This window comes from Pelophylax lessonae (assembly GCF_965119305.1).
Source record: "Pelophylax lessonae genome assembly, chromosome: 13".
Classification (NCBI taxonomy): domain Eukaryota; kingdom Metazoa; phylum Chordata; class Amphibia; order Anura; family Ranidae; genus Pelophylax; species Pelophylax lessonae.
In genome coordinates, this window is record NC_138780.1 from 133567301 (window position 1) to 133689427 (window position 122127).

The following is a 122127-nucleotide window of genomic DNA, read 5'->3' on the forward strand; positions in this document are numbered from 1 at the left end:
GCCCAGTCATTGTTATGGGGCCCAAGGCAGCTTCCCCTTGAGCCCGCACTGCTCGCAAATATTTGATAACATCTCAAGGATAATCAGTAAGAACGGGATGAACCCGAGCTCAATTTTGAGTATCATGGCAAAGGCTGTAACTACTTATGTACATATGATTTTTTTGTTTCTTATTTTTCATAAATTTGCAAATATTTCAAACAAACTTCTTTTACGTTTCATTATGGGGTATTGTTTGTAGAATTTTGAGGAAAATAATGAATTTAATCCATTTTGGAATAAGGCTGTAACATAACAAAATGTGGAAAAAGTGAAGTGCTGTGAATACTTTCCAGATGCACTGTATGATGGTTTTGCAACTGTTTTGGGTGGATATCGCCCAATCTGTCCAGTGCATTACAGGCTCAGATATACCCATGGGGTCCATGGAGATACCTATTCCATAGCACAGAAAAGTCATTGGTACGATATAAGAACTCGTTCGTTCCTTATTTGCAAAATGCAGCTAAAGGGCTTATTCCAAAGTATTGGCATACACAAAAAATACCTACAATAATGGATTGGATTCAGAAGGTTAACCAGGTCTGTGACATGGAAAACTTCTTTCATACACATGAAGACACCCTTCATAAATTGACAGAAGTTTGGAAAGAATGGTTGGCATTTAAAGAATCAGAGAGACAGGCCCTTTTCACACAGACGGACCGTTTAGATCCGCCTGTCCATTTTTTGGCGGATCTGAACAGATACCCCATGCATCTCTATGGGGCACCTGCTGACATCCGATCCGATCCATCAAATCTGAACGGATGGAAACCCTTTTTTCCATCCGTCCAGTGGATCGGATGAGAACAGACAGATGGTCTGTTCTCATCCGATTCCCCCATAGTGAACAGCGGGGACCTGACAGCTCTGTCTCCGCACACAGCGCGGAGACAGAGCTGTCATCTGCCTGCTCAGCGGGGGATCGGCGGATCGATCCCCCGCTGACAAAAAACGGAGTCCGCCAACGGACTGTGAAAGGCGCCATACACAGAACTATTACAATAAAAGTGGGATAGACATAGGTGTCTGCAGCCTGTTGCCCTAAAGCTTAAACATAGGTGTGTGTGTATACAGTATATATATATATACTGTATATACAGTATGTCACAAAAGCGATTACACCCCTCATATCTTTGTAAATATTTTATTATATCTTTTAATGTGACAACACTGAAGAAATTACACTTTGCTACAATATAAAGTAGTGAGTGTACAGCTTGTATAACAGTGTAAATTTGCTGTTCCCTCAAAATAACTCAACACACAGCAATTCATTTCTAAACTGCTGGCAACATAACTGAGTACACCCCTAAGTGAAAATGTCCAAATTAGGCCCAAAGTGTCAACATTTTGTGTGGCCACCATTATTTTCCAACTCTGCCTTAACCCACTTGGGCATGGAGTTCACCAGAGTTTCACAGGTTGCCACTGGAGTCCTCTTCCACTCCTGCTTGGTGACATCACAGAGCTGGAGGATGTTAGAGACCTTGCGCTCCTCCACCTTCTGTTTGAGGGTGCCCTCAGATGCTCAATTGGGTTTAGGTCTGGAGACATGCTTGGCCAGTCCATCACCTTTACCCTCAGCTTCTTTCGCAAGGTAGTGGTCGTCTTGGAGGTGTGTTTGGGGTCATTATCATGTTGGGTAAGGACTAGGTAATGTGTTAGGAATGAAAGGATGCCACATCATTTGATGGAAATGAAAATGATCAAACTACAGAGGGCTGAATTCAAAGACACCCCAAAAATCAAAGTGAAAAAATAATGCAGCAGGCTAGTCCATTTTGCTGAAATTTCATTGCAGCAACTCAAAATGGTACTCAGTAACTTGTATGGCCCCCATGTGCTTGTATGCATGCCTGACAACGTTGGGGCATGCTCTTTTAGAGACAATGGGTGGTGTCCTGGGGTATTTCCTCCCAGATCTGGACCAGGGCATTCCTGAGCTCCTGAACAAACTGAGGTGCAACCTGGCGGCATTGGGTGGACTGAAACATAATGTCCCAGAGGTGTTCTATTGGATTTAGTTCAGGTGAGCGTGGGGGCCATCCTCCGGGAACAGGCTGCATCCTTTCACCACATGAGGCCGGGCATTGTCATGCACCAGGAGGAACCCAGGACTCATTGCCACAGAGTAGGGTCTGACAATGGGTACAAGGATTATATCCCGATACCTAATGGCAGCCAGGGTGCCATTGTCTAGCCTGTAGAGTTCTGTGTGTCCCTCCATGGATATGCTTCCCCAGACCATCACTGACCCACCACCAAACCAGTCATGCTGAATGATGTCACAGGCAGCATAACATTCTCCACAGCTTTTCAGACCCTTTCATGTCTGTCACATGTGCTCAGGGTGAACCTGCTCTCATCTGTGAAAAGCACAGGGCGCCAGTGGCAGACCTGCCAATTCTGGTGTTCAATGGCAAATGCAAATCCAGCTCAATGGTGCAGGGCAGTGAGCACAGGGACCACTAGAGACTCTGGCCACCCTCATGAAGTCTGTTTCTTATGGTTTGGTTAGAGACATTCACACCAGTGGCCTGCTGGAGGTCATCTTGTAGGGCTCTGGCAGTGCCCATCCTGTTCCTCCTTGCACAAAGGAGCAGAACCGGTCCTGCTGATGGGTTAGGGACCTTCTATGGCCCTGTCTAGCTCTCCCAGAGTAACTGTGTGTCTCCTGGAATCTCTTTTAATTTTTTTGAGCTATATATATATACAGTCAGGTCCATAAATATTGGGACATTGACACAATTCTAATATTGTTGGCTCTATACACCACCACAATGGATTTGAAATGAAACAAACAAGATGTGCTTTAAAATGTCCCAAGAACAAGCAGGAACTGAAGACAGTTGCAGTAGAGGCCTGGCAGAGCATCACCAGGCATGAAACCCAGCGTCTGGTGATGTCTATGCGTTCCAGACTTCAGGCTGTAATTGACTGCAAAGGATTTGCAACCAAGTATTAAAAAAGTGAAAGTTTGGATTATGATTGTTAATCTGTCCCATTACTTTTGGTCTCTTAAAAAGTGGGAGGCACATATACAAACTGTTGTAATTCCTACATTGTTTACCTGATTTGGATGTAAATACCCTCAAATTAAAGCTGAAAGTCTGCAGTTAAAGCACATCTTGTTTGTTTCATTTCAAATCCATTGTGGTTGTGTATAGAGCCAACAATATTAGAATTGTGTCAATGTCCCAATATTTATGGACCTGACTGTATCTATATACAAACTGACACACATACTATTATAAATAAATGTAAACAAACATTTAATAATTTATAAAAATATAGACCGTATCAGTAGAGCAGTGGATGGTGTCAGTAGGGTAGTGGGGCCTGGGCAACAGGGGGGAATCTGCGAGGCACTGGGTGATTAGGGTGTGCCCAGGCACACCTGGCACACCCCGTGTGCACGCCTATGGAGATAGAGAAGGAAGTGGTTGATAAGAACACAGAATGGGCTGAAAGGGAGTACAGGATATAATAGGTATGGTGAATAGAATACCGGCTATTAGGTAACGTTGTATACGATCATAGGATTTATATGTAAAATGTAAATATTTTTATTTGGTTTTGTTTGTAATTTCCTTTATGTTTTCTGTAAGACCAGAGTAAGGGACTTTTAGGAATATATACCTGAGTAGATTTTCCCAGCAGAGTTTGGTGTCATTGGCCCCTTTCCCATGGTCACCCAGGCAGGGGTACAAACAGGTGGCTGAGCTGTGATTTTACTGAAAGCTACCATACAGTCAGAGGGGGCTGCACACATGCCACTGCCAGGATGCTTTTGCATGGCTGTGGCAGAAATAATGCAGCTTGTCAAGATGCCAGGCGGCAGGATCACCCCTTGAACTCCTGACAGCGACTGCTTTTGTGAAAAGCGATCCATTGCTGATCACTTTTTAGAAGCTGCTCACTTGTGTACTCAGTTATTTTGCCCACAGGTCTGATGGATGACACCAATGCGGGGACACAGAATGATGAGCAGAAAGCTACGTGGGCTCCTCCTGCTGCTCCTCCGCTCACCACTAGATGTCCCGCTGGTAGGTGCAGGATGACATGACGTGTGATTGGCAGTTCGGTGCGGTACAGGGCGGGGTCAGGGCTCAGGTGACGTGTCGCTGTGTGGTGATAGGCGGATCCCGTACACCGGGGATAACACGGAAGTGAGCGCAGTCCATGCCGTAGAGCGGCGGTCATACAGTACAGAGTACACTCGGGTAGGGACTGAGAGGAAATGTTCAGCTGGTTGGGGAAGGAGAGCGGCTCCGGCCGTCAGCAGCAGGATGTTCACCAGACGGTGACGGGCGGCCTGCAGGCTCTGTACACCGGGAAGCTTCTACCTCTGGAGGAACATTACCGCTTCCATGAATTCCATTCCCCGGCCCTGGAGGAGGCCGACTTCCAGAACCGGCCCATGGTGCTACTGGTGGGACAGTACAGTACGGGGAAGACCACCTTCATCAGGTGAGAGCTCCTGGGGGGTGGGGCGGTGCTCTGTATGGGGCCCTTAGAGTGACAGGCGGGGGTGCTAATTGTGGGGCCCCTGTGGAGGGGGGTGCTCATTGTGGGGCCCCTGTTGAGGGGGGTGCTGATTGTGGGGGCCCCTGTGGAGGGGGGTGCTCATTGTGGGGGCCCCTGTGGAGAGGGGTGCTCATTGTGGGGCCCCTGTGGAGAGGGGTGCTCATTGTGGGGCCCCTGTTGAGGGGGGTGCTCATTGTGGGGGCCCCTGTGGAGGGGGTACTCATTGTGGGGGCCCCTGTGGAGGGGGTACTCATTGTGGGGGCCCCTGTGGAGGGGGGTGCTGATTGTGGGGGCCCCTGTGGAGGGGGGTGCTGATTGTGGGGGCCCCTGTGGAGGGGGGTGCTCATTGTGGGGGCCCTGGAGGAAGGGAGGGAGGGGGGTGCTCATTGTGGGGGCCCCTGTGGAGGGGGGTGCTCATTGTGGGGGCCCCTGTGGAGGGGGGTACTCATTGTGGGGGCCCCTGTGGAGGGGGGTACTCATTGTGGGGGCCCCTGTGGAGGGGGGTGCTCATTGTGGGGGCCCCTGTGGAGGGGGGTGCTCATTGTGGGGGCCCCTGTGGAGGGGGGTGCTCATTGTGGGGGCCCCTGTGGAGGGGGTACTCATTGTGGGGGCCCCTGTGGAGGGGGTACTCATTGTGGGGGCCCCTGTGGAGGGGGTACTCATTGTGGGGGCCCCTGGAGGAAGGGAGAGAGGGGGTGCTTATTGTGGTGCCCCTGTGGAGGGGGTGCTTATTGTGGGGCCCAGGAAGGGAGGGGGGTGCTCAGTACCCCAGTACTGGGCTCCTGTACTGCTATGACTGCCAAGTAAATATGTTGTTCCTGAAGTTGTGTGTAAAAGTAGAAAAAATGGGCAAATGGGGCCGTGTAGCCACAAACTGATCAGGGTGCCCAAGCTGACCCTTGTCTACAACCAAAAGCACCTCCAATGGGCAGGTGAGAATCAGAACTGGACCACAGCTATAGAAGAAGGTGGCCTGGGGTGAGGAGTCACATTTTCCTCATGTATTTGGCGGGGTACAGGATTGTCCTTACCTGGGGAAGAGATGGCACCAGCATGCAGTATGGGAAGAAGCCAAGCTGGCACGGTTGGTGTGACGCTTTGTCTAGTGTCTCAATGGATCAGGGCTGTTTGGTCAGTAAAATATTAGGTAGTGGTCATAATGTTATGGCTGATCAGTGTATATACAACTACCTACCCGTATACTGATATGCTTCTATATGACTGGCATGACTCTCGCCCTTACTGTCCCATACATACCAGCTGCCTTGTACTGGAATCCTCCTGTGTGACTGGCATGGCTGTCACCCATGTGACCCTCAGTATGCCAGCTGCCCCTTTACTGACATTCCTGCTTCTGTATTACTGGCCTGGCACTCACCCTCACTGTGCTATACATACCAGCTGCCCCTCTGTGTATCACCTCTGCCATATGTTCCATGTATGTATAGGACAGTACTGGCATCCTTCTTTGTGACTGGTGTTGCTCTCACCCTCGGTATACCACCTCTGCCACACATGCCACATCTGTTCTAGTTTGCTTCCTTCTGTGTGATTGATGTGTAACTGGCACACTTTTTAACTCTCCATGTAACTACCCCTGAACTGCCATGTTTCTTTCTGTGTGACCACTATGGGTCTCACCCTCAGTGTGCCAGCTCTGCCATGTGTACCAGCTGCCCCTGTACTGACAGGCCTGCTTCTGTATTACTGTAATGGCTTTCACCTTCACTATATCGCTTTTGCAGTATATGCCAACTATACTGATATGATTTCCTTCTGTGTCACTGGCATGGTTTTTACCTCACTATACCACCTCTGCCAGGCATGCTGGCTGCCTAAGCTGGTATACTTCTATTTACGTGACTGGCATGTATTTTTAACCTCCCCATGCTGCATACCCCTAAACTGCCATGTTTCTTTTTTGTGTGACTGGCATGACCTTTACACTTATTATGTCTCTGCCATGCATATTGGCTGCTTCTGGACTGGCATGGCTCACTCACTGTGATACCTGCGCTTTGTATGCCAGCTGCCCTGGCATTGTGTTTCTGTATTGGTGGCACAGCTTTCACCCTCATTTTACCCCCCTTGCAATAATGCCGGCTGGACTGACCTGCTTTCTGCAGTTTGATGGGCATGGCTTCCTATACCACCTCCTGCATATATGCCGGCCATTCCTGATAATAAAGACACAGTCCTGGGTTATTAAGGATTCTCTCTGAAAATGTTCCATTTCATGTGATTTGATATTGTAGCTAAAATTTATTCTGCTGTTCTTGATTGCATGGTGTAGGTGCCACACGAGCTTCCACAGGTGTTCCAAATTCCTGAATAAAGTGAATGTAATCCTGACAGTGAAGGCTTCTCCCTTTTTGTCTGTTGGATATACAATTAAAGGGCATTTTTTGTTATATTTGCTAATGGGGGGGGGAAAAAAATGCTGCTCCTGTTAGAAATCATTTTCTCTTCTTCTGCTGCACTGAAATCTCAAGCAGAATTATCTACCCTGCCCAATTTTCCTCTGAACTATAGAACACCCCCTTAGTTTATAGAGATTAGGAGGGGGGGGGGTGTTCTCTAGTTCAACTTGGAAGCATGCAGCCTAGAATGACAACACTGCCCCTGAAATTGCAGTACACGGAGTGAGCGTTGTCACTTGAACAGCAAGTGGGTTACTGGCAGGATGCCTCTGATGACATCATCAGTGACAAAACCAGTAAGACTGAGTTGCTGCGTGAGGGTACGGTGGCCATCTTTGATGCTGGAATCCCATACCGCTCTGTTCAGAGACATGCTGTGTTACATGGAGTTTGTAATTTTTCTTCATTAATAAAGGTCTCTTATGAGCGGTTTTACACTGTGGAACATTTTTTTTTTCTGTTCTATGCACACCGGTCCTGTGGAGTGTATTCCCAGTATTCCCAGTGGATTAGTGGTTTCCTGCATGCTGTGGATGCATGTGATGATGGCTATTCAGCTAAATTCCTGGAGTTTCCTGTGAAGGAGGGGAGGTTGAAAGACTGCCTCCTTCTTTAGGGGGAATCCCAACTATGAGCATCTGACCACTCTTATGAGGGTCCTAAAATCTGGGGAGCCTTTTGTGTGGTATAAAACTTTTAACCACTTCTGGACAGGAGAGTTTTTACCCCCTTAATGACCAGGTCATTTTTTGCGATACGGCACTGCACTTTTTTAACTAACAATTGCGCGGTCATGCGACACTGTACCTAAATAAAATTGATGTCCTTCCTTTTTCCCCCCACAAATAGAGCTTTCTTTTGGTGGTATTTGATCACCTCTGCGGTATTTTAAAACAAATTGTATAAACAAAATAATAGCGACATTTCTGAAAAAAAAATATTTTCTTTTCTTTCTGTTATAAAACGCAGCCAATTTAAAAAAAAAAAAAAAAAAAATTAATTTTTTTCCCACCAATTTAGGCCAATATGTATTCTACCACATTTTTTTTGGGTAAAAAAAGTCCAACTAAGTTTTTTTTTTTTTTTTTTTTTTTTTTTTTTATATTGATTGTAATAATCTATATGGTTAAAACCCGTGCTAAGTAAAATGTTAATGATATAAATAGTGGTGAATATAAGTGTGAAATAAATAATGCAACTGCTGTTCACCAAGTAAAAAAACTCAGACAAAATCACTAGCAAAAGGACAGCGCTTGCAAAAAATGACAATAGTAAAACTCTCAAATACATAAATTGGTGTTGAAAAATATATAAATGATTAGAAAGTGCACTAGTGCTTGAGATGAATAAGTTCAACAAATTGTGCAATATTCTGAAAAAAGGTGCAAATAGTGCTGGAAGTCCAATATAATGTGCAATATAATTGCTAAAAAAGTGCTTGAAGTGCTGAAACCAGTGCAGAGTGTCTCAATCCCCTTCTGGGACCCTACACACCGGAAGAGATGGACCCTCAACTGAGGGTCAAGTGGGCTTTAATACAAATCCACAGGAGATCTCCTCTGGGCTGGCACTCTGACCCCTTATTGATAATTTCTCTGAGCAGCTCAAAAGGAAGAAATGATCCACATAGTGAAGCCAATAAGAAATAAATGTTATTCCTCACAATATTACTACTTGCAGAGATCTTAGCATAAGTCATGCATGTAAAGAGGAGTCGGCCCCGCCGACCGATACAGATTACTTCCTTAAACGCCACTGGCGTGCGTTCCACGGGTACCAGGAAGTGACCTCACTGGTTCTGCCGCAACCGGAAATGCGTCAACGTGTTTGGCCCCACCTACCAGGGCGCTATTTATTTTTACCTATATTGGCGGTGATAAGCTTTTTTTTTTTTTCGGGACTGCGACATTGCAGCGGAAGGATTGGACACATGACACTTTTGGGGGGACTAGTGACATTACAGTGCTAAAAATATGCATGGTTACTGTACTAATGACACTGGCAGGGAAGGGGTTAACACCAGGGGCGATCACAGGTTTAAGTTTGTCCCTAGAGGGTGCTTTCTGACTGTGTGTGGGATGGACTCTCTAGATGAGAATAGAGATCTGTGTTCCTGAATAGCAGGAACACAAGATCCCTTTGGTCCTCTGTGACAGAAGGACAGTCTGCCTTGTTTACATAAGCAGACTGCCATTCTGTCTCTATGGGGAGTGATCGTGGGTGGCTGGCAGACCCTCTCCCCCTCTGGCTATTACACGAAATAAACAGGTACGTTGTTACGCTTAATGGAGCCCACCTGCCGCAGTATAAGTGCGGCGACTGGTCGGCAAGTGGTTAATAAATTGTATATAAACCGATTAGGAGGGACCGGTGCAAGATTGCAGAGCATAGCTCTGTGATATTTATTGGCCATCAACACTTGTTTAATCTAAAGGCTCATACACACAATAAGAAAATTGGGCAAACATTTCTGTCCAAGGAATTTTCCTATAGTGTGTACAGAACTTTCCACAACTAATTCTGAATTTTCGTACGAAAATTCTCGAAGGGACAAACTCCAAAATTGTTCTCATACTGGAAAAAACAAACGATTTTTGTTTTAATGTGTACCTTTTTTTGTACAAGAAAAATCAGAAAAGAGAGACTGCGCATGATCAGAAACAATAAACAACAAAAAAAAGCCTTTGTCCGAAAATTTTTGTACGAATATTCGTTCCTTGGTTCTGATTTGCTGTGAAAATAGAGGAAAAGCGGATAACTGTTTGCCCAGTTTTCTTATAGTGTTTACCCCACTTTACTCTTTTCTGAAGTAAAAAACACACACAGTTGTTTATGTACAATACAGTATGTTTAGAAATCCTTGAGCCCCTTTCACACATGCTGTCTATTTTTCATCCATCCGTTGACGCATGGAAAACGGACATCAATGGCATCTCTATGGACAACAGATGTACATGGATGATCACCCATTTACATCCATCAGTTTACATCCGCTTCCGTCATCAACTGTTTTTTTTTTAAACTGATCAAAGCTCTATTTTTTTTTTCTTCCGTTTTTAAAAAAAAATGGATTGGACGAAAAATGGATGTCATCTGACAAATGGTCGGTTTTTAATTCTTTTTTGCATTGGTAGTGGATGGATGAATACTTCATCCATTTTGACAAGACTGAACTGATGAAATGGAGGTCGGTATGTGTGAAGGGCGCCTTGAAGCGGAGTTCCGCTCCCCCCCCCCCCCTCCAAAAATTAAAAGTCAGCAGCTACACATACTGTACACATTTTATGGCTGCTGACTTTTAATATTAGGACACTTGCCTGTCCTGGAGTCTAGCAACGTCGGCACCGGAGTCGATGTTTCCATCAGCTGTCTGGTGCTGCTGCCGCCATTGCAGGTAAGGGAACCCAGCAGGGTGCGTCCCTACTGCGCATGTGCAAAGCACGCTGCGTATTCAGATTGGCTTGGTGGCAGGGGAAGGAGGAGGGGACCAAACTTCCGAGGGACGGCGCCATGGCCAATGTCGCTTTTTGTTTATAGTGCAAAAAATAAAAATTGCACAGATGATCAAATACCACCAAAAGAAAGCTCTGTTTGTGGGAAAAGACATCAATTTTATTTGAGTTGCACAACCGCGCAATTTTCCATTAACCACTTTACCACCGGAGGATTTTGCTGTCTTCCGTCCAGGCCACTTTTTGCGATTCGGCGCTGTGCGACTTCAACTGACAATTGCGCGGTCGTGCGACGCCGTACCCAAACGAAATTTACGTCCTTTTTTTCTGATAAACAGAGCTTTCTTTTGGTGGTATTTGATCACCTGTGCGATTTTTACTTTTTGCGCTATAAACAAAAAAAGAGCGTTTATTTTGAAAAAATAACAATATTTTTAACATTTTTTTTATATGAAATTCCCCCCAAAAAAGATGTAAAAACCAATTTTTTAAAAATTTTTGGCCAATTTGTTTTCTGCTACCTATGTTTGGTAAAAAAAATCACAATAAGCGTATTTTGATTGGTTTGCGCAAAAGTTATTGCGTTTACTAACAAAGGGAAAGATTTCTGTCATTTTTGGTGTTTTTTTTTTTAACGCGTAATGGCGGCGATCTGCGATTTTTTTTTTTGTGGGACTGCGACATTGCGGCGGACAGATCGGACCCTTGACTGACATTTTTGACACTTTTGGGGTTACCAGTGACATTACTACAGTAATCAGTGCTATATATATGCACTGTTACTGTAAAAATGACACTGGCAGGGAAGGGGTTAATTTTATTGGAGAGGGAGGGGTTAATGTATGCCTGGTGCTTACTGACGTGTAGGGGGGGAGGGGCCTGAGTGAGTCAGGGACAGATCGGATGTCCAGCTATGCTGAACAGTCCGATCTGTCACTATGGAGATCCGCCCGCTGTGTTTACACACAGCGGGCGGATCTCCACACTAGATCCCCGGCGATCGGGGCAGAGCAGCGGCGATCGCCGCTGCTCCTCCCCTGGCCCGACTCCCGCTGTGAATGAAAACAGCGGGAGCGAGCCTCCGGCGGCGCGCAAGCGCCGCCCAGAAGGGGGAGTGTCCAGTCACGTAATACTACGTGACTGGACGATAACGAACCACTTTGCCGCAGTACTATTACCGTACTCGGTCGGCAAGTGGTTAAAGTAGGGCAGTGCCGAATCGCAAAAAATGGCCTGGTTAAGGGGGCAAATCCTTCCGGTCCAGAACTGGTTAATAACATTAAATTACAATGTGACTTGTGTTGCAATTGTATACGCTATATACATTTTTTTTCCTCCTTTACCCAGTTTTGGGGTTACACACCTCCGTATGAACTCTCATTTCTTAGATTGAATGAATTTTCTGTTATCAATATATTGCACATTTTGTATATTCTCACTTTTCTTTTGCACTTCCGTTGCGACAGCATTAAATTTTTACTTTTTTTTTTGTTTTACACATTTGTCACAGTATTTGATGATTAGTGTTTGATTTTATACTAGTTTAGAGCTGTTTGGAAGATATCCTGATAAATTAGGAACTAAGCATATATTTCTTGCCACTGCTTAAAGTGGTTGTAAAGGCAGAAGGTTTTTTTATCCAACAGTATAACTAAAGGCAAAACTTTTTTTTTTGTTTTGGATGAATTGGGGAGGGGTTGGAGCCCCGGTCAATTTCCTGCTTTTTCCCCCCGTTAGAGATTCACCCTCCTCTAATTGTCCTGTTTACCCTTATCTTTGAAAGTCAAAGAAAATCCCAAATTTTGGGTTGTCCCCAGAAAGTGAAGGAAGGAAATCGCCGCATTGGGATAGATGGCAAAAAAAAAAAACAGGTGGTTTTATCGCTCCCTTGCTCTATCCAAAATGGGGAAAAAGAAAAAGTTTTTCCCATAGTTCTACTTTAATACATTAAGATAAAGCCTTGTCAGGGGAGCCGCCGATCGGCGCTCCTTTACTCGTGCCTGTCAGGCACGAACTAAGGAAAGCCGATCAACGGCTGTTCCTGTTTATGATGTGACCAGCCGTGATTGGACACGGCTGATCACATGGTAAAGAGCTACGTCAGTAGTCTCTTTACCGAGATCGGAGGTGCAGGGTGTCAGGCTGACACCTCGCATCACCGATCGCTGCTCTGCGCGCCCCCGGGGGGCGCCCAGAGCTGTGTTATCCTGCCGCCGTCATATGACGTCCGGTCAGGATAACACAACCACATTCCCGCCGTCATATGCCTATAGGGCGGGCGGGAAGTGGTTAAACAAAAAAATACCAACAATTTTGATTAAAAAAACAATGTTTTTTTACTTTCCGCAATAAAACATTTCCAATAAAAAAAAAAAATCTAATTTCTTTATAAAATGTAGGCTACTTATTTTTAGTTAAAAAATCCCATTAGGCATATATTGATTGGTTAGCGCAAAAGATATAGCGTCTACAAACTATGGGATACACACTGGAATTTTATTTTATTTTTTTTATACTAGTAATGGCGGCGATCAGTAACTTATAGGGTCACTATAGGGCTAAAAATATGTACTGTCACTGGCTGGGAAGGGGTTAAACATCTAGGTTGATCAGAAGGGTAAGGGCTTTTTCACACGATTTAAATCACTAGTAAAAAGGCTTGATTTAAATAGGGTTTCCATCCGTCCGGATTTCACGGACAGGATCGGATGCGGACGGCAGCGGGTGTCAGCGGACATGTCACCGCTGACATCCGCTGCTCCATAGAGCTGAATGGGGCATCCGATCAGATCCGCCTAAAAAACTGACAGGTGGATCTGATCGGATCGCCCGTGTGAAAGAGCCCTAACTGTGTGCCTAGCCAGTGTTTTACTGTACTAGGTGTGCTGCTTTTACAAAGGGAAGAGATGGATTTAATTCATCAAAGCAAGGACACAATTCCATCTCTCCCGTTCCACCCAGTGCATTTTTGATGCGCTCCAGATGCTTTTTTTTCACTGTACTCAGGTTTGGCGCATTTTGGGTGCGTACCAGATGCCTTTTGCTGCATTCCAGTGCTGGAAAAATGCACCATGTTCTACACTTTGTTTTTTTTTATTACATCATAAGGTTTAGCAGGCTGCCAAGTCCCTCTGCAATGAAAGATGAATATTTTTCATGCAAGTACACGCAGCTACATAGGTTAGTGCTGGCTTGTTTTAAAGCTCTATTACTGCTTTAAAAAAATAAAAAAAATAAAAAGTCCATAGTCTGGGCACATGTGCCTCTAGATGCGACTTCATAATCCAATGAGCAAGCCGGAGGTAGAAAATTGGCCCAGGGCGGCGCAGAGCTATAAGTTCAAAATAGTGGTGTGGCTTCACGGTGTTATAAATACCTTGGAAGATTAATAAAATAAATCTTCACATATGAGTGTTTAGTGGCATTTTCCTATTTGGTTTAAGTTTAGACTGGAAGGAAAGGGCACTGGAACATACAAAAGTAACGTGCTCCTGCCAAGTCTTTCAGTGAACAAATAAATGTTTCACTGTAGTACTACATTTGTTGTAGGTGCAGAATTCCTAAAGCAGCAATAAACTCAAAAGCAAACATTTATTATATTGCAGCTTACCAAATCCTAGATGTTCTGGCTGCAATTGTTATTTTTTTAAGCTTTCTTCTGTTTTAACTTGGTGATCTGCTCTGTAAGTCAGTTGTTTTTCAAAAGAACAAGCTGTCCTGCAGACATAGCAGTTTTCAGGGATGAGACAAACCATTTAACACTTGCAGGGGTGCTTAAAACGATTAGCTTTTATTTATGTAAAACCTTTATCCCAAAAGGAACAAAACTGTTTGCTGTTACTGATTTTCTAAAGCTGGGTTCACACGTGTGAAATAAGACATTGCTTGTGATTCGCACCGCGTTGCTGTGCAGATCATGTATGATGTCTGTGCAATTCGAATTTAGCCATACAAACTGGCTGAAATCGCATCGCATTCATAACAAAATGGTGCAGGACTCTTTTTTTTTTTGGTCCAAACTGAAGTTGGATCGCATGTGTGTTCACAACTTTGATCTGATTCTTGCACCATTTCACAGTTCGCATTGCGATCTGCAAACCGATCTCGGGAGTGTCATTAACTGTACATTGACACCCCCAGCGGTTCACTGATGTCAGTGTGAACCAGTGTGCGATGCAGGAACCGGCACTGAATCGCAGGGTTTCCCGAATTGCACCAGTGTGAATTTGGCTTCAATTTGTTAGTGAGTCAATGTATGAGAGGGGGGTATGGGGGAAGTTCGGGACTTTAAATGAGGTGTGTGGTAATGATTGGTACATACACAAGTAAAATTGCATCAGGCGGGTCTCGCATGATGATAAAAAACATTTCTCTAGCGCTCATTGACAGACGTAGTCCTCGGTGATACACCACCTTCGGGTTATGTTGCCTCCACAGGAGCAGGACTAGACAGGAAATTAAAAAGCTCTGGCCACACCCTAGGGGCAGTCCCAGAGGGTATATCCTCTCTCTCTCTCTGCCTCAGCAAATCAGTTATTTTCTGTCTAGTTAGGAGTAAGGACCTAGATACCTTGCTGGGATCTTAGGTCCTGGCAAGAATTTTTTCTTAAAGGATTTTTTAGACAGCTTTTTTCTCCAGTGTTCCTGTGAGATCTTCAAGCAAGAAAGCTGAACTGGGCGACGGGCTGGATGTTGAGATCCGGTGGTCACCCCAGTTCAGCCTACGAGCGCGTGCAGGCCATAGCTCCGCGCTGGGTCGGCCGCGACAAAGTCCCATTAAAGGACTGTCCACGCGAGTTAAACGTCTCGCTGAAACGCCAAAGACCATGAGTCACGGCGTCCGTATCGGTCGACAGCCCTCCCGCCCCGGTGGAGAGGGGTACTGTCAGGAGTTGGTGCCCGCCTGGTTCCGGTATGGTGAGTAGTATGTTCCCCCTTTTCCCCTGACGGGTCTTGTGGTGAACGCGGGCCCCTCTCTGTATGGTAAGATAGAGTCCCTCTCTATCCTATAACATGACACAGATCCTCCTACTTTGAGTGTGATTTTATGTGCAAAAAGCCAGGAGGCTTGGTTTGGGAGCTAACAATCTAATTGTATACATGTTAAAAAGATGTAATCTGTGGCATTCTGGGAATCTTACGGTGTTAAGAATAAGCTACCTACCAGTCAGAAGCCACGGACATGTAGACTGCCTTCCTAATCAGATCTCAAGCTATTAGCAGGCCTCCCGAATGGCCATGCGGTCCGCCAGGGCCGGTACCGCCAACCACGCCATATCCCCATGCAGAGAGAGTGTTGTGTGCCCTGCAGCACACCGCTATTCAGTACAGGCCGCCGCCATTTTTTTTGCTGGATCGCACGAGCCGCCATTTTGGCGTAGCCTCGTGTCTCCAGCATGGGGGCGGCCATGTTTGAGGTGATCCAAACACCTCGTGGAGCTTGGGGGAGGCGCCGGAAGGCGTGCAGAGGGGCGGAGCCGCCTCCTTTCTTCCTGGGCAGCCAGCCAAAAGACTTCCTGTTTGTCAAGACAGCGCTGTAACCTGTTGCAGTTCAACTCTGAGCATCAAGTGGTGAGCCTGGGGGTCTATCTCTCTCTCTCGATCGATAGGGATCCCTAGCAGGTAACACTAAGGGGCTTTTGTGGCGCTGGGGGTCTGAAAAAAAAAAAGTTTTTTATTTTTGAATTATATTATCCAGGAAGTGACTGGAATTATCATGGACCCTGCCACACATATTCCCCCACCTGTTTCCCTCGAGGGGGCCACGGGACCCGCCGGTGCACAGAGTATAGAGTCATTTACAGCAATTTTGGAGTCTATGGTGGCTCGGGTGGAGGCGGCCTGTCAGGGACGGGGGTCAAGGAAGCGACCCCCGCCTACCCCTATACTATCTGACACCTCTGACTCTGATTCAGAGATGGTCACTGCAGTTGCAGGTTCCTCTGCAAGGGCTGTTATCACAGGTAAAGCCCCCTCAGACAGTGAGGAGGACGCTTCTTCTCCTGCTATAATTCAGGAAGAAGCATTGGTGGACGCACTAGTTGTGGCAGTGCAGGAAACCTTAAAACTTGAGGCTTTACCGGCAGAGGCAACTGAAACAGAGATTCCTTTTGGTACTAATAAGCCCATCAAAACGGTGAAGGTTTTTCCTGTACCTAAATGTTTCGGTAATCAGATTAAAGGAGAATGGGAGCATTCTAAACGTACCTTTACTATTTCCAAGCGTATTGCTAGACGCTATCCGTTTGAGGAATCCATCATTAAGAAATGGACGGTACCACCAGTGGTGGATCCACCTATTTCCAGGCTGAATAAAGCCACGGTTATTCCAGTGGAGGACACTTCGTCCTTTAAGGATCCGGTGGATCGAAAGATGGAAGCAGAGTCCCGCACCATCTTCTCTCTGATAGGGTCAGCATTTAGACCAGTAATTGTTATTGGTCTAGTTTCCCAGACACTTACGGAATGGGCGAAAATGGTACGCCAAGATCTTAGGGGAAAAGATATTCCCCAGGAGACATCTGATTTGATGGAACAGATTATACAAGGGCTACAGTTTATCTGTGACGCAGCCTTGGACACTACTCCCTTATTAGGGCATGCATCTAAGTCAGCGGTGATCCTCAGACGTGTGCTGTGGTTAAAATGCTGGTCAGCTGACCTAGGTTCCAAAAAGACCTTGACAAATCTCCCCTTTCAGGGGAATCGTCTATTTGGGGCCAACCTAGATGAAATCATTAAGGATGCCACTGGGGGCAAGAGCACTTTTTTGCCACAGGCTGCTAAAGCTAAGGGACCTCGCAACAAGCGAGGACCTTTCTTTACCGCCCATAAAGGGCGCCCGGCTGGTACTAGCGGGAAAGGCAAGACTCCTCCAGGAGGGTTCAAGAAGGGCTGGTCGGACAAGCAAAGGACCAACCCAGCCAAACCCGAAGCAAAGGAGTACACAGCCTGAAGGTGCGCCCCCACCCGGTTTCAGGGTGGGGGGATGTTTTCACCGGTATTCAGGACATTAGATCGAGCATCAACCATTACTACCGGTGCGATTCTTCCCTTCCAACATTTTAAGTACTACAGGAAGCGGTAGTTACCGTTCCCTGAATAGATCTTTTCCTTTACCTTTTCCTAAGATTAGTCCCGATACCTCACAGGAATCGGATCTGGTTGACCAGATAGGCCAAGTAGCCTCTAGTCGGGTGACTTCGGTCCCTGAGGTTCAACCAGAAAAGATCACCTTTCCTGATAACTATCAGGTATCTGATAAATGTGTGGGAACAGAAAACGACCAGACTTTCTCGGATGGTCGGGGCCAGATACCTCTAGGGACGCCTGGTTCAGATTCTATCAGCGCCAGTGGTCCTAGAAATTCTAGGCTGGCCTCCTCAAGCCGGCCTGGCCGACTTGGACATGTTAGTCGTAGACGTTCCGTGGGAACTTCGTCTCAGGGAGTGTCTGTGGTCTCAAGGACCAATTTACCATCATGCTTTACAGTCGCTGGGTTTAATGGCCTGGCCATTGAGACCCAAGTACTGAAGGACAGAGGTTTGTCTACTTCAGTCATTCCTACCCTTATTAAAGCAAGGAAAGCGACTTCCAGCAAAGTCTATTATCACACATGGAAGACTTATATTGCGTGGTGCGAATCTTTAGGATTTCCTCCACGTACCTATTCGGTGACTCGAATATTGGCCTTTTTGCAACAAGGGGTTGAGCAGAAGCTAGCCTTGAGCACCATCAAGGGTCAAGTTTCAGTATTAGCAATCTTCTTTCAGAAGCCTTTAGCTACCAAATCCTTGGTGCGGAATTTCATCCAGGGGGTGCGGCACCTGGCTCCTCCAGTCCGCGCGCCCTTACCGCCCTGGGATCTTAATTTGGTTTTGTCGGTTCTACAGAAACCTCCCTTTGAAAACATCAGGGAGATTCCCTTGCTTACTTTATCCCAGAAGGTGGCCTTCTTGGTGGCTATTACTTCTGCTCGCAGGGTGTCAGAACTGGCTGCTTTATCATGCCAGTCCCCTTACCTAGTGATTCATAGGGATAAGGTAGTACTTCATCCTAAGCCATCTTTTCTTCCTAAGGTGGTTTCAGATTTTCATCTGAATGAAGATATTGTACTACCTTCCTTGTGTCCTCAGCCCAAGCATCATCGGGAACATGCGTTGCATTCCTTAGATGTGGTTCGGGCAATCAGGGTATACCTGAAAGCTACGGAATCTTTCCGTAAGACGGATTCACTTTTTGTGATCACGGATGGCCCCAGAAAGGGTTTGCCTGCATCTGCCGCGACCATTGCCAAATGGATTAGACAAACGGTGGTACAGGCTTATTCTATTAAGGGTCAGAGTCCTCCGTTCCCTGTTAGGGCGCACTCCACTCGAGCGCTCAGTACTTCCTGGGCCTTTCGCCATCAGGCGTCAGTGGTCCAGGTATGTAAGGCGGCCACCTGGTCGTCGGTACATACCTTTACAAAATTCTATAAAATTGATGTGACGGCATCGGCGGATGCCTCATTTGGCCGCAAGGTTTTGCAGGCCGCAATTTGAGGAGACCGGTGGTCTACCTCGAGGGTTTTTTTCTGTTTGAAAAAAAAAAAAAAAAAAAAAAAATTCTCTTTTTTGTTGAGTCTCATCATTAAGGATGAGCATTGTAAACTTCTAGTTGGCACCGGTTGGGCCTTCTAGATTTGGATTTGATTTCATTTTCCCACCCCTCAGTTGTGATACTGCTCTGGGACGTCCCGAAGGTGGTGTATCACCGAGGACTACGTCTGTCAATGAGCGCTAGAGAAAAATGGATTTTTGTAAAATCTTACCGTAAAATCCTTTTCTCTTAGCTCATTGACAGACGTAGTCCCCGCCCCTCTGTTTTTTGAGTTGGGTTAAATCTCTAAAGACTGCTTTTTCACATAACTGATTTGCTGAGGCAGAGAGAGAGAGGATATACCCTCTGGGACTGCCCCTGGGGTGTGGCCAGAGCTTTTTAATTTCCTGTCTAGTCCTGCTCCTGTGGAGGCAACATAACCCGAAGGTGGTGTATCACCGAGGACTACGTCTGTCAATGAGCTAAGAGAAAAGGATTTTACGGTAAGATTTTACAAAAATCCATTTTTTATAAAGGATGTCATCGACAGACATAAAAGCATAATGGCATAAATGTAAATCATACAGCAGGTAAATGGTAAAAGATAAACCAAATTATATACATAAGAGCTGATTAGTTGTAGACTGGAATGGAGCACTGATTGTCAAGCAATATTAAAGGATCCAAAAAATATGAAAGTGAAAGATACATCATAAACAAGCTCTACGCTGGGGGTGTCAATGTACAGTTAATGACACCCCGAGATCGGTTTGCAGATCGCAATCTGAACTGTGAAATGGTGCAAGAATCGGATCACAAAGTTGTGAACACACATGCGATCCAATTTCAGTTCCGACCAAAAAAAAAGAGCCCTGCACCATTTTGTTACGAATGCGATGCGATTTCAGCCAGTTTGTATGGCTAAATTTGAATTGCACAGAAATCGCATGTGATCTGCACAGCAATGCGGTGCGAATCACATGCAATGTCTGTGATTGCAAAAGTGTGAACCCAGCCTGAATTTAATCACTTGATGCACAATTCTGTACATTTGTCATTGTGTTTAAGCAGTTATACCGGGGCCATGAATGCAGCTGTCAGCCATAACCCCAGTATTAAAAATTTCAGCGGGCGATTCCCTTGTGTAAGGCCCCTTTCACACATGCTGTCCGTTTGTCCGTTTTTCATCCATCCGTTGACAGATGAAAAACGGACATCAATGTATCTCTATGTAAAAACGGATGACAACGGATGATCCGTTAACATCCGTTTTCATCCGCTTCCGTCCATGTCCGTTTTTTTGAACGGATGAATGCCCTATTTTTCATCTTCAAAAAAATGGATCAGATGAAAAACGGATGAACAACGGATGAGAAACGGATAAAAACGGATGACAACTGACGGAAAACTGACGAAAAATGGATACATTTTGACGTGACTGAACTGATAAACTGAACGGACCGTATGTGTGAAAGGGGCCTATAAGTGATCTGAGTTGCTGATTGCCTATAAGTGATCTGAGTTACTGATTGGCTGCTAGATTACTTTTACAAGCAGTGGGATGATGATTTAAATCACTAGTAAAAAGGCTTGATTTAAATGATAATTTTTAAAGCGCAACGGTCATCTCTGTCCCGCAGAGGCTCCTCCTCTGACCCGCTGTTGACTCACTGACAGTCCTATTCACTTTAATGGGACGGCTGGGGATGCGGCAGTGACAGAGCAATGTGAGGGACGTGGTGGCAGCAGGTGAGTGAATGCCCACTTACAGGCACTGCCATGATGGATCTGAAATGACAGGTGCTCTTTAAATGTAAGGACTCATTCTTGCTGGTAGTTACTGTGAAATTTTGTGAATGTCAATGCAGTGCATGTTATCCCAGCTTGGATTCATTGAATGAGTTTACTAAAAATGTAAATATTGCAGAATATACAGCCTCATGCTACATAACTAAGCTCCATTTCATGCTGAATAAACGAAACTATTAAGGTATCTTAAATGGAAAACTGTCTTTTGATATATTTTTACCCCAGAAGCAGTTTATTTAAAATTAATTTGATAAAAAAACAAAAAAACCCGAATTTATTAATTAAAAAAAAAATCCTTTTTTTTTTTTTTTTTTTTTACCCACCCAGGCTAGAGGAGAGATCTGGGGTCTCCATAAAGTGGAATAAATAAAAAGAAAGGGAAAAATCACCATCTAAATGCAGCATTAATAGTACCATTTAATGAATCAATGGTTACCCCAGGACTTTCTAAAAGACTGTTATAGATATCATTTGGACTTTATCATCCTCCTGCTTTGTGCCCATAATTTCTATATTTTTTTTTTTTTCTGTCTCTTATAACGTGGACCTGCCATGCTTTATTGCTATCAAAAGGTATGTGTACATCTTTTGTGATCGCACTAAAAGTGATTTAAAAAAAAAAAAAAAAAAAAAATTAAATGGACAGCATAACATTTTTTTTTAATTTTTTTTTTTTAATTTTTTTTTTTTTTTTGGTGTGGAGGCGAAAGCATATGTAGGTTGTGTACGCATATGATGTAAATGGTCTCCGCACCATACAAGTGAGGCATCGCCACAAATGTTCTAGTGAGGGCAATTATTCTAGCACTAGACCTCGATTTGTAACTCTAAATTGGCAACTGCCTATGGAGGGTTTAAAGAGGAAGTAAAGCGCTGCCTTTTTTTTTTTCCTGACCTGCAAAGTAAAGGCATAATGTGCTAGTATGCATCGCATCACTGTTGTCTCACCCAATCAGGAGAGAGAGTCTCAGATGACTGAGGCCTTGATGACGGGGCGCGCTCCTGCCCCCGCTTGTCAGCTGGGGAGCCAGTGCTTGTGCCTGATGGCTCCGTTGGGCGCCGGCCACTCGCGATCTCCCACAGCGGAGAGGGAAGGACAGACGGCTGATGTAAATACAGAGAGCTGTCATTCTCCCTGAAGTGATCACAGAGGCTATGTGATCCTGCTATATAGGATTGCATGTCTCTGTAATTACATCACAAGCCACGCCCCATGACAGTTAGAATCACGCCCCTAGGGACACATTTAACCCCTTGATCACACATACTGTTAAACCCTTCCCTGCCAGTGTCATTTTTACAGTAACAGTGCATATTTATAGCAATGATTACTGTAGTAATGTCACTGGTACCCCCAAAAGTGTCAAATGTCAGGGGTCCGATTTGTTCACTGCAATGTCGCAGTCCCGCAAACAAAAACACAAATCGCCGCCATTACTCGTAAAAATGACATAAATCTTTCCCGTAGTTAGTAAACGCAATAACTTTTGCGCAAACCAATCAAAATACGCTTATTGCATTTTTTTACGAAAAATATGTAGCAGAAAACAAATTGGCCTAAAATGTTAAATTGATTTTTACATTTTTTTTTTTTTTTTTTAATAATTTCATATAAAAGAATGTGAAAAATATTGTAATTTTTTCAAAATTGTCGCTCTTTTTTTTGTTTATAGCGCAAAAAATAAATATTGCACAGGTGATCAAATACCACCAAAAGAAAGCTCTGTTTATGGGAAAAAAAGGACATCAATTTTGTTTGGGTGCAGCGTTGCATGACCGCGCAATTGTCCGTTAAATTAACGTAGTGCTGAACCGCAAAATAGGGCCTGGTCATTGAGCAGCTAAATCCTCCGGGGCTAAAATGGTTAAGATAAAAAAACCTTCTGACTTTACAACCCCTTAAATCTGCTAGTCCATTCAACACTCTCCTCCCAGACTGACCATGTTTGCTGTCCAAAGGTGCCCCATGCTACTTCATCCAGAGTGTAGGCAGCTTAATGCAAGAGGTGTGTTAAACAAAAAAATATATATATTACTTCTGGTTTTGGCTCTAACACTGCTTTTAAAGTGACCCTATAAAAAAACAAATCTGTCGGGTGTAAGCTGCAGGTATCTAGAGGTGCACATACATGAAGTAGCTGGCTTTAAGCACTATTGCTACATCTGAATCCTGGGCTATTCTGATCTTCAAAGATCTGACATTTCCTGGTAGAGTCAGAGCTCGCCATTTCACCACATACTTCTACTGACGAATCGCTATATTGGGCTACCTCAAGGAACTGCAAAAGCATCTTAAACAGGAGCTTCAGTTTTGTTTTTTATTTTGGGAGCGGGTACTTTTTTTTTCCTGGCAGGTACTCTCTCCCACTTTACACAATTCTCACCTAAGCAAAAAGTACATAAGTATCGCCTGCCCTACCCGCCTGCCTACATGTTACATATCCTAGGAGGCTTCGGGACCGTTCTGATCTCTCACAAGCACAGTTGGGAGCCATCTCTGAAACAGGAAGTTGCAGCTGGCTCCCAAAGCCAAGATGGCGGCGCCAGGGATCCATAGGCCAGGGTGAAAACAGCGTTGGGCTCCTTGGTGATTGTCATTACAACTAGAGTTCCCATTTCAAGTAAATCCTTCCTGTCCAGACAATGGAAAATCACAATTTGAGTCTGTATGTATGTTTATGGATAAACGTTTATGTATATATGTATATATATATATATATATATATTATACACATTCTATATATACATATGCGCACATTCCTTTATTGGCTATTTTTAGTTATCTCTTAATCTTTTGAACCTAAAAAATTGACTTTGCATACCAAACAATTCTTGGACTCTCATCTTTGGGAAGGTTTATTTTCTCCCTCTGAACTTCCATGTGCCCTCCGGGCAGGAATCTGCATTGTTTTTAGTTGACAGTTGCAGGGGACATGTTTAGATTAATAGAATATATAACTGCGGTGGAGCAGAGGAAGTAGAACCTTGAGTTGTGGAGTTCAGACCCAGGACATGCTAGTTCACATAAGTCTAAACCTTTTTGTTTGGCAGCGGAAAGGGATTGCTAACATAGGCAACTTTAAAAACTGCACACTCCTTAAAATGCTTTAAATGCAAAGTTCTGTTGAGTAGCTTGTGAGTTGTAGTTTTAACTAAGTCAAACGTTAGTTTCATGTGACTAATGGTCAGGCTTTTGTTTTACAGCCATCATTCAGAAAAGTTCAAACGTGAAATAGGTTTTGGGTCCTCTGTATGGAAATGGAGAATATGCCAATATAGAAGCAACCCATCTTATTCCCACTGTGTGCTTAGTAGGGCAGATTAGAAAATGGAAGCAGGGTTCTGAATATTAGGTACAGGGAGCCCAGACTTCTGCCTCAATGATTACAAGGGCCGTACCTCTGGACTTTTGCTGCTGCATTCACAACTATGTGTTTGTAAGTAGGGATGCCCCGATCCGATATTCGGATCGGATATCGGCCCCCGATCTGGACAAAGTAGCTGGATCAGAGATCGGTAAAATTTAGCCGTCCCACGGCCGATCCGGTTTTTGCTGAGTAACGGCTCAGCCATCCCTTACTAGGTGCAGTAGTAGTATGGGATGGGAGCCGCTACTTCCTGTATAGGTCCGGCTCACAGGCGGAGTGATATCAGATGCACACCGCCTATGGATGGAGGAGCCGTACACATGAAGCAGCGGCTTTGCTCTGTACTGCAGCCACTTGCTGTGTGTGTAGCTCCGGATCGGCTCCATATCGGTATCAGCGATTTCACAACGCCAGATATTGGTATCGGCTCCAAAAAAGTCGGATCGGTGCATTACTATTTGTAAGTGAGTTAGGGACCTTAGATTGTAAGCTCCTTGAGTGCAGGGACTGATATGAATTATATATATACATACATACATACATACATACATACATACATACATACGTACGTACATGGGTCAGGGAATCTTGTCTGTTGTGATGCAGATGTGCTTATAGTGTGGATCTTATCATGACATAGGATTCCACCTTGGTTACAGATTTAATGTATCAAAGAAAAAGGGGGGGGGGAAATAGAGGCAAGTAGTAACAGGACTTTAAGGGTGCTGTAGAGCTAGACATACACATTTTGTAACGTATAAATGTATTTATTCATGACATCCTAAAATCAAACATCCATATTGGTGCATCTAGGAACAAACAATATAAATGGAGGAGCTCTCTCATGATCAGTGTTAATTTTGGCAGCAAATTTCAATTTAGTTTTAGTCTTAGTCTTAGGACTAAAATGGCATTTTAGTTTTAGTCCCATTTTAGTCTTCTGCAAGTGTTTTAGTCGTATTTAGTCGACTAAAACTCCAGTATATTTTAGTCGACTAAATGTCCTACATTTTAGTCGACTAAAACTCATTTTAGTCATCTATAATCTAATAGGTGTAGTTCAATTGTAATTTGTAATGCATTATTTAAGCATTTCTCTACAATTTCCAAACTCATAATATACTACTGCTGGTCCTGGAGTGAAAAATCTAATATGTTATTTATGGTACTAAGCTTTGAGCATGCAAATGTTAATTTTGGCAGAAAATTTCCATTTAGTTTTAGTTAATAGTCTTTTGACTAAAATGCCATTTTAGTTTTAGTCGTATTTTAGTCATCTGAATTATGTTAGTCGACGAAAACGTTTTAGTCGACGAAATTAACACTGCTCATGATACCACAAAGGACTCGTATATAGCAATTTGATTGCATGAAACTTATCCTAATGTGTATTGCCCTTGCCTGACATGTTTCATGGGGTCTTATCCGCTTCTTCAGGGGTCTTTTGTTAGAAGAGAGTTCTGTACAGCTATATAAAAAAAAAAAAAAGCTTGCTTCCAAGTCTAGTCAAAAAACACATTTAAAGAAAATATCAAAACAGTATATATAATGCTTCTAACCAAACCAAGATATGAAGCTTAACCTAGCATACCATACATAAAAATGATTGTACATGCATAGCTTAATGGTGATGATTTAATGTGGTGTTATAATGACTACACACATCAGTGGGTTCAAACTGCTCGCCTGCTTGTTGCTTTCACTTCCCTGACAGTCATGCACATCTGTTTCCTTATAAATTGGGGTGCCAGTACCTAAAAAAAAATGTGTTTTGATCTGTAAAAGCCTAGGTTTAGCCAATAAATGAATACAAATCAGCACAAGGAACATGACTTGCTATTAATCTGATGTGTCCCTTGTGCTGCAGGCTCCTCGTTTAGTTGAAATCTTCCATTCTCTGTTTTCCCTCCCTACCCTCGTTGTCATATTTTTCCAGTGTGATGGGGGTTAATAGAGCCAAGGGACCCGTCCAAATGTACCCATTAAGAGTGCCAACTATGCCCGTGCTTTCAACCCACCTCCACCATTCATAGAAGCTGTTCAATAGCTTCTGTGAATCTATGAATAAAAGATGGGCAGTTGACTGAAAGGTCCACCTCCATTCAGAGATCATTTCTTATTCATATACTATAGTACACGTCCCTCAGCTCTATTAACCTCCACTGAACTGGAAGATTACATGGTGGGGTCAGAAGAGGTGGGGAGGAGAATTTTAATCAAATAGGGAGCCAGCAAAACATTTAACACATTGGACTGAAAATAAGTCTTGTCCCTTGTTCTGATTTTTTATTTTTTTTTCCCCCTATAAGGCTCCATGTACACGGGACGTTGTTAAAAGTCCCTTTGAATGCTGGAATTTTTAGGACGTTTGAAGCGTCCGTTCGGTCGCGTTTGTACCCGCGTTTAGCGGGCGTTTGCGTTTAGAACCGTTCCTAGAGGTCAAAAAATGATTCCCCTTTAAAATGGAAAAACGCGAACGCTAAATGCGGGTCATCGCGTTCGGTTGCGTTTTTGCGTTTGAAACGCCGGGAAACACACGTTCGAACGCAAATAATTGCGTTCTAAAAAACATCCCTGAATGCAACTGCCTGCAAATGACTGTAAACAACCCTGTGTACATGGACAGATAAGATAACATGGAGCTGCGTTCAGGGGCTTCTGAAAAAAAAACGCCCAACTGCTCCTAAACGGCCATTTCCAGCGTCCCGCGTACATGGAGCCTAAAACTTTTTGTTTTTAAAGTGGTATTAAATCCAAAAGCAAATGTTTTAGTGTATTGCAGTTTGCCAGTTCTTAGATGTGGTGGCTACATTAGTTTTTTCTTCTTTAAGCGTTCTTTCCCTTATTTTTATCTGGTGAGGCAGCCAGCCAGTAAGAACAAGCTATCTTGCAGATGTAGCAGTTAGGAGGATGAGACAAACCATTTACTGATGGGGTACTTAAAATGATCAGTTTTCCTTTTATGTAAAACTTTCATCCAAAATGGGGGGCGCGACTGTTTGCTGTAACTGCTTAAAAAGTGTGAGCTAGAGTTTGGCTTCAATTTGTTAGTGTATCTAAATTTGCTAGTGCATCTAACACTCCCCTCCCTCCAGATTCAAGTGGAACGTTACCCATTACAGCTTGATAAAAAAAAATAATGTTCTTTAGCAAGGAACATGCATTGCACATTAATAATTATGAAAATAAAATGAGTGTGTGCTGTAAATTGCCTCCAGCATTGCTCTGGCTTTTTCTTGCCCAGAGGCTGCCATTTTGCTGAAGCCCAGAGCCCCAGCAGTAAATCCTTAAGTGGAACTAAACCCATCGAAATAACAGTTTAAAAAAGTTACATACCTGGAATGGTTAACTAACATTTGCTTGTGTCCTCAAACTGTCAAACCATCAAATGGCTGGTTTCATAACTAATCACACCTGCAGCACCATGGCAGTTGTAGATCAAACAGAAGCAGCTTGCTTGTCTGTAAAGGATAGGCAGGTTTAATTCTGCTTTAGGGCTACCAGCAGATCGGCCTCTACAGACCTGGCAGTGCCTAAAAATGGAGAGCAACTGAGCATGTGCAGACCAGGGTGAGACAGTGTATTACTGAATTTTAAACAGTATAGGCAATTATTTATCGCTATACCTGCAAAATGAGCCAGCCTGAAGTGATCTAGCAGGACTTTATTTTCTGAATAAATTTCCACTCTTTGCACCTTCGCATGGATGTCATCCGTTCAGTCCCTTTTTTAGAAAGCAAGAACTGATTAAGTTTACCTCCGTTTACACATCTGTTTTCATCAGTGTACATCTGTTTTTTTTTTGTATCCAGATTTTTTCTTGTTGCAGAGACCAATCGGAGGTGACGAAAGTATAAACAAAAAAAATGTTTCTTGCCTAAAAATGGACATAAATGGAATGGATGTAAACAGATTGCATTTGTTTTATCTGCTGTTTTAGCGGATCTGGATGTTGGCTGTTCCCTTTTATAAAAAAACGGACCTGAGCAGACATAGGTAGGCGGATGTAAAAGGATGATCATCTGTTTACATCTCCTCACCCATTGACATACATTGTGGTTCAGTCTGGATCCATCTGAGAAACTGAGTGACAGATCTAGATTGAACGTCCTGGTGAAAGGGGCCTAACCAAGCTGTTGTCAAAAGGTGCCCCCTGTGCTCCTTCATCCAGAGTGGGGGCACTCCTAATACAGGAGGGGTGTTACTGACATGTCTCTGCTGACATCCGATGCCCCATAGAGATGCATGGGGGGACCGTTCAGATCCGCCAAAAAAACTGACAGGCGGATCTGAACGGTCCGCCTGTGTGAATGGGGCCTTATAGCTGTCAAGATACAGAGACAAGACCATCAGCTGTGTGGATTGGCATAGAGGTAGATATCTTCATATTTTATAGCAATATTCTAAAGTAAACCTTCCTGAAAGAACTGTACAGACTTCCCATACTGCAGTTGCTAGTTGGCTGAATGTCACCCTGACTTCTTGCTTCCATATTTTAAGTGACTGACTCAGACCAAGTATACAGATAAGGACTTACTTGTTCCAGGTTACCCAGAATGTGCTGAAGCTGGTGGGTCAGACTATATTTGGAACAACTAGCCTTTTTAAAAGGTCCGCCAACGGCAGCTCCCATATCCCTCTCTTGAAATATCTGTGCTTTGCACTTGCTGGGCAAAGCAAAAAATATAATTTATTCTCCATCCCCAGCACGCTGTATCTTCCTTATGCTTATGTGCTGTTCCATTTAGTCAAGAAAAGCAAATAATTACAGCCATTTGTAGGTTTTCCATTTGACACTGACATGGGAATGATTGTTTTGCATGTCACAGTGCTGAGTCAATTATGAAGCTCCAGTTAGAATTCTTAATGTCTTTTGCAGCCAACGTGACATTTCACCATTACTGCATGAAAACGGAATTCTCACCTTCTGTGGATCTGCAATGGATTAGGAAGGAGAAGACCTTTGAGTTTTATGACCCCCCCCCCCCCCCTATTTCCAATTCGTTTTTTGTTATCCAATACTGTGTCATTTAACATTACTTTTCTACAAAACACATTTTTCTAAGCGTTTTTACTGAACTGCTTCTGTATCGGTATCTAATAAGATGTTATTTGTGTTCTCCTTATTTATAGATACTTATTAGAACAAGATTTTCCAGGAATGCGAATTGGACCAGAGCCTACAACGGATTCATTCATTGCTGTCATGTACGGTGAGAAAGAAGGAAGCATTCCAGGAAATGCGTTGGTTGTCGACCCAAAAAAACCCTTTAGAAAGCTAAATAGTTTTGGAAATGCCTTTCTAAACAGGTAAACTCCTATTACAGTTAAACTATATTTTACTGCAGAATGTATGGTTTATTCCAGAAATATTATGCTTTTATACTGGATGCATGTTATTTAATTCCTTTGGTTCAGATATCCGTAACGGTTGAAGGAAGGTTCTTCTAAGATGCTGAAGTAGGACATCTTGTAGTGACGTCTCTTCATTTTGCTCAACTGAACTTACTGAACCATACAATATGTACAGTAATAATTTGTTTAATTTAGCGTTTTATTTTCCAATTTCTTGCCAATATACCAAGACTGTAACCGATGAAACCCGATCAATCTGCAGTCTTTAGCAGGCTGTGGCTTTTGTAGTGTAAGGGGGAGTATATTTGCTTAGATTTACTACACATTTAAAGTAATTATTACTGTTTGATGAATTAGTCGTGTGATCTCACAACAAGCTCTGGCTGGCCTTCCTTTCCTCCTTTTTTAAACCTCTCATAAAAAAGTTAATTTATTTCAGTAATTCAAGTCAAAAAGTAAAACTAATTTATTTTAAATAGATATATTTCAAGCATTTCTTTATTTAATTTTGATGGAATATGGCTTACAGCTAGTGTAAACCCAAAATTCACTATCTCAGAAAATTAGAATATTACATAAGACCAATAAAACAAAAGATTTTTATTACAGAAATGTTGGCTTACTGAAAATATGTAAATGTACAGTATAGCATGCACTTATTACTCCTTTTACATGAACTACTGCATCAGTGTGGTGTGGCATGAAGGCGATCAGCCTGTGGCACTGCTAAGGTGTTATGGAAGCCCAGGTTTCTTTTATAGCGGCTTTCAGCTCGTCTGCATTGTTTGGTCTAGTCAGGTGTCTCTTATCTTCCTCTTGACAATACTGCATAGATTCTCTATGGGTTTTAGGTCCGGTGTGTTTGCTGGGCAATCAAGCACAGTAATCCCATGATCATTAAACCAGGTATTAAAAAGGAAGACAGAAGAGCGCCTCTAAATGTAATATTTTAATGCACATAAATGGATCAATCGGCCAAATAAAAAAACTTACACGGGGTACAGAAATAAAGGCTCATCTAAGGGTGACAATCCAGCAGTGGGGAGATCCAATCCAGAAGGTTTAAAGCCGCGGTGTAGCGTGTACTCTCCAACAAGGATGGAGTAATTCCTGGGGAGAGCTGGGTAGACCACAGAATGGAATGAAGCTCCGGAGAAAGGAGTCTTTTATGGCAAGTAGAGATATATAATCTATAAATGGAATAGATTATGTATATACTTCTGACTGGTACCTTGATCTGGTATGAAGCAATAGCTGCTGCTTTCTCCATGTCTGTTCCAGGTGCTATATCCAGAGTCGGCTTCACTCCAGAGGAGAGCTGGGCCCTAGTGTTTATTGACCATCCACAGCCTATCTTTCAAGTCGCCTTGACTTTAAACGGGCATTGTAATGGACTTTATGTACCTCTGACATTATAATTGGTTATGTCACACTGCCAAAATTACCAATATCCTATTTAATGATCATGGTATCACTGTGCTTGATTGACCAGCAAACTCGCCTGACATAAACCCCATACAGAATCTGTGGGGTATTGTCAAGAGGGAGATGAGACACCAGATCCAACAATGCAGATGAGCTGAAGGCTGCGATCAAAGAAACCTGTGCTTCCATAACACCTCCGCAGTGCCACAGGCTGATCACCTCCATGCCACGCCACGCCACGCCTGACCAAGTATTGCGTGCATATTATACTGTACATTGACATACTTTTCAGTAAGCCAACATTTCTGTATTCAAAATCTTTTTCTCTTTCATTCACTGACGGACACGGCTCCTGGTCTTCTTAGACCCTTGGGCTTATGCTGCTCTCTTCAGGAGTAGGATTAGGTGGAAACCATTTTTGGTTACGCCCCTGAGGCAGTCCCAGGGGGTATACCATCACTTCCTGCTATATTACCATGTGCTGAAGGACAAAGGGCTGTCGGAGTCGGTGCTTCCTACGCTGTTGAAAGCTAGGAAATCTACTTCTAGGAAGGTTTATCATCTAGTTTGGAAGGCGTACATTATTTGGTGTGAGTCTTTTCAGTGCCTCGCTTGGTGTAGATCAACGTTTTGGTTCTGGGCACCAACAACAGCCAGCTTTCTGCTTTGTCCATTGTAATGATATCCTGCACTGGATATACGAAAAGCTGCCGTAAGCAGCCATGTTGTTCAGTCATTACAAGTCAGCCATGACAGGCAGAACAGTTATACACGCAGTGATATTCTTCCCCCTCCCCACCTCAGTTAATTCATGGAATGCATAGGTTTTACACTTCAAAAGAATCGTTCTCTCAACTCCGAGACACAAAACCATTAATTGAGCTCTGGCAGGATGTTTGTTTCTTCCAAAACAGGCCTGTCGTAAAACTTTGAACAAATCCATTAAGGATTTTCATTAAAAACTTAACAAATACACACACGATTCATAAATGCAGACAGGAACATGACACATTAACAATAAATATATATTTGGATGAGAAATGTCATACTGATCGAATTAAGACCATGACTGCCCTATCACATAGAATAGAAGATAGCTGTCAGATCTTCCCTGGGTGACAAATTTATCTGACATATTCTGTTTTTGGTATCCCTGGATGCAAATTACATGCTGAATGATATACGATCAGTTGAAAGAATGTAACCAATACATATTTCCAGATATGAATAGGGGTATAAAGAGGAGAGTCCTGATACGGTCCTAAAACCCCAGGACAGCCCATTGCCACTCCGTTTTAATTGTTCAGGGGTATCTGTCAACACCCCTTTTATCCCAGAGAAAAAAGGCAGACTCCTAACCAGTATTCTTCTTCTCAATTCTACCTTATTTTTTCTAATTGCTGAATTGTGTCTCTATTTCTTTGAACCACCTTTTCTCTGTAAGTATTTTATTTGCACCAACTTTGACCTTTTCATTATTAAAACGTTTTATTTTGAAAAGTGTTACCTTGTCCCTAAGCTCTTACTGCAAGCTAACAAAGAATCTGTCTCTTGAAGAGTGCTACTGTATAGGATAAATCCATTGAACATACCTGTCTGTGGTGACAGTGTGTGTTACAGACAATTATTCTAAAATTATAATTGATATTTCTAAAATTACGAGCTTCCTCTGGGCTCAGAACAAACAGGTGGTGGCATTGAGAGGGTTAATTGCTTAATTAGCCCAGTGACAATCGCTCTCAGCCTGCTGGCACCTAGATTGTGGTCTCGCAAGCTGGAAAATCTTTGTGCAGGGTTCAGTTGAGAGTGGCATTGTTACATAAGTGACAGCAGGGTGTGAGCTTGGCTGGTCCTTTGTTACGAGTTAGTGAAAAGGGCAGGGATCTAATACCTGCGTCCGTCACAGCCATATTTTTCCAAAGGCCGTTGGCGGTGAAGTCCTTGGTTCACACATTTGTGCAGGGGGTTTGCCATCTGGCTCCTCCGGTGTGATCCCTGGTACCTCCGTGGGATCTCCATTTTGTACTGTCGATACTTCAAAAGCCTCCTTTTGAAAATATTTGTGAACTTCCTCTGCTCACGCTTTTGCACAAGGTGGCCTTTTTGGTCGCTATTACTTCTGTGTGTAGGGTCTGAGTTGGCTGCATTGTCCTGTCGGTTGCCTTACCTGGTGGTTCACAGGGACAAAGGGGTGTTACGACCCTGTGAGGCGTTCCTTCCTAAGATTGTCTTGGGGTTTCATTTGAATGAAGATATTGTGTTGACGTCTTATGTCCTAAGCCAAAACACCTTAAAGAAATTGCTCTACACTCCCTGGATGTAGTTCAGGCTGTTCGGGTGTACCGGGCAGTGATTGATTAGATTTGGAAATCTGATTCTTTGTTTGTTAAAGCGGAGTTCCGGCCTCAAAATCGAAAAAATCGATTTTGGGCCATCTGCTTGCTGAGGGCTACCTGAAAAAGAAATGGATGCTCCCAATTTATTTTTGCCCAGAAGCTGTGCAGGGATGCTGCGCCTGCACCGGAAGTGACGAGCGGGGCCGATGCAGTGCATTGTGGGACTCCGACGTCACCGAAGAGGCTGCAGAAGAGGACGCGCTGGCTTCAGCTGCCCACACCTGAGATGGCAGCGCTGGAGAAGAACTTTTCAAGGTAAGTATTTCTTCTTATAGGTAAGTGCGACCCGGGACAGTTCAGAGGCTATCCATTGTGGAATATACTAGCCCTGACTGTCCCGGGGGTATTTTTATCTAAATTTGACCCCCGAGGCCGGAACTCCGCTTTAAGGATGGACCTTGTAAGGGGCAGGCCGTATCAACTGCGACCCTTTCCAGATGGATCAGGCAGACGGTGATGCAAGCCTATTCCATTAAGGGTCAGGTTCCTCCTTTTCCTGTCAAGGCTCATTCTACGAGGGCGCTTAGTGCCTCCTGTGCCTTCCGTAATCCGGCATCAGTGTTTTTTTTTTTTTATAGGGTGGATGTACTTGCATCTTCGGATGCAGTGTTCGGCCGCAAAATTTTGCAGGTTGCGGTTTGCAGAGGCTTCTGCCTCCTTGTATTTTTTTTTTCTGGTGGTGAGCTCCAGTTGTTCCTGGTTGAGCTCCTGTTTACCTGGTTGGAAATATGTATTACTGTTTTTCCCACCCCTCATATAGACACTGCTTTAGGACATCTAAGAAGACATGGCGCTGTGTCTGTCAGTGAACCTCGGAGAAAAGGATTTTTGTTTTTAATTGGTCTTCTGTACTAATCAAATTTTTCTGAGATTTGAATTTGGGTTTTCACTAGCTGTAGGCCATTATAATCAAAATTTTAAAAAGAGATGCTTGCAATATATCACTCTGCGTGTAACACATCTATATAACATATGAGTTTCACTTTTTGATTACTGAAATAAGTTAACTTTTTGATGATATTCTAATTTTTTTTGAGGTGTGTGTGTGTGTTTACCAATTTGTTAGTGTGATTTTAAGGCAGGCAATATATTATGCAATTTCTTTCCTCCATTCCCCCAATAACACAGTCAGTGTTGATGGGGGAATCCCTCTCACAATGGTATTGTGTACTGTTAGCGGGGGGAGCTCAGGGAGCCTTCCCCACTGGCAGAATATAATGATCACTGCTGGCAGCCTTAGCCACCGGCAGCGATCAGGTAAAAAATCCCAACAGGCTGGTTGTACTAAAATCATAAGTACTCATAAGTGCTCAACATAAGTACAACCAGCCTGTCCATAGATGGATCAAAAATCGGAAGGTTCCTGGTAGGATAACGATCCATCTATAACTGGCTTTAGGCTAGCTTTCGAGTTGGAGGGGGCTGAAGGAAAGGGAGGAGCAGGAAGTGTATATCTAGCCTTAATAAACAGGAAGACCCTTCTACTTGTGGTCAGCTGAGAAATGGCAGGGATCACATTTTAGGACCTCTATCAGACTGGTTTGTTACATTTTTTTTAAAGTGTGGATCTGCTTTACTCTAGAAATGTCAGCACCAGGAAGCGCTCCAGCGCTCTTTTCTGCTGACCAAACAGCTGCTTGGCGGCAGTCTGAGAAAATTGTCTATTGCTTTACTCATTATCCAACTGTGTAGATGACAGTGGAAGCCACACTGGAAACATTTTATTTTCCTACCGTGGTTTATTTTGTGTGAGTTCTGCAGTAATCACCCTTCCAATATCTGTTGCATTGCTTAACCCCTTCAGTTAGAGGATGTTACATTAAAATATGTTGGCTTTGCAGACTGACCTTGGAGAATTTAACTTTCATTGTATTAAATGACTATGGTCTAGTTGTCAATATTTCATTCATTTGCAGTGTTCCAAGACTGTGGGAGGGGTTTATATTTAGCAATCAAACAAATTGAATTTAGTAATGCTGATGACATTCCTTGCTTCCTTCTATCTAATTTTGTTAGTGCTGGTAAAGGTGTGTCCATCATGTGCTTACATGAGTCACGCCAGCGGTTACTACAGTGATATAGGGACTGTCTTATGTGCATAGACTGATATGAGCTCGTGTTTGTTACTTGATCACATGCTTTGCTATGGACATCCAGCTAATTGTTTATGTAGCTGCTTTCTAGTGCTGTGTGTGTGTGTGTGTGTATGTATGTATGTATATATATATATATATATATATATATATATATATATATATATATATATATATAGTGTGTGTATAATCTGCCACTCTTATCTAATAAGGTAGCTTGTTGATGTATAATGTATAAAAAAATATTCTACCCTTGTAAAAAGCTTTCAGATTTTCTATTGTAAGTGCATATTTGCTGACTGCTGAATTATTGGGTTTCGTTTTCCTTAGAACTTCTCACTCACTGATTATTTCTAGGGGGGAAGATTTGTCATCTGCTTGAGCAGAGGTACATGGGAAAATTGCAAAATATGAACAGAAGTTCAAGTGACACAACCTACCCCCTCCCCCCCTTCCTTTTTTTTTTTTGTAGCTGTAAATCAGGCAAATTGCTAAATATGCAGATGAAATGCATACATGGCAGCGGTTTTAGTTGCCAAAGGATTTGTATTTCTGACCATCCAGCTTGTAGATTAATACAGCACTGCCCTGTTTGACAGGGCAGAGGTTTTTTTTTTTTTTTCTCTGTGCCAGTTTAAGCAGACCTTCACCCTAACTTTCATGTTATGCCCTGCCTCCCCCTCCTCTTACCAATGGCCATTGTTTTTATTTATTTTTTTTGTGCTGCTAAAAACGTCACTTACACTCTTCTATCCTGGGCGACACGTTCTTCCTGCTCAGATGTCCTGCAGGGCAGAGAGAGAGAGAGAGAGAGCTGCGGCACATTTGTGTGCATGCGCCACAGTCCCCAGCCACCTGTGCATGCGCCACAGTCCCCAGCCACCTGTGCATGCGCCACAGTCCCCAGCCATCTGTGCATGCGCAGGGATTCTCACTACTAGGAAAGTCTGAAACCTTCCCTGTCTTTCTGCATGCATAGAAAATTCCCTTCATATGCGCTGATGTGCTGACCGGCTCTGCCAGGACCTGAAGGCTGGGCAGAACCCATGGGTGTCTCTGCATATGTACCATAATGGTGGTGCCAGAGGTGGAGGGTGAAGCTACCTAGGAGGCTGATTGATGTTCCGTGTTAAGTAACCCATACAGGTCTTTTCCCTGAGACGAGACCTGTAGGTCTTGAGTAGCAGCAAAATGACATGCAAATCTTTTTGTCATCCCGTCAGTCTTATCCTTGTTCTATGTCCCACATGACTTGAGCATTGCAACACAGCTAATGGCTTCCAGTGCTTCCCCTCCCTCTCCCAGTCTGAAATCTGCTGTATAGAGATTGCAAAAGGCAGATCCCAGGTCAAATTCTGATATGTAAGCTGCTTGCATTTAGAAATACATTTAATGTATTAAATACATTGCTTTATTAGGGCCTCATGCACACTGGGGCTTTTCTAAACCATTTTCTCCTGGCAAGAGAAAAGCGGCTTCTAAAATGTGCCTAAGCCTAGGTTCACATTGAATGCGGGTTTGAAATTGTGCGAGTTCAGGTGAACTCGCAGGTTTTCAAGCCGGAATTTCTGTCCGACTTCGGGGGCGATTTCAGACATCTGTGCGGGTTCCTGCACAGAGGTCTATTGAAATCGCCCCCCAAAGTCACCAGAAATAGTGCAGAAACTACTTTTGGGAATCAGTGCGGCGCTGCAAAGTCGGCGTCACACCAATTCGGACAGTGCCATTGCCGGCAATTACCTCCGATTTGACATGTCACATTGGACCAATGTGAACATGGGCTAAGCCATGTTTTTGCAAATGCATTCGGGTGCTTCAAGCGCTTGGTTATTTACTTGTTTAATTGGCCAGAATATTCTGGCCATTGAAATCAATAAATACTCAAGTGTTATATGCGCCTAGAGCTTAGGTGTGTTTTACGTGCATTTTGGTGTGTTTTTTATTTTTTTTTATTTTTTTTTCTGCCTCCTGAAATTGAATGCCCCTGCCTTTAAACCCCTGTAAACGCCTATATGTGCATTGACACATAGGCTAACATCAGTTTTAGAGTGTAGCCTGTCATCTCCCCCATAACAGAGGTTATATTTAAAAGGCTGCATTCTTGGATACATTATCAGTTGTAGTGGAACAAGTTTTTGCACATTCCTGGGCTGTAGCTTGTAATTGAATTCACCTTCTGCTAACCCTGTGTGTAGGAAAGTCCCGACCAAAGACTTCATTCTCAGCTGTAATTGCACAGCTTTTATAGTGTTTCAATTCTGTGCTCTCCTTATCCCCACCCAGCATGCCCATAAAAGTAAGGGAACTGTCACCCAGTCTAGAGAATATGGAGGCCACCATTACTACATCTCATTCTGTGTGTTTCTTGGTCATCATACTTTTGTTACTTGAAGCCAGTATGCAAATAAGGACTGATTTATTTTCACTTTCCTGATATACTTACTGTTCCTGTTCAGTGATCCATACATTGTAGTAGCCAGGCAGTTAGTGTGGCTTTAAATGGTTTGTTTGGACCAAGCTGTTCCAAACAAACGGTTTCCTTCACTAACAGATGCACTTGCTGTCAGCACTGTATGTAGCATCAGCTACATACAACATACAACACTGTGTTCTGGAAGTGGGAAGGAGACTTCTGTTTGCGTCCAGTAACAAAATCAAGTCCTGCAGAGCACGGCTTCGCCATTTAGAGGAAGCTTTGTGTTTTCTGAATGAATACAAGGCTTTCTCTGGCTGAAGTAGAGACCGGGACATCTGCCCACCCCTCTACCTCAGCCAATCCGAGGAAGCCTTGTGTTCATTCAGAAAATACAAAGCTTCCTGTGAATGGCTGAGCTGTGCTCGGCCAGACTCAACTTTGTTCTGGAAACAGAATGGGAAGCCCTCATACCTCTCAGAACACAATGCTGTGTACTGGTATACTGTATATAGCTAATACTGTATACGGTTCTCACAGTTGGCACACATATTGGCGAAGGAATCCGTTTGCATGGTCCAAACAAACTAGGGTTAGGGCTGTTTCACATCTAAATTTTACTGGAACTTTTTTCACGTTCTGTGCATTCCCCTGCAGTTTGATTTTGCAGTCCATTCAGTTGAATAAGCTTCAGATTGCACCGGAAGGCAGTAAAAGTAGTGCATGTACTACTTTTCAAAAACGCACGGCACCAAATTGCATGGATCTATGTTTGGGGTACTGTACGCCATGTATTGGCACCTGCAGCAGATCGCAAAGGCAGTGCAATTTTTTTTTTTGGAGCGCAGTGCAGGAAACCTGAAACACACTTTACCCGCACTTCATTAGGCTTTAAGATTTATTTCAGCTATAGGTTTTTCATGCTATTATGCATCGCCTACTAGCACATTATGAGAGGCTTACTTTGAAATGAAGCCCTCCTGGGGTGTGCTGTCACTGCTGACAGGGCTTCCACCTTCACCTGGTTTTCCTTCTGGGATTGCAGACTTCAAATGTCTGACTGTTCAAGCCATGGTGACGTCAATTCTGCGCATGCGCATGGGAGTCATGATTTATGGCACAGGCCTTGCAGTTCCTTTAGAGCGAGCTTCGGTGACGTCACCGGCTGCTGCTCCATGAAATATCTCCTCAACAGTGCATGTTCAGGACAGAGATCTAATGAAGCTGACCTGTAAGCAAAATTAATATATGAATTGATTTGTCAGACTCCTCTAGTCCTCTGTAATAGCAGTGAGAGCTTAAAAAATGATTGTTTACACCCTCTCAACATATGTTATCGGTTGAATGCATTTGAATGGTTTTCTACAAGCTTTGCTGTAATTGGCCATTTTAGAAACTTGTACAAAAAAGTGTAACTTCTTGTTTGGCAACCCCCTTGGATCCTGTATTGATAAGCTCTTTTCCTCTTTGGATTTTTTTCTTTCTATGAGGTATAGTTTACATGACCCACCCTCTATTGTTGGTGTTGCTGATTAGCTTCATTGACTATTGTTGTTGTGGTTGCCATGAATAACTACAGTGCTAAGACCTTAAAGGTTTCTCTATCATTCATTGACTGACACCGCTCCCGATCTTCTTAAACATTGGGTTATACTGCCCCATACAGGAGTAGGACACTAGGCAGAAAAAAAAGCTTTGAGCAGTCCTAGGGAGTATACTCCCACTTTCAGCTATAGGCAGTCAGTTTTTTTTTTTTTTCCTAGTCAGGATTAAGGACCTAGTTCCTTGCTGGGATCTTTTTAGTGCTGGCATTTTTTTTCCTTTTTTTTTTTTTTTTTAATGGATTTTTCTATTTTTCCTGTGAGAATCTACGATCAACTGCTGGACTGGGCCGATGGGCTGGATGTTTTTTTAAAACCCAGTGGCCACCCCAGTCTGGCCAGCGAGCACACGCGGGCCTCAGCTCCGCACTAGGTCAGCCGCGACATAGCCCCACTGGACGGGGACTGGCCTGCGAGTTAACCACCTCGCATATGACCTGGCCTCGGCCTGAGTCGCAGCGTTTCTCCTGGCTGACAGCCCCTCATTTCGATTGAGAGGAGGTTCTGTCTGGAGCGGTGCCCACCCTGTTCCTTGTATGGTAAGTAGCTATTCCCCCCTCCCCCTAGACGGTTTTGGGGTGGACGTGGGCCCTTCCCTGGGACAGTTGGAGCCCCGGGTTCTCCTCCTATTTCCCATGCAGCATCCCCCTTCTCTTGGTGGTCCCTGCGAACACTTTGCCTACTGTCCTCATGGGGTGGCTATACCATCTGTTCAGGTCGGTCTGGGGTGCTGAGCTGGCAAGTGGGTGCTCCTACCAGGGCTCCTCTTCCTACTGGTGTCATTTTCGGGATTCGTGGGACCCCTCCTTGACCCCCGGGAGCCGCATGGTGCCACCATTTTGTTGCAGCCTATGTGCTGTAGACTCAGCGGCCATGTTTGTGTAGCCTTGGAGGCCATTTTCTAGTGGTTTCTCATGGCTAATAGTGGCAGGCATGAGTGTAAAGCATATATGGGCTGTGGGGAGCCCCTCTTTTTATCCCCTGGTGCTGACTCCTAGATCTTTCTCTTTCTGATCGCCGCATGTGTGAGCAGATAGCCTGGGGCTGCGGTGCCTGATCAGTTGGTGGGGAGTCTGGTGGAGTCCCCCTCTGCTATAGGATCGGTGGGTGTTCTGTGCCTGGTGACTGTGGTGCTGCCAGCCGCAGTGGGGGTGTCCCTAGCATTGTGTTTTTATACCTTTTTTGTGGGCCCCCCTTTTTTTACTCATGGAGTTCCTGGAGCACGTTGCCTCACGTTATCCCCTCTGAGGCTGCCCGGCCCTCGGGGTCCCAACAATCCCATACTGAACTGACTGCGTTTCTGGAGTCTTTGGTGTCCAAGGTGGATTTGGTCCTGGGGAAACGAGCTAGCAAAAAGCGCCCCCTGCCTTCACCTGCTTCATCTGTCTCATCAGATCCTGAATCTTATTTGGCGGATGCGAGTCACCCTGTTGGGTCTGTGTCCACGCATCCTGATTTCTCAGATAGTGAGGATGATTCTTCTGCTCCTGTAGCCGTGCATGAAAAGGCGCTGGTGGATGCACTAATTGTACCTGTGAGTGAAACTTTAGAAATGGAAGATGTGGCTGATGCCGCATGGGAGGCTTATGTTCCTTTTGGCACCCACCCCAGCCCTCCAGAGTGGCAAGGGTGTTCCCCTTTCCCACTTTGACAAAATTGCCGCTAAGCAGTGGGAGGGTGAGGACTCCCTGCTTAAAAAGGGAACTGTCCTACCTGTGGTGGACTCTGTTTTCTAGGTTAAACAAAGCAATCATGATTCCGCTTGAGGAGTCCCCAGCCTTTAAGGACCTGGCTGACAGAAAAGCGGAGGCTGTGGCCCATCATATGTACACTGTGGCTGGTTCGTTCAGCACTTTTACGCCGGGATCTGGAGGGGGAGCAGCTTCCCCCTACCTTTTTGCTGAGCTGGCAGACCAGTTGGTCCAGGGGCTGCAGTTTGTCTGTGATACCTCTTTTGTATGCAGCTCCTGCTGATTGCGAGGTTCTGTCTCAACAGTGGTCCTTAGGCGTGTTATTTGGTTTAAATGCTGGTCTGTGGACATGATTTCTAAGAAGGTCTTATCTAATCTCCCCTTCCTAGGGGATAGCCTGTTTGGAGCTTCCCTGGATGACATCATTAAGGGTCTCATGGGGGGGGGGGGGGGGAGTAGCTTTCTTCTGCAGGCTAGTAAGGGCAAGGAGCCCCGTCGTAGACGTGGTCCATCCTTCTTGGCTCATACGTTTTTCGTCCCTCAGGGTCTCAAGACAAGGGATCAAAACCCTTCAGGGCCTCCGCCGGAGGATCCAAACAAACCTAGTCTGGCAAGCCGAGAGCGGGCTTCTCCAGACCTGCGGACAAGGCTCCCCCGACATGGAAGGGGCGCCCTCACCTGTATGTGGGGTGGGGGGGGGGGACGTCTTCACTGGTTTCTGGACCTGTAAACCTCCTTGATACAGGACAAGAGGGTCCACAAAGTCGTCCGGCTACAAGATGGATTTTCGTTCTTACCCTCCATAAAGGTTTTTTTCCCCTCTTCGGGGCAGTTTTCAATACTGCACTGATCTCGGCTGAATAGCCGAGAATGTGTGTTTTTTTTTTTTTTTTTTTATTTCAGGTTTTCTAGCCTGTAGGAGAGATCTGAGGTCTTATTGACCCAAGATCTCCCTGACCTGTCATTCGCTATTCCTATTACAAGGGATGTTTACATTCCTTGTAATGGGAATAAAAGTGATCAAAATTAAAGGGAAAGTGTAAAAGTAAAAAAAATTTAAATAAAATAAACATTAAAAAAAAAAGTAAAGTGCCCCCGTCCCCGCGTGCTCGCATGCGTAAGCGAATGCATGCGTTAGTCGCGGCCACTTATGTAAACGGCATTCAATCCATACTTGTGCAGTATCGCCGTGAACGTTGGAGCAAGAGCAACAATTCTAGCCCAAGACCCCCACTGTAACTCTAAACTGGTAACCTGTGAAAATTTTAAAGCGTCGCCTATAGAGATTTTTAATTACCAAAGTTTGGTGTTAAAGCGTGACATGTTGGGTATCTACAAACCCAATTCCAAGTTGGGACACTGTACAAATTGTGAGTAAAAAAGGAATGGAATAATTTACAAATCTCAAACTTCTATTTTATTTACAATATAATATAGATAACATATCAAATGTTGAAAGTGAGACATTTTGAAATGTCATGCCAAATATTGGCTCATTTTGGATTTCATGAGAACTACACATTCCAACAAAGTTGGGACAGGTAGCAATAAGAGCCTGGAAAAGTTAAATGTACATATAAGGAATAGCTGGAGGACCAATTTGCAACTTATTAGGTCAATTGGCAACATGATTGGGTATAAAAAGAGCCTCTCGGTGTGGCAGTGTCTCTCAGAAGTCAAGATGGGCAGAGGATCAACAATTCCCCCAATGCTGCGGTGAAAAATAGTGGAGCAATGTCACTTCCTGGTCCGATCGGCGATGACGTCATTCAGCGATCCGCAGTGTCTGCTGGGATGTATTCTATTCCAGAAATCTCGCAGTAGCTGTATCTGTACTGAGCCGTGCCTGCCCCGCCTCCGCCCCGCCTCCGCCTCGCCTCCTCTAATTGAGTTGCATTGTATGAATGTATTAAGGCCGTTCTCTGCCCCGCCTCCGCCCCGCCTCCGCCCCGCCTCCTCTTACAAATCAATGAGAGGAGGCGGGGCAGAGGCGGGGCAGAGAACAGCCTTAATACATTCATACAATGCAACTCAATTAGAGGAGGCGAGGCGGAGGCGGGGCGGAGGCGGGGCAGGCACGGCTCAGTACAGATACAGCTACTGCGAGATTTCTGGAATAGAATACATCCCAGCAGACACTGCGGATCGCTGAATGACGTCATCGCCGATCGGACCAGGAAGTGAGGAGAGGAGCAATAATGCCAAAATTAAGGTATTTACTAGCAAAAAAAAAAAAAAAAAGTTTCCATTGGTAAAAGCCGTTTTAAAGGGGATTACATAGATCTAAAGTTCCAAAAATGGGTGGAACTCCACTTTAAGCATGGGAGAAATACTGCATATTTTGACACAGTGCAGGGGCCGCATCATAGGCAGATTTTTTTTTTTTTAGGCAATTTCTTCTGCAGATATTTGTTGGAACTAGAATACTGGAATAAAAGTCATTCTGTTCTAAAATTGGTAGCTGTTGAAGGAATGTCTGATACTGTAGGCTGCCAAACTTTATCCAGTCCAAAACCCATTTCAGCTCATCTCTTGTAGGAGTCCATAATTATAGCTGATTCACGAGAACTCAGCATAATAAAGAGTACAAAGAAATCCAGACCTGCCCAGATAATTTTGTTTGTGGGCTTGAAATCCCATCAAGCAGAAAAAATGAGCTTGCTGATGTTATTAGGAAGAGATGGTTATTATGATCTTAGTTTGGGTTTTGCTGCTCCTGTTGTATTATATGTTGTAACCCTATAGCTATATTCTCATACAAAGCTTGGGGAGTCTAGGGGTCATGTGGAGCTGCGACACATGGCTGTCTAGAAGTGGTTTATGCATTCCCTAGATTCTTAAAGTGAACGTGCCATTGGAGAAACATGTCGGTCATCATTGCTGCCCTCCCACCTGAAAATACTAGTTGACTGTTATGCTGACCCGCTGATTTCAGTACTTTGAGTAACTGACCCATACCAAGTGTACATATAGTGGGGGGAAAAAAGCAAGCGCTCTGGGGCATCTCTGTAGGGGGTCGGATGTAACCAATATGTAAACAATGGTCCGACAATAAAATGAATCATGAATTAAAAAAAGTTTGATATAAGTTATATAATGTATAAAAAAAAACAATCCATATACAAGGGGAACCATGGGAGATATTCAAGTCCATAGTAGTACGGTAAATGTCCCAGGGAAGAGACAGTGTGCCAGTAGGAATTGGATATTAGACTGCAGTAAGGGCAGGCTCCACAGCACAGGGAAGTCGGCTCTATGGGAGAAAGCATATGAAGAAACGAGCAGAGCACCTCTGAGTGCAGTATTCATTTTATTCCAGGGAAGCACACAATAATATTAACTCACATGGGGTAAAAGATCATAGGCTCTGTATTAGTCTGGTGGTCTGCGGGGATGGCTGTAGGTCCCAGTGTCCGGAGATGTAATGGTGGTTGTAGCCAAGTAGATGAAACTGGTTTATATTAATATTATTGTGTGCTTCCCTGGAATAAATGAATACTGCGCTCAGAGGCGCTCTGCTTGTTTCTTCACATACTAAGTGTACAGATCAGGAAAGTTAGAGCAGTGTTTTTTAACCTTTCAGTCAAGGCACCCTTTCAGAACTGTGCACAATCCCGGGGCACACCAGTCGAAGGGGTCCTTCACACCTGGAGTTGCGTTTTGAGAATGCACTTTTTGTGGCGTATTCGCGCTCGTCGCTCATGTACACTCATTTGCTAGATGCTTGGCAAATAATGGCTCCCACACGTGACTGCAAAAGGCAGCACATTTTTGTGCAATACAGAAAACCGTGCAATTTTTTTATTTTTTTTGCATTTGTTGCCTCACTGCACCTAGTGTGAATAAATATAGTCTGTGAGGCACATTTAAATGATCTTAGTACCGTAGGTTATGACTTGAACCCCCACCCCGAAAAAAAAAAAAAAATCCTCCTACTAGCACAAGATACCACCCCCCCCCCCCCCCCGTTCCCAAATCCCCACTTCTAGCATAGACCCCACTCCAATAACCTCTCCTATCCCAACCCTCTCAAATCATCCTTCCCCTCTCCAACCACAAATGTGGACTGTGCTTAACTCCTGTGCAGTGTATGGGCTGTGTGTAATGACTCCAGTGCAGTGTGTGGGCTGTGTGTAATGACTCCAGTGCAGTGTGTGGGCTGTGTGTGATGACTCCAGTGCAGTGCGACTCTAAGAGGAGAGAGCACAGCCTGCCCGGCTCTTTCCTTTTCCCTGCAGCTATGTGATTATGTACTATTGCCGGAAGAGCAGAAAGCTGTAGTGCTACTCGACATGTACTTAACAATCGATGACCTCATCGGTTGGTAGGACGCGTACAGGTGGCCCACACAGCTTTCTGCTTTGCCAGCAATAGTACACATAGCTGCAGAGAGGAGGAGAAAGGAGTGTGCACTCACTCTCTCCAGGCATAGTCGCACTCCACGGGAGTTATCACAGAGTAGTGCTCAGACCGAAATGTGTCTGCGGCACCTCAGTTGAAAAACCCTGAGTTGGAAAATAGTTGTCTCCTCCTCCTCATGCATGTTCTGGATGATTGAATCAACATTTTTAAGAAACTGTGCCAGCATTACCTAATAGAGCTCAGCAACAGCAACCTCCAAACCAAGCTGTATTGGCTTTGACATGGAGGCTGTGAGCTCCCTTGTCATCACTGGAGCACTGTCCTGGGTAGGTGAGTGGATTCTAATATTACTTGACCCGATAACTGTTTTGCACTGGCAGAGCAGATGTAGAGTGATTGACTAAGGTGGAGCAGAAACGAGTAAGTCAGTGTAAATCTACCAGCATCTGATACTGCCTGAAGCTTCTATGTGGTGAAGTTGGTGCGGCCTTCAATGAACTGGTGTATGGTGAGCAGGTGATTAGTCTTCCACCACATAGGAAGCAGGTTGAGGCGACTGATCCTCTTAATCAGGTAATAACCAGCCATAGACTGTTCGAATCATGTATGGGCAGGCTGAATGTACCCAAGTTGATTGATCCATTTGGGTGCAACCAGCCTGCCGGATTTTCATGTGATTATTGCAAGTGTGCCTCGCTGGGAGAAGACAATGGCTCGACAGGAGGGATTCACCCATCAACACTGACTGTGTTGATGGGAGGGGGGGGGGGGGGTTTGCTTTATTTTTAGGCATCTCTTCAATGTGTAATGGCAGAAAGTGTGGAAGGTTGTCTTGCTGCCGCCTCTCACAAATTCAATCTGTGTAACAGTGTCAAGTATACCCAATCTACAGTCCTTGAGCTCCACTGGAATTGAGACCTGCAGGTGCAGTGTTTACCATTGTGACTAAAGTGCTCCAGTAACTTTGAAGCTTCGGGCACCTTCAGAGCAAGTGTATTAGGTCCCCTGTGTCTCTGCCGCATCTAGCACATATAGGGTTTTGGTGTAGTACCATTGCATGAAACTTAAGCGGGGTATGGTGAGCCCATAGTGGAATATTTAGCTGGAATAGTCTCTTGGGGCCTTTTATTGAACATGGTGGACAGATTCTAGAACGTCCTCCCATTGATCACCTGGTATGTCACCAATGTTCTGCTCCCACTTATCATAGGCTGGGCTAGGAAACTTTTTTCCAGATATGCTCCCAGAAGTATAGCATAACAATTGGATATAAATCCCTTGGTGGAGCTGAATAAGGTGAAAGACACAGGTGGGTGAAAGTTCCAATGCCATAGACCTCTGAACTTTAACCCCATGTTTCAGTTGTACATGGTAGAACCACATATTCGGAGAGATGCCAAATTTATATTGTAATTGAGCAAATGATGATAGAGTACCATTTTCAAAAATATGTTTGACATGTGTCATCCCCCTCCCCCCCTACAGCGTGCCATCTAGCGCTAGTTGTAGCTTGAACATTTCGGGGTAGGTGTGATTGTTCCATATTGGGCTGTAGCTAGTGTATCCTGTAACCTTTTGCAGTTTTGCTTTCTCCCACACTTTCTTTATAATAATGTTGGGTTTGGAGAAAAGCTGTGCCTCTAACCCCTTCTCCAAGAGTAGAGGCCCCACTAAACTGCAACATGATGGCTATATGTTTCCACTTTACACATGTGGAAAGCTCTAATCTGCTTCTGTGTGCATGGTGGAGTGCATTGACAGATTGCTTAGGTTACATTTATACCAAATGAAAATCCTTGGCCACAAATGTACTGGCAGCTCTGTATTTGTTCAAATCTAGGTATCAGTTGTTGGGTCAGATTGTCACACTGATTAACCTTCTTTTCTGCTGTCTCTCGCAGGTTTATGTGTTCACAGTTGCCCAATCAGGTTCTCCAGAGCATCAGCATCATCGATTCACCTGGAATCCTCTCTGGAGAGAAGCAACGTATAAGCAGAGGTTGGTACAGTTTACTTATGGGTGTTCACGCTAGAACGCTGAGCCAAAAATGGAACCATAATTTTTGGCAGGGCTCGCCTGCTTTGGCCAAAGCATTTGCATAGTTGAAGTTGAATAAAAAAAATGTTTATCATTTTTCAAACAAAAAATAAAAAGCCTCTTCATTATCCATTTTATTGTTACAGTTCTGAAGCTAGGGGACATAGATGGAGGGTTCTTTTCTAGTATTTTCAATCATCCAGGCAGGTAGGAGGTTAGAATTATTCTTAATTGCTTACTGTTAGAGCTTCTCTTTCCAGGAAGTTTCTTACTACAAGGTCTCTTGTATTGCCTTGGATAGCTAGTAACTTGTAGGGAGGTTGACTGGTTCTAAAGGACTATTAAAGTGATTGTAAATTTTCATGTTTTTTCATATAGAAATAACAAACCTGTTTATACTTGCCTGCTCTTTTTTGCAGTAGATTTGCACAGAGCAGCCCGGATCCTCCCCTCTTCGGCTCTCCTGGCCACTCCCTACTGGTGAGTGCCCCCCCACAGAAAGCCGCTTGCTTTGGGGGTACCTGAGCCGAGTCACAGCTCCCTGTGTCCATTCAGACACGGAGCCCTGCCCCCTTTCTTTCCGGATTGGCTAGCTGACTTTGACAGCAGCAGCATCCAATGGCGCTGCTGCTGTGTCTCAGCCAATCAGGAGGGAGAATCTCAGACGGCTGAGACACTCGTGGACATCGCTGGACGGAGAGGGACCACAGGTAAGTATTCGAGGGGTTGCTGCACACAGGAGGCTTTTTATCCTAATGTATAGAATGTGTTGAGATATAAAAAAAAAACCTTCGAATTTTACAACCGCTTTAACGAATGCATGGCTCTTAAAGCAGACCTTAATTCAGTTTGGCGAGTCTACCCATCTGGCTCCGTACACCCTCAAGCATGGCTCCCAGTTACACGACCTGTCCTGGAATGATGCTGCAGAAGGCAGAAATACAAGCGTAGGCAAATCATAATGTACTTTCAAGTCTTACATTGTCCTAATTTTACATAGCATTTCTTCATCCACAAACCTCTAATTTGAAATTGTAAATGGATCTTTGAAAACAAATCCTAATGGAAGTAAACCTGGCACGGTTCTCTACTTATCATGCCCTCAAATATTTGATTGGATGCATAGTGGGCTGTCCCTGTGTGCTGTCATAGTATTGCTGGATCAGGCTAACACTGGGTGACTTTTTTTGTAGTGAAATGGTGAGCTTCATATGGCAGTGATTGTAAAACTGGGTTTTGTAGCAACTGAGACTGGCCTGTCGCATTTTTCAGATAAAGAAACTGTTGACACGTTTGGTTTCACTCCCTCTTTCAGTGTAACATTCTCTGCAGTCTTTTCAATAGATTGCTATGATGTCAGTCTTCACTCGGTACTTCAGTTTTCTTTTTTTTTTCCTCTTCGTTATATTAGGTGTTCAGATACAAATGTAGCTTTTTTTTTTTTTTTTTTTTTACGAAAAGGAAGTCTAGAAATCTGTTATAAAATAGGAACATTTTTTTTAAAGCTTATTACTGTGGGACTCCAGGAAAAAGTAGTGAATTGTACATTAAGGCCCACTCCCCCAAAACATTTTAGCATGATGCTGCCCTACACCATGCACTTCATAACTCTGGTGCCCAGGAGTGCATGTCATCTAATTCCACCTACCTTCCGTTCCAGGGGGAGGGGCAAGTGGATGGTCATCGGAGACCCCTAACCAGTCCACCGATGTCTGCATGTAAGCAAAAGTTCCTAAAAACTTTGAACTTTTTTTTTTTTTTTTAATATTCTCTTTGATTTAAAAAAAATAAAAAAAAAACCCTTTCCAGGGTCCAGTGGTGTTCAAATGTGTCCTGCGCTGTCAGCAGCAGAGATAACTAGATTACATGAGTTGCTGCAAACACTGTTGAGCCCTAAAGGAGTTCAGTTCACTGGCATGGTTTTGGGTGTCAAGAACACTCTGGGGGAGGAGTTCCTCTGACATCATTATCCATAGTCCACATATGGGCAGCAATGTGATGGGGCTCCCTGTGATAACACTGGGCCAAATATGGTCATTGACCTCCATAGGGAACTTCATCCCCAGAGTTCCCTGGGTGCACACAGTCTTGCCAGTGGACGAGAAATAGGACCCTACTCAAACTCGATTTTGAGCAATGAGGAGGGACGATGGTGTTCCTCCTTCCTCTGATGTGCCAATTCTGGATCGTGCCATGCAAGACATCTTCGATATCGCTGATGCCTGCTGGTATGTTGGAAACACGCTTCTCCCCGTTGCCAGCACTCTTTCCTGGACAACTGTTAGCATAGGATCACCAGTGCTTTGGTAGGAGGAGCGCCATATTTTTGGGCAGCTAATCTTTCTCATGCTAAAGGGCATGTGGGCTGGTATCATCCTAGTAGGGACTTGCCCCCTTGCTATGGGGATTCCAGCCTGTCTGTGGGGCTGGTCATTTCTGTTTTTGTGTGTTTTTTTGTTTTTTGTTTTTTTTTGAGAAAAAAAATGACGCCAACCCTTTTAGCACTAAACCTATTTATATCAACCGTTTCAGCACCATGGAAAGCATGTTGGTAAATGAATGAAAACCCATTCCTGTTTAGACAAGATTTGCCAAAAAGGTGAAAATGGCTACTACTAAACTATCAAGATTCACCCCCAGCAAGAGTCAAACTAACAAATTAAATGCAAAATGCATTGGATTAATTTCTGACAGAAAATGTTCTGTATCCCACTGAATCTTACTTGGACAAATTATAGGATTTGTTTTCACTGGGTGAACTTTAATAGTGAAACATTGATAAACACATAGTAGTCAATTTATAAATGTTTTCATACAAATTGCACACAAATGGATTTAATTTGGAAAATGTAGGAACCCTGGGTGAAAGTCATGTAAAAACATTTGTAAATGGACCCCTTGGTGTATACAATTTTTAGCTGAATTTCAGAGCTTGGAGGCGATGTTGCCAGCTCAGGGACTTTCCATCCTCTTTGTATTTCCTTTTTTTAGCGGAAGTAGAATATTTTATACAGCTTCACACCAGTAGAATATATTGCATTACTTGAGAAATCTTGTTTTGCAAATCCACTAGAAATAGACTTTTGAGTATTCTCTAATCTTCAGATATTTTTATTTTCTCTTATGTTGCATTATGATTCAGTGGTGTGCTGCACTTATGTATAGAGGTATTTCTCTAATATGTGGCTTTTAAAACCCCACCTTTCTGACACATTAAAGGTTGTAAAACAAGGCAGTGGAAACTTGTTGCATGCCTGCCATCAGCTTCTTTTGTGTGACAGGCATCACTAGGGATAGACCGATATGGTTTTTTTCAGGGCCGATACCGATATTTTGGTCCCAAAACGTATCGGTATCGGCCGATATGGGCAGATATTTTGCACATTTAAAATTTTGAAAAATAAAGACAAATTTTGACACAACTGGTACTGAACATGTTAATTTTTGTTTAACCTTCCTAGCGGTATTCCTGAGTGTGGCTCGGGGTTAAATTTCAGTGCCAAAAGCGGTAACTCCGAGCCACACTCGGGGTACCGCTAGGAAGATTGTTGGATCCTGGTAGAGGGGTTACTTACCTTGTCACCGGGATCCAGCGATGTGTGCGGCGGTGGATCTTCCTCCTGATGCTCTGTGTGTTTATTATATTATGATTTTGTGTTTCAAACTTTATCATACCCGAGATGTTATAAAGAAAGCACAGTAAAAAAAAAAAAATCATATGTAAGTAGTTGGTTTGGGCTGCTCATTCTTAAGAATTACATGCAAAATAATGGTACCGCTTTCAGCACCTAAAATCCGAAAGAATCATACCGCCAGGGAGGTTAATGCCTAATGGCTGGCTGGCACCCTGTGGTGGGTTGGTGGCGGGCTTTCTGGCACCCTGTGGTGGGTTGGTGGCGGGCTTTCTGGCACCCTGTGGTGGGTGGGTGGCGGGCTTGCTGGCACCCTGTGGTGGGTGGCTGGCTTGCTGGTACCCTGTGGTGGGTGAGTGGCTTGCTTGCTGGCACCCTGTGGTGGCTGGCTGGTACAGGGCCTGTGGGTGGGTGGGTGGCTGGCTGCCTGGTACAGGGCCTGTGGATGAGTGTAGCGGACTGGCACCGGACTGCTGTGGGAGGGTGTATGGCTGTGATACACTCCCGCGAGACTAGTCCCGCCTACAGACGAGGCTGTCCAAGGCGAGGGAGGCAGCCTAAGAAGGCAGAATGACGTCCCAAAAATATCGGCTAGTTCCAGGGCCGTTACCGATATACCGGGGAAAGTGCATATCACCCCCCAATATATCAGCCTTGCCAATAATCGGTCTATCCCTAGTCAGCACTCCCATTAAATGTGTTTAATATTGCTAAAGTTTAGCAGAAAGATTTCTTTAAAGAAATAGGCTCACAACTTGCTGCAAGCTTTGTAAATGCTTGCTGTGCACATGATCTAATAGAAGTTGGAACCCCGTGGGCACAAGGCCAATACGCTATTACTATTAGTCCTTTTCAGTCAAGGACAGGGTAAGATTTGGGACTTTACGATTTCCTTTTGGGTAATAATTCTGCTTCTTCCTGACATTCTTCAGGCACAAACACGCAGTACTTTTGATTGCTCATCTCCATCTTCCTTTCCAACAGTTGTCTTGCTTTGAAGTTCCAGTTGTATTAGGCTGGCCAGGATCAAACAGGCTATGATTGCTGTGCTGTTTGACTTCCTACTCTAAATCCTTTTTTTCATGTACAGCTGGTGGCACTTGGAGGCCATGGTTTAATTTCCCAGGATTTCCCAAACAGGTCTTTCATTTCCTGCATATATTCAAGGTCGACGGAAATAATTTTAATAAGACATTATTTTTGTTTTTTTTAAAATGGTTTGTTGCATTTGCAAACGTCAGTTTTTTTTATTTAAAGTGGGCTTTTTCTTTTTAATTCAGACTTTATAATGCATTATACATATGTTCTTTGTACAGATTATGTAAGGCCTAATGTCCACTGGACACTTCTGTTGGAGGCATCTCCCTCTAAACAAGGCAGAAAAGTGTTTTGGTAGAAAAAATGTTTGACGTACCTAAAATTTATTTTATTTATTTCACATAGCACTGTCAATTTACACAGTGCTTTACATATACATTGTACATTCACATTAGTCCCCATCCTCAGGGAGCTTACAATCGAAGGTCCCTAACTGACATTCATACATACACATACTAGGGCCAATTTAGACAGCCAGTTAACCTACCAGCATGTCTTTGGAGTGTGGGAGGAAACCGGAGTACCCAGAGGGAACCCACGCAGGCACAGGGAGAACATGCAAACTCCAGGCAGGTAGTGTCGTTGTTGGGATTTGAACCAGCGACCCTTTTTCTGCTAGGCAAAAGTGCTAACCACTAATTTATTTCATTACCTAATAATGCCACTAATTTATTTCAGTACCTAGAATAAATTATTATTCTGGCCATTTTAAATGATTTAATGTCCAATCGATGTGCCTAAGACCACATTCACATGCCTCCAAAGACGCCCAAAAAATGCCCGATAAATGCCTGCAACAAAAACGCCAAGGTGGAGCGGAGCCATATCCCTGTGCTACTAAAAATTATAAGAAAAATGATCTTTTTTTCTGGTTCTGGACATGCTACAGAGCTGAAACTTAACAGGTACCCTTTATAGACCCCCCAGACACTTAATCCAAAAAAAGTCATGCCTGCCTCCAAAAATGCCCGATAAATGCATTTTTGGCTCTGAGGAAGAGGCTAGGCCTCGAAACGCGTCAGTCATCTCATCGGTCATGGACGATCATATGGACTAAACACGGACAATTGAGCAAATCAGCTTGACACGCCTTATGTTTATCTACGTCTGTGAGTAGCCATTTTTTAATGTTACATAAATAAAGCCTTTTATTGAGGATAATGCGCTAGGTCGGTGCGCCCTTTCTTTGTTCTTTTTGCGGAGAGGAGCCATATGCCTGTGCTACTAAAAATTCTAAGAAAAATGCTCTTTTTTTCTGGTTCAGGACCATTTTAATGGAAAGTCGGATCACAAGTCGCTTCAAATAAGATAAGGAGGCGACTCCCATTGAAGTCTATGGGACAAGTCGGATAAAAGTCACCTCAAAGTAGTACAGGACCCTTTTCAGAAGTCGGAGCGACTTAAGTAGTGCCAATTAAGACGGCACTCGTTGATTACTATTGCTTTTGTTATGTCAAGCGACTTGAGGGCACACAAGTCGCCTCACAAGTCGCGGCAGTGTGAATGGACTCTAAATGCATTGTTTACAAGCATCAAACGTTGATGCTTGTAAACACCTTGTTGACACTATGCCATGAAGAATTAAGGCAGTTCCAAAGGCAAAAAGGGGGTCCAACCCGGTATTAGCAAGGTGAACCTAATAAAGTGGCCAGTGAGTGTAAATGGGCAAACGGAGCCTGCAGTTTTGGGAGGGGAGGAGCCGGCCTATTTAAGGACAGGCCGCCCTCCTTCCTCGGCTGACGTCACGGGGTACGGCACCATGCCCACCTTGCGCAGCTGTTCATTCATCGCAAGTGTCAGCTGTGGCTCGAACAGCTGTTAGCAGGAGCTCTCCCAGAAGCTGTGAGTATGCGGGGAATGTCCCGTGCCGGCCGCACACTAACGGTCGGCACCATGCGCACACCCCTCCCTGCTGGGGGGGGGGATTCGTACTGCCTGCCTTACCCTTCACCATGGCTCCAGGGGCCATCACCGCATCCACTCTCGGTCACTCCTAGCTCCACTGGCACCTGGGACTACCTCTGGTGGGCGGGCAGCCTCTACCCCCCCACCCTGCCCCCCACACTACCAGGTAAGGAGGCTCTGTCACATTCTCCCCCCCCAGCCTCGCTCCTTCACTGCATGGTCTCCTCCTCCGGCCGGAGGTGGGGTTAAAAAAAAAAAAAAAGGGGAAATATGTCACTAATAAAGCATTGAAGCAAGCCGAGGGGGTGGGGGGGGGGGGGTGTGATGGGCGTATTTCTGCATCTCGGACATGCACAGGCAGCCATGCGCACTCAGGCACTGACGGGTCGCATATATATATATATATATACTATAATATATATATTATATTTTGTTCAGAATTGTTGCTGTTTTTTGGTTTATAATGCAAAAAATAAAAATCGCAGAGTTGATCAAATACCACCAAAAGAAAGCTCTATTTGTGTGAAAAAGGGACATCAATTTTATTGGGGTACAGCGTCCCACGACCCCAGTTAAAGTTACACAGTGCCGAATTGCAAAAAATGGCCTGGTCATTTTTAAGGGGAAAATCTTCCGGTCCAGAAGTGGTTAAAGTAGTTGTAAACCTCAGAGATAAAACATGAAGAAAGCATATTCCTCTATAGTGTGTACTTGTCTCAATCCAGAGCACTAAGTGTCATTTCTGTCTGCTGCTTTGTTCCCCTGCTTTCAGCATGAGTCACTTCTGACAACTTTTCCTGACACTAAGAGGTAAAAAGGTGACAGGGGAGGAAGCTCCAGCACACAGCCTGTGATTGACAACCTCCGCTCAGTTCCTATGTGAAAGGGGGGGTGTGACCCTTCCCTCCAATCAGCCCTCAGCTTTCCTCACTGAGTGAAACTTCAGCTCCCTGCCCCCCTGCTTTCAGAAGCTTAGACAAGGTGTATAAATTCTGGACTTTGGATATAAAGAGAATACTACAGATGAACAGGTACAACTTTTATATCGGAGGATTTGTTTAATTTCTGTGTATCACCTGAGACTAGTCACTTGACTGGGTATATTTTAGGCGCAGCAATAAAAAAAAATAAAAACTGATTTCGCTACATACTCGCTTAAATTCACGCTTGCTCCCAGGTCTCATCTCTTTTGCAGTGCAGAGTGGGAGGATCCTTGGAGAGTTTGCACCGCTGCTTGATGCTATTACACACACCCCGAAAGGGTAGAGTGTAAGCTGTTTATATCGTATACATGTCCTGTTCCATCTAGTGTGTTTCTGTGGGTTGTTTTGTTGATAATCGGAATAGCTTTTGCTTGGCTGTCATGTGTTTTCCAAAGATAAGGGTTTTTTTTTTGCGTTCTGTCAAGTGAAAGGAAAGGGAAGTTTATGCAACGCCCACTGACATTAGACATTATTTCAACAAAACTATCTGATATTATTTTAAAACCGATATGTAGGTCCATCTGAAAGTGATTTGGCAAACCAACTGACGATCTCAATATGCTAAGATATCCCATAGTAGTACAAACAGGAGCAAGGACAAAATGTCATAATAATAATTGCTGCCTTTGTGTGTTTTTTGGCTAGGAGAAATTCCCGGTGCTTTAACCACATGTATGCCATGTCAAAGAGTAAACCTCTGCTAGGCAGAAATAGGAGGGCTGCCATATGTAAAAGCGCTATAGTTGATTGGCTGTCATGCTGTTCCAATGTTTCAAAACACGATTTATAGATGGAAGTTCTGATTTGCCTCATAATTGCTCTGGGTTAGTGACTCGGTAAGAACATTGAAGCTACAGACCGCTACTTTTCTTTTAGTTTTGGATAGAGTGGGAGAGATTGGAACACCAGTCTGTTTTCATTGCTGTCTGTGCCCCTGTTGATGAGATTCAGCCTCTGTTTGTCCTGTTGCGAGCCGGTTCACATAGGAGCGACCCGACTTGCCGGGGCGACCTTTGGAGCGACATGCACAGACTTCATTTCATTGAAGTCAATGCAGGTTGCCCCAAAGTAGTACAGGACCCTTTTTCTAAGTCGGAGCGACTTGTGTCGCTCATATTAGAACGGGTCCCGTGCTAATCTATGGCAGGCGACTTGTCAGGCGACCAGGTCGCCTGACAAGTCGCCCCAGTGTGAACCGGCTCTGACCATTATCATTGAAAGTGAGTAAACAAATCCCAACTTTTGGGTTGTCCCAGAAAAGTAATCGAGGGGAAATCTTCCAAAGGGGGCTCTAGTTCTGGTGACCTGGGGGTTCCCAAGGGATTCCCTTTAATTTGAAGGGATTTCCTCACTCCTCCTGTTTGGCTAACGGACAGGAAGTAAAGCGAAATCTCAGCAATGGGACACAGATGGCGAAAAACAATCTGACAGGCTATAACCCTCCTATGCCCCAATTAAAATGGGGGGGGGGGGGGCGGAGAGCTTTGCCTATGGAGCTCTACTATTACTATTTTATTAATTTTACTAAAAAAAATTCTATGGTAGTGTAGATAAAACCCATAATTTTTTTCCTTCTCTCAATCCCCCGCTGTATTGCAGGTTTGAGCTTTATATCTTGCTGCATGACACGTTTTTATTTTACAATCAGGCATGATGTCATGTTGCACAAATTCACATTTCTTTTTTCCTTTTTATGCATGGTCGCGCTGCACATGCACATTAATTTGCATGGAGCATCCGATCCAGTCTGCCTGAAAAAAAAACTTCCTGCCCTACGTGTGACAATCGCAGCAAAGTAGCTCACGCGCCTTTTTTTTAACGTCTGGCTTTGCGTTTTGTCTTGTGGTTTTTTACATGAAAAAACATTTGTCTGCTTGCCTGCAGTTGGGGGTCCTAATACTAATAAATTAACAATGACTGGTATCGCAAGTGCAACAAGCATTATTGCATGTTGTGTGTATGTGCAAAATCGTGTGATTTTTGCACGCACTTGCTGCTAAAGTGTGAATGCAGCCTTAATAAGACTTATCATTGGCTATTTTGGGAAGTGGTGAGGCCTAGCAGCACTAGGCTCTCCCTAGTGGCAGAGCCTGCCTTTTGGTCCTGCATGCGTAACCACCAACATGGCTCCTTCAGTGTAAATTAATTGGTTTCTTTTAGAGCTGCGCGATTCTGGCCAAAATGAGAATCACAATTTTTTTGCTTGGAATGAAGATCACGATTCTCTCATGATTCTCTGTGTAACATATTTTACATTATAAAAAAAATTGGGATAACTTTTACGGTTTTGTTTTTTTTATTTTTTTTATTCATTAAAGTGTATTAATTGCGTTTGAAAGACTGCTGCGCAAATGTGTGACAGTGCGACATAAAAATTTACAACAATCACCATTTTATTCTGAAGGGTCTCTGCTAAAAAAAATATATATATATAAATGTTTGGGGGTTCTAACTACTTTTCTAGGAAAAATAAACTGATTTAACTTGCAAGCAACAAGTGTAGGAAAAAGGTTTAGTCTTTAAGAGGTTAAACTTTCTTCTTCCTGCAGAGGGAAAGAAAAGATACAATGTAATCATTTGTGTTTACAGTTCAGTGGGAGACTAATGCTGATAGGCTTTTGCGGGAGGCTTTTTTTTTTTTTTTTTTTTGACAGCTGCTCCCTCACAGCTATGTAAAGAATCGAGCAAGTGTCATGTTAAGATCGCCAGGGGGAGTGAATCGCGATCTCGATTCTGTTACGATTAATCATGCAGCTCTAGTTTCTATAAATGGAAAACGTCAATTTAATATAATGTTGCACAATTTAATGCAATGTCACTATTCATGGATGATTTACACTGTTAGGCTCCTTTCACACGGGCGGTGGGCCCAACGGAGTCCATTCTGCTCAGCGGGGGATCGATCCGCTGATCCCGCTGAGCAGGTAGATGACAGCTCTGTCTCCGCTCTGTGTGCAGAGACGGAGCTGTCTGATCCCCGCTCTCCTCTTTGGACAGAACCCCCTGTCCATTCTCATCCGATCCGATCCTCCAGACGGGTGGAAAATAGGATTTTCATCTGTCCGGATTTCACGGACAGGATCAGATCGGATAGCAGCGGGTGTCAGTGGAGATATCTCCACTGGCATCCGTTGCTCCCATAGGGCTGCATGGAGCATCCGATCCGGTCTGCCTGAAAAACTGACAGGTGGATGAGATCGGAAAGCCCGTGTGAAAGGGGCCTAACTGACACATTTACTAAGACTAAAGCCCCGTACACACGTACCGATCGTCGGCATACAAACGTCGGTGGACGAAGGATCTGCCGATTGTACGCGTGTTAGTATGGTGCCTCCGACAGATGTCTGCGCACAATCCGCGGACAAAAGTCTTTCTTGCAAACATGAAAATATTTGTATGCCGACACCAGAACGGACGATTGTTCGCCTGTCAGTACGCAATTCTGCCGACACACAGCTACAAATCCCAACACGCATGATCAAACCAAATGAGTTCCCGGAAGAATTTTCTCTAGTAAACTCAACATTTTATTCAGAAAGAACTTTCGGCTCGCGGAAGTCCAAGAAATAGGTGAAATGCGGAGCACATGCTCATCTTGATAAATGTGAGAAGAAGGAAGATGCTGCTCATAATGCCATACTTTTCTAATAAAAAGGCATGTGTTCTGTTATGATGAAGATAATGTTTGTCTATTCTATCTGTTCTATCAAATTTTAGAATTAAATAATTTGAACTCTTCACCATTATTTTTGTATTTTCACACCAAAGATCTAACTATTGATATGACCCTTTATTCTTTTATGAATTAATGTCTAAAACATATTTTTCAGGTTATGCACAATATTAAACATGTTAACAAATTCAGATAGGCCATTTTTTATTTTCATTTTCTTTATTTTTTGGATCTCAGCAAAAAAAAAAAAAAGCAAACATCAATACTTTCCGTATAATAAACTAAACATAAAAAAGGTCCATTTGGACAAAATTAAACTAGAAACTGGCAAACAGGGGTAAAGTAAATAATAGGGGGTTACAAAAATTAAAGTTGGTGATAGCTATAATCAGGTTGCCATGAGGGCAGGTTTGGATCCTGCTGGCCATATTGCCACTGGCCATGTGGCATTTGGCGAGGTGGTGGGTGTTGTGGAGGTGGAGGTGGAGGTGGAGGTGGAGGGCACGGGTGCTCCTGGCATGCATGGCTGTGCTCATTAAGTATGCCGTTTTCAGCGTTTTGCAGCACATCCAGAATAATTTTTCTGGCATACTGACACTGCCTGAGGTCCACCTTATCCAGGATTTTGGCAGTCATATTCCCGAAGGACTCATTTGCCTCCGGTTTCCTACGGAGGGCTATGGTGGCCTCCTGTATGAATTCATCTGTGATGTCGTCTATGTGTTTCCTCTTTTGCCTCCGTTTGGCAGGAGGAGGTGGTGGTGGAAAGAGTTCCGCAGGCTCCTCAGGCTCCACAGGCTCCCCAGGCTCCTGGCTGCAACCTGGCTCCTCCTCAGTGACACTTCCCTGTTGATGAAATGAACAATTGATTAGAATGTTATAGTGTATATAAAAAGTCATGTTTGTTATATTATTGTGAACAAATAGCAGACTTTACATACAGTGGCATATCTAGGGTCTCCAGTGCCCTTGTTGAGGAGCTGTATTTGGCAACAACCCCCCCCCCCCCCCAAGATCAATGGAAAACTGTAACCCACCCCCCCAAAAAAAAATTAAAGGGCATTAAAAGTTTCTAATTTGCCCCTTGTTTGCCCAGTGTAGAGCTCTCTAGTGGGCAATCATTGTCTCAGGTGTGAAAAAGAAAGAGAGGGTTGAGAGATAGAGAGAGGGAGAGAAAGAGGGGGTGTGAGAGAGAGAGGAGGGGGTTGCAGAGAGAGAGGGGCCTGAACTTGCAGAGGGCTTGATGTAGGGCATTGAGGGTGAAGCAGTGCAGGGAAACATGAATAAGGAAGCCACCTGCCTTGCTGACCCAGAGTGAGAGACCAGAGACATGGAAGCAAGGATGGATGGATCATTTGCAGGAGCTGTTAGTTTTGTATTAAAAAAGGTTGAGCCAGAGGAATGCTGAGGCTACAGCAGTGTTTCTAAGGATCAGAGGTGTGCTGGGGATGCAGCAGTGTTTGTAAGACCGGAGGGGTGCTGGGGATGCAGTGAGAGGCAGTCTCAGTCTCCTGGTCTTTTGGCTCAGCTGCTCTCAATGTTTTACACCTGCATGAAGCAGCTCTCAATGTTTTACACCTGCATGAAGCAGCTCTCAATGTTTTACACCTGCATGAATCCGCCTGCAAACTGGGGGTTCTGGGGTGTGCAGGCTGAGTGGATTGTTAAAATAAACAATAAAACAATGCCAATGTTTTTGTGACCCACCCCCCTTGGCCTGCGCCCCTGGCGGTTGCCTGTCATGCCAACCCCTTGCTATGCCCGTTTACCTAAAGGGTCAATTATGGTTTAGCTTATAATTTTGTTACATGATTACATTTTAGCAGACAATATATTGTGAAATGCCATACCTGAGTAAAACTCTCCTCCAGGAAATCCTCATCCTGGCTTGGATCTACCGACACTGAGCCCTCTGCCGAAGTAGAAGGCAGTGTAGAAATTGACGGCCTGGATTCCATGGTGTCTGCCAGGAACCGCATGTTATCATAGTACCACAGCCGTGGTACATGTACATTCCGTGCCCCTGCTCCAGACTGGGTGGAATCTTCTATTTTTTTTAACTCCCGCCTGTAGGCAGTACGAATACTGTTTATTTTTTTGCGTATATACTCAAAATTTGCCCCAGGATAGACGGGCTTGTAGAAGGCCACCAAATGTTCCATGGCCTGTTTTCGGAGTTTTCGATTTTTATAATCCGCGGACTTCACTTGCCACAAACACGGCAGTTGCCTGAACTCATCAATAAAACTTATTAAAAAGTTGTGGGTGGTGAAATTGTCCACCATATTGCAGGACAGTATATGCCTGCAAGACACAAAACAACACAAAACATATTAAAAGAGCATGTATTTTGGCACATAATAAAGATATTCCTAATAAAAGCTGTATAGGGCCCAAAACACACACTTTCTATTAAAAGAGTCGTACCTTTGTTTGTGGGGAAAAGTCGTGATTCGCCGCTCGATCGTGCTCCAACTCTCGATATGTCCGCTAGCGAATCGTCGGCCGAACGATCTGGCGTCCTTTAAATACAGCGCAGGCGTCAACTCCTCCTCCAGTGGCGGGCTTGTGCAGGGGTGTGTACGTGCCGAAGATCAGGCCTACATGCGACACTCACACCTGAGGCAGTGGAATAATAATTGTTTAATTAGGAACCATGTCTCAACAATCTGGGAGCTCAATTAGTGGGGGCCGAAGTGATTGGGCCACCCGAAAATCAAGGGCTACACCCATGTCAAAGCCAGAAATGGTGGAGATGGTCTCCATTTTAGAAAAAATGGATTACGATGGAAAGTTGGCAAATTACGAGCGGCCCAATGCCAGGAAAGATGGCATCATGGACAAGGTGGTGGCCTGTTTGGTCAGAAAATTCGGTGTCGAGCGATCGAAAGATCAGATTAGGAAACGATGGTCTGACCTCAAACACCGTGAGCAGGATCAGCTTTCCCAAATCCATCGGATTTTGAAAAAAAGTAAGTTTTATTTTTTCTTTATTTTTTTAATCATGCAATATGTTTTTTATAATTTTGTGTATGTTGTATTAACATGTCTAGATTATAATGTCTATGTAAAAAGTTAGATTACTCATTTTAGTTGTCATGTCGTGATTTGATCGATCTATTGTTGATGTTTTAGTATATGACATTAAAAGTCAGGAAGCCATAGTGAAAAATATATGTATTGTGTTGCAACGAACGTTCTTTCCTGCACGAATCTTCTCAGCAAACATTCCTATTAATCACAGATTATTATTCAAACCTTTAAATAGGAGAAAAACGTAAACTCCGTGCCAAACAGTGGGAAAGGAGGAGGAGAGGTTTGGCAGCTCCATCTGCAGTGGAGGAAGAAGAGGAGGACATGGGCACAGAAGGTGGCACAGATTCCACTAAAGGTAATTGGTTCCTATGCACTGTCAAACATTAATGTACCATATTTTTCGTAGATAACCATGTACATGTCTTCATATTTGTTACTAAAAGAGCTATCAAGCAGGGCACCATGTCCTAACAAATGTACCTCTTGTGACTTTTATGATATGGCCAATGTTTTGTATTATGTAGATGAAGACATTATGCCGGAAATAATCCTGGTGGAGCCTACAAGTGACCAGACACCAGAGCAACAAGAAGGTTGGTAGTCACAGATTTTTGTGTAGTGGGATCATAGAAATATGTGTATTTGCAATGATTGTTTAACCTTATATTCTTGTATTCCCTTACAAATTTACATTGCAGATGTTGCATCATGCCAGGATGTGGCATCCCCAGCCAGGTCAGAAGCCCGATCTCCTGGCAACGTGCCAAGCAGCATGGAAGCCAGTTCAGAAACTGTGGAGGAACCAGGACCAAGTGTCCAAGAGCCAATTGTGTGCCCACGTAGGTTTTTTCAGAATGATTTTTATCAGTGTTATTTTTAGCCTCCAATTTACAACACTAGTTCCCTATGGGAGCCTCTTTATTTGAATGGAAGTCGCACCGTAAGTCGGATCAGGATGCTCTGACTTGCGGGGCCACTTGCGTTGTGAAGATTTTTGAGGGGGAACTACACCAAAAAATTGAAGAACCCACCGTGGGTGTCCCCCCAAGTTCACAACCAGGCCTTTTGTGTGTGGTATTGAGTTTGAGGGTATGCCCACAACAAAAAGACAGCGTGGGTTACCCCCAAAACCCCTACCAGACCCTTATACAAGCATGCAGCTTGTCAGGCCAGGAAAGAGAACGAGCAAGCGGACCAAACACCCCCTGGACCACAGCAGGACACATGCCCTCAACATGGGGGGGTTTTGTTGCTTTGGGCCAGGGGGCCTCTGCACCGCACACCCAAAAGCACCTTACTCCCATGTAGAGGAGGACAAGAGCCTCATCCCCACAACCCTGTCTGGTGGTTTTGGGGGGTCATGCGGCCAGGGGGTTCCTAGGACTTTGGAAGCAACCTTTAACAAAGGGTGGCCCCCAGATCCCAGACCCCAATCACTATGTGAATGGGTATGGGGTACATAGTACCCCTACACATTAACCACATAAATGGAAGTGTATGTGAATAACGACAGGAGACGTTTATGAAATGTTCTTAAAGATCTTCATCCGGTCTTCTCCACTCTGCTCTTTGGATCTTCTCCTCTCCAGTCTTCTGCTGTCCAATCTTCTGCTCTTATGTTGTCTGCTCTTTTGCCCTAGGCTCTTCTTCTTCCTCCTGTCCTCCTCCAATGCTGTTGCCGTGCATTCTGCCCGTCTCTGGTCTCTGCATCTTAATATATATACATTACAACCATGCCCTCACAATGACGTCATCATGCGTTCACACCCCTAATGAATATATAGTAAGCTCAGGAGACCGGCAGAATCATCAGCAACAGCATTGGAAGAGGTCAGGAGGAAGATGAAGAGCCTAGGGCAAAAGAGCATAAGAACAGGGTAGGTATTAACTCGAGAGGAATTTAAAGATTACCTGCACACCAAATGTTTCTATATTATGACCTCATGTAGGTGATTCACATTGACTCCGTTGTATTTTATTTTCCAGATCATGTATTACACACTTGCACATTGGCCAAATTGACCCGTGAGGCTCTTCAATGCTGCTCAGACCTCGAGCAAATAAAAGAGACTGCAACGGCATTGCAAGGAAAGATGCGTGATTTTGTGGACATGCTTGCCAAATTTTAAAAATAATTATTATAAAATTTTTTACAGTTTGTATTGGGATGTTCCCATTTTTATATAATATTTTAGGCCAGTTTTATGACACTCAGATGTTAAAGAGTGTACCCAAGTTTGGGAAAAGCACTTTCCAACACCCTAACCCTAACCCTAACCCTAACCCTAACCCTAACCCTCACCCTAACCCTAACCCTAACCCTGTGAATGTTTGATACTAAAACATTTTTACATTCAACAATGTGTGTTCAATTCTTTATTAGACTTTCGTTGGGGGGTCGAGGTCTAAAGCTGTGTAAAGAAGCACTAAATGTATGATGGCTGTCCTATTCACATACTTACATGTTAATGAAAGCATTTTGGACACTGCCATATGCAAGTTGCTGGAGGTGTCAATGAAATGTTAAAGATACCCCCAGTTTTAACGCATATCACAGTGCGATCTGACATTTCACACAGGATCGGAGCACACAAGTTTGAACGACTGTGCGATCCTATCCTGATGCGGCTGAATAAATGCATCATGTGCGACTTTTGTGCGAGTGCAGTGCGAATTGAGCCATACAAACTGTATAGCTGATTTTCGCATGAACATCTGATCGCATGTAATAAAGGAGCAGTGCGCTACGATATTACATGCCATCAGATGTGCAGTGTGAATTGAGACATACACTTTGTATGGCTACATTCGCACTGAACACGCATACAAGTCGCACATGACCCTTTATTTCTGATGTATCTGGATTGGATCGCACAGTGCTTAACACTTGTGGAATACAATCCTGTGGAAAAAGTAAGTGGCGGGTCACCCTTATGCAATGCTGGAAGGCTGCAAAGTCGCAGACTTCCCGCATCGCATAAGTGTGACTCAACACTCAAGGTACTAGCAGTCCTAGGATTCAATATGGCATTGATATTGCCAGTAGCAATCAGTGTAGGGAGATCAGTGTAATCTATAGTGTATTGCTTGTTCGTTGCTCTAGTTCACTTTCCATTACCTGTATATATATAACACTTTGAGATGAACAATGATCAAGTTTCACATAACACTGACATATCCTAACATTGGTGGGCAGTGAGAAGGATGTCATAAATGAACACAACATAACAGGTGTAGGTACTTTGTTAATACCCTAATGTATTATCTGAAATATATAGTATGGGCAACTTCTGGACAATGAACACCAATATAAGGTGACATTAGATGAACCTTGGGTGTGACCTAGTTCTCAATGTGACAGGGTTTGTGTAAATTTTGTGGGGTGCAGAAGGCCCTTGTATTTACACCACTGGCTAAAAAATAACACATGGCCATCATCACTTTGGATCAGCTGGTGAGAGACTACAGTCAAGAAACACACTGATGAATGTATTAACCCTTCCAAAGTCACACATATATAACACATGATTAACCCAAATAATTGTGTTTGGCATATGTGCCCAAATGATTATAATCCACAATACAGAATCATTGCAATTTTTGTTTAATGTGTTGAAAAATAATATATCTCTGACATTTATCTTGTGTGTCCAATCTTTAACAAGATTAATGTGTTTGTGACAGTGATTGCTGCCAGGACACAGCTCCTCTCCCCACGAAATAGTCCAGATATTCCTGGCGGATCTGACGGGCCCTGTGTGATGCCAATGCTGACCGTCCAACTTCCATTGACGTCATGGACTCCACTTGGTTAGAAGGTTGGGCCTCTCCACTTGTACCTGGCATAGCAGGGTCAGTATCCAGTTGCTGCAAGACATAATTTTGTGCATTCCTGCGTAGGAAGTTGTGCAAAATGCAGCAACACAAGACCACATTATCCACTTTGTACAGTGCCAGGTTTATGGACGTCAGGAATATCCGGAACCGGTTGGCCATTATCCCGAAGGCATTCTCCACAACTCTGCGAGCTCTGGACAACCGGTAGTTGTAAATCCTTTGGTCTGGGGTGAGGTTCCTCTGAGGGTAGGGCTTCATGAGATGCTCCCCAAGCGCAAAAGCCTCATCTGCGATAAACACAAAGCTCATACCCTCAACAGTTTGCTCCCTGGATGGCAGGTTCAGAGTGCCGTTCTTTAGACGACGAGCGAACTCCGTCTGATCAATAACTCCCCCATCCGAATTGCGGCCATTTTTGCCAATATCCAAAAAAATAAACTCATAGTTTGCATTAACTATGGCTAGCATGACTATACTAAAAAAACCTTTATAATTATAATAAAATGTGCCGGAATTCGGAGGGGGGACAATGCGGACGTGCTTCCCATCAATAGCACCCCCACAATTGGGAAAATTCCACTTCTCCAGAAATTGATCAGAAATCTCCAGCCATTGCTCTGCGTTTGAAGGAAACTGTGGGGAAAAAATAAAAAAAAAAAAAAAAAAATTAGTGCTTGAGCACATCACATTATTAATTACACACACAGTTGTCTGTTAAATGCTTATGCAACTTGCTAAAAAAATATACAACAGGAAGGCAAAGGTTTGGATATGGGGATGTAACATCTACATACATTTATTTTCAACCTCCTATTGTTCTTATATTGTAAAGGGCCATACACACTAGAAGATTCTCTGAAGACTTTTTCGTGCAGATTTAACTTTTCTATGTAGTGCAAGGGCCTACCAGATTGCATAGGATTTGAAAGTGTTTGTTGGACCTCATATTATTTGGTTTTGGTAAATCGGAAGGATAAATTGTTCTGACAATCTTCTAGTGTGTATGGCCCATTATACTCACCAGCTAGAGCTGAGATTTACAAACTACGGCCCTCCAGCTGTTGCAGAACTACACATCCCATGAGGCCTTGTAATTCTCTCACATTCACAGACATGACTAGGCATGATGGAAATTGAAGTTCGTGAACAACTGGTGGGCCATAGTTTGAAGACCTCTGAACTTGAGCTTTGGTATATGCTGACTTTGAGATTTAGCATGTGGGTGGGGGGATGGGTAAGTAAAACTGGGCATTTATACATCAATTAGGGCTTGTGGTCAGTGAAGGTTTTAACATCATTACATAAACATACAGAATCATAGGTGGGAATGGATGGACTGATGTATTTTAGATAAATCATTAACTAGGTACTAAAACATTGGCCAAGGAATAATTGTTTGAGGGAAAGCAATAAAATGACCCAAATTCAAAATACTGTTAACAGGCAATGCGTTTAGGGACACATAGGAGAGAATGGTGGGGTGGTTAGTGGGTAATTTTACAAATGGTTAAAGATAATCTACATCTTTACTACTATGTGCATGCGGACAGAGGGTAGTTTACAAATAATGGCCTGTGTCAATTGCTGTACATCCAAAAACATCATAATTCGGGTGAAACTAGTAATACATGTAATGTAAAAAATAAAACATACCTTGATATAGTCCTTCTGCAAGACCTTGATGATGGCAGAGCAGGTCTCAGGGATGATGACTCCAAGTGCTTGGGGGGAGATGCCTGTGGTGAACTTCAGATCCTGCAGGCTTCTCCCTGTTGCAAGATACCTCAACGTCGCAATTAACCTTTGCTCAGGAGTAATTGCAAGCCGCATACAAGTATCCTGCTTCAGAATATAGGGGGACACCAGGGCAAGAAGACGGTAAAAGATGGGATCCGTCATCCTCAAATAATTCCTGAAGTCATCAGGATTATTTTCCTGGAGCTCCCTCAGCAAGGACATATGAGAAAATTGATCACGGTTAAGCAACCAATTTTTCGTCCAGGAGGTCCGCTTCTTCTTCCTATTGCTCGTACGTCGTCTCAGAGCCAAAACTCCAACACTAACGACAGCAACGGACGAATTCACGGTCGCCATAATAAATTCTCGAACGATGTCTCGGAAAATAGCGAAATGTCGTCAACCAAACAAATGCTACCGAAATCAGCGCGAGATGCCCAGAAGGGTCACGGCCAAACACTCACTTCCTCTTTTGTAGCGGCGAACGTGCGTGGAACGTACTGACGTCATTTTCTGTCGGAAGACAAATGTCCTGGGCAAGTTTGGAGCACTTTTCAACAGACAAACAACAAACACACCAGCCGCGAACATTTGTAGGACGTTCCGTCGGCCGACGATCGGTACGTGTGTACGGGGCTTAAGACCTTCCAATTCATGTATTAATGCAATGAAATGAATGAGGCTCTAGAATAGTGTCCTAGTCAGTGGCATGTCTGCTGTTCTTGGGGAAATCTGAGAGATAACATATATTTTATTATGGGTAAAAGCCACCTACTGGACAATTAAAAAAAAAAAAAAAAAAAAAAAAAAAATGGCCTCAATTGCTATAGTCACTAGAATTTTGAAGTTTAAACGCCCATCCTTTTTATAGGTGTATCTTGAGTCCCCACAATAGAACAAAAGTTAGTATCAATATATGAATGGGATGCTGGTAGCCTGCCAAAATGTCCGACCAGTGGTAACATCAGTAGGAAGTGGTATTGCCTATATGTGTTTTGCCCCCCCCCCCCTTAGTACGTAATTGATTTATAAAAATAGTTGTCAACTATTTTCATTATTGATTAGTTTCAGCCGATTAGTTGACAAGCATACAGAGTGCATTATTTGTGTACATATCAGGAAATACAGTGCAGTACACTGTCCATACATGTCAGCAAGTGCCTGGGAGCTTTGGAATGTGTAAGGAGCAATGCCTCGGGGGATGTGTAGTCCTGGGCAGGAGAAGGAATTGATTTTAAAGCAGTGGTAACCAACCTTTCAGACTTTTTTGAAGGGCAACACCTCGAGCAGGTGTTTTATTAGTGTCATTTTTATATTCTATTGTAATTTATCGCTGATTTGGGGTGCAATTGCTATCACTGTGTTGTTTCATCATGTTTGTGAATATTTTTGCTATTTTATGCAGTTATTGTTGTACTTTATGGGGTTTGATTTTGACTGGAGGTGGTTTATTTTTAAGGATGCTGAGTATCAACCACTTAAGGACCGGAAGGTTTTACCCCCCTTAATGACCAGGCCATTTTTTGCAAATTGGCACTGTGCGACTTTTTACCTGGTAATTGCGTGGTCATGCAATGCTGTACCCAAACTCAATTTATGTCCCTTTTTTTCCCCTGTCAAATAGAGCTTTCTTTTGGTGGTATTTGATTTTAGTTTTTTGCCATATAAACGAAAAAAGACTGAAAATTTTGAGAGAAATACTTTCTACTTTTTCTTATAGATGTGTGTGTGTGTGTGTGTGTGTGTGTGTGTGTGTGTGTGTGTGTGTAAAATATATATATAAAAAAAATCTAATAAAGGACAAAACGTATTTAGCTACATGTCTTTGGTAAAAAAAAAAAAATCTCCATAAGCTTATATAGTTATTGGTTTGCGTAAGGTTATAGCATCTACAAGCTATGGTGTACATATGCCGGAATTTACTCAGCTTTTACTTTGACTACCTATCTCATTTCTTGAAGTGCTAAAATGTCAGGGCAGTACAACCCCCCCCCAAAAAAAAAAAATCACCCCTTTTTGGAAAGTAGACACCCCAAGGAATTTGCTGAGAGGCATGTTGAGCCCATTAAATATTACATTTTTTTTTTTTGTCACAAGGGTTTGAGAAATTACAATAAAGGTTATCAATGAAATGATTACACCCCATAATATGTGGAATTACACTACAAAATATATTCTGCTACTTCTCCTGAGTACAGGGATACCACTCATGTGAGACTTTTTGGGAACCTAGCATTCAGGATTTCAAAGGCCGTAAATTGCTCATTTCACTTTGTCACTACCTAGCACAGTTTCGGAGGCCCTGCAATCCCAAGATAAAAACAGATGGATTGGGATCCGTTCCCCATCCGTCTAGCGCAGTGTTTCTCAACTCCGGTCCTCAGGGCACACTAACAGGCCAGGTTTGCAAGAAAACTGAAATACATCCCAGGTGATATAATTTGCTGCTCAGTGATTGCAGTATTCTAGTCTGCATCTCCCCAAGGTAATACTTAAAATCTGGCCTGTTAGTGTGCCCTGAGGACCGGAGTTGAGAAAAACTGGTCTAGCGCATGGGTGCTCAACCTGTGGCCCTCCAGCTGTTGCAAAATGACATGTCCCATAATGCATTTCAAGGCTAAACAGTTACAAGCATGACTCCCAAAGGCATGATGGGACTTGTAGTTCCACAACAGCTGGAGGGCCGCAGGTTGAGCACCCATGGTCTAGCGGATCAGATGGCCGTTGGGTGTAAACAGACAGGCTGTCTGTTTTACATCCGACTGCCCATAGAGGATTGTGGGCTGTGTCCTTTCTGCATAAGTGGAGCGGACACAGACAAGCCATCTTCCTGTTAAGCAGGTATCAGCGGACCGATTCCCCGTTGAGCAGGCCACTCTATGCGAAAGGGGCCTTGCTCTTTTAGCTCTGGTATAGAGGTCTATATAAATGTACTAAATTACACATTTGTATCTCCCCCAGAGCCCATATTACATCTCCCAAAGACTATTTCCAGGGACACTTTTTTGCTTTTTTTTTTTTTTTTTTTTTTTTTTTTTTAAATTCAGTAGCAGAAAAGGTCAAGCTTTCCAAAGTTCCCTTCTTAACCAACAGCCCAGACTTTCCAACAAGTAATCTCTCGATTCCTCTCCTTGGAACTTCACATCAGAACTAGACTGGTGAAGGACTTTGTAGTCTAAGTAAAGCTCCTTTACAAGATCTGAAATTATTTCCATGAATTTAGGATCTGAACTTCCACTCTGGACCTGCTTTCAGCTTGGCAACTATATTCTTAATAACAAACACAAATGCTCCTTAGGGCTCTTTCACACGGGCGTTCCGATCAGATCCGCCTGTCAGTTTTTTAGGCGGATCTGATCGGATCCTCCATGCAGCTCTATGGGGCAGCGGATGTCAGCGGAGACATGTCTGCTGACACCCGCTGCTACCCGCATCCGATCCTGTCCGTGAAATCCAGACGGATGAAAACTCTATTTTTCCATCCGTTCAGGGATCCGATCGGATGAGAGCCGACAGGCGGTCCGCTCTCATCCGATCCTCCATAGAGAGCAGCGGGAGCTGTGACCCCTCCCTCTCCGCACTGCAAGCGGAGACGGAGCTGTCATCCGCGGCTCAGCAGGGATCGGCGGATCGATCCCCGCTGAGCAGCACGGATCCGCCTATGGAAGCGGACTGTGTGAAAGAGCCCTAACTTAGGCCCTTGAATCCATTTAAGAAGCTGTGTTCCACAGGAACCCTGACCTGACACGTGATATTGACCCTTTCATCTCTCTTATGTCCACAACTGGGCGCTCGCATATACTTCAAACCACTTGCCACTTTAAAATCACCTCCATTAACGACCAGTGGACCATGATATATCGACACTAACTTAAACAAGAATCGGCCTATAAACTCTTTTGAATGTGGTACAAAACACTCCACAAGGTCAAATAAATTTTCCCAGCTACATCCAATAAATGCTGCATGAAAATGTGTTGAGGTAGACTCTATTTATTTATTAAAGGTATTTATATATCACATTTACACTGCTTTGTTTTGTACATATACTTATAAAAACAATTGTCCCTTAGGCTCTGTTCACATCTAGGCGTTTTGGGGCGTTTTTCTGCTCTAGGATCAGCTCTCAAAACGCCCAACAAGACAAATCCTATTCATTTCAATGGTCCCTGTTCACATCTGAGCGTTTTGACGCTGTATACAAAACGCCCAACGCTCAAAAAAGTACATGAGCTTCTTTTTGGGCAGATTACATGCGTTTTCCATTGATCTCTATTCAATCTAAAAACGCCTGCACAAAAATCGCGGTAAAAAACGCGCGAAAAACGCTACGCTCAGGTGTGAATGTAGCCTTAAGACCATGCATACCCATTAACAACCTTGTAGCATGTTTTAATCAGGAATGGTTGAGACCATTACATCCCCTTTACCAAAGCTATCTTAAACCAGCCAAAGACGACACATCCTGCTTCTTCTGTTGTGGTCTTTAGCTTCCTGATTGCCTGGACACACTTAATGTTGCAATGAAGCACCCAAGTGAAGAGAAACTTGCTCGATCACTCACATCCTATGCTTTTGGGTTATTATTTGTCAGTTTGTCACATGGTGTACCTTCCATCAGGTTCTTTCTCCTTTTAAAAAAAAAAAAAAAATTGAGAAATGAAAGTACTTAAATGTCTGCTTTTTTTGCACTTGAGCTCATGGGCACAGGTAAAGAATGATCCCAACTGTGGCATGATAGCATGAGTGCATTGTTTCTATACTGCTGCCATTTTTACAGTCTCAACTCTTGCTCCTGGGCCCTCAGATTCCCAGAGCATTGGATATGATTATCTGGACACGACCACTGTGGTACTTTAAGTTTCCTTGCTTTTGTAAAACAGGGATTTGACAGTCTTCTGATCCTAAATGAAAAATGCTAGGATGTCTTACCATTGATATTTTATACCGTAGGTTATGACTTCTGCCAAGTCTTGCAGTGGTTTGCAGAACGGGTTGACCGGATTATTCTTCTCTTTGATGCCCATAAACTGGATATATCTGATGAGTTCTCAGAAGCAATTAAAGCCTTTCGGGGTCAAGATGACAAAATTCGTGTGGTGCTCAACAAAGCTGATCAAGTGGATACCCAGCAGCTGATGAGAGTCTATGGCGCCCTCATGTGGTCATTAGGAAAGGTTATTAACACCCCAGAAGTAGTCCGTGTTTACATTGGCTCATTCTGGGCAAAACCTCTGCAGAATACTGAGAACCGGAAACTCTTTGAAATGGAAGCCCAGGATCTCTTCCGGGATATACAGAGCCTGCCAAAAAATGCTGCCCTCCGAAAACTTAATGACCTAATTAAGAGAGCTCGTCTTGCTAAGGTAGGGTTATTTGTATGTTAGTTGGTTTAGCTTTGCAGAAATGTATAGATTTCAGATGTCTGCAGATTGGTAATGACTATATACAGGTGACTGGGTTTTATTATTTTATGCACTTCTTTTGGATGGGTGTGAAAACCTTTTGCAGGACCTCTGGTAAGAAATGAAGTCTGCTTCAGATAGTGTTCTAATTTTATATATTGCAGTCACAAGCTAGCCAGCCCTAACCAACACAAACCAACACAAACCACACAATTGGATTTAAAGCCTGACATATGCCAAAATATATTTTGTTTTGGATTGAGTTGGTTAAGGTTTAAAACATGTTGGGCTTTACTGCCCGTTATCGGTTTCTTTAATGGAGACCCTTCTCCTCACATCCCAGTTTGGGCAGAAAGTGGTGGTAAAAACACTAGAATTGGGAATATTAGAACTTCTGACAGTGTTTATATGCCTGTCTAGGCCTTTCTGTCCCAGTTCCCCCTTTTTATGGGCTCCTCAGGGAAAAAAATGGGGCTGAAACCACTAATCAATTAATCGACAACTAATTGATTATGAAAATAGTTGTCAACTATTTTCATAATCGATTAATCGTCGTTCAGCCAATTAGTTGTCCTGCATACAGAATGCATTATTTGTTTACATATCAGAAAATACAGTGCAATGCACATACAGCTCAGTACACCGTCCATACATGTATGTAGATGGAAGAGAACTTGTGAATGTGTGAGGAGCAATGCCTCATGGGATATGTAGTCCTGGGCAAGAGAAGAAACCAAGTGATTCTAAAGGCAGAGGGTTTTTTTTTTTTTACCTTGCTATATACCTTGCTTACAATCACTTTAAGGGCTCTGTGCTGGGACAATCAGCATCTGAACCCAGAGACGGTGGAAGCCGATAGACTAGAGGTGATATAAGGCATTAAAAAGTTTACTAGTATTGTGCATTATATTTAAAATTATTATATCCACGAAAAAAAGTCTCAGCTGTTAGTACTACTTTAATATATAAATGTTATTTTCCCCCCTCCACCCTTCGTATAGCTTCATGTTTGACTCCCAGTTAAAACATCCTGCATATCTGACTTTTTATATACATACATACATATGGTACAAGATATAAATATTTTCACTGTAGAAATATTAAAGTAGCAATTATATGCTGTTTTTTATTTTTTATTATAAAGGGCTATTTTTTTTTTTTTAACCCCATCATGACAGGTGATAAAAAAAAAAAAAAAAAAAAAAGAGCATGCTGCTGCTACTAAAGGTCTTATGCTGCCCATACATGTATTGGGTTTTTGGACAAACATATTTGCATCTATATTTATACAAAAATTATTTGTATATTTGTTAAATGGACAAGTGTTTGAAAATTCCACTTGCTTTTAACATTCCATTTTAAGAAAAATCACATACACTATTTGAAGATTTATTTGATCGAGAAGTTTTCCATTCTGCTCATTCGAATGTTCCTGTCACTGTGGTTGACAACGAACACCGAATAGACCCCGCTAATGGTTAGAAAATCGGATAAATGATTTAAAAAAAATTTAGTTTGTGTATGGCCAGCATAAGTGACAGCAGGCGCAGGGAGCTTGTATCACATTACCTGCCTATTAATAAGGGAGTGTGTCATTAATATTCTATACTAATCCGGTCTGAAAATTTGCAAAAAAAGTGTTTTAGGTCTTTTCATATTTAAAACATGTTGGTCTCTGAGTCTGATATGCACCACATTTAACCCCCAATAATTCATATATCTGTCTCAGAGTTGATTAAATATCCAACTATAAAGCTGGATATTTTATATTTAACACTGCATATAGATATTTAAGAATATTAACTAAATTATACACCAACCTTTTTTTTTTTTTTTTTTGAGGTTTTTATCCGATTAGTCGATTGATCGAAGCAATCGGCCAACTTATCGATTTTATGAAAATAATCGTTAGTTGCAGCCCTAGAAAAAATGCAAAGAGAAAATGTTCTCCTTTTTTAATGTGTAACTCCAGATATCCTAAGTATTTTACAACATATACTGGAAGAATGAAGAATGTGACAAGTATGTGACTTTCCTTCTTCCAACCAATCGGCGCTTCCCTATCCTATAGTATTGCTATTGCATGTTAGAACAAGTAAGGGAGATCTGGATTTGTTTAGAAAAAAAGGACAATCTGTCCTCAAAGATGAGGCCTTGTAGGCTAACAGCCAATTAGAGGGTCCTGCAGATTGCCAAAATCTGTGAGTCCTGAGGACTGCTTGAAGCTAATGTGTGTCCTCGACAGTGGTGTACATTGTGTGTGTGTGTCTTTTTTTTTTTTTTTTTTTTTTTTTTTTCAATTGTATTGACCCAAATTTATTCTAGCTTCACAAAAATGCATTGTTCATTCCAGAAACCTCTGCATTGCCAAAAATAACACCGCTACAGGTCAGATGTATTTTGCTATACAGTTTATTTTGACTAGTAACAATAGCGACTGGTATGATTAGTATGAAATCTGGAAATATGATATACATCACTAGTTCCTGTCCTTTAAAGGAGGTCAGGAGCAGTACCATTATACATCATTTATAAAATAAATTCCATGAATCCTCTTATTGTGATATCACTAGGCAGGGTACCAGTTCATACATAACATTGATCACTGCTGCTTCCTGTTTTAAACTCTTGTCTGACCTTGAAAACCTGAATAACCTGTTTGGATTTTATATAGTTTTAAGAGTCTTTCCAGAAGGAAACACCCTGTATTTTCCACCCTGAAGTAGTCAGTGCTGTATCCTGTGTTCTCATAATTACATCTGCATTAGTGCACAGGATTACTTTCCTTTTGAAGGGTCCATTCATAATTTAAAGTGAACCTGTTCTTTGTCTATACTAGGTAAAACAACGGGTTCTTTTTAATGATTAAATTCAGCACAAATTAGTGACTAAAATGGACAGAAAATTTTATTTCTCGATCGTTCATTGATGGACATAGCTCCTTATCATCTTAACCATTGGATTATACTGCCCCCTACGGGAGTAGGACACTAGGCAGAAAAAAAGCTTGACTGCGACTATGGGCAGTCCCAGGGGGTATACTCCCACTCAGCAAAAGGACTCCGTTTTTATTCTCCCAAGTGGATGTGTTGGTATCTGCAGATGCTTCCTTTTGGCCTCAAGGTTTTGCAGGCTGCTGTTTAGAGGACCTCATCCTCTTTCAGGGTGTATTGTTTTTTCAGGTGAGCTCCATGTTACCTGGTTGGCTATGGTTTAGCCTTTGGGAATTTTTTTTTCTGCTGTTCCCACCCCTCATGTTTAACACTGCTTTTGGACATCCCAATGGTTCAGAAGATCAGGAGCACTGTGTCAATCAATGAACGATCGAGAAAATTGGATTTTGGACTTACCGTTAAATCCATTTCTCTGATGTTCATTGATGGACACAGCATCCACCCCTTTGTGGAGTTGGATTTCTTCTGACTCTGCTAGTAACAAAACTGAGTGCCTATAGCTGAGAGAGAGAATATACTCCCTGGGACTGCCCATAGGCGTAGTCTAGCTTTTTTTCTGCCTAGTGTCCTACTCTTGTGGGTGGCAGTATTACCCAATGCTTAAGAAGATCCAGGGCTGTGTCTGTCAATGCTGCAGAGGTTGCTTGACTTTTGACATAATTTGAAAAATTAAAAAAAATTTCATGGTGATTGTAGTATATTGCACTTTTTTAGGTGGCTGTCACATTGTAACCAGCATGGTTGCCGTTTTTGTTTTGTCATGAACTGCACTGCATTCAGTAAACTTTAAAGCGTTTTTTTCCAAGTTAAACCGATCCTGTTCCCTTAAAGCAACAGTGCTTGTGCTGTGTATTTGACCTCCTGTATCACCTGAAATACCTGGCTGATCCTGAGGGTTTCTACCCTCCCCTCTGTAAACTGACTGGTATATCATGGCTGATGAGCCCTAACTCTGTGGTCAGTTTACGTGCCTCCATCCTCTGCAGCCCTGTCCTGTCCTCTGTCGTCCTTTACCCTCCTGCTGCTCCCATATCTAATATAAAATCATCCCATCCACTCTGTATAATAACAATCCGTATCCCTGTGGCTATGTTATATAAAAAATATGCTGATCTGTACCTATATCAGAGCTGCTCCCAGTGATCACGTGACCGCTAAGCTCTCTCTCTCCTCTCTTCCCCGGCTGACGTCAGCGGCAGTGCTCGGCCCCGGCCTCTGGTGCTGTCAGCCGGGCAGAGGGGAAAGCTGAGGGGTCAGCTGAGCACAGATTTTTATATCTGTGGCTTAGCAGCCAGTTTAATGGAACCAATAGAGAATTGCAAAGCATTCCCAAGGAGATTCAACATAGCATGGTAGTTGGAATGAGCCCTGTAGAAAGCATGGTAGCTGGAATGAGCCCTGTAGAAAGCATGGTAGTTGGAATGAGCCCTGTAGAAAGCATGGTAGTTGGAATGAGCCCTGTAGAAAGCATGGTAGCTGGAATGAGCCCTGTAGAAAGCATGGTAGTTGGAATGAGCCCTGTAGAAAGCATGGTAGTTGGAATGAGCCCTGTAGAAAGCATGGTAGCTGGAATGAGCCCTGTAGAAAGCATGGTAGCTGGAATGAGCCCTGTAGAAAACATTTGGTTTTAAAGTGGTTCTAAAGGCAGAAGTCTTTTTACTATCGGTGCACCGAATAGGAATTTTTGGTACTGAAACCGAAAATGCTGGATGCACACTTGGCCGATAACCAAAACTAAAAATGCCAGTGTTTTTAAAAAAAAAATGAGTTATATATTTTTATATGTAATTGTATGTTATTCGACTTTCATTTAATATCAATAATTTAAATGGATATTAATTTGTCTGCCTTTATTGGCACCTTTTTAGCTCAAGAAAAATGTATACCTTTTTTAAATTCTACGTAGGTCTACACACTGGTCCTGTTGCACTTCCATTATGGTGTTTTAAAATTCTGCTTGCTGTTGAAATGCATTGAAAACGCATCAGTAATGGGCCTGTTTTACTTTTTTGATGCGGTTTTTGAGTCACATGACCTTTGGAAAAACACCACCAGCACTGTAAAATTGCAGAGAAATTATGTGCATTTTCAGTGCTATTATCGGCACCTTTTTTTTTCATTGGCAAAATGCCGATAACACCATTTTTGGTCGATATGTTTCGGCCACCAAAATTTCGGTGCATCTCAACTGTTTTACCTTTAATGCATTCTATGAATTAAGGTAGAGGACCAATGGCTGCTGCTGCTGACAATCACATCCAGTGAGGGTGCGGGGTATGAGACCAAGCCTGTGTCAGTGGACACAGAGTTGGCTCAGGAGTGAGCCTGCATGAGTGCGCCCATGGCAAGTGGCTTGCTATGGGGGCACTGCGCAGGGGGGAGGAGCTAGGAGCGCCGGCGGGGGACCCCAGAGGAGGAGGATTGTGGCTGCTCTGTGCAAAACTATTGCTCAGAACAGGTAAGTATATGTCCTTTAAAAATATTTTTCCCTTTACAACCACTTTAAACTGTTGATGAAATGTGCCTTCACTTCAAAATGCTGCAAAGTGTGGCTGCTGTGATTTAGCCCTCACAATGCATGTTAAGGGGACTGATAAGCAGACAAGTGTAGATGATTACGACTGTGGCCTCTTTGTTTCCATAGTGCTGGAGAAACAATATTTATGGCATGCAGTCACATCTGGGTTCCTATCGGGAATACCTTTCATGCTGTCACTTGTCATTTTGATAGGAGCCTATGATAATCCTCAACTATGAACTTTTAGCATTGGTGTTCCTTCAACTGAATGTGAAAAATTTCTCTTAGATCTCTTCCAGTCATGAGACATTTGAATGCGGCTTTTCTGCTGGCAAAGGAAACCTGCCAGAGATATGACGGCTCCTTCAGCAAACAATAGCTGTCTGGCTGTCCTGCTAATCCAATGACTTCATTGCTTTCCGAGTCTTGGAGCCTAAACAAGCTTGCAGACAGCGAGTTCCAGCTTAAAGGACTGCCTGCTTGAAAATATTAAAGTGGTTGTAAAGCCTTAACCTATACCCCCTTCTTAACCAGACCAATTTTCAGCTTTCAGCGCTCTCTCGCTGACAATTATGCAGTCCTGCAAAACTGTACCCACATGACATTTTTTGTTTTTTTCACACAATAGAGCTTTCTTTTGGTGGTGTTTTATTCACCCCTGTGTGTTTTTATTTTTTGCGCTATAAATAATAATAATAATAAAAAAAAAAAAATTTTTTTTCGTTTGTTCTAAAATGTTTCAAATGTAGTTTTTTTTTTTTTTTTTTTTTTTTTCATAAATTTTGACCAAAGTGTATGTGGCTACATACAAAAATAACCCAAATCAGTGTTTATTATTTGTAGAGGTGCACCGAATGGTGCCCAAACTGAAAATGCCGAAAACCAAAACAAAATTAGTTTTTTTTTTTTTTAAATATATATTTTTTTTATAAATAATAGTATTCAACTTTTCATTTAATATCATCAATTTAAATGAATATGTTTTTATCGTCTGCCATTATTGGCACTTTTAGTGCAAGAAAAGCTCAAGAAAAAAATATCCCTTTTTAATATCTATGTATATCTTCACACTGGTCCGCTGTGCTTCCATTGTGGTAATAAAAAGCCTGCTTGCTGCTTTTTTGGTTAGTTAAAACCCCCTCCCATTGAAATGCATTGAAAACGCAGCAAGATCGCATCATTATGGTACCCGTTACGTTTTTGATGCGGTATTTGAGTCACGAATCACCACAAATTCGCTGCAAAATTACGTGAGTTTTCAGTGCTATTATTGGCATCTTTTTCTCCTATCAGCCAAATGCCGATAACACAATTTTCGACCGATATGTTTCGGTGGCCGAAATTTAAGTAAATCTTATTTGTCCTTTGTGAAGCTTAGAGTCCACAAGCTATGGTGCCAATCATTCAAAATTGATCACACCTAATGTATTGAGGGCCGCCACCTATCATTTCTTGAGACCCGATCATACAGGGACAGTACAAATATCCTCCAAAATGACCCCTTTTGGAAAGTAGTAGTAGTAGTACCTAGCCACATAGAGCGGCCCAACATTCAAGGACAATAGAAATGCCCCAACGTGTATTCAATGAGTCTTTTAAACATGTCATTTTGTTTCCACAAGTTTTTGGAAAATGAGGGAAAAAAAATAAACTTTTTTACACCATTGACGGGTGCTGATGAGGATCCACTAATAGGGTGGCACTGTAGTGGCACTGATTGCACTGAAGAGCACCCAGGATCATGCCAGCTCATGTTGCTGCGGTGGTTTTCTCCTCTCACACCGATAGTGTGTGAGGAGAGAGAAACCCCGACAGCGTGAGCTGAACTGGCAATGATGCCAGTTTGACAAGTGACCACTCCGTCATTGGACGGAGCGACTACATGGTAAAGGGCTGATCACATGGTAAAGGACTCTCTCCCTGAACTAGCCGGCCGCTCTGTAGCTGTCATTCGGCTATAGTGCGATTGGCAAGTGGTTAATGTATTCCTTACATTAAGTTAAAAAATGTTTAGGTGTTAGCATCCCACCCCCCCTTTTTTTACTTACCTGAGCCCTCATTTAATCCAACGGTTTACGCACCTGAAACTAATTTCTCCCCTCACTTCTGGGTCTCCCTGGCTTTGCTGGGGGCACCCAGAGCTATGCTGTCAATCAAAGCCTGTGATGAGGGAAAGGGGGTGGGGCTTAGTCTTACTCTCTGTCAACAGACGCAGCAATGGGGCTGTTGTGCGGGTATGCACAAGTGCCTCTATGGGGGGGGGGGGGTCACTGGACAGAGGGGAGAGGCCAGGAGTGTCAGCGGGAGACCCGAGAAGAGGAGGTTCGCGCCCACTCTGTGCGATTACATTGCACAGAACAGGCAAGTATAGACATGTTTGTTTGTTAAAGTAAATTTATTATTCTTTTTTTTTTTTTTAATCACTTTAAAGGCAGAAATGAATTGAATTGAGAAGGTCCACAATGGCAGCTTCAGTATTTATTTCCTTTAACTGGCTACTTTTAGGATCACTACACAACAATCGATCGCACAAAATGGGATCTCTTGGGCCTTATGCACACAGGACGCTTTGCAAACTCTTCTATAAGCCTTTCCTCCTGCCTGCAGCGTTTTGGCAGGAAAAAAAAGCCTTATGCTTGTAAAAGTGTCTAAAGCTTTTAAGCGGATTTACAGGCATCAAGAGCTTGGATGTGAAATAATTTAATTGGCCAGCGCAGCAATTCATTTATTCTGGCCATTGAAATTAATTCCTGTTCAAGCTCTAAATTATCCTAGCGTTTTGGCGCGTTTTGACATATTTAGCAGCATCAAGCATGCTGCTGCTGGGCGCACTGGCAGTGTTTTTTTTTTTTTTTTCTTTTTCCCTGCCTCTAGAAGCCTCTGCCACTAAACGCTGCTAAAAGTCTGCAGTATGTGTGCATTGACTAATAGGCTAACATGCAAGGAAAGAGGCAGGAAAAATGCCCCTAGAAACAGCTGCAAAAACATCAAGTGTGCTTATGGCCTTCGCAAGCCTCATGCACATTGGAGGTTTTTACAGCTCCTCCTAGTAATTTTTTTGCTGTAATATTTTTTACTGTAGAAGTCTGTCACTAAACAATCATCTAAAATATAAAAAAAGTAATGTGCATCTTTGCTTAATTGGTAAACCTGATAAAAGTGAAAATTCAAACACATTTCCCACCAATAAGTGCTTACTCATGATTGGTAATTGGCGTTAAACAGGTTAGAATTCTCATTTGTGTTTTATCCTGTCATGGTATTATTTTACTAATAAAGCAATGTGTTGGGCGTGCGCTCAGCAATCCAGCAGTGAAGGGTAGACCAATCGGGAGCAGCCCTTTTTTCTTTGGACTGTGCTTTAAGGATGTCTATCCGAAATGGTTTACCAGAATGGATCCCCTGACTTCATACCCCATGTAGGTTTGCATTTGTATGTTGTCAGGAGGATTATCCTGAATGATCTCGTATGCTTGGTGTGTTTTCTCTCAATTCATATGTTGGCACTTTACTTAAAAAAAAAAAAAATAAATTGTTTTAGCATTTTCATCACTTAGTTCCCCGAAGAGAAGAAACTTTATAAATATTTTCCCTTCTGCCCGTGCTGCTGGACATTAATCTAAATGAAGAGGATTCACTACCTGTAGTCTGTTCAGAAACCAATGCTCAAGGAATGCCGATCTGTTGGTCTTCTTCTGTACTATTTCTGTTTTGAAGGGAACTATTGTGATTGACGTTTTACTTGCATACCATGGTCACTTTTTAAAAAAAATTAGGTTAGGGACTCTCCTATGTGAGCCAAAAATAATTGATAGCAAAATACTATAAAATATATAAAAATAATCTGCACACACCTTCAGACGCTTTTACCGTCCCCTGCTTTGCCCAAATGCTATAATGTTCTGATCAAGAAAAGCTCTCCAACTTCCAGGTTAATGTTGAGCTTTTCTACTAGGCTGCGCTGCCACACATTCCTTTTGGTGTATTACTATGATGGGCTGCCTCACTGACCAGTAGGAGTGCTGAAGCTTTGTCTGAGTAGATTGCTTGGCATTCGAGCTGTGGGCATCTCTGGGCACCTGCACTTCATACCTGTCAGCAGCTTTCATTCCTAAAATGAGGAATCTCTTGCACAATAGGCATTCATTGCCTTTACACAGACCCTGACAAAGTACCTCTTATTCCAGCTCTGTTGCCACCCATTAGTTACATAGTTACATAGTAGGTGAGGTTTAATAAAGACAATAGTCCATCCAGTTCAACCTGTGTAGGTGTGTGTGGCTGTAATCATCTCACATAGCCCTGAATGTTCTGATCCTTGAGATGTACGTCTAAGAGTCTTTTGAAAGCCACCATACTACCCGCAGAAACCACCTCTTGTGGTAGAGAATTCCACAATCTTGAAGCCCTAACAGTAAAGAACCCCCCACGTTGCCTGAGGTTAAAACGCTTCTCCTCTAATCGCAATGTATGCCCTCGAGTCCTCATGCATTCCCTTCGACTGAATAGCTTTTTTTCTAATCTGAGATCCCCATTGAGATATTTATAAATTGCTATCATGTCCCCCCTCAGGCGTCTCTTCTCCAGGGAGAATAAATCAAGCGATTGCAGACGCTCTTCATAATTAAGGTCCTCCAATCCCCTAATCAGTTTAGTTGCCCTTCACTGGACTCTCTCCAGCTCCAACACATCCCTCCTGAGGACTGGCGACCAGAACTGGACAGAATACTCCAGATGCGGTCGGACCAGAGTTTTATAAAGTGGAAGGATTATGGTCTTATCTCTGGAAGACTATAATCCATTCTCCTTGATCCTCTAGCATCCTTCAAGGTCTTATTCCTTGTCGAGTACTATACTGCCCTACTGTTAGCACTTAAATGGCCGGCCTTCCGGACAGATGTTGTTGGCCCTGCTTCCTTACGCATGCAGTATGTGCTTGTTTTGGAAGTTCAGCTAGCTAATTGAACCAAGGAGCAGGAGCATGTGCAGTCATTTGGCCTGAATGAATTGATATCCAGAAGGGTATAAATACCTCTTTGATTAGTAGAAAATTCAAGTTCAAGGCAAGACCTAAAGCCACAAGCAAGGCCTTTGTACAGTTTTTGGGGTAAATCATACTCTTAAAGCTTTGTAGATATGGGAACACGATCTACCGTTTTTTGTTCCATTGGAAGTCTTTGGTTTAGTAATCTGACAGCATGCTGTAAAATATAGACTTTTGGATCTAAAATGGCTACGCTTTTTGGTATCCCCCCCCCCCCCCCCAAAAAAAAAAGAAAGAAAAAAATGGCAAAGAGATGCACTTAAGCTAGCCAGTTCAAAAGGGCTGACTCAAACCAAAGGGTTTTTTTCTATGTTATTTTAAAACGAATATAAGAACTGGATATAATCGATCACTTAAACACTTGACTTTGAGAGCGCAAATTTTCCAAGGATGAGGGCTGCTCTCCAGGACTTAGACTGGGAGGGAATATTGGCATTGATGAACACAGAACAAAAATGGGAATTCTTCAAAAAGACTATGTGAACTCACAGCTACAGTGGGTACGAAAAGTATTCAGACCCCCTTAAATTTTTCACTCTTTGTTATATTGCAGCCATTTGCTAAAATCATTTAAGTTCATTCTTCTTCCTCATGAATGTACACATAGCACCCCATACTGACAGAAAAACACAGAATTGTTGACATTGTTGCAGATTTATTAAAAAAGAAAAACTGAAATATCACATGGTCCTAAGTATTCAGACCCTTTGCTGTGACACTCATATATTTAACTCAGGTGCTTGCCATTTCTTCTGATCATCCTTGAGATGGTTCTACACCTTCATTTGAGTCCAGCTGTGTTTGATTATACTGATTGGACTTGATTAGGAAAGCCACACACCTGTCTATATAAGACCTTCCAGATCACAATGCATGTCAGAGCAAATGAGAATCATGAGGTCAAAGGAACTGCCTGAAGAGCTCAGAGACAGAATTGTGGCAAGGCACAGATCTGGCCAAGGTTACAAAAAGATTTCTACTGCACTTAAGGTTCCTAAGAGCACAGTGGCCTCCATAATCCTCAAATGGAAGACGTTTGGGACGACCAGAACCCTTCCTAGAGCTGGCCGTCCGGCCAAACTGAGCTATCGGGGGAGAAGAGCCTTGGTGAGAGAGGTAAAGAAGAACCCAAAGATCACTGTGGCTGAGCTCCAGAGATGCAGTCAGGAGATGGGAGAAAGTTGTAGAAAGTCAACCATCACTGCAGCCCTCCACCAGTCAGGGCTTTATGGCAGAGTGGCCCGACGGAAGCCTCTCCTCAGTGTAAGACACATGAAAGCCCGCATGGAGTTTGCTAAAACACCTGAAGGACTCCAAGATGGTGAGAAATCAGATTCTCTGGTCTGATGAGACCAAAATAGAACTTTTTGGCCTTAATTCTAAGCGGTATGTGTGGAGAAAACCAGGCACTGCTCATCACCTGTCCAATACAGTCCCAACAGTGAAGCATGGTGGTGGCAGCATCATGCTGTGGGGGTGTTTTTCAGCTGCAGGGACAGGACGACTGGTTGCAATCGAGGGAAAGATGAATGCGGCCAAGTACAGGGATATCGTGGACAAAAACCTTCTCCAGAGTGCTCTGGACCTCAGACTGGGCCGAAGGTTTACCTTCCAACAAGACAATGACCCTAAGCACACAGCTAAAATAACGAAGGAGTGGCTTCACAACAACTCCGTGACTGTTCTTGAATGGCCCAGCCAGAGCCCTGACTTAAACCCAATTGAGCATCTCTGGAGAGACCTATAAATGGCTGTCCACCAACGTTTACCATCCAACCTGACAGAACTGGAGAGGATCTGCAAGGAGGAATGGCAGAGGATCCCCAAATCCAGGTGTGAAAGACTTGTTGCATCTTTCCCAAAAAGACTCCTGGCTGTATTAGATCAAAAGGGGACTTCTACTAAATACTGAGCAAAGGGTCTGAATACTTAGGACCATGTGATATTTCAGTTTTTCTTTTTTAATAAATCTGCAACAATGTCAACAATTCTGTGTTTTTCCATCAATATGGGGTGCTATGTGTACATTCATGAGGAAGAAGAATGAACCTAAATGATTTTAGCAAATGGCTGCAATATAACAAAGAGTGAAAAATTTAAGGGGGTCTGAATACTTTTCGTACCCACTGTAAGTATATTCCCATGGGCAGTAAGTTTTTAAAAGGCTAAAAACAAAACCTATGTGGCTCACAGTCAAAGTAAAAAAAGCTTTAAATAAGAAAAGCGCTTTTAAAAAAATGTAAAAATGAAGGAACATTATCATTGTTCAATTATTACAAAGAATATAACCATGTGTAAAATGGAAATCAAGGACGCAAAAATTCAAAATGAACCACCGATTGCAAAAGATAGGACAAACCCCAAAAAATTATTCAAATATATTAATAGTAAAAAAGGTCAGGTCAGGTCTGAGCATGTAGGCCCTTTACAAAGTAATCTGCAGTGGGTGACTGGGGACAAAGAGAAGGCAAATTTATTAAATACTTTCTTCAGCTCTGTGTATACAAAGGAGCATGGGGGAGCTCATGACCATAATGAGGACGGAATTGACACAGCCCCAAATGATCCACAATGGCTCAAAAGTGATATGGTCCAGAAATATTTAGACAGAACAAAGGTGGATAAAGGGCCTTGACCAGATGGCATTCACCCACGCATCCTAAAAGAATTGAGCTTTGACATTTCTAAGCCTTTGTTTCTAATTTTTAGGGACTCGTTAAGGACTGGAATAGTACCACTTGATTGGCGTAGGGCCAATGTGGCGCCTATATTTAAAAAGGAACAAAGTCTTTGCCAAATAACTATAGACCTGTTAGTTTAACTTCTATAGTCGGGAACATATTGGAGAGTTTAATAAAAGACCTAATAGATGAGTTCTTGCTGGAAACAGGGGAGATATGATCAACACAAGTAAAAAAATACATAAGGGGTCCATATAGTGAACTTGGTGTTGAGTTGTTCACTTTAAGGTCATCACAGAGGACAAGGGGGCACTCTGTCTAGAGGAAAACCGATTTCATCTCCAAAAATGTAAAGGTTTCTTCACAGTAAAAGCTGTGAAAATTTTAAATACACTCCCTCCAGAGGGGGTTCTGCCTAGCTCACTAGATTGCTAAAAAAAAAAAAAAAAAAAAAAAAAAAGCCTGGATTCTTTCCTAGATGTACATAATATAAATGGGTACTAATATTTAAAGGGAAAGTTGATCCAGGAAATATCGGATTGCCTCTCGGGGGATCAAGAAGGAATTTTATTCCCCCTGCTGTAGCAAATTGGATCATGCTTTGCTGGGGGTTTTTCACCTTCCTCTGGATCAACTGCGGGTATAGGATTGTGTATATGGGATTGTATGGTTGGGTTTTCTTTATGGTTTTTTTGTTTTCTATTGGTTGAGCCACATGGACATGTGTCTTTTTTTCAACCTGACTAATTATGTAACTATGTAGATCAATAATCCTTGCAGTTCTATTTTACAAATGGGTATGTATTCATGCAAAAAATGTAATTTCCTCAAAAGTTCTTCTCTTTTGAAGAGGTTATTTTCAGAGATTTCTTATTGTACTCTGTTCTCCAGCAATGTCTTTCTTGCTGTTAGGGCACCACCATGTGGTTACTTTGAAGAACACATCACAAGGACTGAGTTCAGGTCCTCTGTATGTATGTATGTATGTATGTATGTATGTGAGAGATAGAACTTGTGATGAATTGAAAAAAAAAAAAGCTGCTGAACACTATACCTTTTGATACTAGGCATATATAAAATCAAATGAAAACAGTACAGCGCATATGACAAACTATGGGGTTGATTTACTAAAGGTAAATAATCTGTGCACATGATTGATTGGATGATAGAAATCTTCAGATCTTCCCCTCATTTCAGAACTTGCCTTCAGATCTGGAGCAACTGCACTTGCAGTACACTTCTAGTGCACAGTATTTATACCTTTTTAGTAAATCAACCTCCCATGTGTCTAAACAGAATTAATCAGTGACATTCCTTGGTGAAAAAGTATGCGGCCCAGAGCCACGCACACACTCTACCACACATGTGCGATTTTCAGGTGGCCGTTTTGGAGAAAGACCACCTGGATACTGGCCTTTTACATGCTGTTTTTCAATCAACATTGATGCAAGTGCAACACACTTTTATTAAAGCTGGATGTTTTACAATAATTCACTATGTGGATTCTTTATCTTGCATATCTTATGATCCATTGAATGTGGGTGAGGATTTGTTGGATTGGCTCCCAGGAATCCCCTGAGTGGATGTCCTTGCATTGGGATTCCTCCTCACTTGTATTTTCTTACCACCCTGTGTAAGGGGGTCACGGCACTCTGGTAAACCTCGGGTGTGGCTTTTTCCTCAATGTCACATCGTCTATCCCTGGATTCCTTTCCAATCTAACACAGAGTTCATATTTGGGACTTTCTTTTTTCTATTGCTTCGCGGGTTTGAGGCATATTTAGCTAGCACATTTCACTGGGTGCTCTTTGGACTTTTTATGAACATTATTTTCATGCATATTTTTCGCTACGGAATGTCACTGATCAATTTTTTTTAGATAGTTTGTCATATGCACTTTTTTAATGTACTGTATCCATGTCATCAGTCCTCTATCAGCATGCATACAGGGTTGGCAAGGGATGGCCGATGTTGTACATTTTCTTTACTCCAACTATTTTAAAACTAGTTACGCTGTGGTTGTTTAGTAATTCCCTAGTATGAGACCAGAAGCTTACAGGCTTGGCTAGTTTGGGAAGTAATGTGCCTGGATTGTAAACATTGTAAGGACATAAGATAATTATAAATCCTAAATCTAATTTCTAAAATGATATATTATTTGAGTCATGGTAAATGCCAAATTGCATACAGATGAACCCATCTGGTATATTGGTTGTTTACAATATAAACTGTTCCCCAGCACCCTTGACAGCTAGTCGGCACAAAAACAGTCTTTCAGCCACTTTTGCAAATCCATGTATAGCCACACCAAGGAAAGCTTTGCAGCTTTTCCTCTGCTGTTTACTCTTAATTTTAGGGACTATATATCCCATGGTAAACAAGCAAAAAATTGGGGGAGCAAACCCTGAACATGTATATCTAAAGCCAGTGCAGCTATGGACCAAGCAACATGTATATTAAAAAAGAATAGCGCACACGTGCAAAAGAAATGACTCTCAAATATGGAGACAATCCATAAATAAAAATGGGGATTTAGTCCCACCATATGGCCATATCGTGCTCAAGCCCACCACTGCGTCAAAGTACCCCATTATCAGTGGGTATTTTTCAGTAGGTTACCCTGTAAAAAGGAGTTCCAGCCACCCATCAAAAAAATAAGTCAGCAGCTACAAAAACTGTAGCTGCCAACTTTTAAAAAACAGTCACTCACCTGTCCCGCGATCCAGCGGTGCACTCATCCCAGCCGTCTTCATCCTCTGTCCTCCCTCGGCAGCGCCGGCATCATCACTATGGGCACACAGCTGGGACAGTTTGCAGCTCTTCAGCCAGGTGCCCACTGCACATGCGCAAGTGGCGCTGCACATTGTGAATGGTGGATGCAGTCTTCTGGCACCTGTCAGTGTCCCAGAAGACTGCAGGGGGAGGGAGGAAGCAGACTGCGGCACTCGGAACAGAATTAGGAAGCAGCTACCCCCCCCCCCCCACCCTCCACTGACTCACTCCTCAAAAGTGCCAATTGTGCAGTAGGAGCAGGAAATTGGGTGGAGTTCTGCTTTAAGTTCTGTAGCGCATGGTAGGTTCTGCCCCCTTTTTCTAACATTAGAAGTAAATCCTACCCTTATCAACCCATAGTTTTTCCCATGTTTGGTCAAGTCAGGATGTGAAGACTTGAGACAAATTTTCTAAAACCAGGAAGGTATAGGGAGCGGTTACATGTAAAATTGTTTTGCTTAAGCTAAGTGTTTTGCTTAAGCTAAGAGGACACAGTTTTAAATTAGAGGGGCAAAGGTTTATAAGTAATATGAGGAAGTATTACTTTACTGAGAGAGTAGTGGATGCATGGAATAACCTTCCTGCAGAAGTGGTAGCTGCAAATACAGTGAAGGAGTTTAGGCATGCATGGGATAGGCATAAGGCTATCCTTCATATAAGATAGGGCCAGGGACTATTCATAGGATTCAGATATATTGGGCAGACTAGATGGGCCAAATGGTTCTTATCTGCCGACACATTCTATGTTTCTATGTTCAATGAAATTGCATACAGGAAACTTTTCTTGTTGTACCTCCATAATGCATTTCAGTGGCTTATATGGTTTCTTAGGAAAAGCTGAGCCATTTGAAAGTACTGTTTAGTGTGAACAACGCACACAGCCTCTGTTTCCTGTATGCCCTTTTGTGCTAAGTAAATAGGGATTTGATCAACCACCAATGGCTGGTTCAGTATCTGCTGTGGGGGGGCATAAGATTTCTCAATTAGATCTGCAAATCTGTGCTCAAATGCTTTTGCACTTGTCTCTCTTCCATAATATTGGCTGGCTATGGTAACTCCTTTAGCAGCTGTATCATTTTTTGGGCAATGTGTATTTTTATTTGTGGATAGAAGTTTCATTTTTAATTACAAAGCTATAACTTTTTTTTAACTTTTGAGCTTTTGTTTTGTCTTTAAAGGTGCATGCTTATATCATCAGTCACCTAAAGAAAGAGATGCCAGCCATGTTTGGAAAAGACGCAAAGAAGAAGGAGCTCATTAACACACTGCCTGAAATCTTCCACCAAATTCAGAGAGAACATCAGATTTCCCCTGGGGACTTTCCTGATGTCAAGCGAATGCAGGTAGGTACTAGCTCTTTACTCTGCGGGGGGTATGGAAATTGTTGTAAAAATGACTTGTCCAATAGACTAAATCGGGTCCCAATCTATTTGTCCCTCATGACAATCTACTTGTTCTGATAAAAAAAAAATAATAATTTAACCAAAACCGTATTTAAAACCAAAACCGTATTTAAAACCAAAACCGTATTTAAAACCAAAACCGTATTTAAATCCTGAGTTGCTTTTAGGAATGTCTGGGACTTAAAAAAAAAAAGAGAGGCTTTATGGCGACTTAAACTTTTGCAGCAGCAGAGCTAAATGTTTAAAAAATAAAAACAACACGCCCGTTGTCTGGAACTGCATGTCCCAGGCGTCGGGTGATAGGAATTGTGCATCCCTGCTCTGGAATGCCATGCTGGTTCTAATAGTAGAGGGGGAAAAGGGCAATATTTTTAATCTATAAGAACTTGGAAAGTTTAATGTAAGAATAAATTATACAAAATAAATTTTCAATTAACATGCATTCCTAAGAGCATACAAAACCGGGTTTATTCATATCTTTAGATATGGACCGTTCTTCTTTGTTGCATCTCCATCCACAGGCTAGAACAAAGTAAACAAACTTACACCTCAGCATTTCATAGTAAATGCTTCACTTTTGGCTGCTCAGAGGCCCTCGTATTGTGGGTTGTCTGGGTGGAAATGGCAGAGCTCTTACTTGGGGATCATGTGTGAAGTTTGTGAAATTAGATTATTTGTGAAATTTGTTTTTTAGAATTTTTATATAGTATGCAATGCATTAAGGTAGAAAAAAAAAAACCCTTTGTATACAGTCCTCCCTGCCCCCCCCCCCCCTTCCTTATACTTAAGCCCAATCTTGGCCTAGCAACGTGCATCCGAGCAGAAGCTCTGTCTGCTCTTTCCTTCGTTGGCTCAGAGCCATTGGCTCCCACCCTCTGTCAATAACAGCCAGTGATGGAGTGGGGGGCGGGGCCAAGTCCTGCTGTCTGTGTCAATAGACGCAGACAGTGAGGCTCGAGAGAGAGCCCGCATAAATTCCCCCATAGCAAATGGCTTCCTATTGGGGCACTTGGCGGTGGGATTGAGCCAGGAGCACTGGCGGGGAACCCAAGAAGGGGAAGATCGACGCTTCCCTGTGCAAAACTATTGCATAGAGCAGGTAAGTATAATATGTTTTTTTGTTTAAAAAAAAAAAATTACATTTAGAATCGCTTTAGGTTACCAGAACGTGATTTGTTTGGCCCTTTTTTATTTTTATGACCATTTATTTGGTCTGGAGGCCCCAAACCTGTCTGCTTTTTTTTTTTTTTTTTTTTCCTTTTTTTTTTAATATTTTCTTTTTAGAAGTTTTTGCTCTGCAAAAGTTTTGACTTGTGTTAAGATTAAATATATCTGAAAAAAGATATATAGGTTTGGGGAATGAGTATCTAAATACCATCATTTGTTTATCATTCACAGCAACAGCTGGAGTTATATGATTTTTCAAAGTTTCACGCTATGAAGCCCAAGTTGATTGAGTCTGTAGACAACATGCTAGCCAACAAAATAGCTCCTCTGATGAATATGATTCGGGAGGAAGAAAGCAGTATGCCAACACAGATGGTGCATGGAGGAGCATTTGAGGGCACCAATGAGGGCCCCTTTGGCCAAGGTTATGGAGAAGGAGCTGGTGAGGGTGCTGGAGAAGAAGAATGGGTGGTGGCCAGAGATAAACCGGTTTACGATGAAATCTTTTATACCCTCTCACCGATAAATGGCAAGATCTCCGGAGTTAATGCTAAGAAAGAGATGGTGAGCTCAAAGCTGCCAAATAGCGTTCTGGGAAAAATCTGGAAGTTGGCGGATAATGATCAGGATGGAATGTTGGATGAAGAGGAATTTGCCTTGGCGAAGCATCTTATTAAGATTAAACTGGAGGGCTTTGAGTTGCCCGGTGATCTACCTCCTCACCTCATACCTCCATCTCAGAGGAAGCCAATCCACAACTCTGAGTGAAAAGCCCTACAATGGGAGAGGAACCATAGCTTTGCGACAGCCAGAAACTCTATTATCTAGAGAAGAGTTTTAGGGTGTCTTTTACAGCATAGGCTCAATGTTTTATTATTGTCACTAAAGAATGTGTCCCTTCTGTACTCTTCTAAATCAGATATTTTATTTTAAAGATAGAATATATCTTCTGAGATTGCAGAATGTGAGCGATGCCTTCTTTTGGTTTATAAACCATAAATATAAAATGTTGTTTAAATACAGTACATGCTGTATAATTACACAATTGCAGGGAAAAGCAAAGTGAACAAAATGAGATGCTTCCATTATTCAAACCACACACAAATGGGATTGCTTGGTAAAACAATGCTGAGTGCAGTAACCTATAGCAGCTACCAGCAGAACCTGGGTGGTTGCTATGGATTACTACTCATCTTTGCCTTTTAACACTTGGGCTTCAAGCACAGGTTAAAATAGAACTCGAAGTAAACTGCTTAATGCATAGCTGGAATACAAACCTGTGAATGCTTTTTAATGCATAGCTGGAATACAAACCTGTGAATGCTCCCCCCCCCCCAAAATGTCTTTATTGAATTTTCAGAAAGTAAAACTTTACAAGCAAGTAGAAGGAACATCATACACATACAATGTACAAAGTCCAATGATGCAGTTAGAACATGTAAAAAGTGTTAACCATAGTAATATAGGCATATTTAAATTTCCAACAGTGGATGTGAATGCTTTTTACCTTCTAAATAAATTGTAATTCTGTTCACACACACACCGATGTCACCCTCCCACAGCCAGGGAGACTGCTTTACAACTTTCTGGTCAGCTTTTCTGTAGCCTGGGTCACCTCCCTACTCCTTGAACAGATTTTGATTCATAGTGCATAGAGGTGAGATAGGAGCTCAACCAGAAACTTGGAGCATCCCCTGTCTGGTATACAGTTTGGAAGAGGTGTGCACATCACAATATTAGCGGAACTGAATTCTAAATGCTTTTGCACGTGAAACAGTCCTGTGTATTTACCGGTTTGCTTGGAGTTCTGTTTTAGAAACTACTCTCAAATCTGAGCTGCGGCAGCAGATTGTGGGGTTGTAATGATTTTAAAACTATGTGCTTTGTCTGGTTAAAACAAGTGTAAACACCCTCTGTATAGTATATTTTCTCAGCTCAAGCTTTTGTGAAATAATTGCGTCATTCCAGTTGCTACCTCTAGGTGGCAGCATGGTTTATATTAGCCCATGTAGATGTTAAAAAAAATAAATTACGGTAGTTTTTTTTTTTTTTAATTAATATATTAGATCAGTGTATATAGAGACAATGTTTTAAAGGAATTCTAAAAAATAAGTGGTATTTTTAAATGTTAATGGCTGTTGTGAAGTAGGGAATTGTTGGAACATCCTAAATTGAAAATGGGACCAGCCTTATTGTATACATATATTTTTCTTCTGTATGTAAATCTTTTACACTCCTGCACTAAACACTGCTTTTTATCGGTTTAAACCATTTTTTTTTCTTACTTTGTACTGTATCTTAATATAAATATATTATGCATAAATGTTTATGCCATCTGCACACCTGAAATTCCTAATTTGATCGTTTTTTTTTTTTTTTCCCCCTCATATAGAAAATAAAATTTTTGTTTTGCTAATTTAGTGTGAAGACTCATCCTGATAAATCAGTGTGGTGTTGTGTTTTTTTTTTTTTTTTTTTCTCTTCAGGGTTTTTTTTTTTTTTTTGCCTCTGGAAACTTTAATTTTTTTTTTTTTTTCCTTTTTCAAACCCCACGCGCACACACCTTCATATACTAACACAATGTGCAAAATGCAGCTAACCTCCCTAATCTTTCACTAGTCTTGAGATTAATAGTGTGAAATCTTATACTGACCACAGATGAGTATTTATTTTCTTCTTCTTTCAGCCATTGGGCTGAACGAAAAAAGAAAAAAGAAACCTATTCCTCCGTCTACACAAACAAGGTGGGCAGAGAAATTCGCCAACACTAACCACCCCCACCCAGCACATTGCATTCTGTCAGCGGGATGCAGCGCCCTCAGAGAACGCTGACTTCACATCAGCACAAATCTTTTCAAACTTGTTAATTCAACAGAAGTTCAAAATTTCAATCTGGCTATGGCCAGCTTTAGTCTGAATTTTATTGCATGCTCTTCACTGCCGTATTATAGATTATGCTGGAGTAGAACTTTCACCTGCACCTATTAATCCTGCCAGTGAAGTCCACCTCATCAAATTTCCTCGCATGGGGTGACAATGCTGCTGCACTGCTAATGAATTCAGAGCAGAGTTGTCAGCCAACTTTGTAAAATGAAAAAAAAAAAGCGCAGCGCTAATATGTTAGAGTTCAGAAATGCAATGAAACTATTCCTTCTCTCAGCCTAATGAATCTATTAAAATAAATATATATATATATATATATATATATATATATATATATATATATATATATATATATATATATATATATATATATATATATCACACACATCTAATATAATAAAACAATCAGTGTAAATAAATAAAAGCAAAAACTAGAAGAATTCATAAATTTATATGCAATTCATGGAATAAATTCATGTGTTTTCATAAAGCGAAAATGTTCTATGCATAAACATTCCTTGTGTGCAATAGCACGTCTTCTGATGAAATGGGGATCCCACCTCTGCGCACGAAATGTGTGTGAATCCACTCCCTTTCTACTGACCTCCAAACTATAAGAGGTCTAAACAGGCACAGGTAAATAAAATGATGGCAATGATCGCTTCCAGCTTTAGCAGCACATTTCAAGCAAAGCTTTACCTCCAGTAGGACAGATCCCGATTTATATAGCTCCCTAAAAAAACATATAGTGCTCTCCATTTTAACCAATTTGGTAAAAGAATAAACAATTCAAATGCACTCGCATGAACATAAAACTATATAGAACAATAGAACCACAGATATTACAATCTCCCTGCCGCCAGCAATCCCAAAAGCATGGATGTACGAAAAAAAATGTGATCATGTGGTGACAACAGGCTCCGCCCTTACGAGTTACATCCCCTGGAAGGGACTTCTTTAAAGGCACTCACTGTATACCCCCATGTATTGTATATCACAACTTGCATCTATAGTCACCCACTTTAACACAAACCCCCCCCCCCCCCGTTTCATTTTTGGTGGATTTGAGCGTGACTCCAGTGAGTGAAATATGTATAGTATTGTTAATGTAATATGGGATGTCAAATAAGTACATATTGGAGTTGTTGTAAAGTGTATAAAAAACTCTTTAATCACTGATTGTATAGATTTTGTATCCCTTGAAGTCGTCCTGAAGAAGTGGATCCATCCCGTGAAACGCGTAGAGGCACAGAGTTTACATCCTATATGATGTGGGTAACCCCCAGTGGGGTTCAGCATAAGTTACAGGAATTTTCTGCATTGGCCAAACCCCCATTTTATGTGTACATATGTTTTATTGAGTATTGTGTTGAATAAAGCTTGTAGTATGAACAATATTTTGGTTTTATTGATTCCTCTAGCACCTTTATCCACATTGCGTGTTTTTTTTCTCTTTCGTTCATTGACTGACACAGCTCCACATCTTCTTGACTACGTGGGTTATACTGCCCCTACAGGAGTAGGACACTAGGCAGAAAATAACTTTTATGCCTATGGGGCAGACCCATAGGTCTACTCCTATAGGTATACTCCTGCTCTCTGCTATAGGTTTTTTTCCTCCTATTTTGTTCCTGATGAGAATCTGCAATCAATCGGACTGGGCGACGGACTGGATAATCTAGATACAGAGGCTCCCCCTAGTCTGGCCAGTGAGTGCATGCAGACCGCAGCTCTGCGCTAGGTCGGCCGCGACGTAGCCCCACTGGACCAGGGGCTGGCCTGCGAGGTATATGTCCCGTGAGGGCGCATCGTTCCTCCTGCCCGACAGCACCCACATTATGATGGTCTGTCCAGGGCGGTGCCCATCCTGTTCCTGGTGTGGTAGGTAGATTTCACCTCTTTTTTGGGTGGGTGTGGGCCCTCCCTGGGATGGTCAGACCCCCGAGCTCCCCTCCTTCCCAGACAGCGACCCCCCCCTCCTTCTCTGTGGTCTTTTGCAGACCTTGGTCTGCGACTGGACGATCCCATTTTGGGAGGGGGATGGGCCTGGTGGCGGCACCTGCCAGGGCCCCCTTTCCTGTTGGGATAGCTTTCGAGCTCCTGGGGTCCCCCGAAGGGCCCCCACAGGGCAGGCATTTTCTTGTAGCTTTTTATGCTGCAGATCGGCAGCCATGTTTGTGTAGCCTCGGCTGCCGTTTTCTTGTGGTTCCCTTTTGAAAATAGCGGTGGCCATGTTTTTGAAGCCGGATGGGCGATGATTGGCGGTGGGAGCCCCTCTTCAGCCCCTAGTGCTGATCCCTGGATATTTCTCTTCCTGATCACTGCATGATGTGCAGTTTGTTCGTTGCTGTAAGTGCCTGATCGGCGGTGGAGTATTTATTTATTTTTTTTGTGGGGTTCTCTCTCCCTCTCTCTGCTGTAGCAGCGGTAGTGCTCTGTGCTGGGCCTTGTGCCGCCAGCGTGGTAGGGTGTCCCTTGCAGTTGGTTATACACTTTTTTTGTGTGGGTTCCCCTCTCCATTAAGGAGTCCCTGGAGCATATTTCAACACCTGATGCCCTCTCAGACCACTGACTGTACTGACGGCAGTCCTGGAATCCTTGGTGTCCAAGGTATATTTGGTCCTGGAAAAATGGGCTAGCAAGAAGCGTCCCCCGCTTTCACCTGCTTCCTTGTCTCCTCGGATCCTGAATCTGGTTTGGCTGCCCCGGATGCGAGTTACCCTTCTGGATCTACGTCAACGCACCCTGCATGCTCAGATAGTGAAGATGATTCCTCTGCTCCTCTAGCCACACATAAAAAGGCGTTAGTTGATGCGCTGATTGTATCAGTGTGGGAAACCTTAGAGATGGAGGATGCGACTAATGCTGCATCAGGCGCCGGTCACCTTTTGGCACCCACAGGTCCTCCAAGGCGGTGAAGGTGTTCCTCTTTCTCGCTTTCTTTGACAATATTTTCACAAAACATTGGGGGTGCCCAAAATGCACTTTTATAATCCCTAAGCGTTTTGCAATGCGGTGCCCTTATGTGGATTCCCTCCTCAAAAAATGGACGGTTCCTCCTGTAGTGGACTCACCGGTTTCTAGGTTGAATAAAGCCACTGTAATTTCGGTTGAAGAGTCCCCGGTATTTACAGATGCGGCTGATAGAGAAGGTCGGAGGCCTTGACCCGCCATGTTCACTGTGGCTGGTTCGGGACTGAGGCCAGTATTTACTATTGCCCTGGTGTCACAAGCTATGACTGATTAGGAAAATCTTCTACGCCGGGACCTGGAAGGAGAACAGCTCCCCCCTGCCTTTGCGGAGCTGGTGGATCACTTGGTCCAAGGGCTACAGTTTGTTTGTGACGCCTCTTTTGATGTGGCTCCCTTGATTTCTAGACTGTCTTAGCGGTGGTCCTGCGGCGTATTATCTGGCTGAAATGCTGGTCTGCGGACCAGGCTTCTAAGAAGGTCTTATCCTGATCTTACATTTGTGGGATTGCCTGTTTGGAGCTTCCTTGAATGACATGAAAGGCCTCACGGGGAAAGGGTACTCTTTTTTTTCACAAGCTTCCAAGGTAAAGGAGCCCTGTCGCAGATGGGGACCTTTCTTTTCGGCTCACAAGACAAAGGGTTCTCTAACCCCTCGGGGCCTCCGCCGGGATTCTAAGAGGACCTAGTCTGGCAAGTCACGAGCGGGTTCTGCCAGACCTGCGGACAAGGTTTCCTCTGCATGAAGAGACGCCCTCAACCCGTGTCTGGGGTGGGGGGGGGGGGGAGAGGTGCTGATTTCCAGGTACATGGACCACCCTGATGCAGTGAGTCCACAAAGTCATTCTCTTCCCCCCTACAAAATCTAGTTTCGATTTTATCCTCCAGAAAGAGTCTTCTCTTCCAACTTGTGCTTGTCCCCAGATGGTTTATGGGATCTCTTTGGGGCAGTGCAAGACTTGTTACTTTAACCACTTTACCACTAAGCCTATTTTTGACACTTTTTGTTTACAAGGTTAAATCAGTATTTTTTGCTAGAAAACTACTTAAAACCCCCAAACATTATATATATATATATATATATATATTTTTTTTTAGCAATTACTCTGGAGAATAAAATGGCAGTCATTGCAATATTTTTTGTCATGCGGTTTTTGTGCAGCGGTCTTTCAAACGCCATTTTTTGGATAAAATTACAAAATTTAAAAAAACGAAACCGTTAAGTTAGCCCATTTTTTTTATATATATTGTGAAAGATGTCACGCCGAGTAAATAGATATCCAACATGTTACGGTTTAAAATTGCGCACACCCGTGGAATGGCGACAAACTACGGTCAATAAAAATCTCCATAGGCATCTCTTTAAAATTTTTTAATGGTTACCAGTTTAGAGTTAGAGTGTAGCTCTTCTTTTTTTTTTTTTTTTTTAAATTATTACTCACGCTCTGGTAATCGCGGCGATACCTCACATGTGTGGTTTGAACAGTAATTTTGTTTGCGGCGCGACTTCATATACGTTTTCTTTCGTTTGCGAGCTAATGGCGACGGGGGCGGCTAAATTATTATTTTTTTTCCCCTATTTATTTTATTATTTTTTTTTTAAATTTTAACAGGTTTTTAAAAAAAAAAAAAAAAATCTGATCACTTTTTATTGCTGTCACAAGCAATGTAAACATCCCTTGTGACAGCAATATACAGTGACAGATACACTTTATGGAGGGATCGAGGGTCTAAAAGACCTTTAGACCCCTCCACTACACTTTCATGTATTCAAAACGCCGAAAACTGCATTTTTGAATACTGTCACTTTTGAGTTTGCCGCCTTTAGCAGCAGAGTAACCCGGATGTGACGTCATGGACGCCGCCTCCGGGTTACGTAATTGGTGACCCGATCGAAGCCGCTTCCGGCTTTGATCGGGACTCCAGCCGGCGGACGTGACGTCTGGGTGCTCGGGTCTCCCTGTGGGATGGGAGACCCGGGCAAAGTCGCGGGAGGGGGGGCATCCCCTCCCGCTCGCCGGGGTAACGATCGAGCAGCTCCCGAGCCACATCTGTCGTTACCGCCGGAAAGCCGACCGTCGGCTCTAAAAAACGGTATTGTGGTGATGCTAGCTAGAGGCATCACCCTGGTACAACCACGCAAAGTCAGCCGATGTAGGTCTACGTGGCTAGACGTTAAGTGGTTAAGGGGCTGATTGTTCTGGTTCCGACATCGGGACATTTTCAAGGTTTTTACTCAAACCCAGGAATGAAGGCAAGGTACGTCCAATTCTGGACCTCAAGGCACTAAACTGCTTTGTGTGGGTACAGAAGTTCCAAATGGAGTCCATTCGCACAGTAGTGGTGTCCCTACACCTGAGGGATTTCCTCGCTTCCATTGACATCAAGGACACCTACCTTCATAATTCAATATGCGCCAGCCACCAGCCATTCCTCTGCTTTGCTGTGGGCGGGGAAGCATTATCCATTTCTGGCGTTACCCTTTTGGTCTTGTCTCTGCTCCTCGTTTCTTCACAAAAGTATTGGCCCTGGTGCTAGCATTTTGTCAGCCGGGAATCGCGGTACTAGGGTACCTGGATGATCTGCTTTTGCAAACAGTGTCTCCAACTGCTCTTCTGGACAACTTGGAAATTACTCTGTGAGCTCTGTGGGAGTTTGCTTGGATTCTGAATCTTCAGAAGTCTGCTCTAGGTTCCGTTCCACCAGTCTGGATTTCTGGTTCTGACTCCTGGAAAAACTCCAAAAATTACAGGAGACAATTCAGCAGAAGTTCATCTCTGGACTTGCAGGCGGGTGCTGGACCTGATGGTATCTACCTTCAGTTCCACACGAGATCTCTGCAAAAAGAGATCCTGTGTAAAATAGAACAAGAATCCTCAGTCTCTAGACAATCTGATCCTGTTGAGCCGGAGTACGAGAGGGTCCCTGGTTTGGTGGCTTCGTTCTCCGATACTGTCAGGGAAAAATCTTTTTCTTCCCCTGTGCTGGATGGTTGTCACTACGGATGCCAACCTGTCCGGGTGGGGAGGCGTTCTCGGAATGGATTGTGCTCAGGAGGTCTGGACTCAGGAAGAGTCCAGGCTACTGATCAATGTACAGTAACTCAGAGTGATCAGACTTTGTCTGGATCAGTCGACGTCCTCTTCAGGGGTGTCTGGTACAAATTAATTCGGACAATGCCACGTCTATGGCTTATGTTAAACACCAAGGGGGCACAAGAAGTGCCTTGGTGGCTCGGGAAGTAGCCGGTATTCTAAGATGGGCAGAGTGTTTTGTTCCAGCCCTCTGCTGTGCACATTCCAGGGGAGGAAAATTGGCAAGCGGATTACCTGTCGATCGGCGTTGGACTAGGGGGGAATGGTCATATCAGCTGTGTCTCCAGTGGGGTACTTCCGGATCTGTTGGTCTCTCATCTCAACAGGAAAGGACAGAGTTTTGTGGCATGGTCTCGGGATCCTCTAGCCAATGCTAGAGCCTTAGTGGCTCCTTGGAGTCCGTATCGTCTAATTTACGCTTTTCCTCCTCTGAAGCTTCTGCTGAGACTCCTCCACAGGATTGAGGCAGAAAGGATTTTGGTCATTCTAGTGGCTCCAGACTGCCTCGCTGGTTTTGGTATGCCAATCTGATATGGCTGGTCGCCAATGCTCCTTGGAGACTTTCTCTCAGGGAAGATCTGCTGGCCCAAGGGCCAATCTTCTATCCTGCTTTACAGTCGTTGGCTTTAATGGCTTGGCTGTTGAAAGCCAGGTGCTGAAGGATAGAGGTTTGTCTGAATCAGTGATTCCTATGCTCTCAAAGGCTAGAAAATCTATGTCTAGGAAGATTTACCATCACACTTGGGGGACATACATTGGGTGGTGTGAGTCTCTTGGGGTTCACCCTCACTCCTTTTCAGTGGATTGGATTTTGACCTTCCTCCAACAGGGAGGTTGAACAGCGCCTGGCCTGGAGTGTACCATCAAGGGCCAGGTTTCAGCCTTGGCGGTTCTCTTTTAGCCTCCATTGGCCACACATTTCTTGGTGTGTACCTTTTTATCTAGTGAGTTTGACACTTGGCTCCTCCAGTGCGGTCTCTATTACCACCGTGGGATCTCCGATAACAGAAGCTTGAGGTAGCACAATAGGCTGCTCTCACACACGCCAGTGCACAACCAACCATCTATAACAACTCGCTGTCATCCTCTCTAGACAAGCTCGCTCCCCTCACTACATGCAGAATTCAGCCCCGACCACTTCAACCCTGGCAAACAGACCCCACCAGAAGTCTCAGTCTTACGCCACAGGCGCTCAAGACCGCGACTACGTTTTCTAAGTCCCTGGAAGACTTCAACCAATATAAATCTGCCCTCCTAAAATACTATTCCTGCCTCCTCACTGCAAAGTAAAGCTATTTTTTTTATCATGCTTATCCAGTCTCATCTAGTCCACCTCTTCTCTTCTCTACCTTTTACTCTCTACTCTGTCCTCCACCCTCTAACTCACTGCCCAGGAGATCGCCAATCACTTCAAAAATAAGATTGATAAAAATCTCCAGATCTCCAATGTGCAGAAACCTCCCCCCACTTAACAACACATATCCAAAGGTACAATCATTACTTCCCTCAATCCACACTGCTAGTAAAATGAGGTTGCTGGACTTTTATCGAACACCCATCTAAGCACCTGCCCCTGGATCCTGCTCCCTCGCACATGCTACGCTTACCCTCTGGCTTTATTCTACGCTCTTTAACTCACATCTTCAACCTCTCCCTGTCGTCTGGCATCTTCCCTGATTCTCTAAAACACGCGCTAGTCACTCTCATCCTTAAAAAGCCCTCACTGGGCCCCACCAATCTTCACAATTTATGCCCCATCTCCTTACTTCTCCAAACTCCTTGAGTAAATGGTCTACAACTGACTAAGCGTCCATCTGACTAAGAACAATCTTTTTGATCCCCCTCAGTCTGGATTTCGCCCTCAACATTCCATGGAAACTGCTCTCCTTAAACTCACAAACGACCTTCCAAAAGCAAACACCAATGGACACTATTCTGTATTACTCCTCCTGGACCTCTCTGCTGCCTTTGACACAGTATACGACCCCCTCCTCCTCAAAAAGCTCCACTCCTCTGGCCTCCGTGACTGTACTTTCACTGTTTCTTATCCTACCTATCTCGACGCACCTTCAGTGCTACTTACAACTCTACTACCTTCTCTTCCTTTCTCTGTCGGGGTCCCCCAGGGTTCTGTATTTGGGCTACTCCTTATCTAAATCTACACCTCCTCCCTGGGTCAGCTGATTGCCTCCCATGGCTTTCAATATCATCTCTACACTTATGACACCCAAATCTATTGCTCCACCCCTCAGCTAACTCCATCAGTCTCCTCATGCATCACCAACTTACTAACAGACATATCAGCCTGGATGTCACATCACTTCCTAAAACTCAACCTATCCAAAACCGAGCTCATGATATTTCCTCCCCCATGTTCCTCTTCCCCTTATTTCTCTGTCAACATCAACAGCGCAACTATTAACCCGTCCACCCATGCCAAGGTCCTAGGTGTAATCCTGAACTCGGAACTATCCTTTCGGCCACACATCCAGTCACTTTCCAAAGCTTGCCTCCTCAAACTCTGCAACATCTCCAAGATACGCTCCTTCCTAACCAACGATACCACAAAGCTTCTAATCCACTCCCTGGTCATCTCTCGTCTCGATTACTGCAACTCCCTTCTCATTGGCTTACCTTTAAATAGACTATCCCCCTTTAAGTCCATCATGAACGCTGCTGCCAGGCTCATCCTCCTTGAAAACCGTTCTGTATCTGCTACCCCTCTCTGCCAATCCCTCCATTGGCTGCAACTCAACCAACTAATTAAATTATCTCTTTACCCTCCCTCTTAGATTGTAAGCTCTAACGAGCAGGGTCCTCTGATTCCTACTGTATTAAAGTGTATTGTAGTTGTACTGTCTACCCTAAGTTGTAAAGAGCTGCGTATACTGTCGGCGCTATATAAATCCTATATAATAATAATAGTGTCCTCAAAAGCACAGCATTAGCAGGATCAGCCACCTTACCTGCCAGCATTTGCGTTTAGCCCCTCCACCCACCCCCCCAACAAGTGCAGTGGCGGTAGATCATGGTCACCTCTGAAACATTAAACACAGAACTGCAGTTTTGGAAAGATCAGGCCTGATCTCTGCTAGCACTAGCAGGTGAATTTTATTTGTAGCGGTTTAAGCAGTCTGAAAGCCAGGAGCTCTTTTTCCTGTGAGTCGTACCAGGTACCTTTAAGTATAGTGCCCAAAATATCCAAAGAAATTTACTCTAGGGAAGAGGCCTGCAGGATCCTGAGCATGTCAGATGTTGGCGAAGGGGAAGCCCCTGTGACAGAATCTGCCTCAGAATATGAGCCTGTAGAAAGCAGTGGTACCCTAACAGGTAGCTCAGATGATGAAGAGGTCCCTGTTAAGAATAGGGGTAGCTGAAGTGTTAGGAACGCATGACTTGTCTCATATGCAGCAGGGTCCAAGGACTAGTGCTGCGTTATCTTTTGGTGAAGTGGCAGGCTTTAGCAGCCTAGTAAATCCTGGCATTTTACACACCAGCACTGCAATATCTTATGGTGACGTGGCAGTCCCAGAAGTGCAGTCCAAGATGGTGAAGTGGTTGGCACTTGTGATGTCCCGCGGCCACAAAGAAATCGCACACAGGCCCATAGAGTTCTTCCAGAGGTGCTTGCAACTCCAGATTGGCAGACAACAGATTCAGCAATACCCAGTTATTCCCCCTTCACTGCCCAACCTGGAATTCAGGTGGGGATACCACATGTGAGAGACTTTTTGTCAACCTAGCCACGTACAGGATCCTAAAATCCAATGATCACCTTGGGGCTTTCTAAGGGTGTTTTTTCCTCATTTCACTTCACAGGAGAAGTAGCACGATGTGTTGTAGGGTGTAATTTCACATATACCCATGGTATGTGTGAGAAATATCTAATTTAAATGACAGTTTTGTGTAAAAAAAAAAAAAAAAAAATGTCATTTTCCAAGAACTTGTGACAAAAAATAAAATCTTCCATGCATTCAACATGCCACTCAGCAAATACCTTGGGGTGCCAATTTTCCAAAAAGGGATGATTTGGAGAGCGTTTGTACTATGCTGGCATTTCTGGGCCTCCAAAGCTCATAGGTAGTCAGGAAATTAAGTGAGGAAATTGCGCCCTTTGAAAACCTGAAGGTGCCTATTGGATTTCGGGGTCCTGTAGGTGACTAGACTGCCAAAAAGTCTCTCACATGTGGTATCCCCATACTTGGGAGAAGTAGCAGAATGTGCTATAGGGTGTAATTCCACATATACACATGGCATGTGTGAGAATTATTTAATTTAGATGTAATTTTCTAAAAACCTATGGCTAAAAATAAAATCTTCCATGCACTCAATATGCCTCTCAGCAAATACCTTGGGGTGTCAACTTTCCAAAAAGGGGTCATTTCAGCAGTGCTGAATTACAAAAAAATGCTCTGGTCATGATGGGGGTAAATCCTTCCCAGAGGTCAAGTGGTTAAATACATACCAAATACACTATATATTACCAAAAGTATTGGGACGCCTGCCTTTACACGCACATGAACTTTAATGGCATCCCAGTCTTAGTCCATAGGGTTCAATAATATGTTGGCCCACCCTTTGCAGCTAAACACCTTCAACTCTTCTGGGAAGGCTGTCCACAAGGTTTAGGAGTGTGTTTATGGGAATGTTTGACCATTCTTCCAGAAGCCATTTGTCAGACACTGATGTGGATGAAAGACCTGGCTCGCAGACTTCCACTCTAATTCTTCCCAAAGGTGTTCTATCAGGTTGAATTTGTGTAGGCCAGTCAAGTTCCTCCACCCCAAAACTTGCTCATCCATGTCTTTATGGACCTTGCTTGGTGCACTGGTGTGCAGTCATGTTGGAACATGAAGGGGCCATCCCAAAACTGTTCCCACAAAGTTGGGAGCATGAGATTGTCCAAAATGTCTTGATATGCTGACATGCTCTTCACTGGAACTAAGGGGCCAAGCCCAAACCCTGAAGAACAACCCCACACCATAATCCCCCCCCCCCCTCCACCAATTGATTTGGACCAGTGCACAAAGCAAGGTCCATAAAGACATGGATCAGTGAGTATGGAGTGGAGGAACTTGACTGGCCTGCACAGAGTCCTGACCTCAACCCGATAGAACACCTTTAGGATGAATTAGAGTGGAGACTGCGAGCCAGGCCTTCTTGTTCACATCAGTGCTTGACCTTTCAGATGTGCTTGTGGAAGAATGGTCAAACATTCCCATTGACACACTCCTAACCCTTGGGGACAGCCTTCCCAGAAGAGTTGAAGCTTTTATAGCTGCAAAGAGTGTGCCAACTCAATTTTGGAACCTGTGGACTAAGACTGGGATGCCATTAAAGTTCATGTGCGTGTAAAGGCAGGCGTCTTAAAACTTATGACAATATAGTCAATATGTCAAGCTTTAGGTGCTGTCACGCCATCATTTCAGTGTTTTGTTTTTTTTGCATATACACTGCTCAAAAAAATTAAAGGAACACTTAAAAAAGACATCAGATCTCAGATCATGATGGATATCTATACTGATATGGACTGGGTAATGTGTTAGGAACGAAAGGATGCCACATTGTTTCATTGAAATGAAAATGATCTCCCTACAGAGGGCTGAATTCAGACACCCTGAAAATCAAAGTGAAAAAATGATGGCGGCAGGCTAGTCCATTTTGCTGAAATTTCATTGCAGCAACTCAAAATGGTAGTAGTTTGTATAGCCCCTACGTGCTTGAATGCATGCCTGACAATGTCCGAACATGCTTCTAATGAGATGACGGATGGTGTCCTGAGGTATTTCCTCCCAGATCTGGACCAGGGCATCACTGAGCTCCTGAAAAGACTGAGGTGCAACCTGACGTTGTCACATGGACCGAAACAATATGTCCCAGAGATGTTCTATTAGATTAAAGTCAGGCGAGCGTGGGGCCATTCAATGGTATCAATTCCTTCATCCTCCAGGAACAGGCTGCATACTGTCGCCACATGAGGCTGGGCTTTGTGCACCATGAGGAACCCAGGACCCACTGCACAAGCGTAGGGTCTAAGAATTTCATCCCAATACCGAATGGCAGTCAGGGTGCCATTGTCCAGCCTGTAGCGGTCTGTGCGTCCCTCCATGGATATGCCTCCCCAGACCATCACTGACCCACCAACAAACCGGTCATGCTGAACGATGTTACAGGCAGCATAACACTCTCCACGGCTTCTCCATACCCTTTCACGTCTGTCACATGTGCTCAGGATGAACCTGCTCTCATCTGCAAAAAGCACAGGGTGCCAGTGGTGAACTTGCCAATTTTGGTCTTCAGTGGCAAATGCCAATCGAGCTCCACGTTCCCAGGCAGTGAGCACAGGGCCCATTAGAGAATGTCGGGTCCTCAGGCCACCCTCTTGAAGTCTGTTTCTGATTGTTTGGTCAGAGATATTCACACCAGTGGCCTGCTGGAGGTAATTTTGTAGGGCTCTAGCAGTGCTCATTCTGTTCCTCCCGGTCCTGCTGATGGGATAAGGACATTCTACGGCCCCGTACAGCCCTCCTAGGGTAACTGCCTGTCTCCTGGAATCTCCTCCATGCTCTTGAGACTGTGCTGGGAGACACAGAAAACCTTCAGGCAATGGCACGTATTGATGTGCCATCCTGGAGGAGTTGGACTGCCTGTGCAACCTCTATAGGGTCCAGGTATTGCCTCATGCTACCAGTAGTGACACTGACCCTAGCCAAATGCAAAACTAGTGAAAAACAGTCAGAAAAGAGGAGTAGGGGGAACAAAAGTCAGTGGTCCCACCTATAAAACCATTCCTGTTTTGGAGGTTATCTCATTGTTGCCTATCTATTGTACCTGTTGTTAATTTTATTAACACCAAAGCAGCTGAAACTGATTAACAACCCCCTCTGCTACTTAACTGACCAGATCAATATCCCAGGAGTTTAATTGACTTGATGCTATACTCTGATTAAAAAGTGTTCCTTTAATGTTTTTGAGCAGTGTATATTTCTTACGTTTTTTTAATGTGTTTTTTTACGTTTTCAATGCATTCTAGTCCTTTTTTTTTTTTTTTTTTTTTTTTGCGACTGAAAAATATTTTCTTTGGGACAATGAGCATTTTGGTGTGTTTACATGTGTTTTGATGCATTCTGGACAAAAAAATGCAACAGGTTGCACTTTTGTTGAAAGCACCGGAACTGACTGCACTGGTGTAAAACTATGGCCACTGGAATACATGTGCATGCGTTATGGATGCAGTTTAAAAACACACTGCAAAGCATCCAGTGTGAACCAGCCCCTGAATTGCATGTGCCAGTGAAATGATGATGAACTTTGGTACCCCAAATTTTCCATAGGTGACACTGTAAAAGCCCTTACAGGACATCAGTTTAGAGTGAACCGTTAATAATGGCCCTAGAATTATTGCTCTCGCTCTAGAGTGCATGGCTATATGGAACGTGTAGCACAGTGGCGGCCCCTCCATTGGGGGCACAGGGGTGCCGCCCCCTCTATCCATGCACCCGGCCCCCTAATCAACATGCAGGGCGCTGGATGCATGGATTTCAGTAGGGCTTTTTTTTTATTTTTGAAGCACGTGATTAGAGCCAGAGGCTCCCTAAGCCCACCCAGTTGTGTGACAATAGCGAATGAATATTCACTATTGTTACACGGATTCTCCTCCTGGCCAATCAGGAAGCGGGTCCTGAGACCCATTTCCCGATTGGCCGAAACGAGAAGCCATCCTATTGGCGAAGGAGGAGGAGGGAGGAGGAAACGCAGGGGAAGCCCGACCAATGGAGGAGACTGAGGGGGAAGCCGCAGCTGCCTGGCCTCCACATGTCAGTCCAGGGTGAGTGAGCCGACGACCGGGGGGGGGGGGGGGTTATGGTGTGCGGGCTGGAGCTGATGTAGTCGGAGGGGGGGGGGGGGTTATGGTGTGTGGGCTGGAGCTGGTGTAGTCGGAGGGGGGGGGGGGTATGGTGCGCGGGCTGGAGCTGGTGTGGTCCGTCTGGAGGTTTTTTAGGTGCTTGGGTTTATGTTTACAAATGGCTACATCCAAGGACCCCAAAAAATGTCGGAAAATAGTTTCCTCTTTTTGTACACGCAAACCCTATTGGGTGCAGAGTTATGTGTATGTGACATTTTTTAGATATGTGTATTTTTGTGTTTTAAATGACTGCAATGCTACACTCGCCACTTCATATTTTATATATATATATATATATATATATATATATATATATTTTTTTTTGTGCACTTTCTGGAAAAGAAGTTTGTTATATTACTGTATCACTAGGTGGCGATAGACCTTTGTGCATGCAGAGTAACATGTTCTCATACTTATTGTTTGACTAACCCAAGGATCTTCAAACTTTTCAGTAGGGAGGGCCACATCGTATTATTACAAATAATCATGGTCCAAAAAAAATCAGTTTTATAAATGAACAAACCAAAGTGCATGAAAAATTTTACTTGCCATTTTTTGTAACCAACATGATATAATTACAGATAATAGATAGTCGACAACAGAACAAAAAAAAATCTGTAAAATAAAATAAATAAATAAAGCAAAGAAATTCCTAATAAACCTAAACCCATCAGAGCCCCCTCTTACATCAGAGTCCCCTCTTACATCAGAGTCCCCACCCAAGTCCCCCTTACATGGTACTCCCCCTTACATCAGGGTCTCCATCAGAGTCCCCTCTTAGAGGACTGGATCTTACAGCGGGTCAGATTTGGGACATGAGCCATATTTTTTCAACCCCCGCTCTAACCCCCAGAAACACTACACAGCAAAGTACAAGCATATTTGCATGCCAGGATTTTATCTTACTCACTGACTGCACTAAATTCATGATATTTGTGATGTGAGTGTGAAAAATGTGACTGCTAGCATATAAGAGTTATGATTATACGCAGTATTGAACCCAAAACTAAAAAGGCTATATTTTGCAGTTTTTATTAATTCTTAGATGTGCTGGCTGCATTTGGTTTTCTTTATTTTCACCCGATGATCCGGCCAGTAAGGCCCCTTATACACAGGGCGGATGCGTTTAGACAGACTCAGCTAGCTCAGTGGGGATCGCTCCGTTGATCCCCGCTGAGCAGGCCGAAAACAGGTCCGTCTCTGCTCACTGTGCCGAGAAGGACCTGTCAGAGTTCGGTTCTCCTTTATGGGGAGATCAGATGAAAATGGACAGCCTGCGCGTTTTCATCCGATCCAAACTGCTGGATGGATGGTGAACCTATCGCCATACGTCTGTTTTCAGCGGATCTTGTCAGATCCAGGCGGGTGTCAGCGGTGACATCTCCACCAACATCCGCCTCCCCTTAGAGGAGAATGGGTGGCCCGATCAGGTCCACCTGAAAAAAGACAGGCGGACCCGATGAGTCCGATCGTGTGAAAGGGGCCTAAATCTGTTATTTATAACCACTTTTATGCCCAATGACATCATCTGCAGATGCAGGCATCATTCAGATTTCTTCTTTTTCTGCCGGCGATTCCCTGCACCGTAAAAACAATCATAGTGGCTTTTCAGCCGCTCGGTTGTTTTTACAGGCGGCAGTGCTTCTACCGGCTCAGCCGTGCGATTGGTGAGCTAGAGAACGAATCAACCAGCGGCGGCTGTTTACCATTGGGCTGACTGAGAACCAGATGAGCCCAGGTCATCTCTATGTCCTTCGGAGGCCGGGCTCGACATTGCCTCGGCTGGGATGTTTTTTTTTTATTTTAAGCTTTACAGCCTAGAGGAGAGATCTGGGATACTTATGTAGCAGGTTTTCTAGGCCTTGAGCCTAAGGTGGGTCTGCCATTATTACCGGTAACACTTTCAGCACATTTGAGCTGTAAACCCAGGTGTGAGAACTGAGACAATGACCATTCCGGCATCTTTGGTTTGTTTGTTTTATTGTATTTAGGGGATGGGAGAAGGAAATGAGTGGGGTACTCCTCTGACTCTTCTAGGTACTCTTTGGGACACTTGAAGAAAAATGCCTGTTGGCGCTGTCTTGACGCCAGCTGAATGCCGACCAGCGCTTCCTGACGCCTAGAGATACTGTAGTACTGAAACTGTGCTGGAACCTCGACTTTAATTCAGAAGATCCAGGACTGTATAACACTTGACTCCTGACACTGCTTTGGCTCAAAAGTTACTGACCAGCTCCCTCCAGCCCTTCACTGGCTGAGGTATCTCTGTGGAGATACTTGTGCTGCTGTAACTCTCAACTTTGTACACTTCACACTGTACACTGACTCTTCAGGGCCCAAACTGCAGGTACCCCCTCTAATACTTCAGGGTTCTCTGACCAGGCACCCCCTTTAACCGCTAGCTGACTCCTGAATCCCAGAACCTTCTCCGGAATGGTCCCCTCTGACACCAGGCAGACCCCCAGGGGCAGTCCACAGTACTTACAACCTTTGTAGGCTTTCCTGAAACTGGACCCCTCCCTCTTCTCCGCTGGTTCTCAGCACACCAGATCCCTCTGCAGCTCAGCTTCACTCTCTTTTGATTCACAGGCCGCCACCCGGGACACCCACTTCCTCTGACAGGAGGATATACAGCCGTGCTCTCCCTCCTGGGACTCTGCTTCCTGCCAAAGACCACGCACCATGCGCCCCCTTCAGACTTATACCCACTCCCAGAATCCTCTGTGGCCTTTTGGGGTAGTTACAAGCCTGAATGTTTCCCTGATTGGGTTTCCTCCACTGCCCAATGAGAAGCCTTTCATAGAGCCAGTGGGGAGACTCCCCTCTCAGCAGACACACCTGGGAACCATGATAACCTACTGAAAAGCATGGCCCTGCTGTTAAGCAGTCAAGACCCACTATACTTTACCTAGCACCAACCTGTAGGGTGCTACACTTATATCATACAAAAATGTGATGCGCCAGAAATATAAAATCAAAAAGTGATGACAATAAATCATATCCAGTTCATAAGGCACATAGCAATGTGTGTGCTTCCAATAAAATGATATAAAGAGTGTCCCGTGTTCAGATGAAGAAAATCCAGTGATGAAAACAACTTGTAATCACCAATATAGTGAATCCCTCCACCAGGTGAATCAGCCTCTCACCTTTCTGAAGGACCCAAACGGGCCAGCAATCACATGTATCATTGATCAGACTTCCAGGAAAGAGCCACACTATATTGCACCTCGAGGGATCCCGGGACATATAGAAAACAGATGAAGAAATCTAGTGCTCTCCGCTTACTAATGAGGGTATGCTTTATTAGAGAAAGACAGATCAACTCACATTTGTCGGGCACTCAGCTGTGCCTGCTGTATAATCAATGTCAGCGATCTGTTACCAGAGAGAGACTCTGCGTCGGCCACGCACGCTCCGCCCCCCTATACGCGTTACGTCGAGTGTAATGCTCCTTTGACTTCCTCGGTAGGGGTGGCTAGTGCGTGCCAAGCCTCACTTTAAATACATCAACTCTCAGATGGATTGGCCAGCAGATCTGGCCAGGGGGGAATCTTTTTTTAGAGAAACCCAGTGCCCTGTGGGGGTACAAGGGTCCAATTGGAAAACAATCTGGGGAAAAAAGAAAAGACAAAGAGGACGACGAGCAGGTCGACGCCTCCAAAAAAAGCAAAACCCAATAGGAGCAGGCATATTCAACATCAGTGGCATACCTTTGACCAAGGAGGAGACGAAAGTCTTAGATAAAGGGTTAAAATATGCCCCAGTGAAAAACCTAAATAAATTCGACACATATGTTAGCTTACAGAAATACATGAGGGGTTTAAATCAGAAGAAGTATTTCCTATCTAAACCAGACAATCGCCCCACGAATAGTGAGAGAACACACCACTCGATGTTGAAAAACAAATCTGTGTTCAATCCACCAAATAAGGATAGCAAATATATGGAGGTTTTTAAAAATCTGGTGTCACAAGATATTGAGCAATTAAAAGTTAGGAAAATTCAAGACCCCCAATGGATCAAAAATGGTATTACTAGCCTGGAAGCTAATAAACAGCTGGTGATAAGACCAGCGGATAAAGGGGGGGTATTGTTGTCATGAGTAAAGAATATTATAATAATGAAATAGAAAGACAACTTTCAGACCCAAATACATATTGTTGTTTGAGGGGTAACCCACTCAATGCATATAAAAAAGAACTGGATGTACTAATTCAAAATGGGCTGGAGGACGCCATTTTGAATAAAAAAGAAGCACTTTATCTAAACCCTACGGCCTGTCGAACCCCTATTATATATTTTCTCCCCAAAATCCATAAGTCTGTGGAGAAACCTCCTGGGAGACCAATCATTAACGGCATTGACTCCCTGAGCTCCAGATTGGGCCAATACATTGATTTTTACTTGCAGCCATTGGTTACCCGGACACCAGCATATACAAAAGATACCAAACATATCATTCAGGACCTACAATCCCTCCCTATCTCAGAGAACTGCATTCTGGCGACTGCAGATGTAGGTTCTCTATACACGATCATCGGGCATGATGCCGCCATGAGGGCCGCATCATGGGCCCTGGATGAGTCGGGATTGGATGGTGATCACATAGAATTCCTGTTAGAAAGTTTGGATTTTTGTTTAAAACATAATTATTTTTGGTACTCAGGGGACTTTTTCTTACAAACCAAAGGCGTGGCTATGGGGGCTAGATTTGCCCCCAGTGTAGCCAATTTATTCATGGCCCAATGGGAAGCAGAAGAGGTTTTATCCAACAGACCCCCAGAACTGATCTTTTACAAGAGATTTATAGACGATCTGATCATGATATGGGAGGGAGATTTGAATTCTTTTAATGATTTTAAAGCTAGAATGAATTTTAACAATAGGAACATTGTTTTATCATGGACTGAGAGCAAAGAAAAGATACAGTTCCTCGATTTAGAGATTTTTGTTCTAGACGGCCAGTTACACACTAAAAATTTTTTTAAACCTACTGACCGTAACTCGTATTTGTCTATGGACAGCTGCCACCACAGGAATTGGCTTTTTAACATTCCGAGGGGTCAACTGATCCGTATCAAGAGGAACTGCTCTAAGGAGGAAGATTTCAAAGCACAGTCCCAAATACTGGTAGACAGGTTCAAAACGAAAGGGTACGATATGAAAAAAGTGTCTTCTGATTTACAACAAGTATCCAATCTGAGCAGAACAGAACTTTTAGCCAACAAGGCTGTTACATCCAGGGATGATAATATAAACAACAACAACTTTAAACTAGTGCTGGATTACAACGTTCAGCATAAACAGGTTGAACGTATTGTAAGAAAGCACTGGGGGGTGCTTAAACAAGATGGAATTTTAGGACCCCACCTCCCGGAGAGACCTGGCTTCATATATAGGAGAGCCCCTATTTTGAAGGACAGGCTGGCCCCGGGAGTGATAGATCCCCCTAGACCCAAGAAAAATACTATTTTTCAGTTCTTGTCTGGATTCCATGCGTGCGGCAGATGTGGTGTTTGCCAGCAGACTAAAAAGAACACCAAAAAGAAGAAAACTTTTATATGCAATAGCACAGGTAAAGAATACCAGATCAAAGACCTAATAACATGTACCACAATTGGGGTTGTTTACATGATGGAATGTGGGTGCGGACTCCAGTACGTAGGACGCACCTCCAGAGCCCTAAATGTGAGGATAGGGGAACATATCTCTAACATAAAGAAGGGGGAGGTTTCACACAACGTATCCAAGCACTTTAAAATATTTCATGATAAGAAACCTCACTCCCTGAAATTCTGGGGAATTGAACATGTCCAACCACACTGGCGAGGAGGCAACTATATTCGCCAGCTAAGTAGAAGGGAATCCTTTTGGGTCTACGAGGCCAAGGTGTTGGCACCCAGAGGTTTAAATAAGGATTTCGATCTAAATTGTTTCATTAGTAATAAATAACACCCCATCATGCATTATATGTTTTTATCTGAGACTAAAAATTTTTTTTATTTTTTTTATTTTTTTTTTTTTTTTTTTTTTTTTATAATATATTTTTAAAATTTTTTTTTTTTTTTTTTTTTTTTAAATTTTAATAGCCAACATTTATTATTCCAGATTTTAGCTTATTGATGTATTTTTAATATGTGATAATTATGGTATGAGATTTTGTGATTATGTGTCTTAGCTGTTTTAATGTAAACCAGAGAGATGTCTGCGCCACCACGCGATCTCCGCAAATGTGCAATAGTAATCTGATCAATGCCCATACAATAAAATTGCCCCATTAGCGATATGAGCCAGTGACACCGCCGTAAACATGCCTGGTTCGGAGGTTCCAGTGTCCTGTACTGAGCTATGAGCGGGGGGAGGGACTGAGATCTGCTGGCCAATCCACCTGAGAGTTGATGTATTTAAAGTGAGGCTTGGCACGCACTAGCCACCCCTACCGAGGAAGTCAAAGGAGCATTACGCTCGACGTAACGCGTATAGGGGGGCGGAGCGTGCGTGGCCGACGCAGAGTCTCTCTCTGGTAACAGATCGCTGACATCGATTATACAGCAGGCACAGCTGAGTGCCCGACAAATGTGAGTTGATCTGTCTTTCTCTAATAAAGCATACCCTCATTAGTAAGCGGAGAGCACTAGATTTCTTCATCTGTTTTCTATATGTCCCGGGATCCCTCGAGGTGCAATATAGTGTGGCTCTTTCCTGGAAGTCTGATCAATGATACATGTGATTGCTGGCCCGTTTGGGTCCTTCAGAAAGGTGAGAGGCTGATTCACCTGGTGGAGGGATTCACTATATTGGTGATTACAAGTTGTTTTCATCACTGGATTTTCTTCATCTGAACACGGGACACTCTTTATATCATTTTATTGGAAGCACACACATTGCTATGTGCCTTATGAACTGGATATGATTTATTGTCATCACTTTTTGATTTTATATTTCTGGCGCATCACATTTTTGTATGATTTATAGTTTATTGTGATTTGTGAAACACGATTGGTGCATGCTGCCGGACACCACTATTGATTTATAAGTTCACACACCTGATTTATGCACAGTGAATTGGTGTTGAGTTATTTTATCACATATAATAGGTTTGCGCTGATAGTTTTTTTGTATTTCATTTGCTACACTTATATACCTCAGATATCTCTGTAAAGAGGACCTGTCATGCCCTATTCCTATTTCAAGAGATGTTTACATTCCTTGTAATAGGAATAAAAGTGATAAAAAAAAATGTAAAGGGAAAGTGTCAAAATATAAAAATAAAAGTAAAAAAAAAACAAAAAAATGTGCATACGTACGTCGTGCCTGCATATTTAAATGACGTTCAAGCCACACATGTGAGGTATCGCCGCTAACGTTAGAGCGACAGCAATAATTCTAGCCTAAGACCTCTAATACTCTAAACAGGTAACCTGTAAACATTTTTAAAGCGTCCCCTATGGAGATTTTTAAGTACCGAAGTTTGGCACCATTCCACGAGTGTGCGCAATTTTAAAGCGTGACATGTTGAGTATCTGTTTACTTGGCATAACACCATCTTTCACATTATGCAAAAAAATCAGGCTAACTTTAGTGTTTTGTTTTTTTAATTCATGAAACAGTTTTTTTTCCCAAAAATACTGTGCGACATAAAAAAGTTGCAGTGACCACCATTTTATTTCCTAGGATCTCTGCTAAAAAAAAACAAAAAAAAAAAAACATATATAATGTTTGGGGGTTCTGAGTAATTTTCTAGCAAAAGTAGTTCATTTTCTACTGGACCAAACTGTCCAGTAAAAATGTTAGCGTGTTGAGACAAACCATTTTCTACTGACAGGGGTGATATCTAGGGACAGATTTATTCATTCATAAATAAAAAACCATTATACCAAAAGAAAAAAAAAATTCTATTGCCGTAACTCCTTATAAAGTGTTAGCTGGAGGTCGACTTTAATTTGTTAATCAAATCCATCAAAATCTTCTAGTCCATACCTATCCTCTCCCCAGACTGCAATGCTGCTATACAAAGTGTGTGGTACTCCTCCAAGCAGAGTGGAGACACACTGGGACAGGAAATATATTACTGGCCTGATCACCAGGTGAAAAATAAAGGAAAGAACGCCTTTAGGAAGAAAACAAAAGCAGTCTTCACATTAAGGCCTCATACACATAGGGCTTAAAAAAACTCAACTTTTACAGCCATTTTTTTCAGCCTGTAAAAGTACTTCTATGTTAGCCTATACGTCCATGCACATATAGGCGTTGACAGGCATATTAGAACAGGGCTTGACAAACCCCAGGCGCCAAGTCACCATGACAACAAGAAATTGCATCCTGGCACCTGGGCTGCCTCCTGAATGTTCCACACCCCCCACGTGCACAGCTATGAATCCTGGGCTCCACTTAGCTATCTGCAGACCGGCATAGTGGGTGCCGCCGGGCAGGGGAGGGAGAAAGCGGACACACGTCCCCGTCTTGTTGCTGAATCTGGGTCTGGGTCCCTGTTGACAGTTTCCCTGGCCTTAAAAGAATGTAATGCAGTGCGATGTGCATTGCATTACATTCAGTGGAGGACATAGGAGACATGCAGGGTCTCTCATTAAAGAGAACCTGTCACTAAAGACAATCATCACATAGGGGACTTTTTGTCCTCTATATAGTTAGTCATAGTTAGTCAGGTTGAAAAAATACACAATTCCATCTGGTTCAACCCAAAAAAAAAAAACAGTAATGAAAACCAACCATACAATCCCATATACACAATCCTATACCTGCAGTTGATCCAGAGGAAGGCGAAAAAAAAAACCCTAGCAAAGCATGATCCAATTAGCTACAGCAGGGGAAAAATTCCTTCCTGATCCCCTGAGAGGCAATCGGATATTCCCTGGATCAACTTTACCTAAAAAAAAAAAAAAAAAAAATTAGTACCCATTTATATTATGTACACCTAGGAAAGAATCCAGGCCTTTTTTAAAGCAATCTAGTGAGCTAGCCAGAACCACCTCTGGAGGGAGTCTATTCCACATTTTCACAGATCTCACGGTGAAGAAACCTTAAGTGATGGAAAAAAAAGTTAAGTAAAGAAAAATTTAAATTAATTGTAAAAAATTAAAGTTACACCCAAGCACATAAATCCCTCCCCCTCCCAAAAAAAATTGAGGCCCCAGCTCCACATATACACATGTACAAACGTAAATGCTTGTGGCGGGGGGCCTACACCTATAAACGTTGATTGCAGTACACGTTACATATCACTGCACACGCCGGAATGAGAGCAGTAATTCCAGCACCAGACCTCCTTCGTAATGCTAAACTGATGAACTATCGGGGGATTTTAACGTGTCACCTATGGAAAATATAGGGTACTAAAGTTTGTCGCCATTTCATGGGCGCATGCAAATTTAAGGTTTGACATGTCGGGTATCTATTTACTCAGTTCAACCTCAGCTTTTATATCTTACCAAAGAACTTGGTCATTTATTGCATTTTTTTGCCCCCTAAACCAAACTTTTAATGTGTTTCTTACTGATATTTTGTGTTTCCTGGACCTTTGCGGTAATTTTGCATGACATAAAAAATTGGAGCTACCGCTATTTTATTCTCTAGGGTGTCTGCTTTCAGGAAATATATAATGTTTGGGGGTTTTATGTAATCTTCAGGCCTAAAATAATTTTTTAAATGTGTGCAAAAACAGCTCTGGCTGTAAAAAGGTTAAAGGATAAGTCCACCTTTGGGAACATGTTACATGTTCCGTCCGTAAGATTTGTTAGTTAAAAAAAAAAAACTGGCTCCTAACTTTTTTGGCTGGCTCCTACGGTAGATTCAAAGCAAATGTGTCCAGCCCTGTTGTCAGCAACAGGTGTGACCAGAAATGTGTGGACTGACACACAGAATATCAGGCATGATTAAAGTGTAAAGAATATAATTTATTAAAAATAAGTGAATAACACAAATGTAAACGCACCTCCAGAAAACTACCACTGTGTAAATCCAACCAGATAACCAAACAATAGTGACACACAGCGAACAACTGCTCAAAACAAATATATACAGAAAACAGGATAAATGAATAGTAATTGTAACAGAGCCGGGGTCATACACGGGAGATCAAGCAGAGGGAGCTGGGAACAAGACAGAACAGGGAGAGGGTTACAGGAGATGGAGTAAGCAAGCAGGAAGGAATCAGGCTGCAGGGTCAGGATGCAGGGACACAGGACCACAGATCAGGAGCACATGGAGACAACACCAAGGCAGTGAGGAGGAACATACACAGGGTTTAAATACACTTCCTGCAACCAGCATCAGGTGATGACTGATTGCATTAGAGGTCAGCTTCTGACTGCTGGGAGACACCCGCTGGTGGACACTGGAACTGCAGCCTATGGATCTGGGAGCTACAGTGCCACCAGCAGGTGAGCTCTTTCCTGACACCTGTATTAGAAGAGCAGCGTTTACAGGCTGAAAAACAACATCTGGACATTCAGGAGAGGAGCGCTTGAGCAGAAAAACCGCTTGATGCGTGTAAACATTTCTAAAAAATGTTTACAGTGGGGATGTAATTAATCAGATGATAATTATCAGAATTTGTAAGTTTGCCCACTTACAAAGAAATGAAGGGTCTATAATTGTTATCATAGGTGTATTTTAATGATAGAGACAGAACATCAACCTAAAATCCATATGATACAAATGTTCTAAATTGAGTTACAGTTCAGTGAGTATAATAAGTATTTGATCCCCAAGCAAAACATGACTTAGTACTTGGTAGCGAAACCCTTGATGGCAAGCACAGATGTAAGACATTTCTTGTAGTGACCAGGTTTGCACACATCTCAGGAGGGATTTTGGTCCACTCTTTTTTACAGATCTTCTCTAAATCCTTAAGGTTTCTTGGCTGTTGCTTGGCAACTCAAAGTTTCAGCTCCCTCCGTAAATTTCCTATAGGATTAAGGTCTGGATATTGGCTAGGCCACTCCATGATCTTAACATGCTTCCTCTTGAGCCACTCCTTTGTTGCCTTGGCGGTAAGTTTTGGGTCATTCTCATGCTGAAAGACCCATCCATGACTCATCTTCAGTGTTCTGGCTGAGGGAGGAAGGTTCTCATCCATGATTTTACAATACATGGCCCCGTCTATTGGCCCCTAATATGGCAAAGTCTGTCTGTACCTATAGCAGAGAAACAGCCCCATAGCATAATGTTTCCACCTGCATGATTGACTTTAGTGATGGTGTTCTTAGGGTCATAGTCAGCATTTTTCTTCCTCCAAACACGATGAGTCCCCCTCCTCATGAAGGCACATGTACAGTCATTTCAATGAACACCTAAATGATTCTGAGAATGTTTGGGAGAAAGTGCTGTGGTCAGATGAGACCAAAGGAATGGTAAGGTGAGTCCTGCGCTGTCTAAGAGGAGCGATCAAGGGGGTACAGAAAATCCCGGATGCTGCTAGTACCAGGACTGGTAACCATACAGTGTCAAAAAATAAACAAAGGTGGGGGGTACTGCGCTTCTGGGTTGATAATCAATGATGAATTAATATATAAATCAATAAATAAATAAATAGTGTTATGTGTATGTGCCTATCACAATATAAATATAAGGGAACTCAAATACCTAAAATAGATCCATCCTCATGATAAACAAATAACAATGTTAAAATTGGTGCAAAAAAAAAAAAACACTTAAAGTGCTGATGATGTGCTGGTGGCAAATACAGTGCTCAGGTGCAAACAAATAAATATATCCAAGTGTCCTTAGTGTTTTACAAAAATGTTAATAACGGTCCAAAAGTGCAAAAAAGTCCAAATAATTAAGGTGGGTGTTCAGGTGGGTAAAATATCTCCACAGGTGCTACTCCTTCACCAAACACCGTGCACAAGGTAGTGGGGTGCTTCTTCTTATCCCCTCTAGGTGTACTAGCCGCTCACCTTAAGGACAATGGGAAAAAGCCTTATCAGTAATCCAGGGGGCTCCTCTCCAATCCTATACCATGTTCCACTAGGGTCAATAGTCAGGGCTGCTGTAGGTCACTTGGCTCCCTCTCACTCTCCAGATTATCAGCGGTCACAGTAGATCTCAAAGTAAAATACTCAACATAGTGCAAGTATGTCTGGGTAACAGGTACTTTATTAAAATATTATTAAAACCACTCACATTTGTGGAAAATTCACAGCGCAAAAGGATAGCATTAGAGTGGGATCGCAGTCCTCACTTCCGCAATGTGCGTCACTTCCGGTCCGAACGTCATGGAGTGGCCTAGTCAGTCTCCAGACCTTAATCCTATAGAAAATGTATGGCGGGAGCTGAAACTTCGAGTTGCCAAGAGACAGCCAAGAAACCTTAAGGATTTAGAGAAGATCTGTAAAGAAGAGTGGACCAAAATCCCTCCTTAGATGTGTGCAAATCTGGTCACCAACTACAAGAAACATCTTACATCTGTGCTTGCCAGATACTTGTGCTTGCTTTAGTTGCTTGAGTGTTTATTCATTAAACTAATGTAGTTTTCAACAAACTAATATTCTGGCCAATGGAATGCTTTAATGTTCAAAGGCTTGATGCTCCTGAACACATCTAAACGCATATGCAAATGTGGATTTCGGCAGATTTTTTTAAACAGTTTTTTTCCTGCCTGGAAAAAAGTAGTTTAGAGGAACTGAGCAAACGCCCGGTGTGCATGAGGTCTAAAGCAGTTTTCCTGCAATGACTGTTCTTTCTGCTTCTGGCTTTTATATGGGCAAACATGTGGAGGATTTAAAAAAGGGAGACCCCTTGTGGACAAAAGCGTGTATGACCATCTAATCAACGTAAGGGGTCCACTCATTTGGTGAGTGTTGTAAGAGGAGGAATACAGCACAAGAGAGGATTCACAGTGGCACAAGCACTTTTGAATTTGTGATTCAGCTCTAGAAGAAAACATTTCTTTGGGCACTTTATTTGCACTAAATACTTTATAGAAGATAGTAGTTATTGCATTAAGAGTATACATAGTAATGTTTGATAGTTTGTGAAGATTACACAATAAATAGTAAAATGCACAATAAATGGTGAGAAAACTACAACGAAATAAGGTGCTCAATATCCACTAAAGTCGATGACATAATCCAGCCTTTTTTAACCTTGCCTTGAGGTGCCTTGAGGTTTCTTCAGGGGTGCCTTGGAAAAAAGCCTAAAAATTGCCCAAAAATGTATACAAGCCAACAGGTGGATCAAGCCTGCCTTTTAGGTACACAAAGGTATTGTGCACCATTTCAACCTTCCAGCCACCGGCCTTCAAACAACCAGACAGTCAGTCATCAGTGTTTATAAGAAGGGTGTTGATCGCCTGTACAGCATCCTGGTTTGACCCTTCCCTGCCACTTTCAGTCAACTCTGGGGTCATATTAGCTGAATGATGGAGAGAAACTGAGGGAAATGAGAAACATTTGCCTTGAGGTGCCTTGAGGTTTCTTCAGGGGTGCCTTGGAAAAAAGCCTAAAAATTGCCCAAAAATGTATACAAGCCAACAGGTGGATCAAGCCTGCCTTTTAGGTACACAAAGGTATTGTGCACCATTTCAACCTTCCAGCCACCGGCCTTCAAACAACCAGACAGTCAGTCATCAGTGTTTATAAGAAGGGTGTTGATCGCCTGTACAGCATCCTGGTTTGACCCTTCCCTGCCACTTTCAGTCAACTCTGGGGTCATATTAGCTGAATGATGGAGAGAAACTGAGGGAAATGAGAAACATTGGAAAACTAGTCGGTACTAGTGTGAAAAAACGTATTTGCTTTGGAAGAATAAATCACCTCTAATGTTAGGTGTCCTACGGGTGTTTATGCTGCCGCATTATGTAAAACTAATAGAATCATTTATTACATTTT

The 122127-nt window shown here is 43.2% G+C and overlaps 1 protein-coding gene across 1 annotated transcript; it reads left to right on the top strand.

Moving 5' to 3' along the window:
- The first annotated feature begins 4134 nt into the window (after positions 1-4134).
- On the top strand, positions 4135-92489 carry EHD4 (EH domain containing 4). The gene is made up of 6 exons (XM_082242780.1): positions 4135-4515; positions 29335-29511; positions 47439-47536; positions 72430-72842; positions 90029-90193; positions 91652-92489. The coding sequence occupies exons 1-6, from the start codon at positions 4286-4288 to the stop codon at positions 92186-92188; spliced, it is 1620 nt and encodes a 539-aa protein (XP_082098906.1). The 5' UTR covers positions 4135-4285; the 3' UTR covers positions 92189-92489.
- The last annotated feature ends 29638 nt before the right edge of the window (positions 92490-122127 follow it).

Bases quoted from the DNA above. Each gene is read 5' to 3' on its own strand.
- EHD4 (XM_082242780.1), top strand. From the start codon at position 4,286: ATGTTCAGCTGGTTGGGGAAGGAGAGCGGCTCCGGCCGTCAGCAGCAG. The intron at 4,516-29,334 runs GTGAGAGCTCCT...CCTTATTTATAG, and splicing joins GGGAAGACCACCTTCATCAG to ATACTTATTAGAACAAGATT. The intron at 72,843-90,028 runs GTAGGGTTATTT...TTGTCTTTAAAG, and splicing joins AGAGAGCTCGTCTTGCTAAG to GTGCATGCTTATATCATCAG.